At 41.4% G+C, this 115,809-nt stretch overlaps 5 protein-coding genes across 11 annotated transcripts; 4 read left to right on the forward strand and 1 right to left on the reverse strand.

Annotated features, from left to right (window-relative positions):
- Positions 1 to 6,066: 6,066 nt before the first annotated feature.
- Positions 6,067 to 10,328, forward strand: LOC137890768 (uncharacterized protein C7orf57 homolog). 3 transcript variants are annotated; one of them, XM_068734994.1, is made up of 8 exons: positions 6,067 to 6,094; positions 6,561 to 6,671; positions 6,913 to 6,953; positions 7,134 to 7,298; positions 7,392 to 7,482; positions 7,753 to 7,861; positions 8,167 to 8,258; positions 9,469 to 9,574. In XM_068734994.1, exons 2-8 carry the CDS (start codon positions 6,661 to 6,663, stop codon positions 9,572 to 9,574), a joined length of 615 nt encoding a protein of 204 aa, XP_068591095.1. In that variant the 5' UTR covers positions 6,067 to 6,094; positions 6,561 to 6,660. The 3 variants fall into 3 exon arrangements, with proteins under 3 accessions (XP_068591095.1, XP_068591086.1, XP_068591078.1); XM_068734985.1 differs by lacking the exon at positions 6,067 to 6,094 and adding an exon at positions 9,799 to 10,328 and having other exon boundaries at positions 6,599 to 6,671; positions 9,469 to 9,566; XM_068734977.1 differs by lacking the exon at positions 6,067 to 6,094 and having other exon boundaries at positions 6,599 to 6,671.
- A 451-nt stretch (positions 10,329 to 10,779) lies between these two features.
- Positions 10,780 to 13,355, forward strand: upp2 (uridine phosphorylase 2). Its single transcript, XM_068703737.1, has 7 exons — positions 10,780 to 10,937; positions 11,060 to 11,174; positions 11,280 to 11,438; positions 11,578 to 11,692; positions 11,836 to 12,045; positions 12,151 to 12,297; positions 12,516 to 13,355. Exons 1-7 carry the CDS (start codon positions 10,885 to 10,887, stop codon positions 12,656 to 12,658), a joined length of 942 nt encoding a protein of 313 aa, XP_068559838.1. The 5' UTR covers positions 10,780 to 10,884; the 3' UTR covers positions 12,659 to 13,355.
- A 15-nt stretch (positions 13,356 to 13,370) lies between these two features.
- Positions 13,371 to 37,123, reverse strand: LOC137867233 (coiled-coil domain-containing protein 148-like). Its single transcript, XM_068703725.1, has 14 exons — positions 37,042 to 37,123; positions 36,598 to 36,719; positions 33,691 to 33,794; positions 32,413 to 32,504; positions 32,153 to 32,304; positions 30,418 to 30,513; positions 30,063 to 30,244; positions 29,146 to 29,284; positions 26,134 to 26,340; positions 16,766 to 16,906; positions 15,504 to 15,622; positions 14,522 to 14,639; positions 14,256 to 14,390; positions 13,371 to 13,652 (listed from the first exon to the last, which is right to left on the reverse strand). The coding sequence occupies exons 1-14, from the start codon at positions 37,094 to 37,096 to the stop codon at positions 13,509 to 13,511; spliced, it is 1,806 nt and encodes a 601-aa protein (XP_068559826.1). The 5' UTR covers positions 37,097 to 37,123; the 3' UTR covers positions 13,371 to 13,508.
- A 1,212-nt stretch (positions 37,124 to 38,335) lies between these two features.
- LOC137867248 (plakophilin-4-like) lies at positions 38,336 to 110,383 on the forward strand. 5 transcript variants are annotated; one of them, XM_068703749.1, is made up of 23 exons: positions 38,336 to 38,508; positions 53,366 to 53,499; positions 69,413 to 69,528; positions 74,835 to 74,869; positions 79,495 to 79,626; positions 80,036 to 80,229; positions 80,770 to 81,349; positions 82,798 to 82,824; positions 88,090 to 88,260; positions 91,069 to 91,279; positions 92,277 to 92,409; positions 93,823 to 94,036; positions 100,549 to 100,732; positions 101,608 to 101,725; positions 102,419 to 102,610; positions 103,009 to 103,182; positions 103,384 to 103,534; positions 104,675 to 104,867; positions 105,330 to 105,414; positions 105,739 to 105,856; positions 105,962 to 106,102; positions 106,898 to 106,962; positions 109,404 to 110,383. In XM_068703749.1, the coding sequence occupies exons 2-23, from the start codon at positions 53,371 to 53,373 to the stop codon at positions 109,647 to 109,649; spliced, it is 3,609 nt and encodes a 1,202-aa protein (XP_068559850.1). In that variant the 5' UTR covers positions 38,336 to 38,508; positions 53,366 to 53,370; the 3' UTR covers positions 109,650 to 110,383. The 5 variants fall into 5 exon arrangements, with proteins under 5 accessions (XP_068559850.1, XP_068559859.1, XP_068559868.1 ...); XM_068703758.1 differs by having other exon boundaries at positions 79,495 to 79,620; XM_068703767.1 differs by lacking the exon at positions 82,798 to 82,824.
- Positions 110,384 to 112,323: 1,940 nt separating this feature from the next.
- dap1b (death associated protein 1b) lies at positions 112,324 to 114,597 on the forward strand. The gene is made up of 4 exons (XM_068703796.1): positions 112,324 to 112,472; positions 113,567 to 113,663; positions 113,853 to 113,916; positions 114,034 to 114,597. The coding sequence occupies exons 1-4, from the start codon at positions 112,403 to 112,405 to the stop codon at positions 114,148 to 114,150; spliced, it is 348 nt and encodes a 115-aa protein (XP_068559897.1). The 5' UTR covers positions 112,324 to 112,402; the 3' UTR covers positions 114,151 to 114,597.
- Positions 114,598 to 115,809: the final 1,212 nt, after the last annotated feature.

Genomic DNA, 115,809 nt, shown 5'->3' on the forward strand with positions numbered 1-115,809 from the left:
ACGACCGGTCTCGCAAAGTTCACCGCCCCGGGGCGACACCACTCTCAAAAGACACCTTGATTTGTATCACCATGCACCCTTTTAAACACATTTTCCCTTCTTGTGAAACAGGAAAAACGAGCCAAACGGACCAAAAGAGCCGGTGTGCACAGCTAGACGAAGCTCAGGGAATATTAGTCTTGATTGATTTCTGCACCGTGACCGGCAGAGAAGGAGCTCCGGGAGTCAGCGGGGCTATCGTGATCTCCCCGGCCGTGTGACCCACAAAACATCCACCCAAACCAATGATCACCCGCGCTGATAATCACTGAGCAAACAGCCTGCAACAAAAACAATGAACGTGCAGCGCTACGCAGCGTAGCCATTACATCCTGCTGCCAATGGAGCCTTTATGGCCGGGAGCTTCCTGGCCTTACCGGAGAGGAGAGACTTCTAAGGAAGAAGACCGGTAGTAACCATGGGAAGTGAACACGTGGAGGGCCATCCTGCAACTTCAGCACTCAGCAATTTTCTGTGGATTGAATTGTGATGATTTGATAATATGGTGTCAATAAATTGTGATATTGCTTGACCAAACCAATCAGATTCATTCTTTCGGAGAAATCTGATATCCTTGGGTCATTTAATAAGCTAAATCCCCCAAAATAATTAGTTTCAGCTTTGAAAATGTGAATTTCTGCTTCTTCTTTTTTTTTTTTTTTAAACTAATCTATTAAGTGAGAAAATAATCGTCTGATAACTGGTAATGGAAATGATTGTTAGTTGCCGGCTTAGATTTGGCAACAGTGCATTTGCCAAATATATTATATGTGTCACATATATGGCGAACAGATATCACAAGAAATATAAAAGATATAAGATGTCGTGGTATTGATTTCCGCAATACTGCCCAGCCCTACTCGCTTGACAAAACCAATGAATAACTAAAAACCTAACAAATTGCCCATTCGCTCATCATGGGGACTGAACAGGACCGATTCAAGCAAGCGCCGTCAATGTGTTGCTGAAGTGCTTCCATTATAAACAGAGCTACTTCAGTTGTTGACCCCCGTGACCCAAGAGATGAAACAGATTATTTTTCCAAGTCGTAGACAAAGTGGCCCACGCAGAATAAGAGTCCATTCCTCGGACTGAGGGAATGTGATCAGAGAGAGAGAGAGAGAGAAACAAAGCCATAACTTTTAACAGCTGAGCGATAAGACAAGAGCACTGAGGCAAATGAAGGGCTCATAAAATGTGTATTGCAGACTGTCTCCAGTGCAGTCTGGGGTTAGTGTGGAGAGAGAGAGGAGAGGAGCCATGTGTGCATCGGTGAAGACAGTAGTGTCTCGTATCCCTTTTTATCCGTCTCCACTGGTCCTCGTCCACCTTTGAACGCAGAATGAGAGAAATCAATAAGTCTGTGCGGAGCCACCAGAAGAAAAGAGCGAGATTCCCAAAACAAGCAAACGGTAACAAGACTCAAAATCTGGCAAATACACAGGCGGTCCTTTATCTTTCTACCCCCCCCCCCCCCCTTCCCTCTCTAACTTCCCGTGTCATGCTGAGACTGCATTGCCCGCAAGTCCCAGACAAGCTCCTCTCATCGTGATATGTTTGGGCTACATAAAGCTGACGATTATTAAAAAGGCTCAAGGATTTTTTTTTTGTGTGACTAAAAATAACACTGCAGACAGAGGGGCCCCTTTCTAAAAAGCCGGACACGAGCACAGAGCAGAGGCAAATTCAACCCACATGCTGTGTTTCTCTGCAGCCTGCTGCCTCATCTGATGCCAGGTTTGTTGCTTGTCAAACTTTCTAGTAAACTCACACACACACACACACACACACACACACCACACACACAGGATATATGGCCCAAAACTGCAGCAAGATATCTAAAAAGGTTGCTGCAATGAGCTATAGACTTCAAGCCAAATTCACCTTTCTATCCTCCAGCCGCCGCCTCCGACCCGCATTCACACACACACACACACACACCACACACACACACACACACACACACACACACACACACACACACACACACACACACACACCACACACACACACACACATTCATACATTGTCTCCCACACACACACATTCATATATTGTCTCCCACACACACACACACACACACACACACACACGTAGGCAGACATAGAGTATCCCCTCCCTCTCTTCCTCCCTGACTCCAGAGCCACCTACATGGAGGAGCTATGAGACTCTTGCTCAGACTTGAAGCCGTCTATCTTGGTCTCATAACGGCAGTTCTCTTGTTAATGACAGACTGTGTAACCTGATCTCACACACACACACACACACACACCACACACACACACACACACACCACACACACACACACACACACACACACACCACTCTCTCTGTGTTTTTTTTTGGAGCTAGCGCTTCCCTCTCCCTCCACTTGCATATTGTACCAAACCCAAACTGCAAGCTGCTTCTGACAGCCAAATTACTGTGCACAGAAAAATGATCGCTATCAGAGGCCTAAACCCCAACGACCCCCCCCCCCCCCCCCCCCCCCCCCCCCCCATACTCGCATCATGCTTTCTGAAATGCTCAGATGTCTACGGGCAAATTACAGTGAACTGATGTAGAGGCCAAGATATCTGCAGCCCAGGAATGAGGCATGTGTAGGAGAACGTTCACATTGATGTCTAAATCATCATTTCTAATAGTGATTGATACAGAGTAGTGCTGCAACCAATGATTACTTCCCTTGTAGTACTCGGAGTAGTATTTTTGGATAATCCTTTAGTGTATAAAATATATAAAATATTACTATTGGCAGTAATATCGTGTAACAACATAAATACCATTAAGCATCATGGTAAATCAGACACACTTGAGGCTTCTTTAAACACATGCAAGGAAAATAATTATTCAACATTCCAAGACACTCCAAACCAGTCCCATTGTTGGGAATGCATTGTTAGTCTCAGGGAGACAGATAACCTCCAACTGGCGGAGGAATAAGTTACCACAGATAGGCAGTTTGGAACAATGACACTGGGGCCCAAGGCCAAACAATAACATTGTTGTAGACCGAGAGACGCTGAGGAGGAGTGGACCAATCACAATGGCAGGGTGAGCGACCACAATCAGGCCGGTGTGCCCGTTACCCTCGGCCAGACCCCCCCCCCCCCCCCCCCCCCGGAGTCGAACCACTTCTATCAGACCACTATCAGCCAGACTCACAGCCGGCACCCACATGGAGGCCCCGACTTCAGTGACGGGTCAGCTGTGGGGGGTTACACACTCCAGATCCTCAAGCAAACCACGCAAACCCCACCGCCTTCCAACCAGAACACATAATCTCCTCTGGGGTTCCTCTAATCCGGTCCGAGGAGAATTCACCAACAACAGTAAATGTAGTACATGTTGCTTTGAGTGGCTAATAAATATTGATTAAACAAGGTGCCATGCATGTACATTAAAGTGTGTTCAACTGAATGGTTTAGGTGTGTCGGCATAAGTGCATAACACACTTAACAGGAGCTGTGGCCGGGCTGTTCCATCCCCACAACACAAAAACAAATGCACATTCAAGTGTTCCCCAGACATTTGGGCCACTAGTGAAGAGAGACCTGATTAGTATGTGGGAATGTGATTTCTTAGAGAGCCAGAGAGTTGATTCGGAAGGAAGAACACTTCAGTGTGAGACGTTCCCTTTCACACGTCTTTTACTCTGCACAATTATCCCCTGAATGTTTTGCAGCTAGCTTTAACACCTCTGGTAATGAAGTTTGCACCCTCTCATCAGCAGGTCTACTGGCTTTACATTTAATTGCCACCTTGCAATCTTGTCACACACCATTTCCTGTTTGATCTGATTGTTCCCCAGCAAGGGGAAAGCATGTCAAACAAATACTGGTGTAGGAACTATTTTGGAGATATATGCCAGCTAGTTATAAATGAAACCACAGAGCATCGTAAGCAATTGTGTGTGTGTGTGTGTGGGTGTGTGTGTGTGTGTGTGTGTGTGTGTCTCCCACCTCCCCCAGAACTGCCGATTGTGATGTTAAAGTGCTCAGCATGGGATGATGAGACACACGATCAAGCAGTGAACGACCCTCCCAAAAGACTGTTTGCATGACAAAAAGACAGAAAACAACAACCTCTTAACAAAGTCACGACCAGTTGCAAAGTTGCTAGCTTGCATGTGACGTAGATATTACAGGTCGCAATGCTAGACCCGAGACGTTTATTGTCACACTTTTAGCTCATCCCCATTGACCAAAAAACATCTCTTTTACGCGTAAAAAAAGAGGCTTTGCTGCGTTGAAGAAAGGCTGCTACCCCTCTGCTAAATCACAGCCGATACATTGTAACGTTATAACATGCAGACATCTGTTCACACAACACAAGGAGCTTAAATATATTGCTATATGTGGCTGCAATTACAGAACAGGCCAAGATTTTTACGAGAAAAAGCTTAGAGGGATCAGCAAACTTCTCCACGTCTGTGGAAATGTCTATTAGGCTTTATGCATAATTGTATTTTAACAGGCCTCCGTGATGATCAAACTTACCTTGGTGGGTCTCTTTTTTTTCTTCAAAGTGCTCGGTAAACTGGCGCAGGTCGAACTCACTCTGCCATCTCCCGAGGATTCACCGACAATACCCGGATTTGTTTTCCCAAAGTCTGAAGAGCAGCAGAGCCTACATGACGCCAGCGTTAACGTCCGTCGTTTTTGCTCGGTGCAAAAAAAAAAAAAAAAAAAAAAAAAAAAAGTGACAAATTCACGCGATATTCAGAAGAGAGGAGACATAAAGACACTTTGTTTTTAAAACGGTATGCCCCCACCGCTTCAAACACACCCGGCACTGTCTGGGGCTTCACGACTCGCACTCGAACCCACAAAGGCAAAACGCCAGGGTTGAAGGAAGTTACCTTTACAACAACTCTCTGTAATTAAGCGGCGTGAAACGACACGATAAATACGGGCTTTTCCGGTCACACGTTTCAAAATAAAACAAAATAGCTCGTCGTCTTTGTTTAAATGTTGTGTTATTTCCAAGGGTCGAAGAATAATTCATACAACATATAAAAGTAGAATAAGGAAAAGCTAGACAGTGACAAAATGCAAGAACTCATTTAGTAATGCATTGTACTAAGGTAGGATTTGTGGTGGGCCTCTTTTTACGTATTTCCATTTTATGTTGTACGTCTGTTCCATTACATCTCAGGGGGAAATGTTGGACTAGTTACGTTTACAAATTAAAAAAAAAAAAAAAAAAAGTTTACATACAAAAACATATCATGACCTCATGAAATATGTTTTAAATTAAGCTATCGATATATATGCCTTGACCCACTACAACTGAGAAACTCTACTTTCACATGAATACATCGGTACTTATATTATAATATACCATGATATGTATATACATAATATAGTATTCAACTCACAGAGGCTATTCTTCAGTTTTTACTGCTTTTACTGTTAGTACTTTATTTACATGCATTTGTCTTGTGATACTACATACATACTTTTACTTAATTTCCTTTTTCAATGAAGGACTTTCTCAATTAATAGAGCGTTTTTACATTGTGGTCTTGCTACTTTTACTGACAAATAGGATCTGAATAAATATCAAAAGCAAAACAGACTAGCATTTATGCAGAATGGCCCCATCCTCCCTCTAAGCCTGTAATTGTTTTATAGTCACTGATGCCTTCAATTGTGAGCAGCATTTTATTGTTGTAGCTGGAGCTATTATTTTTAATTTACTATTAGGAATGGCTGATGAACCCATGCAGCCCACCTCTCACACTCATTGAGCATTCCTTTATCTTAAAATATTCCCAAGGACCAAGGTTCATGTGCTTACAAACAAGCTGTTAGCTTGTTACAGGTTTTATTCCATCTTCTGAACACCCAGACATTTTCCGATTATTGTGCTTTTATGCTGAAGCAAAGGCATACATTTCCTGTGCCAGACTTGTTCTTTCGAGCTAGCCTGACCTGCGCGGAAATTAAAGGACCGTTGCTATTTCGTTTCCTCTGCGCATGTTCCCGACTCAGCATTCAGGGGAGTGAAGGGTTCAAGCTTTTCAGCATATTTCAGGCAATAAGAATGATCGGTATGTTTTTAAAACAAATGTGGCCAGTAAGTAGATCACAATGCATGAAATCCCTGCGAATTTAGTTTCCTAACATATCATATGTCATGGGTATTTATCTCTACATTATAAAATGTAGAGATAATATCATTATTTTATCACTTACATGCTTTATAATTTAAAGAAAGTCTGAGGTGTTACTTTTGTTTATTGACAATATAAATCTTAGGTTGGAATAATGTCCTATATTAAGATGTAATAGTAGAGCCAAATCATTAAGCTTTAGGTACTTACGGTATTTGTACTTAAGGTCAGTGCTTTATACTTCATCTACTGCTCCACTACATCTACTTCTTACTCCAGTAGGCTACACTACCTACCTGCCTACCTACCTAACTAACTAACTAACCAACTACCTAACTAACTTACAAACTAACTACCTACCTAACAGTGACGTCTACATTTCTTCTTCTACTCCTCACATCAGAGCCGCAGTTGAGCTCGAGGCTGTACATACAAACCGTTTCCACGGTAACGCAGTCAGAAGTTCCAAACAGAGTCTCCGTTCATCTCGCTCAGCAACTAAAATGTATTCAGAGTGAGTTTTACTGAACTTTAACCATCGTAATCACCGTCATTGCTGTGTTTTAAAACCCTTTTCCCTGCAGACTTATTAGCGCCGTCATTTACAATCTGTATTTAATTTAAAGACTGGATAAATTAGTCAGCTAGTTAGCTGAACCTATGCTAACGTTAATGACGATGCCGTAAGGTAACTGTTACAAACTGTCGTCCAAGAGGTTGACAGTGTTCTGGGTTTTTGTCTCTATTTCTAATAGAAATGTCTCAGTTGTCACGTGTACCGATCTTCCATCGACTGGCAAGTACAATTGTTTATGCTGACTTAGTTTAGTTACCTCACGTTGTATGCTACAGAGATCATTAATAATGAGCTACATTTCACTGTGTGTGTGTGTGTGTGTGTGTGTGTGTGTGTGTGTGTGTGTGCGTGCGTGCGTGTGTGTGTGTGCGTGTGTGTGTGTGTGTTTTAACATTACAGCTGTGAAACCAGGGTATCAGGGAATAAATTGCCAGATCTCCCAGATTCCAGGACTGTCCCAAACCATCAGCACTGTTCCCGATGAGAGGGCCCGAGGGCGGAGGGCCGGAGTCTTAGAGAGTGACTCTGACTATGTCAAGCTTTCCAAACAAGGCGGCCATAAGGGTAGAGCCATCCCGCACTCTTCTCTAGACACATCCCTCTAGCTGGTTGATGCATATTACCTAGATATTTATTTTTGCCCTTTTCTCCAAACAGGACTTTTATGGCACGAGGAAATAATGACTTCTAAACCCGAGCCATACAAACCTCCAGGCTGGTTCTGCAATGAACCAGGACACACACTGAGGTAACATGTGTAGTTAGTTTATGAATTAAAAATACTTTCACCTCCATTACTAACAATACTACCTGCTGCTCATAGCTGCCAAAAAAACAATATAAACAGTAACAATCAACCACAATAATAACTGATTTCTGCTGTTAATCTTCATCATATATTCCAGCTATCATTAAGTGAAGGATACATGTCATATCTCTATACTGTGTGTGTGTGTGTGTGTGTGTGTGTGTGTGTGTGTGTGTGTGTGTGTGTGTGTGTTTACTGTCTAATTAACAGTGAGGAGAAGAAAACCCCTGGAGCTTTTCAACCAGCAGAGCCTCCTTTTGGGACTGACAACATGTCAGCCTGGGAGAGGGATGATAGCAGCAGCAATGGCAAAGAGAAGGTAACAAAGAAATGTCATTTACAAAGTAATTCAGCCACATACGCCTCCACAGTAAACAATTGATTCTGTGTTGTTTTATTCTGCCATGATCATATGGAAAAGACTCAATTGAGGGCTTGTCAGTATTGCTCTAGTGTTACACACTGTTGCTTAATAGAGCAGAGCTTCTCTGTGGTTCAGGTCATTGTTTCTCAATGGTTTATAGTCAAAATGAGACGATAACATACTGCCTGATTCAAGGCAGAAATGGGGAAAGTATCCAGCAGGATGTCCTTGCTATGTTGACTTTGCTTTGTGTTCTGCAGAACAACAACGTCCACTACATCCCAACTGCGAGAGAAACGGAGAAACCGCAGTCATCCAATCAATATTATGAGAAAAACAAATTCAAGAGGATGTAAGTTCACGTGGTCACAAGATGGTGCTGTCGTTCCGTATTATATTCAGTACAGGCGGCTGGTGTCTCCCAATGCCAAAACAACAGAATTACGCGGAGTAGAATATATTTATTATAGACCAGTGATGTTATTATGTCAGACCATATCAGTCATTTTAAGTAGAAGTGATAGCAAACAACACTTAAAGGATGGGTTAGTTAAAGTATGAACAGGAGGAAAGATTACAGCAAACAATAAATATAGGGCACCTGTTTTATGACTGACTTGAAAAACCGTGAACCTATGACGACTGTAAGCAATTTCATATTTGTTAGCTTTTCCATCTCATTGTAATAGCATATTCTTTGTATTTCGGAGCATATTGTCAGTAAAGTGTAGAGCGTATGTCTGCTGTGGTGATTAGGCAGATGTGCTCATGGGTTAGGGAGCACACTCAGGTCAAACGAACAACCTCCAAACATATCGGGATGTCCACATCAGCTGTTTGCTTTGGCTCACTGCTCGTCTGTACCGCGTGTTCCTTGTACCTTTATGAAAACACCGATGACTTGTCAAAAACCCAAAGTAACCTCACGTCAGAGCTACCTAGACAAAACACAGCCAACACTGTGGTTATAGTGCAGGTAAGCTTTTTCATACACTACGTCAGCAAGTCCACAAAGGGTCCACTGCATCCTACAGTCATTATTTTTATCATTGCAGTGAAGTAATAAACTGAACAGTACTTGGTACAAAGTATTGACTTTGAGAGTCAAAAGAACAGAGAGTCCAGACATGTCCTGGAACTAGCGTGACTGGTTGAATATACAGTATATGATAACTTCACACCTTTTTATCTTTATTTTAAGGATTAAATTACTTGTTTAGATGGATCGTTTTGAGGATTGGTGGTTTTGTATAAAATAGAGAGGAAAATCACAATTATAATCACAATAAAAAAAGATTTAAAACTTTAATGGAAGAGATGTTTTGCAATGAGTAGCCAGAGTTTATCTTAGTGTGTATTTACAGTGTGTAAAGGGTAGGGTCCATATTGAATGTTTGCACTGTGCCAGCTGTCCCTCCTTTCAATCTAATAGACATTTTGTGGGGATGACAAACATTTACAATACATTGGCAACTAAAAAAAAAGCACTGTTTGGTTTCATTTTGATGAAAAAGTTATCCAAAAACTGCATTTCCATGACTTTATGTCTTTGGTGTTCTCAGAATATTTGACAAGAATACATCTCCTGTCGACATGTCTAAGCTGTTGAGCTTTGGTTACGCTGAAGACAACAAACCAACAGCCAACATTGATTTGTCAAGTAAGTAGCACAGTGTTTCTGACAGCTTCGCCCTTAATCATCTCCTCTTGTTTTTTCATCATTCTATCAAAATTCACCTCACGATAATAACAGGAAATGAAGCCAAGGGTGTAAACTTTAAGATTTCAGTCATGAAGAGTGTATGATGCTTCTTGACAGTATACTGTGGAGAGTATTAGTGAATTATGATTAGGTGAATGACTTGTGCTTGTGCACATTTCCATGTCAACAGATTAGAAGACTGCGAGTGCCGGGGAAAAGGATGCAGAAACTCCAATGCTTCCAACAGGAATAGTTGCCATCCCTCCTCCATTTATTCACTTCTTAACCCTTTCATACTGAGCGACATCAAATGTTTTACTTAGTTCCAAGTGATCTGTCCTGTCAGATGTATTAGCTACGTGTGAAAGTGCTTCACTGAATTAAAGCTATAGGACCTTTTATTTATTGTGCGTGTTAGTGGTGCCTCACTGACTGACTTCCTTCAGTAAAGAAGGCACCAGGAAGTCTTTTGTTTTTTGCTGTATCTGTAACTCTGTAAAGGGAAGTTTTAAGGAACAAACGTTTGATTATTCAAATACATTTAAAAGTGATTTAAGATGTTTCACAATCTGTTTTTTGCTTTTGGCTTATATACATATATAAATTGTATTTTCTCTCACGGGCGGACATTTGAACGTTATGAATTTGCCACATAATACTGCAACATTACAGCAAATAATATTCCATTTTCTTGAATCAAAAGTGTAACATTACTATTAAAACAACCCATACAATACAGAATTTGATGTATTCACTGATGGAACAGCAGTTCAGTTGGCTGTACATGAAATTAGCTCTGTGTGTGTGTGTGTGTGTGTGTGTGTGTGTGTGTGTGTGTGTGTGTGTGTGTGTGTGTGTAGGTGGGTGAGTGCGTGTGTGTCTTCGTTTCACCACAACAAAGTAATACATGTCAATGTCAGAGGTTATCTCAGTGTTCTTTGGGAAAGCTGAAAGTCATAATATTTATGTTATGTAACGGCTTCAGACGGTTTTCTTTTCTGAAGGTAACGCTTTCGGAACTGAGCCAATCAATTTCCACGTGATCGATCTCGCTCCGTTTGTTTGAGTCTGGTGGATGTTTTTGTGAGAGCAAGGACTGGTGCAACTCCTCTCTTGGGAACCAATCAGTGGCAGGGTCAGAGGTCAACGCTATATCAGCTCTGTAGTCAGACACAACTCTTATTCAAAAACAGCCGCAACGAGCATTTGGAGGTTTTTGCAGAAGAAGAACTTTTGAAGATATTTTAACCTGGATTTCAAAGCGTCTCCTGGAGTCATGGCACCAATTTTACTTAACTGTATGGGGAATGACCACAATGAGTATATCAAGTGAGTATTTGGGAACATCAGATTGGAATTGACTATTGCTTCGTGTTGCTCTTCAAAAGCCATTGTAATATTTTTGGTACTGATTGACCCTTTGTTAATGTGCCGTACTATATTTCCCGTAGACAACTAGTCCAAGTAAAGAATCCCTACTTGGACACCATGGAGGAGGATATCCTCTACCACCTCAGCTTGAGCACCAAGACTCACAATCTTCCAGAAATGTTTGGAGATATTAAGGTTTGTGAAATGAAAAAATAATAAAACTAAATCATAATTTGGGGCTTACGATTTTAAAAAGCAAGAAAACAGAATTCACTCGTCCTCTTTCTCTATTTCGCATAGTTTGTGTGTGTTGGAGGCAGCGCGAATCGAATGAAGGCTTTTGCCCAGTTCATCCACCAGGAACTGGAACTGCCTGGAAACCCAGAGGAAGTCAGAGATATCTGCGAGGCAACTGATCGCTACTGCATGTATAAAGTGGGACCAGTGCTCTCTATAAGTGTAAGTATTACAGAACTGTGGCATATACTGTCCTAGTAGGCTTTACTTCAACTGGCAAGTGCTTCAAAAATTGCATTACTGGTTTAATAGATTCACTGTTTTTAAAGTAATTTCTGTCCTGATCTTGTTTCTATCACAGCATGGAATGGGTGTCCCTTCCATCTCTATAATGCTGCATGAGCTCATCAAACTGCTGCACCACGCTCAGTGCCGTGATGTGGTCCTGTTTCGCCTTGGAACATCTGGTGGTGTTGGTAAGCACATTGCATTTTGTTTTGAAAGTGTTGGAAAACTTTTTTCAAAGGGTGCATTCCCTGAATTTCTCCTCCATCCTGGCTATCAGGCAGTGACTTTAAAAGACATTTTATTTAAAATTTCTGCCCGGTGCCGTCTCTAGGTCTGGCTCCTGGGACAGTGGTGGTCACGGATAAAGCAGTGGACTACTCCTTCCTCCCCCAGTTTGAGCAGGTGGTTCTGGGTAAAGTTATCACCAGGAGCACTGAGCTGGACGAGGGCGTGGCCAATGAGCTTCTGCAGTGCTCCTCTGAGCTTCAAACCTTTCCCACAGTGATTGGAAACACCTTGTGCACCCATGACTTTTATGAAGGTAAACACCTCATGCTCAGGTTGTTTGTGATCATATTCACAGAGAACTTCAACAGATCGAAACCATTGGTCTGATAGTGACAGATCTTGTGCTGTGTCTCTCTAGGTCAAGGCCGACTTGACGGAGCTCTTTGCTCCTTCTCTCATGAAGACAAAGTGGAGTATCTGAGGAAAGCTTACGAGGCTGGAGTGAGGAATATTGAAATGGAGTCCTCCGTATTTGCAGCCATGTGCCGTGTCTGTGGACTCAAAGGTAGTGTTTGAGTTATGAAATGTATTCTGTACATTCTGTACAATGGCACATATTATTTATGGCTTTGAAGATAACATCTTGCCTCGGCAACACCTCTATATTGGTCATAAACTGTACATAATACAGAGCCTCAGCTGATTTATGATTTGACCCAATGAAGTGAGGACCAAAGAAGTTAGCATGAACTATATGACCAATAATCTCCCTTTTCTCTCCAGGGGCTGTGGTCTGTGTTGCATTGCTGAACCGCTTTGAGGGAGACCAGATCACCGCCTCTCATGATGTTCTGGTGGAGTATCAGCAGAGACCTCAAGTCCTGGTGTCCCACTTTATCAAGAAACGCCTGGGGCGTGTTGTATAACATCCCTACATCTGCCATCCCAACCCCAGCATCCCAAATAGAGTGTACATAGCTGATATGTTTATATGTATATATACCGTATTTAACATGTTAATATGTGTATTAGACACTTATTTATGATTTTTATGATTTAATTGATGAAGCTCAAATATTAAGTATGTTGCATATGTATATGAAAGTATATATCGTATCATCAATATTTAATACTCTGGTATTTATGTAAGGTAACATTAATTTTGTAAAGAATGTGTTCTGTATGTTGATTTTAATATGTGACTTGCACTTGAAACTCAACAAAAATTGTTGGGTGTGTTAGCAAGTTGGGAAATGATTCACCTCCATTGGAGGTTTGCAGTCTGTTAGAAGCCTCTACTTATAAAGATATTTCCTCTTATTTGCTTGTTAGATGGGAAGCCCTTATTATTTCGTAGTCATTTTTCTTATGATACAGAAAGTGGACCGGAGACATACATTACATTTAGTTGTTTGTGCCACACAAGCTTGTTTATGCAAATGCAAAATTCCTGAAAATGTGGTGCTTCCTGAAATGGTCAATACATATTGATAAATGTGCAGAGAGGTCATCATCATCTGTTAGAGGTACATGTTTATTGTCACTCAGTGCTACTGTATGATACTGTATTTCCCATGAGGTGCTGTAGAGGATAAAACTTTCAATAAAAGTCAATAATAGTAATTGCTCTGTGTCACTTGGTCACAATAAACTGTGTGATCTGTCCAACTGTGAATATGATTCTTATACGTGCAGCTTATCAAATGTATACATTTACATTTGATAACACCAGAACAAGGGTTGGACTTAATAGTGTGACCCCAAACAAGCCCCTGGTCAGAATTTGAGTATGGATTTGGTATCTCGTCTAGGTGGTTTAGGGGGCTTCATAACAGACAGGAGGTCTTTGGCATACTGGTTGTGGTGCAGACCAGCCTCCCGTAGAGCCTGCTCAACCCGCACTCTTGGATCAGACACGATCTGGAAAACAGAAGTAAAAAAGGAAATCTACAATAAACAATACGTATCCAGCTGTTTCACACTAAATCACACCACTATGATACCATTGTTTGTTGTAATGGTTTACTATGCATTTAATACTTACAACACGATTAATCACTAATCCTTCACAGTTTGGTATTAGAGGAGAAGATTTGCATGAGTGACAATCATTAGTCACTGCTTGTGTTACACAATAAGCAAACTCGAACCATGATGACAACACACACACACACACACACACACACACACACACACACACACACACAGGGAGAGATTTTACAGTAAACTGATTCACCGGGTGGCCTTGAGATCAAGGCTGTGTATACAAGTTTTTGACATGAGGTAAAACATTGATTGACCAGCCAACCAGCTTACATAATTGTCCTGCACTGCATGGGTCACTGGTCAGTTTCACCTAAGATGAAACTAAACATTCTGTAAATGGTGGAATATTCAAGGAAACTGGGGAAAGATTCATACTGTGTAGGAGCTAGGGGCAAAGGACCATGTAGCTGTAGAGCTTTTGTAATAATTCAAACAAAAGCTAAAGGTTTTAGGAGGGTAGATGTTATCATGCATTACCTGTGTGTCTGTGTACGTGTTGATGCTATAGAGAGGCCTTTGGAGCTGAAACTCCTCTACATTCAAGAGTCGACCCCTCCAAGCCTCTGTACCTGCCATCATCCTCTCTGGGTCTGCCTCTGCCACCACCCTAACCTTAGATAAAGAGGGGGGAAAAAACATTTAACATAGAGATCATTTTATTTTTATTTACTGCCATAGGGTGGCAGTGATGTCTCAACTCAAATAATTAAATTAAAAAGGATCAAGCGTATATAAAGACCCACCTGGTTTCTGAGAACTTCCAGATGATTCTGTTTCTCTTCTTCGTCTTTCAGCAACTCAAGCTCCCGCGCCTCTCTCTCCTCCCTTCGCCGCTGCAACATATCGGCCCGAAACAGGACCCTAGGGGAGCACAGAGGGTGTGGACATCAGACCCGAACAGCCCCTCTCCTCCTCTGCCACTGCCATGACCAACACTACCTATCGCTCCTGACACAGCAGGCCTCCGGGGCGGTGGAGGGTTTTATGGAGCTGCCAGAGTGCAGCTCCTCTCCCATCGTCTTTTTTTAATCTACTTCTCAGCCCCACCATGATTGCTGTTCTCATTCCTGCCAAGTTCATTCTCACAGCCAAAGTCAGCATCATTATCTGACTTTAATGCCAGACTTTGTGAGTGTCTGCAAAGGAATGCTAAGCAAATCGCACGAAACAGGGTGTTTTAAACTATAACGCAGTTTTTCACTGCTCCCTCTGGGCAAAAGTTTCAAGTGTAACGACGGCAGGCGCCGCAGTGGGCTGCTGTAAAGCCCCCAGAAGCAACTTGGAGTAGGAACTGCAATTCTTGTGGTCAGAGGATGACCCGCTCTACCCATTGAGCCAAAGCCACCCGTCTGTGACATTCAGTGCAATCCAGGAGTTATATTAGGCTCGTTCGAGATGAACTGCGCCTCGCCTAGGTTATGTTGAACGAGCGTATGACACAAGGTGCTGTTTATCAGTCTCCCTTAGTCTCTCTTTCAGTTAAAGGGATAGTCCAGCAATTTTTACATTGCACTTCCATAAACTCTACTCAACCTCCAAAAAAACACCTGATCCTATACTTAGCTGTTACATAAAGAAGAGTAAAGTTAGCTTTATATTGGAAGTGTATATGAAGTAGTATATTTGAGATTGCATTAATAATGTTTTCTTAGGGTTCTGGATTATATTTTAGCAACTCTTTTAGCATCTCTTTGAAAACTCAAGGTCCCGTGGTGGAACACTCACCTTTCTTTATCTCGCCTTGCCTGTTCTTCCATGACGCTCCTCAGATTAGCGAGTCTCTCTTGATCCCTTGCCTCCAGCATCTCCCTCCTCTTCTGCTGCTGTAAATAAAACTGCCTGACCTGGGGGAAAAACAACATATTACAAAGAAAAACAAGAAAAAGTTAACAACAGCCGCCAGAATAGAAGCCACATTTCCAATAATTTGACTCCCACAGAACTCTTAAGATCGTCATGTCCTATTGATTGTGACAGAGCAGGAATCAGATAAGTTTAAATAGAAAGAATGAGATGATATTTCAAGGCCCGGCAGACTATTGTGCTAAATGATATGGAATCCAATGCAGCCTAAATGCTCTCATTAATCAGAGTCTCAGGTTGCCCATGTTCTCCAAGCAGACCCCTGAGGAGCGAAATAATTAAACAGCCACACACACAGATTGTGGAGTAGTTGTACCTGTGAGGACAACAACTAAATTAAATGACCAGATAATTGTAACAATGTATGCTTTTAATTTGATCTCCATGGGTGCCCGTAAATAAAAAACCTTTAATGCAGCAACAACTGGGAGGCAACTTAAAGCTGGTCTAATTTTATCAAATGGCACGCATTAATTGAAAACCTTATGATATAGTATGGTAATATGTTTTGTATCTATATAGAGCTCCAAATGTTTTTTTTATTTATCTTATCTTATTTTTAAGTTATTTAAAAGTGTCTACAAGTTTGGGACAGCTACATAGCATTTCCAGTGGTTCTGTAAAATAGACAACTTTCACTGCTGTTTTCGGTTCACATTCAGCCATAATATTTTTCTGTGAGAGGTTATCCATACACTCACCAACAAGTTTTAGCATGAGCTGACCCACGTAAAATTTGGTGCTTTTGAGCACTTTTTTTCATTAAAATCATTGCTATTTATGTGCCCAGGGCTATCCAGCTGAGTCAATATAATACTATATAATACTCTTTAGATGGATAAACATCTAAACCTAACTCATCCATAACTGTCCATTCAAATATACAGCAGATCATTCCTGCTATAGTATCTACAAAGAATATTTACTGTGCAATACCTATGAAGATTGCTTATTCACCGTTTTTTTTAATTGTACGTGGTTTGATCATAATACATGTTTTTACAAATATTGTGAAATCACAAAAAAGACAGTAAAATGTGATGTATACACTCAAATGCACACATTTTGATATGAAGCAAATGCTGCAGGAAAAACACTGATATATTCAGTGTGATGATGTTTACTTTCTCCTTGTGCTGTGATCTGACAGCAGCCTCCTTTTCCTGCTCCCTCTTTAGCCTCGCATCTTCGTCCTCCTGTTGTCTAGAAGCTATAGCTGCCTCTAGCTTTGCCACCTCCTCCTGCTGGGCCCGCCACTGCTGCAGCTACGACGACACATGCAAACACACACCAGGGAGAAACAAAAAGGCAGGTTATAGTCCGTTAACAGCCGTCTTGAAATAATCACTTACAGGGGAACCACCAGCTGAGCCCCACTGCCATGGTGCCAACGTGTGGCATGAACTTAGGAAGAGGTGTCAAAACTTCCTTTCACACTTTGTGTTAGATCACCTCAGGACACGTCAAAACACTGAATAATAAAGAAAACCGCTGCGTTTAAGCCCTATATCAAATAGAACATATTCTAACTATAGTGCTTATTCCGTCCTCATGCGGCAATTCAAGAAAGGTATCATAGTTCAAAAAAGTCAAACAAAACTGTCACCTATGTCCATCCAACTTTCAAACTTTAAAGATTCTTACCAGTAACTTTTAGTTTAAAGCTATTGGGCAACAATGTATATCTGAAATATCAGATTTTAATAACCAAAGGAATGCAACTTTATGACTATGGATTTTTGTCAGAATCCAATTGAGTTTGAAAGGCTTTTATAAAACTACGAGTGTGTGAAAACTTCCAGTAATCACCAAACATGGATGTCTTGACAGAAAATTAACAAATATTTCTCTTCTAAAATTGTGTTCACGTGCTTCAATGCTTGCAGAGAAAGCAATCTTCACTCAGCCAGCGACACATCTGGAAGCAGACGGTCTAAACTTATCACACATTCACACATTCAGTCCAACATTTGCTGGGGGATGAGTGACAGGTTTGTTATGCAGCAGCCTCTCTGCGGCGTGCTGAGCATTAGAGTGTTGCATTCCGATCGGGCAGACGGATTCACAGATCTATCAGTGGAGAGCTTAGGAATCCCCGAAGGAATGAACTGCAAATTAACATGGTCTCACACACATTAGCACAAGTGGTATCATCAAGTCAACTTGATGTCCGCCTGAGAAAAAGCAGCAGCTGTGTGTTTGAGAGGGGACTTTAAACAATCCAGCCTCTAATCTACCTTCATCTGACAGTGTTGAAGCTGGAGCTGCAACAAGTTTCTTCTTTAGAAATCAAAATGTTCCCTCATGCAGACATTTAGGGCTATAATTTCCTGGAACTGGGTTCAATATGCAATCCAGTAGTGACTGAGTAACACATACCATAACTGTAAACAGAAGTCTTGCACCGTCCACTGCTTTTGTCCTTTGTACTGTGTGTTGATATGGAATGTTCACCTTTTGGTGTTAGCATAGACTCCAATATTGCCTTGTGTAAATTAATCTTGTGAATGCGAAAGGTCACAGTAATGACTCCAATAACTACTATTGTTGCCCCAAGCAAAACACCACTCCTATACAAAACCTAAATAGCACATTTCAAGAAAATTGAAAAAATGCCTACTATAGTTGTTTAGTGCACATTGTGGGTATCTTAACTTGCAACACCATGTTTGGGTGTATAAAACAAGCCATAACATATTGAGACATATGTTAACATTATGATCCACGAGTGTCGACCTTATGTATAGCAAATACTGCACAGCTCTGTGATGTTTTCGATATCATGCATAAAAAGGGTTTAAACTATCCATAATTTGAGGCGTCTTGTTGGCCTGCAGTGACAGCCCTGATTCGAGTCCACCTGGAGGCCTTCGTTGCATGTCATTCCTCGTCTTTCTCTCCTTCTCTCTCTCTGAAAATGGAATTAAAGAACCTTTGCTTTTAGAAAAAAAAACAACCAAGAAACCAGAAAAACTAGCGCACATAATTAAACCATCCATCAAACTCCAGCCTGGCCCCGATAAGAGATACCTGTTTGATGTTTGGAACATTGAGAGATGAGGTGTCTAAACAACCTGGTGGGTGTGGAAAGCATATTTTTTGAGACATACAGACTAAAAAACAGAGATTTGTCACATTTGTCTCATAAAGCAAGAATCTAAAGTTCAATTGCACTGGTCACTCATTGTCACAGAACAATCTGAAATGTATCTTTATAGAATAGACCCACAGACACAGAACAAACCACATTGGTTGAATGCCTTTTATCTGTCTTTCTTGTTTAGGCAGAGATGAAAAGGCATTTTAGGCAGCACAAAGAGAATAATATGGTCATTATGTACAGTCTACAGTAATTTGTCACTGGAATCTCATTTTCTGTGAATTCAAAGGGAAATGGGACACCATCCTTTTTCATGGCAGCACAAAAACGACTCCAGAGATGTCAGAATAAGAAAAGAATGATAGCCTTTTTATCTGCACACGGCAGCCTGCTCAAAGCCTTTCTTAATATAACTGTACAGTTATCATGATGTCTGCTGTCAGGGGGGAGTTACAGCAGTCTTTATTGTAACTCACCATTGCAGGTCATTTAATGACAAACTTTAAATAGATAACAGATGAGTGAAACAGATTGGGTATAAACTCATGCTAATCTTGCACCAATATCATTGCTGTGAATTATAGCAATGAATTATAGCAGACAATGTGTGGTGTATATACAGTATATATATATATATATATATATATATATATATATATATATGAACAGCACCACCCCTTCATATGTGGCACCACTCTACCGAATCTTTAAAGGGACGAGAACTAATGTCCATTAAGAGACGAGAAAAATGAGACTATGCAATTATCTTTGTATTTCCACAGCTGGCACAATAAGAATGTTCCTGAGGTCTGTAACAGGTACATGATTTTGCAGAGGAAAGATTATACACATTTGAGCAATTAACTCCTCCAAGTTGTCAGCTTAAACACTATGTGGCCCACGCATTGTGTCAATCACTGAGACTCTACCTTGTCCCTTTCACAACCAGAGAACAAAGAGTTGTACTTGTTAGTCACCAACGCTCAGTGACCAGTGATCTGCTAACAGTATATAACGGATCGATTACTGCAGGAAGGGCTCACAGATCATCCGGGTTCACCGACGTTCAAAAGTTTGATTCGTTACAGTCAGATGTGAGAGGACTATACTCTGTATTTTCGAACCGTCTTTTATGCTTTTAGGTTGTAAAAAGGCCTCTTTACAAATAGACGTTATATTGTACTGTATGAAAAAAGTAATGTTTTGTACATGGGGAACAAAACACTGGTTCAACCAGACTGATAATTGAAACGGCAGTAAGAGACAAAATACCTCTGAGCGACAGTTGAATACAAATAGAAGAAAAGTCACTAGTATTGTGTTCCAGTGAACAGTAATGCATATAACAAGCTGAAATTAACAGGCGTACTAAACATATTATGGACTGACAGTTCACCCTACTCTGGGTAGAATGCAGAGGGCCCAAAGAAAAACAGGTTTCCAAAATATTATAGAGCCCAATTGCACCACTGTGGTTCAATAATGATCAAGTGTCACTTACGCTTTTCTGGACTGAAAGACAAATTCAACACCGAAGGGTATTCAAGGGGGGAAAACACTGTCGTGCAACACTGTAGGACATCAACTAAACAGAAGCATTTAATGATTCATCTTTTGGGGGCAAAATTATCTCAAATGTAAATAAAATACGTGGTATCTAAATCATACTGTTTATCATGCTCAAACAGCAATTATTGAAGGAAAGAAGAAAAACATCGATAAGACAGGTGATTCCCAACTTTTGAATGGCAGTATATCTTAATCTGTAACAGTGCTGTTTATAATGTAAAGTACTTTGGAGAGCAGGAAATGAAAAAATTTGATTTTGCACAAAAAAAAAAGAAAACCTCTTTCAATTGTTGTTGTGTTGCTTTTCCTGCTGGGCTGCTCATCCTTTTCCCTCCTGAGCATGTTGCAACAACCTGTCATCCCTCAAGCTTTATTTACTAATGTGAAAAACACAATCGCTCATCAAAGATGCCTGTTGGTAAGATGTAAGTAGGAGGCAAAAAGAAAGCAAGGACAGAATAAGGCTTGAATGAACAGTAACACCAAGAACAATGCCAGCTAATTACAGCAGCCAGAACACTGCAGAACCAACAGCTGCTAATTCGAGAAAAAGAGTCTGTCTTTCAGTGATAAATATGAAAATGTCAATGCATGCAGTGTTGCTAGTTATCTTATTTATGTATTTTATGGTACTTTCCACAACACACACCTTCAACAAGTACAGTATATCACATCTGGAGCTGGTGAACAACTGCTTTTTGATCAGTAATGTGGTCTGTGTCCGTGACACATGAATCTAGCCAGCCATCTTTGCATGGCCAATCTTTGATTCTCAGGAAGAAGCTGTTGTCTGTGTGACAGCCTTGCCCTTTCAAAAATAGAAGGCTACAAGCTCACTCAGAAATCAATTACCCTGGATTTCCTCCCACTACATGTTCCTCAGTAGAGAGCTGGCAGCACACGCCTTGCTCCCAATCACGAGGTCAGAAGAACCAGACCAGCACTGACCAAAAATCGTCCAATATACACTCTCATCTGAACCCGTGGAGGCACAGAGAAGATGAGATGTGGAGAGAGTTTATTTGCATAATCACAGCTAGAAAATATAACAAGGAAACAATTTACTACATCAGCCAACAAGTACCATCACAGCAGTCCCTTTTCTCCTTAATCTGTTTCAAATATCCTGTTTCTTAAAGCAGTTAGACAACAGCCCCTTGCCCACTCCCTACCCGCATACTCCTGGTATCATGCTTAAAACATACCCATCTCTGCCTTCATTTTAGTCTCTACTTCACACTCGTAAAGTTTCCTGACTATGTCTTGCATGATTGCGACGCTATCGCAGTGACAAAATCTGTCCTCAGACAGACAGAAATTAAAACATCTGCCGGTACTCAAAACCGCTTGGTCCTGCTACAAAATGTGGTCCTGTTTGCTATGATGATACACACACAGACTCACACGGGGAAAATAAAACCAGCGTTGCTGTTGCAGCTGGTAAATACATCATTACTTTATATTAAGCTGTTTTTACTGTTTGCCCATTACTTTCAGCGGACTATTTCGACTGCTTTCCATTTTCATCCAACAATGTTATCTGATGATTTCAAATGCATATCCGTTACTTTTCAGTTTTATTGAAGTAAATAAATTGGCCGTCCAACACTTTTAGCAATGTCAACTATACTCATTACTTACGAATAGCTAATTATTTCAAAAGTTTATCCAGCTGTGACTCAGAAGATTGGCTGTTTGAACCTCGGCTCCTCCAGTCCATGTCGATGTGTACTTGGGCAAGAACCCAAATTGCTCCCGAAGAATGTGCCTATGGTGTTTGACTGGGTGGGCATGGTTAGTTTGTCCTGATTGGCAGGTGAGACCTGGTCGGAAGACTATAGGTGCAATACAAGTACAAGTCCATCTACCATTACTTTAAACTTGTTCAGCTCTGCTTATAGTCCCATTTTAGCATGAAGAAATAAGGCATTTAAAAAACACATTGGACCGTAGAATTTGAATCTGTGCATGTAATTAATAAAATATTGAATCAATTTAAAAAAAAGTGCAGTCTGAAAACAGTCGTAATATTAGACATTGAATTACATTTGTTTCTGTTTTATTTTTCTTATAGCCCTTTTCTCTATTTTGTTTTTTATCTTGACATTTTGCACATGAAAAGTGTTCGATAAGCATGTTTGAACACATTTTCACAAATAAATGTTTATCTGTATATGCATGGTGATCTGTTGGCCCAAGTTAAGTTTACTGTGGCACCAAGATGGCATAGTATTGAGTGAATTAGACATAGAAGAATGATGGCAACAAAGTGACAATCAATATTATTGAATAGATTTAAAGATAGAATAGCAGTGGGAATGTGTTGAATTAAGTAAAAATGTGCTAAAATCTCAGTTGATATAATTTATTTAGTGAAACTAACTCAATTTTACACAAATAATTAATAAATATGAATACATTTTACCCAAATATTCATTAAATGTAAATTCATTTCACCCAAATATTCGCTAAATGTAAATCAATTTCACCCAAATATACAGTAAATGTAAATCAATTTCACCCAAATATTCAGTAAATGTAAATGAATTTTGATGGTATTCTTAGTAAACATAAATCAGTTTTCCTTGTGAAATTGATTTGGATTCAGTAAATATTGAAGGTCTATATAACTCATTATTTGGCATGTTGTTACTAAATCCAACACATCTTAACTGTTGCTTTTATTATCATTTACATAATTTTTTTGTTTGGATTTAATTAATTTATTCAATACTTTTTACTCAAAGTTGTAGTACTTAAAATATAATCAATTAGTGTATGCTAACTAGTGTTCACAAGCTGCAACAGGTGGTGTTAATGTGTTGCAACTGACTCAGGTGACCAATTGTAATCCTAGTTGGCTGTTTATTTCCACAGATATGTGGATACATTTTTCAATCAAATCAAACTTTCTATTTCTTTTAGTTGAGGATTAATTGCTCTTAAATGATGGCGCATGATGGTGACCATGAGTCCTCCATGAAAAATACATGTTGATACATTAAGAAGGGGCCTGCCAGCTGCATTGCACCAGTCTTCTACAAAATCATAGCACACTATACAGCACACACAGTAACATAGGGATCAAATTTAGATTGTAGAAAGGCAGTTGATCTCAAGAGGGGTAATGACTCATTTCGATGTCGGTAGAGTTGCTTAGGTCAGAGGGAGCAGCTGCAGAAAACAAAGTGTTAAAGAAGCAGCTGCTACAGGAGGAGAGAATATCTTGTCTCACCGCTGTGCCGGGATGATAAAGGCAGTGGAAAAAAATAGATTGGATGCAAACAGGCGTCCATCTGAGCCTCCACACAAACTCAAATATGTGAACATGCACTGCATAAACAAAAAACATGGAGGTGGAAAAAAATCATGGGAATGAAAATGTCTGGGTGATTTTATTTTTCTTATTGCCTCACAGAGCCATGAAAACAAAACTCAGAAATGTGTTTGCAATAGTCAGAGGGGTGTAGTAAATCAGATTTACCCAAACTGAAAGTCAAAGGCCCCTGTTGTTTTCAAAAATACAGAAAAAAGGAGCTTGCATGTACATGTCGCATGTCTTAAATAACATACTACATCCTTTTAAAAACCTGTGATGTCTTTTCTCCCCAACACAACTTTATTATGCCACGGTTGTTGCAGCTGTATTTAAGGTAGCTCATTCCGACAGAACTGAATGTGAAGTGCCCATGAATTTGCTTTGCTACACTTACACCAGTAGAAAATGGCAGAGCACAGTGAAGGATAAAGTGAACACAGTCCATTTAAATGTAATAATCAGCTACATAATAAAAGCAAGTTAGGAGAAAAAACACCTCTCCAACCTAATGCATTATGCTAGTCAAAGTGAAAGAATATGCAAGCTGCTGCTTGATAGAAACTGTAGGAGTATATGAATTCCAGAAGTTAAAGCCTGTCGCAAAAAAAAAAGTAGATTTGCCCTTTAAATATTTTTCCTGGATACTTAAGGTAACAGGGAAATAAAACATTAAGATTAGGGGTCGCTGGCCAAGTTCTTCTCTCCTCCTAGTGACACCATTTGAACATTCAAGAGAAAAACTCCAAAGCAGAGAAATGTGCCCTTCACTCTCTGGTATACTGCTTTGCATGTTAAATGGACTTGTACTTGAACGCAACATGTCATTCACCCCTATTCATACACTGATGGTAAGGGCTACAATGCAAGGTACCACCTGCTCATCAGGACTAACTAACCATTACAGCCTACGGGTGAAATTTGGGGTTAAGTGTCTTGCCCAAGGACTAGCGGCCCGGTGATCAAACCTCCAATCTTCTGATTGAAGGACGACCCGCTGTATCACTGGGCCACAGTCGCCCCCAAGTTAAGTCGAGTAATGCCAGTGATTGCATATACTTCAGCATCTTTCTCCTTGAAGATGAGGCAGGAAATATAAATGACACAAAACATCAATTGGCAACCTCTTTTTTGAAATGGTCCTTCCAGCCCAACCTTTGTTTTAAGTTTAGCGAGAGAGATTTTGGTGTCAGGCATCAGGGGCGCTGCAATTAATCAGAGTGCTGTTGGCTTTATCTTAAGTGTTTGTCGCACAAGTTGCACAGTTACACGCAGCGTGTGAAATGAAGAGACAGTTTTTATGCCACAATTTTGCAGCCTAACTATAAAATTAAATGATAACCCCAAAATAAAAGACAAGGGGGAAATCTAAATGGGGAAAAGATGTAAATGTGACAGATGTGAAAAATCAACTATTGCGCAAGGCAAGTGGTACAGGGAGGGGGGTGCCCCCCTATGACTAATAGAGAGAGATTGTCATGTTGTGTTCCTATTGTCCCAACACATCAAATATCCCTACAGTAGGCTTGTTGGATAGTTAGTTCACAACATAACTGGTTTTACCTCCCATGAATGTCCTTGATGTAAATATGTATTTTGTTTTTAAACTATAACTTTGGCTGCCATGTCCACAAGAGACGTTTGGGGACATTTGAGGTTACAAAACACTGAAAAAAGAGAGATTAGTAAATAAAGCAAAGGGGGTGAGCGCAAGCAAACTCCACAGATTGGAAGGAAGCAAACCTAGGACCTTGTTCCTGCAAACAATGCAAAAAAAACTAAACCAGCGTTCTGCCTCCCGTTTGGTGATACGTTGTGTTATTTGACAAAACTAGGCTCAGTGGTGACGGCCCACACAAACCCTCCCAGTACATCATACTCTTCTTATCTAATCAGCCATAGGACATCAGCACTATTTTTTTTCTTCAAACTGGCAGGCAAAGCAAATTCAATTTGCACAGCACTGCATCAACAACACATGGATTTGTTCACATGAGTAACTTGTTTGTTGTGTGAATGTGAACTAGCACCCCTCAGAGACAGCAACATCATGTTTGCAAGACCATCCTTATTAGCTTGTTTGCATTCACAGCCCATCCCAAGTGGCAGCTAAAGCGAGAGATGCTGTCAGGCAGCCTGGAGTAATATGCAGCCTCGTCAGCAGATATACTGTACACAAGAAGGCAGTCAGACATTATTGCCTGTCTGGTCCCTCACAACTACCACATCCACACACGGAAAAGGATGTTAAATATATATGGGTCCACTCCACCAGTCAATGAGAGTGAGTGTGCCTTAAAAAATAAGAAGTATCACAGAGAGCTCATATTGGATTAGCTGCAGAAGAAAACTATCAAAGTTATACATCCACTTCCTGCGCATATTACATATGGGATGGAGGCACAGAATTTTAGCATAAATGCTAACATAAAAAGTGCTGTCTCATGAAGTCAGAAATGTTCCTGAAGTCTGACAGCCCCTAGTGTGGAGGTATACAAGACGCTAACCTTCTCTCTGAGATGCGAGCAGATGTCCTGCTGGTGCTGGTGGCCTCTGTGGAGCTCCAGCTCCTCCTGGTGGGCATGTCTCGCCTCCTGCAGGGTGAACAGGGCTCTGGCCAACAGCTCTTCCTGGTCTCGCTGACATTGCTGGGTCACCACTCTCAGCTGTGCCTGGGTGAAGCGCAGCCAGTCCCACACACGTTCATGTTCCATCTGGAAGAACAACATGGCACGGAGAAGCCAGTGTTTGCACATAGGATGAGGTCAAGTGTGTTATTTATTCTTATAAGCATTGAACAATAAAACAACAACACCTAAAACAACAAAAAATGGATATGAGGAACACGGTGTGCAAGAAGGACTGGCGCCCAAAGGGCAACGCTGCTGTATTATTCATAGTGATGGTCACAATTGATGACACACAAACAGAAATCAACACACACCACTACATGATATACTGTCTATAATAATGGCAGCAGGACCACAGGGAAAACTCTGTGTCAGATCTGGCTCTGCTGGTGTATAAAATGGTCCCTCTCTCCTGGCTGTGAAATGTCCTGGAGGAAAACACTTCCTTTCTGTGTGAGGGCTGCCTGTAGCAATTCATCATTGTGTCAGCAGTCACAGTGGCTGCATCACTTGGCTGCTTCATTGGAACAGAGGGAATGATATTCATCTACGGGCTAATAGCGGCTAACTGACGGTGGGAAGGCATTAGACGGCTGACTGGTTTTATTGAAAATGAGTGAGCTGACAGAACTGCCAACGGAACAGAAGTGGCAGAAGCAGTCAAGCAAATCCTGTTTATTAATGCACAACTTTAGAACTTGAGGAAGATCCACCCTTTGTTCTTCACTTTCTCTTGCCTTCCTTGTGATGTTGCGAGTGGGCAAGAACACAGTATGATTTCATGCCTGTAATATGTGTTCGCACGTACGCTGGCATGCACCTTAGCCAACACATTAGATATAGCATGTACGTGGAACCATCCACCGCACTGTGTCTGCAGTGCACACTTAAAGTGGCACGACATCTAGTTCAGCTGCTGCATCCACATTCCCTCTGCGGAGTGCTGTCTCCTCGAGGACTGAGCCACACAAAGGAGGAAATAAGAGTGGCTGCCCAGACATAGTCAGAAAAGGTAAGAGGTATAAATTATTTCCACTTTTGCCATGGAACATTATGAGAACATCACTATGAAATGGCCTACTTGATATTAGAGAACATCAAGGAGTATGTCATAATAGACCAAAAAAAAGACCCCCATCCAGCAGAGGGAGATGTCCACTTTGGGTGGAGTACTGCCATCTGATAGAAAAACTGAGAAACTAGTTCAACTTAAAGTCAGCACAAAGAACACAGAAAATGTCCACATACTTCTACATACTGTATAAAGAGTCTCTTTGCTGATATAGTGATATACACTGGGATTGCAGCTATAAGTTTCATGTAAGAAAAACTGCAATAACAAAGTAAGAAAGTAAAATAAGAAAGTTGGAGAAAAGTAAGTAAATGTCACTAATTCTCTAAACCCTATGCTTCTACTCTATATTCCTTTGGATATACAACAAAAGGTTTTCTCTCAAACTGTTCTTCTTTATCCTACCCCTCACCCCCACAAAAAAATGTTTTTAAAAGAATACAGGGGCAGATTTATCACCAAGGCTTTTACATTTTTACACAGCACAAAGGCTTTAACTGTGATTTTATGTCACACCTGCTATCTAGCTAAAAACAGAGCTGCTGTATCTTGCATTAGAATTTAAAGTAGACAGACAGAAGCAACAGTAAATAATGTTATCATTCTGAAATGATTGAACGCGGATGGAAATAAATGGCAGGTGAGGAAAATATTAAGGATCAAGCAGGAGAAGCCTTCAACGCTCTGAGGTTGAAAAACCAAAATAAGAACGGCTTAAAGCTCAGACATTGACTTCATAGAAACAATTTTGCCATTACAGAGCTAACTATAGAATTGCCAATCGACCCATATGTCTGCAAGAGCAATGGGAATAATTTTTCCCTCAACGAATATGAAGGATATATCTGCCCAAAGCAGACTACTGTTACTGCAGACATGATTCTTTTTTCATTTTATTTAAAAAATAAAAATGTGCAGGTGCAGTCAGAGCTCACTTAAACTAGAGGACCATCCTTTGAGCATACGGGATACCAATGTCATAGTTAAAAAACATTGATATCAGCTTGGCTGAATGATCTCAGCTCTCAATGCAGCACCCAGCTGGAACTAATGTGAGGACAGGTCTCTGGGTGTGGGTAAGGGGGGGGAGGTTGTCATGACGATGCAAGGTGGTGGCATTAACTAGTGGTCCACAGTGGGTGACACGGCACATCCTGTCGTATTTTGAGTGGCTCATAGTCCAGGCTTATCTCTCTGCTCGGATCCGGCAACTGAGCCACATTGATCAGGGAGTCTGGGAGCCACACTGCAGGGATGCTTCAGACTGGGGAGGGAGTTACATTTTTAGATGGGTGTGAGTGGAGGTGCATCAATATACAGTATGTGAATGTGTGTTCCCATCTATCAAAGAGGGGCATATATCTGTGTGTTTTTATGTGCACTAATGTTATGGAAAAATCCAAAAGGGCAGTAGTTCCCAAGATTTATCCAACAGGATGAATACACATAATCAGTGGTCAGCAGATGAGACTTTGGTTGTTCAGCAGCTTCAAGGTGTTAATGAAACTGTGTTAGTGTGAACAGGACTCCCCTGAAAAAAAAGAGCATTTCCCTCAGCGACACTACCCCAGATAAATGATTTTCATTATCAAATAATGTTCCAATACATAGGAGAGCCTCGAACAAGCTTTTGCTTGAAATATACCTTAAACAATAATTGATTATCAAAATTGTTGCTGATAAATTAAAAAAATGTCTAAAGTATATCAACAACTATCAGTGTTTTACTATACGTGTGTTTGTGTGTGTGTGTGTGTGTGTGTGTGTGTGTGTGTGTGTGTGTGTGTGTGCTCAGGGCGATTTGCCAAAGTACTAACCAGCTCTTGTCTAGTTTTCTCAGGGAAGAGTCTTTTCAGCATGTCCATGTAGAGCGCCCTGTGGTTGGGTATGTCATGAGTGTACTGTGACAAAGTGAACTGGAAGCGTTGGTGGTCATCTGCACACCAGCCACAGAACCTGAAACATATTCCAACCCAGACAACATATGACCATAGAGAAAAATAAATAATACAATGACACTATAGGCTGTGTTCCAAATTCCATACTTTTTCTTTTTACTTTTAGTACGTACTACTTTGGCATGCAGTATGCATACAATTCGGACATACTACTTTGTTAAAACACTGCGCCTTGAACTTTGACCCGCTTACTCATATATGCGAGTATACTGTATGTGATATCTGTCAATGAGTTGTCATCTGTCTGTCCTCTCTCGACAGCTCAGTCGATGTGATGCATCTTCTACTGCGTGATTGTGGCCTTGCATATTGCAAAAACGATGCAGTAGGACATCCTGGTGTTTCTGGCATACTACATTTGACATATTGTGTATTGGGACATACAAAATAGTATGGTAGTATGGGTATTGGAAGGCATCCGTTCACCATCCTTTGTTTCACTTCACTTAACTTCCAAAGGATACATATTGATGAATTGCATACGCCTTATTGAAGCTAACAGAGCAACCAAATGGAAATATAAATTAAGACACATTGATATAATCACCTTCCTGGTGAGAAAGACTTGTTGTGTTCATCCCAACAAGTCGTTTTATTCTTTCATCTTGATCTGCCCAGCTACACTAGAACTCTGCCTATACATGTATATCGATATTGGATGGCTGAAAAGTATTAATAGCAGCAAAAATCACTAAAAATGTCTTGTTCAATCAATATGTAAGCACTTAGAATTATCAAAAGAAGCAACGCTGAACTTCAGTTGTCCTCAGGCCTACCTGTCAGTTGTTTGCAGTTGTTCTTGGAGATTCTGCAGCCTGCTCTGGTACCTTTCTGACAGGGAGTGGAAGGCCTGGATCAGGGAGTCCTTCAGCTCTGGGTAAGGGCAGTCTGAATTCAAAACCTCCTCTGGAATGTTTCCTATGTTCACCAGATTATCTGAAGTACTTGTAAGATATTTCTGCGGAGTACAATATGACCAACTTTGAGATATAAATTATAATGGGATGTTTAGACTTTTGCTTTTGTGACACACAGTGGCAAGTTCTTCTTAAGCTCAAGTGTGAGCTGTTATACAGAACGGAAATTGGTCAGAAGGAGGATATCTACATATAACAGCAGGGAAAAACTTACCTCTAAGCCAAGGCCAATGATCTCTCCCTCCAGGGCCAGGTACTCTGCTTGAAGTTTTGCAGTTATGTCATCTTGCTGGTCCTTCACAAAGTTTATCTGGTGATCAAAGAATAAAAAAAACATAAAAAATCTATCCTAAATACAAGCTTAGATACAAACAAACATGGCTGTAGCACAGTTTGAAGGGGAATAAAACTGGCAAGTATGAACTGTCACTTTAGTATCACATGGACTTAATTGTTCCACATCTTGTACTGACCAGGAAATAATTTTATATTAATAATGCTTTGAGAAAACTCTTCTACTGCAGACTCGAGAGATCACAGCTATCAACTGTAACACTATTTCCCTCTTATGCTATGCCTGTTCAAATCAACAGGACTGATTGAACTGAGGTCCAGCCTGGTCTTGCAGATGTCTAGATACAGAAACGTTTATCATGAGAATGATGTAGTAACAGCAAGTAATCAGTAACTGCTTATTTTCCAAGATGCTAGATATCACAAGGAGGAAAACAGCTAGTTAGAAATTGAGATGGTGCTTATCAAATGATTAGGCCTGTTTCTCGGTTTCATAAAGGGAACATAGACATTACAATTACAATGGAAGTAGCTATTTCTGTTTATTTAAGTATAGTAACAATAAGCAAAAGATTTCAGAATTCCACAACAACTGATATGGATGGATGGATGGATGGATGGATGGACGGACGGACAAGTGATCTTAGCTTTGTCTATTTAGTTGATAACTTGCACAAGATTAATGATCAAGGAGGAATACTGTTTGACAATTATGATTGATAGAAATAAACTACAAATAAATCACAATTTTAGCTTTACTCATTTCTTTTAAACATTATCATGTATGGTGTCAAAATAATTTGAAATCTTTAACAGCCAGTCCGATGGCATGGGGTAAATTTCACTCTTATTGTACCTTTTGAATTCCCTTTTATAAAGTAGCGCTTAACATAGTGCCCATTTTCTTCAGACTCTGGTTTTCATTTAACACTCGGGGATGGGAGTGTAATTCTATCGCACCTGAAAAGGATCTCGCTTTGATTTGTTGTGAGTCAGTAACCTGGTGAAATAACAAATTGACTTGAAAACACATGAAAATAAAAGATCAAGGCATCGTATGGGGTATGTGTATGTGTGTGTGTGTGTGTGTGTGTGTGTGTGTGTGTGTGTGTGTGTGTGTGTGTGTGTGTGTGAGCCGCACAGAGGCGACAAAACGGCTGGCATACTGTTCATTTCAAGTTTGGTCTGTCTTTAAAGACCCCTGCTTACTCCTTAATCTCACCATTCATCTCTAGAGCTTGCAAAAAGCTTCTGAGAGTCAAAGGCAGGCTGGGTGACTTATAGGGACTGTGGATAACTAACAAACAAGACATCATTGTGTGGACACGCAGGAGAGCTTACATTTCTGTTAGACGTACTGGACACACTGTTTGGTTTGGTACCTGCAGAGAGTGAGCACAGCTAAGATGCATCGTTGATCGCTATGAGTATACTGACGGGATAGAATACTCCTAAATGATTCGCTACCAGCAACGGACAAAGTATTCTCAAAGGCTGAACCACGTTATTTTTCAAACCAGGTGCAGCACAAGACTATTTTTCTGAGATAGATTTAGAAATTTAGCATTTCTGCTAGTTTTTTTTTACACTAAAGCTCTTTTGTCAGAGTCAGTGTGGACATCCAGACACGTCTTTATTTCGTATAACACAGATACCTGTTGTATTACTTGTTCCCAGTTTGATCGTTGGGCAGTGAGCTGCTGATGTTGAAGTTCACTCAGTCTGAAGCGCAGGTCATCCTTGAGCTGATGAACAGGCTCCACCGTGGCTATCTTGAATGCCTTCTGCTCTCTCTCTAGAAGCTGCCCTAAACCCGAACACAGACATGCAGGGACACATATTAGTATACTTATAAACAGAAGAGACTGATGAAGATACAGTTGCTAATACAATCAACAAAATTAGTGTTGTTTACCATAATCTTGAAGAGAGAAGATGGCAGTATCTGTTCTACCATTTGGCCGGATCTGTTCTAGAAAATCATGGATGTCATTCTCAGCCTTCTCTCTGTTCCATGAGAGAAAGAGAAAGCTGCGTTAAATATAACCGTATTAGTTAATTTAGCCAACAGTTTTCATAATACAACATATAACCTGCAAAGACAGCAAGATAATGTCACTTGTTTCAAATGTTTGCTGGGGAGAAAATACAAACAAAAAAAAAATCATAATTCTGGGCACATATATAGCTAAATAAATGATTGATGTGTACACTAGTAAAGGTGGGGATACTTTTAAATACTGCTAGGAAGCTAAATCCACAATTATCCATCCTGACTAAAACTATGAAATAAATGTAGTGAAGTAAAAGTATGAAGTAGCATTGAATTGAATCGCTAAAATAAAGTATGAGTCCCTCAAAATTGTTCTTAAGTTCAGTATTAAAATACATTTATTTTCCACCACTGCTGCTATGATTATAGTTTTTGGAGATATGGGGGAGGAATGGGGACCAGATCTATCCTTCAACTTGACTATCACAAACAAGAATCTCTCCAAAAAATGTGATTATGATGTGGGCAGCATCACACTAACAAGCCGACTTGTCATGGGGTCGACATGATTGTGAATAAAAGGGAGCAACCATATAGATATACCTGCCTGTTTTACCATTTGACAAGGTGGCTTTTGAATCCCATGGTATTCTTACTGGATATATGTGTTGAGAGTTGCAAGCTGTGACACATCGTTATGATTGGGCTCATTACTGAGGCTCATGCTTGTGTACATCATTAACCTTGGGTGGCTCAGACACAGTCATTACGTAGCCAAACAAGCTGCACCCCAGAGCTAGCACTGCCCTTCTCACTTCACAAGGCATGACACCGCTGGGGCCCCAGCCCCACACTTCTGCCTCAGCACGCAGAGGGAGAGTTTTTTCCTCCATTCGGTATACTCCTCTGCCCACACATAGCTCAAACCATCCACTTCTCTCTGTTTCTCACCCTTTAATTCAATGTCATCACTGCAAGAAAATCAGCTTAAATGTTCTTCTTCTCCTCTTCTTGTTTTCTCACTGATACATTTTTCTCTTTGGGCTTACTTTTATCCCCACCCCCCTCTTTACACCCTATTTTTTTTCATGCAGAGTCCTGTCTGGGCTCAATGGAGCTTAAGTGGAGCGGCTGCATGGTGTAATAGCAGATCCAGAAAACTGCAGCAGATAATGACAGGGAGTAATAGGGGGCTCTTACTCAGCCTTTTGCTGCCTGGGGCACTCTCTGCTCCACACCTGTCTGTGCTGCCGTAATATGGAGCTCTCCTTGGTTGCCTTGGCTGCACAACGAGTCTTCTGAACCTATAAGACAAGGTTTAATGCACAGCAGGAATAAACCCTAGAACTGGAATGAGCACTGAGTGAAAAAAATTGCCGGAGTGTTGCTTTTAAATGCACTTTAGCCATGACATTTATTTCCTCCTACAAATAATTGACTTCATCTGGACAAACCTGAGTCTGGAGTACTTTAATGCATCAATTATGTGGAGCATTTTATAACACAGGACAAGCATAAGAACTATAAATGGAATGAATCATAATGTTGCAAGGACAGTAAAACATGGAAAGGGTAATTTTTGTATCCTATAGTGAAGGATAAATTCCCTTCCTCTCTGCCCATAAGGGATATTTTTTATACAGGAATTTGCCTCAGCCTTTGTTAGCATTTTGTGTCTTATGAGAGCCTCATAAATGTAGGTAATTCAACCGAGACAGTATCACTGTTAAAGCATGAAAGCAAAATAAACAGCGGCAAATTAAAATAATCAAGTAGAAACATGCGTGACAGGCATGAGGCATGTCGTTAGGAGACGAGGGGGAGGCAGAGGTCTTAATCTACTCTCATTTGTTTTCCTTTTTCATCATGAAAGAACAAGGCCCTCCTTCAGAAATGTCTCCATGAAGCAAATTATTGTCCTCCATCAGAGTTTTTATACACAGTCCACTGGCTCAGATAATTGTACAAAGGAATATCTCAACTAACTAATATGTGGGTACAATCAATTTCATATTAATAGGAAATCAAAAGGAGTAAGGGTGTTGATTTATGTTGTGACTGTCTATCTGCATTTAAAGTTGCTACTGCTTTTGTTGCGTTAACCCTCAGAGAGACGTCCATTTTACAGTTAAGGGAATCTGTTCAATCTGAAACTAGTGCTACTCAGAAAGAAAAAGGCCAAATTGAGGTCAACCCATACCTCCTCCAGGCCTTGTATCGTAGCTGATGATAATTTGCATTGGCTGTCTAATAAGCTCAGCTGGAGTACAAAAACTGTGCCTGAAGCTAAAAACATCAGCGGATTTCTAGTCTCGCTTAGTAAAATAAAACTAATCTATTAACATCCAACCTTATCTATTTTATATTGTCTATTAAACCACACGTCCACCCTTTTAATGGGTATTACTTTTTATTTGTATAAAACTGATTTAGAGAAAACCTATGTCTCTAGTTATCGTATTCTTTGCCGATCCTCAGTGTAATGCACAGTGGGGATTTTTCATGCACACGACACCATTTTATATCTCTTTTTTATGTAATCTCTTAATGCAGCCCTTGCAGATTTAAGGTCAGATGATGGTGCCTTTCAGATATCTCTTATCAGTCTATCACAACCTTGACATAGATGAATAAAAAGTGTAGTCTTTTCAACATTTGAGAGTAAAAAATACATTTTTATAGAAGAAAATGATGGGGCTCCACTGCTAATCAGAGGACCATAATGCAATAAAAAAAAAAAAATCTTACCTGGACTTGACTATAGAGTCATTGTGTACATGCATGGCTCTCTCTCTATTGTATAACAGTGAATTCTGTTTTTTTCATTCTCACTTTCTCCCTTTTTCCCTGCTTGTCATAAAAGCATGGGTGTTACTAAACACATTGATGATTGCACCATTCTATTGTTCACTCATCTACTGCTCCCTGTATAATAGTCTGTCAGTAGTTTACTCTTGTGTGATCACACGGGTATATTGTTGTCAGACTGTTGATTTTCACATCTATAGAAATCGGCACATTGCATTGTGGGATTGTCTCAGAAAGTAGTGCCTCTGCCATGGACACATTTTTTGTTCTCTTACTCAGCATTTGCACATGCAAATAAAATGGCGAAGGGTAAATATAGTGAACTATGTAGCCAATAAGGAGTGATTTCGCTCACCGCTCAGGAGCCTGAAACTGCAGCAGCTAAATGGAATTCATCCGTAATTAATTTGAATATTTATATCTGTGCTTTTCCTTGTGATGTGTTGAAGTGTATTTTTTTATTTTTTTACAATACTGAGTGCTGAGAAAAAACAATCTTGTCGATAGGCAAAATTTGAAAGGTTTTTAGTAATGTTGCTGGTCCCTTCCTAAAGAACAAAAAATGATCCTGCTTGAGGTGACTCGTGGTCATTTATTCACCAATGGGAGGTGCTCAGAAAGCCTTTCAGCAGGGCAACCGAATGTGAACATAGCAGGTCTTATCTAGCTTATGCAGAGCGAGCGCTGGGTTGGAAGGAGCCACCGGCAACCATAACGATACTAAAAGACTTCTGCCACAGTTTACCAATTAAAGCACCGCAGGTCTAACAGCCATATCTCCATTGCCCCTAGCATTAACTTCTTGCTCTACTCTGAGTGAGACGACGATGAACTTCAAACAATTTTATAGAAACCCTGTGCAACCAAATGAATATTCATGAATCTGGCAATGCTATTGTGTATGGCAGTGATATTGTTGCTCTGTTTCATGTTGTTAGACAAACTCCAAAGCTTATGCAATGCCTGTTTTCATATGGAATGAAATCCCTTTACAGTATGTGGTGTGTAAAAGAGAGGACAGAAAGGTAGACAAACAGAAGGAAATTGCACTGTTTACCACTATTGGATACATGCTGTTTTATCACCTCACATTAAAATCAGGTTTTTGTCAGTTCAAGCTCTTCCTGTGGTGGCTAATGAGAAGTGTTTGCTCTCTGAAAAAAAAACATTTTCTATCTCTGTGTCGTTCTTCTTCATTTGCTGTTGAATCACCTTGTTATGAAATGTAATAAGAATGGATTTTATAATAACATTGCTGTTTTAGGCACAGGCACAATATTGATAACAACCAACATTTACCTTTATTCCAATTAGATCAGACTCCAGGCGTTTGGCATCAACAATAGCTTGAAGTCTTTTGTATTCAGCCGGTTTGTATTTTGAGCTGCCAAGACCATATTTCATCCGCAGTGTCAGTTTTTCTGCATGGATGGAAGCAAATGATATGGCTGTATTAGGATAATTTGAATTGTTGAAAACCCCATCACTCTCAATGTCTGAAGTAAAGTCTTTATGCTGACTTCAGCAAAGAAAGGAATAGAAGTAAAGACAGTGTTTTTTGAGTAGTTCAGCTGTGACTCAACGAGGCAGGTGAATAAACACAGGCAACGCTGCCTCTAACAAAAGCATCAAAGGCTTGACACCAGTTCAACTTGGGGACTAAAGGTCAAATCTGTTCAACAGATCAATGGGCAACCGTGTCACAAGTCAGTAATGTTTCAGACCTAGTTGCTGCTGACTTACCCACGTCTTCTGCTCTGTAGTTTGTAACGAACGCACACAGATCCCTTCCACTCATCACTGTAGAGCCCTATTTGGATGCATTAGTGCCTGCAAAATAAAGACATAAAACGTAAAAACAGAACATTTCACCTGGCTTTAGTGGGGTCATTCAAATGATTAACAGGACACTACAAACCCAAAGCAATAAAGCCCATCAAAAAAACAACAACTTTGCCATCAAGATCTGCATGACATAATCAGTGGACTCTAACAAGTTTTAGTGTTTGGGAGGGGACGGGGGGCGAACCCGGTGTGATCAGATATTCTTCTGGAACATCTATACGTCTTTGTTTTGAATTAAGCTTTGAAAATGTCTGCCCTCACAGGCAATGTGTGAGTTGTGTACAATGTGTAGAGGGTTAGTGAGAAGTATGCAGGAGAGGATTTAATCCACAACTAAAATGAAAACTGACGTTGCGTTCTGGATCAATTGAAGACAATTGCTAGTTCTTGTTCTTGTTCATGTCAGTAGCAGACATAAAGGCCTCTTTTTTTAAATGAAGACCTATATTATTATTTTGTAGATATTATCACAAAATGACATGCTACGGTAAGGATTCAGAATACAAACGCAGCCTAACATTTGATTTACTTCAGAATGAGTGTCCATACTTGAGAGGGACATGTAGCACTAGAAAGAAATACCTTTCCAAATGTGAATATATTATATTATATTATATTATATTATATTATATTAGCTGGTTCTCTGTGAGAGCAAAGTGAAAGCCCTACCTTTGAATATTTCACTGTTGTGTGGACAAATCAAGCAAGTCACGTTAAAACAACAGAAATGCTACTCAACTAAGAAGAAAATAATCCATAATAATAATGATAATAGCAGATAGCTGCAGCCCTGTTATAGTTCAACAATAATACTGGAGCACATAAACATATGCAGCCAAATACAAAAAGGCAGGTGAGCTGGAGAGAATCGAAATATGACGATTGTGAACAGAAGCCTCCTAATATAAATAAACACACCCGCACGAGCACTATCACGTCTTTGCTATGCAAGTGAAATAAACATTTAACCCACTGAACCCTAGCTTACCTTGCGCTTCTGCTCTCTGTACAGTTGACAAAAATTTGTAACCAAGGAAACTATCATCTCTTCTTGCCATTGGGTAACTCGGCAATGCAAACACCGTATGGGAAACGCCCCCTTTGCTGCCATCGCAACCAATCAGGAGTGCGCATGGCTTTCCCCACATTCTCACTGACGTCATGCACGCTCGCATTGCACTGGGACCGCTGGTGGAAGCAGAGGAACAGAGGAAAAAAGGGGTAGTCTTCTTCTCCCTGAGTATGGAGGCGCGATTCACTCCTCCACATGCATGGGACTAAACGAGGGGACTTTACCGATGAAGTTACATCTTCTAATGTAGATCCGAGCCGCAGCTCAGCCAGCGGAACAACAGTCATCCTAAGGTAATTAATTGCTTTTTTTTTCGCCCGCTCCTTCACTAACTGCAGAATAATTGGGGGAAAACGTAGGAGGGGGAACAAATAAAAGCATCCGTGCGCAAGGCAGGAGGGTATGGACAAACGTTACATACTTGCACTCAAAGTCTTGAATTCACTGTGCAAAGAACGTGATTTGTTTGTTTTGCGTGGCAGAAGGCAAAACTTATTTAGGCTTCGTCACAGCGGGAGAGAATCTAATACTACGCTAATCTTGATCTTGTGACCGAGTCATCGCCAACAACGCGCACCTTTTCTAAAGGACCCTCATGCGCTGCCCTCGATGCCCAATCCCGTCGGGATGAAAACTTGGCTGGTTTGCGTGCAAGAACAGTTTCGGTGTTAGTTTTTTTTACTCCGGCACCATAAAGCCTCACTTTTCCCTCTGATTGTTGCCCTTGAAAGCGTGCAGGTGAGCTTAGAGTGTGGGAATCTCTGGAATGCGAGGTCGGCGAAAGGGGCGGAGATCCCGACTCTGTGCTCCCTACAGGATAAGCTTACCTTTACCCTCCGCGCGCTCACTCGCCACATTCAAACTACGCCATATTTAATGACCCTAATCTGCATTTTAAGCAGGGGCGTTTCTGCTAACGTGTACCGTGACTGCGGTGCCATTGCTTAGCGGTGTGCAAGAATAACCTACCTCTTAGGACAACATGGACTCACCTTTATTGCCCCGGAAGGTAGTAATAATAATAATAAAAAATATAAAATGTCACATTACCTTACCTAATACAGCATTGTTTTAGCACGTTTAATTAGGTAGATATTCTAACTCACTCATGTTTTACACATGTGCATTGCCGTGTCCCACTTTTGTTTAAAAAGTAAGTCTTGTTTGAAATGCACAATATTATACCTGTCTCACACACAACCTAAAGCCATTTGCTCGTTCTGCAACATATATTTCTTAATAACTCAGTACTTAAACTGTCACTACAATCTGAGTTTGAGAAATGTTATTTCAGGGGGAATAGAACATTTGCCATTTAATTTTAATCGCTCTGTTTAAGTCTGGCTAAAATAGAAGAAGACACAAGACTCAAGGAGTAGTCATTAATTGTGTTATGATGGCTATTTACCAAAGGTCAAGTCCCATACCCCTCTTGCCACATAAAAAGATGCTGAGAGGAGTGCTTCAAGCCTCCTCTGTTGCCAGGCAAGTGTTGAAAGGTTATCAGCCTGCATCACCGATGTTGCCATAGTGCAAGTTTTATTCCAGCCAACAGTGGAAGTGCATGTGGCAAATGAGGTCATATGTGAATTCTCTCCCACCCAGTCTCACACACACACACACGTGCACGCACACACACACACACACACACACACACACACACACACACACACACACACACACACACACCAATAAGGAATTGCTAGTTTGCTCCCCTCGTGATTCACATTACCGTAAAAGACACACACTGCTGCACAGCTGACAGCCGTTGAGAGTGGGTTACTGTGGAATTGAAAGAACAGCGGGACGTTGGTTCGAAGAGTCAGACTGTTTTTGCTTCTTTCTTTTTTTTTGCAGTTTGGCTCAAGGAGAGAGGTTTTAAGCAAGTCGGGCATTCAACCAACCCACTGTCAGTTTCATTTGTCACGCTCCACGTTCTTTATCATTCTTGCCGTACAAGATGGTGATCCGTGTCTGTGAAACTTTCTGTATTGATTATGCAGGTAGGCTACTTATAGATGTAAGAAAAAGTTGCATGAAGAGCAACCTTCTACTCCAGTAGACACAAACAGTTGCAAATGGGCTTTTGTGTGTTGGTGTGATTATTTGACCCAGGCTTCACGGTGAGTTCTTTTTAATGTGAACTGACAACAGTTGAATAGTTTACGCCCTTTGGCGGGCCTCTCCTCCTTGTACTTTTTTCACCCCTTATTATTCTGGCTTGAAATCGAGGCTTAACCCTCACCCTTATTTTACATTTCTGATTTGCTACAATCCAAAAGTACCCCCCCCCCCCCCCCACCCCACCCTTTTAAGAAAGTGAAGAAAGAAAGAATTTCCAGTCTGCGCCTCACAGCCTGTTTGCCTGAAAACTAAATGGTTAGTTATGTTGTGTCTTTGCATGGCTGTATTTAAAGTAAAGTGCTGAAGTATCAACCTCTTCTCTCGGCTAGTCAAGAGAAGGTCAGCATCCCTTGTGCTCTTAAAAGTAGAGCTCTCACGGCGGCAGTCAGCCTTTTCTTTACCAACCATTAAATAAACAATTTCATATTTTTATTATATCGGTGCATTCATAACATGAACGCAGAATTTATAGCCTTACTGATGCAATGCTCAGAATGTTATGATTGAATGTTCGTGTTTATGTTGCACTAAATTTGTTTACTGTATACAAAACTGCAAGAGAGATATACAACACATTTGTGATTTATTAGTTGTTTTTTTTTGTGAAGGGCTACCGAGGTGTGGCTCCAGTGTGAGACGATAATAATATTTACGAGAAGCAAGTTTTCAACAAATCCGACCCCACATACCGCAGCTTCCTCCCTTCCCACATTCGCATGGTGTAGTCTAAAGAGAGTTTCTCTCCCTTGAGAACAACCACATGACGTAGCAGAGTAGGGAGTTTCCATTGTGAACCCTGTAAAATCTCTCTTTCTTTTATCAATGTGGAGACTTAAACCAGCGAGCAGATCTTTTATTATTATTGTAAACTAGTATTTCAATATCTGAAGTATATTGTGACGATTCAACATTATATGCAGGAGGATTCCAAGTTTAATTGTTAATTATGAATTAGTAGCACGGCACATATGGTGTTCTTGCCTATCATATGTAAAAATCAAACAAATTAAAGAAGCACACTTCACATATTCAGCTTGCGATGGCTTGTGTGGATAAGCCATGACATGTGTGGCTGCTGGCTGCTTGTTGATCTAACTAGATATGTACATAGATTCCTGAAAGAGCCCTAGATTTCATGCTTTGGTTGGATCCCGGACAGCTAAAGATAATACAGAACACAAAGCATGTCAGCACTTTCGGAGATTAGGGGCACAATAGATTTTTTTGTACGGTAAAATAACCCTTCATAGGCCCGACATGCTGAGTCTGAAAGACTGCCCCTCGTCGGTGTCTGCTATGTGGACAGCAGCAGCGAAGGGACAGAGCTTTCCCACTGTTCTTAGCGCCACATGCGGCCTTTCTACTACAGTCTTCCTGCAAGCTCATTGCTCCAACAGTCCCATCTATCTAAAGGCTATGTGGCTGCAGAATTAGCTCAGCAGGGCATATAATACCTTGTTGAATATTTCAAAGTGCTACTCACATTATCGCCCCAGGCGAAAGCTCTCTCTGTACTGATGGCATGGAGGAGTCCATCCCAGTGCAGCGCATGACTTAATATACAGAAACCCTGAAAACACAGCCGTAACCTCTACAGTCATAAAAACATCTCAAAACCTAGGGTGACATTTGACGGTGAATTTTTTTATACAAATGCCATACTGTTGTAAATAACTCAACAGTCTTACGAGCCGGTTTAAAGTAGAGCACTTCTAGATGTTTCGATGGCAGCAACTAGCGATTATTGATTATTTTGAGTTTAATTGATTGTTAAGGCTATGACATGTCAGGCTTAACTCAAACTATTTGACCTATCGCTTAATTGTTCTGTTTCAGCGCGTACGTTACAAACATAAACTTAAGCTGTGTGCTTCTTGTTTTAGACTTTTAAAATCTGTGGGGTCAGGTGTCATTCCACAGTGGTATGTAAGTGCGCTCAGTGGCTGGATTTAGTCTGAAGGTAAAGGCATCTCCCCCAATGTCAGGTGACATTCTGACCACGAGGTTTACGCCTGAAAACCAGAACAATCTGGAGGACTTGTCCGCCTCACCTGCTTCCGTAAAACTTTCCCAAGAAGCAGATGATTCACCTCTTAAAGGAATACGTCACCGACAAAATGAGCATGTGTTCAGTTACTCACCCCGGCTAACCTTGAATTCGTATGGAAAATGTTTGTTGTTTGGCCTCCTCTGTGAACTAAGAATCAACAAACAGAGAAAAGTCTGGATGAATTGATGTAAAACAGGGCCGCGTTTAACAACTGGGAACGCTGTATCAAAACATCCAATTCTGAACTTTCACACAACCTGTGCAGTAGAACCCAGACCCATTTATCCAGTTGTTTGCTCACTAATTCCCCAAAACATGCATCTTCACTAAAACCTTAGCATTTATAACACTTCTGCATAAACTCATACTTGCGCAGGCGGGCTACTTGTCCGTGTGAGTCAGGAGGCGTGTTTTAACTAGTACTGTTTAAGTGAAGATACTTGTGTTTGGGGAGTATCATACGATTGGATGAATGAAATTTGGATTTTACAGCACCGGTTGTGCGACAGTTCCTAAATTGATGTGTAAATATAGTTTTGCTGTATTTAACGCGGCCCCCATTTACTCCAATTCAGCAAGACCTTTCTCCGTTTTTTGATTCTTCGTTCACCATGGAGGCCTGGGAGAGAACGATTCAAGAATTCAAGGTAACACGGGGGAGGACTTGATATACAATTATCATTTTGCAGGTGATGTATTCATATAAATGTCAAGGCTTTTAAAAGTCTGCGACAAAGTCAATTTAACTCCTGTCGACCCAATTTCCCCAACTCAGGAGTTAATGAACAAATACAGTTCAAGCACATGACATTTAAAATGGCATTTTATTGATCCTAAGATTTGCATTTGGTTGTGGAGTTGTGAGGCAGGTGTGGGCTGTGTGATATCAAAGTGTATACTTTATACTCTTTTCTTTCTCTAACAATAAAGGGACAACATCAAAGCTGAAAAACTTGTAGCCTTAAGGCAATGGTTCTGGAACAAGACACTGCTTTTTAAGTTTCCTTCACTCTCTAGAAAAAAAGCTTAGTTAGCAGATCTACTCAGAAAAACCCCCTAAATAATGTTTCACTAGAGAAACTATGACTTCAATGCTACCAGCTTATAAACCCATTTAACCTGTTAAAGGGCTCATTCTTGTCTCAGGATAATCTGTTTTTGTGGCACCCAAAGTGCACTCTTCTCTTCATGCACCACTAACCCCGATCAATGCCAAAGCCCACTCATTTTGTGACGGACATTCACTCCCACATCATATACATTTTCCTGCTGCTGCCAAATTAAACACAGAAAACAACCTTACTCACACGGCATAGAAGAGGTGCACATGTTTTGTGGCCTCCTGGATAAGAAATAGCATATTGTTATGTCATACATTGGATATAAGAAAAGATTTGCAGAAGTACATCATATGGGATATGATGAGCGTGACCGCACCCACACTAGACAACAAAAAAAACCTTAACTCTGCACAACTGCAAACACCTACACATCCTCTATGAATCATTACAGCTAAAGGGGATTTTATTTTACCAACATGAGGGGTGTGATTTATTTTTTCAATTAAATCCCCTTTGATAGATTATCCATATGGTGCCATCTAACAGAAACGCTACCTTCCCTTCAGTACGCAGTGACTTTGCAGTTGGAGGTATTCAGTCTATATTCCCAGCATTTTTAGTTAAACTCACCTGAACTAAGTCACCGTTTTAAAAGGCCAGCTGGTGCTGGTCGGCCGACCTGACATTTACTTAAATAACAGCATTCCTTCTGTCTTTCTGCATCATGGTTCAATGCATGTCGGTGTCCTGATGGTTACAGGAAATAGATTTTTGCACATTTTAATGTTTATTCCAGTTGTTACTTTGGTTCTTCAAGGTTCATTCTCAGTTGTGTTAAGTCTGATCTTGAAGGCATTCTTCTTTTCAATTCAAATGTAATGCAGATGGATTTATTGTTCAACATCCAGCAGTAAGTCTGGATTACCTTCTTCTTTAATACAGTAATTAACAGTCCTTTTGCAAAAAGAAAAAAACGTAACTCAAGCACTCTCTGTTAAATAGAGCTGACAATAGTCACTGAAATATTCAGGTCTTTATGTGTATGCTAATTCTGTCATCAGTTATAGTTGACTTAAGGAAACCAGGTGCAGGGTTCAGTTCACTCAGTCTGAGGTGTACAGAATTATAGGTGAGGTTTTCCTTCCTCGGGACTCTTAGAGATCATTATCCAACCTGCAGGCCAGAACTAATGGAGGTTAAAATAAGTTGTAAATAACAAGTTGGAGTGCTGGTTATTTCAATTATGTTGTTAGCTTTGGGGCCTTCCTCATTTGAGCGGTCAAATGAGCAAAATTGTTAAACTCTTGCCAACATCAAGACAAAAAGTGCGGTCAGGAAACGTGAGATATCCTCTGATATGCTTTTAGAAAGAAATGTAGACTACAGGCAAGAATGTTTGCAAAAGAACAGCAAAAACAAATGTTACATGTTTTCTACTTTTGAGATGAAGTAATTGATTGATTGCAGACGCCTTTACCAGTAGTGTTTACCAATAAATGTAACCCCATCTGTTACCAAGCACCACATTTACAGTACGCAGTGCTGATGGAAACAGCATGATATTCCAGTGAAAGGAAAATATGTTTATCAGCCAGTCGTGGGACTTTATTGGGCCAACAAGGCCTTGAAACTCCATGACTTATTGGATAACTGGCTTGTTTCATTCTGGAGGACTTTGCTTCATATTGATCAATATATTTATGTTTGGTCAGCTCTTAAATTTGAATGGGCAGCAGCACGATATTCATGACCCCTGCCTGTCCACTCAGAAGCACAGAGCATTGAGCAGGCAGCGCTAATGTAAATCAGCTGTCAGGAAGTACATGATCAGGCCTCTACTTATCCATCTTCGTCATGAAGTTGGTTTCAAAATACTTCAGAAAGTTCATAAGTCAGAGTCACTTCGAAGCAGAATTTATCATGATTTCCACTGAACATAAGAATATTCTGAGATAAAAAGACTAAATGACCTAGATTCTCATGTTTGGTTCCCAAAGTTCATCTCAGATTGTCAATCTGTCGTCACTTTTTATACATAGTTGTTCTTGTGCGAGTAGAACTGCTGTAATAATTGCTGCGTTGGCTTTTTACTTCTACTGCTGGTGTTTGGTTTTGTTTTAAATGACAGGCAGCATACTGACAGTGGTGTTGAAGAGCTTCTGAGGTTGGTATCATAAAGCAATTTAAATTGGACAGGCCTTGCCAGAATCACTAATATTAGCATACTCTGTCGCTAAGGAATCCTCAAGTTTCAGCTTTGTGGCTGTATTTCACCACGCTTTTAACACTGGAATATGTCCAGCAACCTTTCGAATCATAGCCGTATTATTAATGATCTAATAAAAACCTGCTGTTTGCAACAGGATCAGTTTTTTTTTGGGGGGGGGGGGGGGGGGAATATATAGTTGAGGATCCTGCCAATATGAGAGCCCAACTAGACATGAACAAAACTGAAATGGATACTTGGTCGTATTAATAATACTTATTTCTTGCACAGTCACTCTCGCACATGAAGTGTTCATTAATATGTCGTCAGACAGAGCGAGGTGTATGTATGACAGTTTATGTAAAAGCCATTGTTATTTAATCTCCCAATTGATCACAACACACCCATAGAATTGCCCCTTTTATGAAGAAGCAGTCAGCGAAGCAAAATTTATACAATTCATAGCTTCGTTATTGATCATTTCTTGCTGTAATCAGTCTTAATAGAAGGTGCTGAGCGAGATCCGTTATTCACCTCAGAGACACCGTATATAGTTAGAGCGAGGACACTGCCAATAGCAGGACATTTGTTATGCTAATTTTCAATTTATCGCGTTCAAATAGTATTTCAGTCATATATGAAGTCGAAATGCGATCCTTCGATGACCATCTGATTTGCTCAGCAGTGGGGAAATGTTTGACAGAGCAAATGGAGTGTGTAGGGTTGATTAAACTGCAGCATTGATTAAACACATTTGTTTTTATTGAGCTGTTAAATGAGGTTAACTAATAAACGTCCCAATCCATGACCAAATTCTTTAATTCAACTTTGTCAGTTATCTTAGTGCATGAAATCTTCTGTTTACATGTGTCTTGTGGCACATCCGCCGCACAAGGAATGACTTTATTGCATTGCCTACATCTAGAGATGTACAGAGCACTGTGCTGTAATTCCTTCTTAGGAAGCGTTGCTGCTGTAGTTGTTGTGTTGGCATTGTAATTGCATGCAGAGAGGCATTGGGGTGTTGAATGTATTCGTCTAACAATGTGTGACAGGATGAAGCACGCCCATCTAGCACAAACTGATTCTATTTAGGGGATTTGCATGCAATCAGAATAATTTATGTCCTCTTTTGGCACGTATTACTGGCGGTGACATGTTGGAAACAGCTGATGGGACAGTTGAGCCTCTCTGCTCCCCATTAGTTGAGGTATTGTCATGAGGAAATGATTTAGAAAGGTGGATGATCACTGTAGGAAGTTGGTCGCGGAAAGTTAGTCTTGTGTTTTTACTGCTGCATAGTTCAAACATGGTTTATTCCCATGTCCTCGTATATTGCAAGATAAAGTGCAGCTCAGGGAGTGTGTGTAGGGCATCTGGGCATGTGGTATTAGTCTGTTTGTGTGTTGAATTGATTGTATAATGACTGCGTTTCCTGCTGTTCCTCAGAGGAAAGTCCTGCCCTGTGGATACACATGTTCAGATAGGACTCCGGTTATTGCAACATTTGTCGGGGTGAGGTACAAGGTGTGAGGTAGGCATGGGTGCAGCTTGTGAATGATTTCTTTTGCATGTCCGCTTTGTAGAGGAGGTTTGAGGAGATGCTGTCATACTATTGTCTCCTCTCCGTATAGCCTCATACTTGTCATCACGTTTAGTCCTAGATCAACGGAACAACAGGTATGTGTCTATTTGTGGCTGCATCATTCTCTTTAGCCTATTCAGGGTAATGATTGATAGGGTGATTGTATGTACATGTAAGACTGTTTCTGCTCTGGAAAGGAGAGCATTCCTTTTGCTGCTGGGTGTGTCAATATGAGCAAAGCATTTTCAGCTGTTGAGAGGAGCAGAAAGTGAAACATCTTGGGATCTAATAATAACCTTTTTTGTGTATTGCTGCTGGCAAGTCCATCATGCGCTTACAGAAAATTCGTCATCCTCCTCAAAAGAATTTTCCACATGTGGCACCTACTAAGAAGTCACAGTATGCGGATACTTAGTGTACCGTCTGAGGTTAAGGTTAATCAGTGACATGCAGTGTGTGCAGGACCATTGGTATATTTGTGTTGCCCACATTCTCAAATCAGCTCAGAGCAATTACTTTGTCAGGGCTTCGGTCAGCACTTCCTAACAACGTGTCTAGCCTAATAGTAGTGTGTGCAGTTAAGGGGATTTCAGAAATTGTTTCAGAATTCATTGACTTGCTGTAAAAACATAATGCTGCTGTCATAAATGCTTTGTGTCGAAAGTGTTCTTCTACCTCCGTTTTCATTCTGGGGATTTATTGAGGTGGAAATATTTTTTTATTGTTCATCTTGGTTAATTCTGATAAACTACATTGGACCACAAATGTTCGTTTTATTCAAGGAAGTCAATACAGTTTGTAAAAGAAGCAATTAAGCATTGGGGGTCTTTGGGGATGTAGTTGTAGCTGCTGAGAGATTATTAATGGGACTGTATTTCTCCCCACAAAGCTTTTACATGCTACATAATGCTGCTAGGTCACTCTAGTTAAGTGCCAATGGGCAACAATGTTCCACAGGGGCCTGAGAGCATGTGGGTTTTCATAAAAAAATATCCACCAGATGATTTCACTGATCAGCTCCTCCTGCACAAGTTGCTGTGTTATAATCAGTGAATATCTAATTTGGTGTATGGATGAAAACCTGCTCAATGTCAGCTTACAGGTGCTTGATACGCAGCGAAATATGTATTGGCTCACTACACAATGTAGCACTTCATGGATTGCCATGTTTGGTTCTGTATGTGGAAATAAAAACGAGTTTTAAGAAGAAGGTAATTAACTGTTATCACCCCTTTGTTTCCAAAAAGAGCTGCAGCATATGAGAAATGGAGCCTGCTGCATATTCCGTCAGCAGCTCTCAGCTCTGTTTGAGCTGTAGATTTCCCGGACCTTTTTGAGCTCAGCAAGTCGGAGCAATCAGCATTTGAACTGCTGCTTCTCCTAGACTCCCTGCAATTGAAATTTAGGGTAATTTATAATTATTTCTCAGCTCATCTCCATTTGTCTGTGTTGAATGTCTGTGACCTGGTGTCACTCAGCCTCCTGAAAACACATCTTCCTCCCCCTGAATGACAAGACAATAGAGCTTTTGACTTGGGCTACATCCACACCAATACGTTTCCATTTAAAACCGGGGGTTTTAAAACAAAAAACAATCTACGTCCACACGGGCATTTCAGCATCGTCTTCGAAATTATTTCTGTCCATTTTCGGTGCTCTAAAACTCCGGTCTAGTGCGGACGCTCAGTGTAAACGCAGCAAAAAATATGCGTTTTAAAATGGAAACGTAGTACACTGCACATGCTCAGTTTACGGCTGTTTAACTCTCCTAAAAGTAAAATGAGAAAATAAAGGAATACATCAGTCAGTGCATTTACATGCACTTAAGTCACTGGTCAGAGTTCTGCGGTAACCTGGATTCTTAATTGTCATGTAGGGATTAAGAGAAAACAGCTTTCAACACAGCTAAAGTTTTGCTGGAGAAACCTGATTTCTCAGTGTTGAACCAGTGTTGCTGTCAACGTGACAGCAGCATGAAAGGAAAGATTACTCATAGTGGTGCATCCTCAAGTCCAAAATAATCAAATCGAAAGTCACACTAAAACAGAAACTGAAATGAATAAGTTAGTTATAACCGTTTAAGTGGACAGATATTTGCAAAATTCAGACGCATAAACACAGTCCGCGAAGACAACAATTGCTCCATGCTATATCGCTGATACACTTGGATATGCAGTTGTATTCTCTTGGAGAAGTGTGCTTATTGACCAGCTGCACGTGAAGACAGGACTTACAATAATTGTGCTATTATGGTGCCAGTATATGTGTTCTCTGGTTTCCTGCTTTAACCTGATTTCTCCCAGTAACCTGGTTTCCCATGTGCATGTAAACGTGACCCGTGTGACAGCTCATGTTATATTTGCTGCTGCAGTGCTCTTGGAGAAGGTGACACAAGGCACAGGTGGCTTTCAGAGGGATCAGAGAAATGATGAATTCATGGATATGGATGAAATTGATGCAAGAAGGCAGTATTTGAATCTGGGCCAGTTGATCCGTCTTAAGCAACATTCCCTTCAGAAACACTCTTTTAAAAGCACACTGTTGCACTCTAGCTTCCATTTCCTTTTCCTTACTTGAACCATAAACTACAGTCTTAGTCTTCGAGACAGAGATTCACAGAAACAGGGATTGTGTAAGAAGCTCCGAGGAGTGGCCGGAGTCTGAGGTCAGTCGATCAGGTCACGTGATCCGAGTCAGGGTGGGGTCAGGCTAAGACGTTTCTTGGCAGACTTGGAGACATTGAGGATTAAGATACGTTAAATGGGAGATTCAGCTGACTAGAAATTGCACGCTGAATAGTTGGACAACTCTGTCACTGAAAGAGATATTGTTTAAAATAATTTGGTTTATTTTGTCATTACCTATAGTCAAAGATGGTATACAGAGTGTTTATTTTCCACTTAGTCAAGGGAAATAACCACGAGGCTAATAATTAGACGCTAGTTAGCCTCATTGTTTAGACCAGAATGAGGTCATCTTTACTCTGTGGGAACTACGCAGTACGGCCCTCAGGAATTAACCTAATGATAGCCTTGAAAGCTGCTCAGTTTGGGCTTTCCACCTGCTTTTCAGTCATGGTGGCAGAGTGTGTGTTTGGGCTGCGGCAGCGGCCTGTGGTGGAAAAAGTTGAAACAGAACCAAGTTTTGGAGAAATGCGGCGCCGAGCTGCGGTGACCAATCACGTAAGCAGCGACTCGATGAAAGAGTAACCTACAGTGAACATCTCTGCCTCTCGCTGCCTTGGGGAAGGGGGCAAAAAAACCTTTAGTACAAGAAACTAAAGAAATACGAACAGGGTGTAAAACAAAACACGAGCATTTACCTCAGTTGCTCAGGTGTTTGTGTAACAGCTGACTTCATGGATGCCCGTTGGAGCAATTCTGTAGGAAGTGTTTACTTCAAAGTGTTTTTCATCAGTCTAGCTGCTGTGAATTGAATGAAGCTGCCTTCAAGTGTGGTTGTAACTGTCAAGATCATATAAACGCTCTGACTGAAAACAATAATTGTGATAAATAAAGTCTAGTTGTGCTAGATTTGGGGGGTTGAAGGTGTGTGTGTGTGTGTGTGTGTGTCTGAGTGACACTCACACTGCCACACAACCCTGCGGCGGTCCACGGAATGTACCTGATTTGTTGTGAATGCAGCTTAAGGGCTTGACAAACCAAATTTTAGCGAGGCCAGCAAGGTTATTTTTCCTCTCAGCGTTTGGAGGGAAACACAAAGAGTAATGTTGAAGAACCAGTCAGCCGTGTGCCAATAGGACTGTGGTAGGTTGGCAGCAGCTCGGTTGTCTTCACTCCCATCTCAGAGCTGCCGAGAACTCCAAGCTAAGCAGAGTGAAATCATTCTGGACCCGATACAATGGTGAATTTCAGAGGTAGGCTCGGATACACAATGAAGGAAATTTATATTTTCCTAATGGTGCCTTCAGTAGGGGTTTCTTTCCTTTTTTGTATATTTTTTTTTTTTCTGTGATTCTATTTCCTACAGTCTGCTTAGTGTGTACTCTCCTACAGTCAATTTTAGACTGCTGAGAATATTCATTTGGGCAGATTATATTCACAGATTTTGGTGAAGCCTTGATGAAAATCTTTTTTTTTTTTTTGAACAAGCTAGTGAGTCAGTTTTTTGATGGAGGGCATGTTTTATCAAATATTGAAGGGTTACAGAGAGACCAAGCTTGATAAGGCCCATTTTATACTTAATCTATGGTGATTTACATGACAATCACCATAACTAGCTCCATAGCTGCACTCCTCTTTTTTGTTTTTCTGTGAGAACATACCGAGAGAGAAAGAAGAAAGGATTTTGTCCTCCCCGACCGGGCTGGCAACTTCTGTCAGCTTAAAATGTGCACTCAGTCGGTCCTGGCTGTGTTGTTCTCTTGTGTTTGTGCAAAAGTCAGGGAGGAGGAGTTCTGTCAAATTCAAACAGCTTTTCCCGTTTCCTGTCGCTGCGTTTTCTGGGAATCCAGCGCCCTGTCCTTGATTCAAAGGCTGCAGTGGAAGTGAGGGGGGGGGAGTCAGGGCGGTATGTTGCAACACTATGAATGAGCAGGAAAGGAATTTGAGAGACTGACAGGGGAATACATGGAATATCCTGTGTGGACTAACATACTTTGGAGTAGTAAAACCTTATCTGTCACACCGTGGCTGGCACATGATACTGGCTCAGCTCAAACACCTTGAAATGCTCGCTGCCCTGGTGACAGACTCCCAGAATACCTCAGGGTCACATTTCGCCCAAATGTCTGGGGGACCTCCCACGTTCTTCAGCTCCCAAAAACCTTTATGTTCTCACTGTAAACAACTAAACCAGTTCACACAAACTGGCTGTCAGCCTGAGCTAAATGATTCCTTACTTATGTGTGAGTGGGGGTGGGTGTGGGTGTGTGTGTGTGTGTGCGCGCGCGCATATGCAGATTTAAGTCGGCGGGTGCTTTTACATGACAACAAATAACCCTTTAACTCTTTAAAAGGATGTCTGTTGGCACAACTTTGACTCATTCTGTAAAGCTACTGTATAACAAGTCTTCCAGTCACCCTGAGGCACCCATTATGAACCAGGGTGCTCTAATACACACTTTCAGTGCAGTTGCTTGTGGCATGGCTCTTTAGGAAATTACCATATTGTTATTTAATGGGAATTTTCGCAGATACTTTTCCTCTCCATATTCACATGTGAAGACGGCGTTTCTGTATCACCATTCTGTGTGGTTTAGTAAAGTACAGCATGTAGATGAAGATGTACGTGGAGTGGGGTGTGGGTGGAGTCTGTCTTTATGTTTGTATCTTGGAGATGACAGTGGCAGTGGATCTCTAAGGCAGTAAAAGTCATAGTAAAATCCCTGTTTCCCTAAAGTCACATACCTCTTGTGTTATTAGACTCCTTGCTTTTGTCTACTGCCGCAGCCCTGAGCTATGAGGCAGCCATCGCAGCCTTTTCGCTGCCCTGTCTGGCTCAACAGGCTCCTTCTAGTAAATATGAATCCACCTTGAGCAGCATTCCCTTGACACTCTCTCTGTCAACAGATATAATGAGACCATAACTATTCGCTCTACTTTCTTATTTCAATCCCGGACAAGAGGCCAGAGACAGCGAAGGAGAGAGGAACACCTTATCTCTTCCGTCGGGCTGCTGACTTTTTTTTTTCTTCTTCTACCTCTCCACTGCATCTTATACGCAAACATATATTGCATTCACCTCTGCGCACACTCGCTTGGTATTTCAGGGCAGCTTCTGCATTGCTAAGATTTAAATGAGAGTGTTACATACACTGATCATCATTTAAAGTTGTGTGTAGTATGGCATTGATTTGCGCTGTCACAGACGTGAAACATGGACAGCCTTTTTGTCTTTGGTCCATATGGCGTGTGTGGGTGTGTGTTTGTGTATTGCTGGTCGTGGTGTGTGACCATTGATAGTCACTTCTCAGCGTTACTCTCCTCTGTGTATCGAGGAGTGGTTGACTCAAGTCTGTATTGGAGCGTGTTTGCACACACATGCACACAGTCGGGTATGTGTGAACAAGATTGTGCTGTTGTTGTTTTTTCAGATCAGATCATGTTTTGTGTGTGTGTGTATGTATGTGTGTGTGTGTGTGTGTGTGTGTTTGTCCTCACAGGAGGAATGCCAGCTCCTGAGCAGAGCCCAGTGACGGAGGAGGGGCTTCTGCTGACCATCTGCAACAGTTCAACTGGCCGCAACATGGAGGGTGACAACACCGCCAACAACATCCTGGCCTCCGTCAAAGAACAGGTAGTGTGTTTCTTCCGTTCAGAAGAGCCCACTGATTCATGTCGCATCTCTCATAGCACCGCACTGTACCGTGACATTTATTGAACGCAAAGTTGTCTGATGACTCACACAATGTGTTCAGAAGAAATCCGCTGGGCGAAGTATATGGACTTACTTTTTTCTCCTGCGCAGTTGTGCCACACACCCTGTTGTAACTGTAATCATACAACTTTTAATAGAAAGTTGTCATTTCTCTGCGTGCGGGATGATTTATGATTAGAGCAGAACTGTGGTTGGAGCAGACGTTTGTTTACTTTGTTGTCTTGAAGTGGAATAAGTTTGACTGGGAGCTTTTGGTTGTTCAGTGCCTGCAGTCGTGGCCTGGCTTGCGTTAATGGACAACCAGGAAGATCGTCTCGAGCAGGGTTTGTGAGCCTGTGGTGGGACATGCCCTCTGACTCACTCCCTCTCTATGATTCATCCACACTACTTTCTGTTAAACACACACACACACATGCACACACTGCTCTGCTCTGGCTTCGCTCCAGCCCTCCATATTCCTGAGGATTCAGCACAGGGCAAACTGGGCTAAAGAGATTTTGTCTATTATTAATTATGTTAATTCCCCTCTGGGACGTCTCGCATACCTCTTTACCCCCCCCAGAATGACACTTAAGTTGAGCTACAGTTTGATAATACATACCAGAGAAGGCAATTATTTCATTTCAAATAGCCCACGGACGTCCCATTTAGGCTTGCAGCAGGAAAGCGGGTATTGTTTACATGAGTAGGGAAGGAAGGAAGGAAAGAGGGAGCACCTGTCGATGTCACTTCCTTCCCTAGAGTATTCCTCAGTGGCTCGTCCGGTTAGTGCAGATATCCGTGCAGGCAAGCAGGAAGAGCGAGTAGCCTGCCTGAGCTGTTGTTTGTAGAGGGACTGGCTGGAAACATGCAGTCGAGACTGTAAAAAGATCGTTCTCCTCAGTATTTAGCAGAGTTGGAGAGGCAAATCAGAGGGTGAGTGAGAGTGGAAAGATGGAGGTCAGAGACTAGGATCGTGTGAGTGTGTTCCCCCCCCCCCTCTGTGCTTTCGCGTGAGGTTCTCCTGTGATTGTTGAGAGGCAGACCTTCGAGGGATCCTGCTGTCGATGTAAACATGCAAGTCTGCTGCGCCGTAGCTGTGGTCGCGGTTAGGGCTGGGGCTTAGCATGACTGGGTGCTTGGTAAGTGTCGACTCTATCGCTCTACTATGTTTTCTTTCCCCCTTTTCTGCCTTTTTATTGTCTGATTTACCTTCCTCCTCTTGTCTTCTTCACTCCTTCTCTTACTCCTTTTTTTCTTCGTCTCTCTTTCCAAACTTCTTTTTCTGTCGCTGCTGTAGTTGTAGTTGTGCATAGATGCCCAAACAAGGACGGTTTCACCAACATATTATGAATGCATTCTCCTTTTGTGTTCATATCCGTGGACTTAAGTCCTCCCTCTGCACTACTACTACTAACACGCCCCAGTCTTTTTGACATTAATTTGAGAGTTGGTCCTGTCGTGTTGCAGTTGCTGGTTATTCGAGTCCTGTCTTTGCTCTGCGCCTCTTTTAAAAGCACTGATCCACCATCAGGATGACACATCCATAATGGTTTAAATGTCAATGTTTTTTCTTGCTGCACTGCACAACTTGCCTTGAAGAACCACATGTGCTAGATTTAATCACAAAACCTCAAACTGTATTGTAATTTAAAATTAACTGTACAAATTTCCCTTCTTCAGTATTTATTATCTTTATTCAAATTTAATTTAACCAAAGGGGGTTGTTTCAAGGATTATCTGAGACCTAGTTTTTTATCTGTTTCATCTTTAGTGTAATTGAAGCAGTGGGAGGCGGCGGCACTCATCCAGACTGTCTTTTGTGTGGATTCAGCAACCGCAACGTCCTTGTGTGTCTTGTCAGATGTAGTTTCCTTTTTTGTTTTTTATTATTACAAAAAAACACAGATGTCTTATTATTATTATTGGAATATTTAAGAATATTTTGTTGTATATTCCTGTTTTCTCATTAAATTAAAGAACTCTGGCAGTGCAATCATCAGCTCTTAACGTCTTTTCCTTCACATTGTGTAAGCATCATCTGAGCCAGAAAGGGACCCCGTTTATTATGAATTGCAGCAGGAAATCTGGTTTAACATCACTTATTTTTAAAGTGTTTTCTTTGACTCATCTGTAAAAAGTGGTGCAGTTTTGTGAACCTGTGTTGTCAAAGAAATTACTCTGAATGAATTTTAATTATGATTTTAATTTCATCCTTCCAGTGTGATATATTGCCAAAGAACCCTGAAGCTGTTCTGGAGGCTCGTGGTAGCAAAGCACCTTACTGAGACACATCAGTTTAATTTGTCACCGATCTGTGCATTTGTAAAGAGCTGACAGTGACAGACTCATTTCGTTAGGCATAAATTAGCGACTCAGTTGACATCTCAACTAACATTTTGCTGTGTTAGAATGCTGCTGGAAATATCTAAACTACAAGTCGAGTGTGTATGAATGATACAAGCAATGAGGTTAAGCCGTAAAATTAAGATCTCCAAGATTTCCAAGGTGTGATTTATGGAGAGCATGAGAAGCTTGTCAATGACTGATGACGATGTTGACTGTCTTTAATTAGAATAGACTACCCCATATCGAATCAGTCTCACGATGACAGGGGGATGCATGAGGACAGGATTTTCCGTGTTTTGTACATTTCAATTTAATCAGTTTCAGCTCCTCTCCTTCAGTTATTGCAGACTTTTGGGAAATAAATGCAGTGCTGGCTAATAAAGCAAATGGGGGAGCCTAATAGTGTTTTTTACATGGCTGAATCTTGTATTACAGTAAAATATTTAACCTCCACTGGTGGTAACTAGACACATTGTGTTATTACAAGTTGTTAGTGTACCGTTTAATATTTTAATAATAAATAACAATTCTTTGAATCTATATCTATGTATTTATTTGTAACATTTTGTTTTACAAAAGCAATGTTAAAGTCAAGCCTGATGTTCCCTTACACACAAAAAGACTGATCTCAGTCACGTCCACACAGTGACGCAAACAGCTTATTAATTAAACACTGGTATCAGATCGGCCGATTAACAAAGCCCAGGTATCAGTATCGAGATTGAGAAAGTCGGATCAGTGCATCCCTACTAATGTGTGCCATTATCTCCATATTTAAACGACTATCACGTCGAACAACACATCATGTGAACTAGTTTATTTCGAGCATAACCTGGCCCTTAATGTCGGAATCGGCTGAAGAACTGTTCAAGCTGGATACGACTGCATCTTATAGTAATATTTCTCTTTCAGTTGTTTAGCTCCTGCTTGTTTCCAGTGGGCCTTACGAGGAATGCAGGTACGAGTTCAGTTTGGCGTTCACTGAGTTTTGATGGCCGCATTCAATCAAGTGGCTGTTAACCACTTGGCCATCAGCAGTTTATAACTGCTCGATGAATAAAATGGTTGACCGCGTTTTGTCTGAGCTAACACTGTGTGTCTGTTTACATGCTTATGAAAATACCACGTCACAGCCTGATTAGGAGTGCTCTCTGCAGTGATTTAGTATTCGGTGTGAAGAACACACCTTTACAATGTCAAATTCTTTTACATTTGACATTGTCTTTCCTGTCTGGTTGAAGTACTTTGCAACAACAGAACACCGAACAATTTGCAGTTGAAAGGAACAAAGGTCATAGATAGATGTTGACGGGTATGAAATGTAGTAAAAAGTTGAATGTGTGGAAGGGCTTTAGAATGTTTCTTACAGACCGATCTGCAAGATAAATTGCTTGAAATACGTTTTTGTATGTTTCTACCCAAACAATATGCAGGTTTCAAGTGAGTCTTTTTTCCAACCTCATTCGGTAACTCCCTCTGGGAAGCGCCTTCAGGTGGGACCGATCATGGAAGCTCCAATGTCAGCAAATTTATCAAGGCTGAGATGTACTGAAACAAAAACAACCAGGTTGAGAAGCCATGTGATTTTAATTTTTTTTTAGAATCGCTTCCTTCAAATGTACAACGCATGTAAGTCTCTTTTGCTTGCAAACTCACTAAGAATAGGAAAGTTTGACTTCCCTTATGGGCAAGAGTTATCTACTACAAAGGAAACACATTATTATTGCTAGAGAAGAATTATTTGTTGAAGCACATCTGGCATTTTCATTCAGGTGTTCTTATGCTCAAATTGAAATGCACATAAAGTAGCATATAGATGGAACCTTTTAGAGGCTGTAGATGTTGGAGTATCCTGGCATTCAGTGCCAATTTTTAAACGAGCATACAGAAGCCTTCAGGTTGGCACCCACTGATCAGGCATCAGTGAGTGTGAGGTTAGGCCTTTAAAGAGCATGTCAGTGATCACTCTGCCCTCATCTTCACTACCTACCGAGTCTCCTAGGAGAGGAGTAGCTGCGTCAAATTTGATTTCATCCTCACCAAGCACTCCTTAATGTACACACACATCTTCAGTGGCTTCTCAGTATTCCTATTTTAATTATGTTTGTGTTACAGCATCAATAGGCTGGGGAATTTAAAAGAGTGGGAGGGATGGTAGGTGATGACAAGAGAGTAAACCTCGCTATGTGTAGTTGGCATATTAAGGGTTATTAATGTAAGCCTCGAAATGTCAAGGCTTTTTGCAGCAATGCTGCACCATTGCAGCCCATAAAGGACTCAACTTATAAGGCAGTGTCTCCCAGCAACTTTCTGTGCTAATGTCAGAGATGGACAGTTTGTACCTTGATAATAACAGATGGTTAATGTCTATTATGTCCAGCACTGACGGGTGTCAGCCGGAGTGATGACAGAGGTTTAGTTTTTGTTTATCGACATTCATCAGCCTCACACTTGCCACATTTTTTAGTAAGTATATGCACTTAAAGTTTCTGTTAAAGAGGCTCTTATTTGCCAAATACCTTTTTAAAAAGTGTTTACAGCAGGCGTAGGCATTATGCACTGGGTTAACTGATAGCACACTTGCAATAAGTGTGCACAAAGCCATTCGCGGTTTGTGCCCTATTGTTCATTGTAGTTGGATTGATTTTATTCCCAACCTGCGTTCCGCTAAGACCCGCCCTACTCTGTTTCTGATTGGCTAGTATTCATTGTCTGTTTTGCAAAATGTGTTACGTTTATTGCTGATGAACAAGATTGGTGGAAGGTTGGTAGGTTGGTGATTTCATCTCCGATGTGGAGATCGGATGCTCTTATATATAATTAATATGTCCTGATTACGGAGTCAAATGTTTTTTTGCTTTTTGAAATTGTTGCTATACACGTTGCCTATATAGATGTAATAAAATCACAGATCCATTGGGAATTTAAGTTCTGATTTCATGTCATAATTAAACTTAATCGTAACCTTAATGTTGATTTTGCACACTGAGCAACAAGAACATTTTAAAATGGCCCTTTGTTAACAGCTATAAGAGTTTCAGACAGAGGCAGAGGAAGGAGTTTATTTAGCGGTTTATCCTTTTTGTGTTGTAGAGAGATTTATCCTCAAACACAAGTCTGGTGTCAAATTAGTCTTTGCAATCCTAAGCGCTGATAAGCAGATCATTTTCTAAAACCAAGATTGCGGTTTCTTACCCGTGTAAGCGCTGTGTTTCAGTGTGTTCCTCTTCCTCCCCCATTATGGGGCTTCGCCCTCAGAGTAATGCTGTTATTAGCTGTGCCTGTACATGCCTATATGCACCACACTACTGGCAAAAAGGGGCCTCTTAGGCGTGCCGCACTATGGTGTTTCAACACAGCGCCTTCCAGAAAACACCACAGTGGAATTTTCCCACTTTGTTGGAGTCCATTCCACATGAAAAATCTGTCTGCCTCCAGCTTCTCCTCGGCAAACTGGAGCTACACTCCGTGACCCCGTTTTCCTCCGAATCAGGCACAGGCACACACATGTGGACTCTTCACAAAGCCTATGAGCTGACCTTGCTTTGAGAGCTACAACTCCAGCACCCTCTTCAAGGCGTGATGAGCTGGCTGAAATATTACCCTCTTGTGATACCAGTGCAAGTCTCCATAACGTTTTTAATGAAGCCACGGTCATCTTTGTCTAAGTGACCCAGCTTAAGGACTTAACAGTCGGGTCGGGGCAAAGCTTCAAGGCAGTGCTTTTGCCATTTATGCAATTCCATGCCATAAGCGCAGCAGAAAGGTTGAATTCTCTCTGCAGGCGATAGTGTCTCTTCCACCTCCATAGCAGAAATAAGGACTCTAATTACAATCGACTAGTGATTTTCTCCACTCCTCGGGGTCTTATCTGCCTTCCTCTCCCTAGCGCTGCCTCTTTGACACAGGCAAGGAGAAATCTAAAGGCATAAGCATTCTGGCCTCGATTATAGTCATAAAAATGGAAGCATGGCTCCGAGCAATTACCCCATGGGGGAGCAGAACAAGTATGAGAGAGAGAATAAGAGTGAGACCGATCGAGACGGGAGGGATACAGGTGAAGGAGAGTGCTCGGATATACCGAGGAAAGACGAAAGGCTCAGATACAGAGGGAGGGCGCAGAGGGTGGTGAGTGAATGGAAAAGGACAAAAGAGAGCGTGAGCGTGATGGAGAGAGGCAGAGTCAGAGAGGCTGTCACCTGTGAATGGTGCTCTAAAGCGCTGTGGCAGGAGGCTGTCAATGCAGAGGAAAACAGAAAAGAAAGGAAGAGAGGAAGAGGAGATAAATGTGACATGGTGTCAAAGGAGCGCGTCTGTGTGTGCGCCTGCCCCGGCACAGTGCTGTCGGTTTGAACCCAGCCCAGGGAGATCTCTCCCCCCAGCTAGCCTGTTAATACTCATCACCGTCACTGTCATCACCATCATCATTATCACTATAATCATTGCCACAGTCAACAGCGCACACGGAGGACCTGGGTCACCGGGGAGAAGGAGTTGTGCTCAGGAAGTTGGAAGCACTGTAAAATGCTGCCGGGGCTGCCCTTGGAACGGCATGCGTTCCACTGAGGAAGTTTTAGGAACTTCACTGGGTGAATCACCAATGAGGTTTATGGCACTGTTTCGTCCTCTGCCCAAACATCTCTCGGATGAGTTTCTCTAAATGACTGATCTTGAGGTAATCGGCCGAGTCACTGCAGTCTTTGTTCACTACAGAAACCACCGGATTGACAGTCTCTAGATTGCTTACTCTTTTCATTTTGGCCCAGAGCGATGTTCTTTTGTGTCTTGTGACACAACGCTGTTGATCTCTCAGTGGAATTGTTCGTTCACGGGTCTGCGTGAATTGCACTGGCTGTGTGATTGCACTGCCGCAGCATTTTGGGGTTTTTGTTCCAGCGGAGGAGATACAGATTGCCTTTTTTTTGTGAGTTACTCTTATTTACTGTCTGCCACTATGCCATGGCATTATTATCAACAGCATCACATATGAGCTTTTGTTGAGGTTCAACAGCTCTGTAGCTGCACAAAACAACAGTTTACTTTTGTAATTTGCAGCTGTAAGTCCTGTTTTTGAATTCAGTCTTTCACACTTGTGCTAACAGCACCAATGACAAGATGATGCTGTTAGATTAGAAAACATTGTTTTCACACACAATAATCAGGTGCCACATGCTCTTGAAGCCCGGTTTATTATAGAGGTCAAGGTTTTTTAAAGGAGAAATTGTGTCCAGAGAAAAAAAATATATGCCACATATTGCTTATTGGTTCCACTAGTAATGCTGCATAAATTGTCTTTTAAGGTGTAATTTTGTCTGGCTTTGAATGCTAATGAGGCAGTAATGCAAAGGCGTTTACTATGAAGATTTAAGTGTGAGGGGGGAAGAACACCAACCAGCCTTTGCATTGAGCCCTATTTCCAACATGTTCCTTTTTCGCCTAAACCACCTGTACCAGTCACACCTCGCTCACAGGGGCCACAAATACATCGTTCAAAGATTTACTTTAGTTCAATCAACAAATTTTAAGATTGTTGTTGGATCTGTTGGGAACTGACATGATGTTTCTTTTGCGCTCGCCCTCGCACAGTCTCTCCTCTCTGTCTTTGTTATTGACGGTCTTTCTTTCGTTGTCAATCTCTGGCAAGTGCTGTCTGCTGTACTTGCTAATGCTCATGACAGCTTCTTTTATTGAGCATTCACCACACAAATGACAGTTTCTATAATGGCATTTAATTATCAAGCCAAATTGTAATTTCCTTTTCATGCTCAAATATATGCAAAACAATGTTCTCAGGGGTCTTTCTCCTCCGTGTCAGCACTATGTTTTATCTCAAATGCCGCCAACGTGAAATTATTTTTGGAGTGATGAGGTCTGGTGAACAGTGTTTTAGTCTGTGCTTTATTTTTAATAGAGTGCAACAACTAACATTTTGACATATCTTCCACTGACTAATCTGAGGATTCCAGATCACGTCTCCATTGTCATGTTTCTTTGACTGAGATAATCCTTAAGATTTGTTTTGGTCGTACCACTTGACACCACTTTATTTTTTTATACATGTGATTTTGTTTTTGTTTTTTTAAAGATAAAGTTAAAATGAACAAAGAATTTTCAGCCATGGATCAATGGATTACACTGTATTTTGGTAAACACAGCTAAAGTGTACTGGTACAACCATGGAGGTCAACATGGAGTGACTCATTATTGAACGTGGGAAGTCAATTTTCTAACAGTATTCATCCTGCTTCTACCTTAAATTGCATGCAGTATGCCAATTTTCTCTTGATAGAAGAACTTAAAAATGTATTTTAGCTGCTGCTCTGCAACTTTCCTGCTACAAATGCTTGTAATGCCACATTATAAATCCTGGCAGAAATGATGTTCTATTGTAAACTTGCTTTTCCATTATCTGAGAGTGAATGATGATTTGCATTTCTGTTTTTGTGGCCTCTTGTCACATTATCAGTTTATACAGTACAAACGCTCTGGTGTAGCTGTGGGTGCTAAAGCAATTTTCTCCCTTGGATTCACCTATAGCTGCCGTACACTCTCTTATCTCAGCAAGCCACTTTACAGTATTTTTAAATGCCTTTCTATCCAATGTGGTTATTATAATTCTGCTATGGTGGCATGACGCTGCAGCCAGTTTCCTCAAACCTTAGTATTGTAACAAGGTGACTTTGTGGCAGTTTTTGTAAGTAATTGCACTGCGTGGTTCCTTCAGGTCTGGTCACACAGCCTGTTCTGAGGCCTGTTCTTTTTTTTGCTCACACCTCAGGCCTGCTTTTCTGTCCCTGCTGCTGCAGAAAATCCTTTAACCTCTGCTGTCATTCTCCCACTGCGCGACATCCTCACTGCCACACTGCAGTGAGGATGAAGAGCTGTCAAGCCTCATTGCCACTTAATGAACAAACATATTTCTGGTAGATTCTCATCTTTAGTTAAAAGGGAAAAAAGCCATCTGCACCAGTTATGCAAAATGGATCTGAACATCGCAAATGAACATGCAGCCCTATCTTTCCAGGCCCAATACACAGCACCACCGAAACACACTTTACAACAGATTCACACACGGGCGGCGCTCAGGCTAACGAGAACTATTAAGGATAAGATCTCAAGTCTTAATTAATAGAGGGAGTTGGGTTCTCACTACCAAGGATTAGGCAGCAATTGCTCTGATGTATTGCTCACAATTATTATTCTGTCACATAAAGGAAGGTGCCGAGTTACCAAGCATAATTTCACACATCACTAGCACAGCATTATATTAACCTAATGTATCATATGTGGCATGTATGATGTTGTAGGTTTCTTGTTTTACATACAGGAGGTGAAATGATGCAGCTGTTTGGTAACTAGGTTGTATGCATGGTGAACCTCACATGACATGGACATGCATTCCTGTCCAGACATGACCGTAAGAGAGATGGCATCACAAATCTAGGTGTATGTTTTGTGAATAATTTGGATAAATGTAAAATATAACTTTGCAACCACACTAGCTACAAATACATATCGTGTTACATCTGTTTTGATGCAAGAACTTTTTATTCTGCAAGGTTGTAGCAGAATTAAATTCCTATATCATAATATTTCATCTTGACTTATTAGAGAAACATCTTTCATAATCAATCTTTATATTCATGCACCCAAACCTGCCCAACAAAGCATTAGATATGCATTAAAATGTATGGAATAATATATTCAAGTTCCCCAGAATTGAAAGGTGTAAGCAGAAAAACACGGTATAAAGCAGGGTATGGTACATGCTGACGCATGTTACATTTTCTGTGGTTGTCCAATTGAATGGATTTATGAGGAAGTGACGCAACAATTCAAGAATGTGCTGGTTTACCAATTATTGTGTGAAAGATGTTTAAAAAAATTGCATCACTGACAATCTGTTCTATCTTGTTTAAAGAGCTTGGCTTGATTGGCAAGTTTGTGTAAGAGTCAGAAGCCTCTCTTCTGGATGGCTTCTGCTACCACAAAAAGATCTAAGGAACGTCCTTAATGATTATATGGTTGTATTCTTGATTGCTAGTTTATGCCAAGGCACTGTCTTTCTGTGGTAAATTCAAGTATACCGTCAACAAGGCGATATAATACGATTTATTATGTCGCCGCCCTGGAGACAGCATTCTTTTTTCAGGTTGTAGTGTGTGTGTATATATATATATATATATATATATATATATATATATATATATATATATATATATACAGTGTGTGTGCGTGTATATGTATATATATATATATATATATATATATATATATACACACACACACACTGTATATACAGACTGTCAATATTTCAGTTATTGATTGAAAATCAATACATGATGGTGTACTAGGGCTGTTTGTCTATGTTATGTCGATATAGCTGTATGACATTTGGGGTTTATGTGTGCTCCCTCGCTTATCTATGCTGCACGAGCGTTCATGTGCTGAACCAGCAGCGGGCAGAAGCCACTTCAGGCATTTCAGATGGGTCTTGTACTGTCAGCATCCATAAAGATGACAAGGGAGCCTGTATATTGGTAGCGGGGTCTGCTGCCATGTGTCATCTGTTTCTTTAGGGCCCATCTGAGCACACAAGGGGACAGGATCTGATTCAGCTCTGGGACTAAAGGCAGACCAGGCCCAACAGGCTCATTGTAATATCAAATAAAAGCGTTGGAAGCCTTGTTGGTACAGAAGGGCCGGCCACCCATTGTTTCTGTTCTCCCTCTTCACGCCTGGTACCGACCAAGGCGCGCCCCCACTCGTTAAATAAGCATAGGCCTTGCTTAACGACCATTACTACTGTGCTCAGTCTGACTCTGTGGATTGTTACGGTGAATAGATGTGTCCTATTCAGTGTTGGGGCCAAGCGTGGAATGAATTACACAGAGTAGAGAGTACTCCTTCTCCATGGCTAATATGAGCCCCACTTAGGAGTGTGATCCTTGTCCCCATTTCATCAGACCAGGGTCCACTTTGGCACACAGCCTTGTGCTATCACACGCTAATTATGGATATTAGCTAAATCTATTATAGATGTATCCTTGTTCATAATAGTCTTAATGAGTCGTTGGCAATAAGGAAAGTCTATTGAAATGTGTGTGAGAGTTTTAGAACATTTCTTTTTTGCTAAGGAAAGCCTGTGAATGTGATAGTAAAGAGGCATGACGGCAATCCTCCATGCCATCTGAGAGGCCAGTAAGCTGTTTCATGGTTGGCTGTAGGATCAGAAAGAGTAGATCACCTAAACCTTTTTGCCATTCTCCAGCTTCTGAAGAGCTCCATGCTGGAAGCTTTGGACTTCCTCCATGCCTCTCCAGAGTAAGAAAACAGCAGGGTTGGGCCGGGCATACAGGCAAGATGCCCGACCGCTACAGCCTTGGAGCAGCTTTGAATATCGCTAGTGACAGAGACTTATGCTGCCTTACGGCTGCAACAGATGCCTTTTTCGGCTGAGCTTGATCAATATCACAGAACATCTAATCAGCCGGATTGAAGGCCAGCCACTCTTTGTGTAAAGTATCAAGAAAGACAGAGCTGTTTATTTCTCTTGTGCCTCGCATGTGCAACTGTGTAATGAGAAGTGCCGCATAAGATGAAGTTGCCGGACTTGACGAGGCGACGCGCTGCCAAACAAAACAATTGGATTATGAGCTTAAAAGAGAGAAGGCACAGCAATGGTGGGCCAAGAATAGTGACATTTGCAGGAGCAGGAAATCTCCGTCTTCATTTACATAGTGTTTACTATCTTTTCTTTTTCCATAAGCGTCTTCTACATATTCATACATGACTCGCATACAGTAACTATGAGCTTTACACTTGAAGGATTCATAGTTGTATGTATGGGTGTTTGTGTGAGGATGAGTGAAAATCCATATTTATGTTCATTTGTATTTATACTGTATTTGTCCCATTTACACTCTTCTACAATGGCCCAGTGCTCCCAGGCTGACATATCTAGTGGGAGTGAACTGTATTCAAATATTTGGATGTTAAAATGTTCTCTCTGTCCTTCCTGTTTGTGTGTGTCCATATGGATTATACCCCTCTCTTGTCACTTCCACCATATGTTCTCTCTCTTGCACATTGGTGGCAGAATCACACACTGGAGTAATTCCAGATTTGTATCAAGATGACTGTGTTTGAATCATCTCTCTCTCTCTCTCTTTGGCTCAGCCTCTTGTCACTACTATTCAGTGTCATCTCTCTCTCTTATACCTTGAAGGTGAAGCATTAAGTCCTATCCCTTGTTTCCACCGTAAAGTCATGTTTTTACCACAGCACCGTGAATGCACACAAGATACAGGCGTCTTTGTGTGTGTGTGCAGAAATGGTGTCTCAATAAATCAATCTTTTGACCGTTTCTGGTGGGAAACAATCCTCCGACTAGCACTGCCCCATTGTGCATCACTTAGTAGGACTCAGCAAGAACAGTCCACATTGTTTGTGAAATTCAGGCTTTGTGTGTATTTCTATGAGGAGTGTGTGCCGGACCAAGAGTTCAAGAACTCAAGATTTCTTGCTAAAAAAAAAAACTGTCCAATTTCTTAAAATGAATGCTGTGTCAAAAGCAGATTGCTGAATTGAATAAGTCCCTCTTCCCTTGACATTCTGCTCATACTTATAGAAATACATTTCTGTATTTTGATCACCGAGCCACATCTGTCTCAAAAAAAGTAAGACTGGGAACAAGAATGATTATTTGGAATGAAAAGTTGAAATTGTCAATTTTAATGGGACTAAATCACTCAGAAGGGGTTATGTGTCACAAAGAGGATTTATGGCTCATTTCTTCTTCTAAGTAAATCAGTGTTTTGGCCACTCTATCTTTGTCCTCCTCCTGGAACTGTGATCTGCTCTCTGTTAGCTTGTGGGTGTGTTTTATGTATCAGGAATAAGCAGGCGTTGGGATGATCCCTGCTGTTTCCTCAGGAGTCTGGCCTGTGCTCGGCGATTAAATGATTGGGATAATGATCTCAAAGGGAAAATGTAATTTGCTCAATCATTTTTTTTGACAAACAGAGGAACTACACTGCTTTCTTGAGTGTTTCTCCAATAGTGACAGAAGAAGAATTGAGTTATATGTATAGTATATATTTTGGCCACATTGGCCAGCACCAGTACTAATGGTTTTCCCTGGTATAGTTACTTACAAATTTGTTCTTTGTAACAGCAAAGGCATACTTAACATTTCCTGCGGCTGCTTCACATTACAAAGCTTTTCCACCAGGAACCCCTGCCAAGCTTTTATTGAGAAGCGGCTCCAGAAAATGCATTTTATTTGTCATGAAGATAGGCGGTGCTTTGTTAGCTGCACTATTGCTCAGTAAAAATTGGTTTTCCAACAAGATGTGGACATATTCTGCACTGCTGTGTCAGTGAGTTGAGTTTGAATATTGCAAAAGGCGAACGTGACCGGAGGATAAAGCCACTGACATGTGAGCTGCAGGCTTTTACTGTGCAAACCAACACACCTCCACCACGTCGTGAAGGTAAACAATAACTTGTTCTGTACCAGGCTGTCCTTTTTAGTATATGTAATAATACTATGGATGTTCATTTCCCCATCCAGCATCTTGGTCACAAAAATGTTCTTTGGTATGAATGAAGGTCTATCTTATCTTATCTTATTTGCCGAGCAGCACAAGATGTAATCAGGCTTGCTCAGAGCACTGCGCGGGTATCTCAGCGAGATGAAAAAAATGTCATTAAGGAAATAGGGCTTAGCAGCTTTCCCTCCCGCATGCTCCCTCGCACTGCAGTTAGGCTTCACATATCTGCAACTGAGGTAGAGGAGAGGAGAGCAGTGGAGGGTAAAAAGGCAGCAGCATGGGGGGAGGGGGGAGTAGAGCATGTCTTCAATGTAAAGGGAAATTTCAGTGCACCCTCAGGGAACATTGAACAGTCAGTAGGTGTGGAAAGTAGGCTGGTCTTGGTGTCGTAGAGTGGCCAAACTTCCTCAGAGGTCACAAAAGAAGCTGAGAGTCGATTTGTGTGTGTGTGTGGGTGTGTGTGTGAATGCAGCTGACTGTGAATGTAATTGACCATGGTAATGGACATTACATGGGACGACTAAAGATAGCAGGACGAGGATCCTGCCATCTAGAGTTTTGGTGAGTGAGGCCTTTTTGCAAGAAAAACATGAATGTTGGTGCTAGATTGAATTTTCTCTTTATACTGCCATGGTAGTGGTATGGGTGAATAAAAAAAGGTATTTCTACAGCCCCTTTCACACTGGTCAAATAACAGCTAACATCTGGCTTTTGTATTCAGTGGGAAAGGTTACAGTTGGCATTTTACTAATTCACAATAATATAATATATAATATATATACATAATTACTCTGCAGTAGTCACAATTATTAATCGCTATGTGATACGCATTGTAAATAGAATCAACAGGGATTTTAACAATTACTATAATTCATTAATGTACAAAACCTATATAATTACTATGCTCTCCTCAAAGCCACCGGACTTTATTCAGACAACAGAAATAAATAAAACTCATCAAATCCATCTTTTAGTCTTTCCATTGTTTCAATAATCACAAACTCTGGTTTGAGAATTTGATATAGTGACTGAATAAACAACAGAAATAAAAAATAGAGGTACGGCGTAACATTTTCACTGCTTCCGGTGCATCTATGATGTTGAACGTGACACTCAAGAAAAAAAAGCTTACCCATCTATTGCCAGTGGGAAATTAGTATATTGCGTATTTTCCCGTATTTTCCCGTATTCGGCATACGGTCTAATTTTAGTGAAAAAGGGGTAGACGGTACTGTATGTAAATTAGTGTCCCTCTCTCTCTGTGTGTGTGTGTGTGTGTGTGTGTGTGTGTGTGTGTGTGTGTATATGGGTGTACAATCATTTTTTCCGTGTACTAAAGCCCCCGTGTGTATGTTATGAGTGTCATGATGCAGTGCTTGGAGCTAGAGAGCTGTGCAAGTAATGGCCTCGCTCAGGCTGGATAATTAGTCAAATGCTGATTTCTACTCGACTCCCATAGGAACAGTGCCACCAAGGCTAAATATCACCCACTGAAGTGGTGCTTATCTCTCTGTGTGGGCTGGGGAAATAGCAGTACCTTATAGCCTGTGTGTGTGTGTGTGTGTGTGTGTGTGTGTGTGTGTGTGTGTGTGTGTGTGTGTGTGTGTGTGTGTGTGTGTGTGTGTGTGTTTGAATGTACACGGTCCCTATTTTTTAACCTACTTTGGAGCTAACATTTATATTTGGATTTAGCTTGTTTGAGGTGCCTTAATCTTCTATTGTGTCATCATTAACCTACATGCCATGATGGAGCACAACACTGTAGGAGCTAGCTGTCAAACTGTCAACATGTCTCCCTCGTATTGACTTCACATTTGTCATTTTCGAAGTACGTAAAGCTCTCTCTGATGAGAATGTCCCTTGTCTTTTGTGTGCGTGCATGTGTGTGTGTGTGTGTGTGTGTGTGTGTGTGTGTGTGTGTGTGTGTGTGTGTGTATGTTTATGCACAGGAGCTCCAGTTTGAGCGGCTAACCAGGGAGCTGGAAGTGGAAAGGCAGATTGTGGCCAATCAGCTGGAAAGATGCAGACTTGGGGCCGAGTCGCCAGGCGCTGGTAGCAGCAGCAGGTAATGAGAAGATGCACGCACGCACACCCACACACACACACACACATACGGAGCAACAATCCAACACATGGCGTTTTCATCCTTCACAGCAGTGACCATATTCCATAGTGTAACCTTATGGCATAGTGATGGAGCATCCCAGTTTGCTCAAATATGATTGGACTGTAAATCTGAAAATGTCCCCCTCCTGTCCTGTTATTTAGAAACGGACAGAATTGCTCCAGTGTTATCTTGGCTCATCAGAAACACGGTTGTAGCAGTTAACAATTTAAATCTGCTGGATTTTGTCCTGGCTGATTTACTCAAATCACTTTTATGTTGAGCTGAAATGAAAATGTTAACGGCCGTCTCTGTGGGCCAAACATTAAGCTTATGTTTATCAGTGACAGAATGTGTTGGTGAATGTGCATGATAGTGGAGTGTTGTTTGCTCAGTGAAGCGCTGCTGTCGGCGTGGAAGGAGTGGGGAGCTTCTGAGTTTGCTCTGGGAACTCATTCCATTTTCATCAGCTAAGAGACTACTAGGCTTCTTCTTCATCACACCTCAGTGACCACACGTTCTGTCCTGTGTGCTGTGGCTCAGACGTGTCAGGTTCATTTGTACAGCTCAATACCACATACAATATCCCAGTGGGCTTCATAGAACTCCTTTGATGAACGGTTGACACCAGTATTGTATTGTCACATGGCTTGAATGTTTAACTCAATTTCATTGGACAAAGATACAGAAGATGTGGAGATATACTGATATTCGGGAATGCGATAGCATTGGCCAGTAACAAAATTAACTATACTGCTAATAAAATACTGCAGAATAACACATCACGGTTGAATATTTACATACACATAATCTGTAATAATATGTATGTCTGCATTTTTTCATAAAAGTCATAGCAACATGGTTTTATAACTTTCATTCATGCATCACTGTTTTCGGTTGTACTTAATTAAACAGTTAATATGTGGACTGTCTTTTTGGTCTAGTTAAAATGTAATTCCTTAAAGTGGCAAGGGAAATTACAATTGAGGTTAACAGACTGTGACATTTAAGAGATTGCTTAATGGTCAGATTTTTCAGGCACTATTAATATTATGGTCTTTTTTTGTTGCTCTTGCCTATTTGATTCCATTAAGGCCACAGGTTTTGATAGCACAGCACAGTGCTCTATTGTGTGGATATTTTACTAATGCAACCTATACGCTGGTCATATGTTTCATTAGAAAGTATGCATGATTACATATAACGATATAATGGTCAGACTTTGAATTAAACATAGTCTCTCAAACCATATTTTGATATGGTCATAAACACATGTGCTGAATACATGTTTGTACGTCCCTGACCACTGAGGGTTTCCATGTGCAACTGGGACATCGATGTAAGCATTGTGAATTGTTAGGACTGTAAAGTTGTTGTTACTGTACCATGGCGATAACAATGTGTTTTCCCCCTAATATCCCATCACACTGGATGGTTACTGATATGGAGTATTGTTTCATGTGAGAGGAATAGCACTGTAAAAGGCATTGATTGCTTTGGTGACATACTGGAGGCTTAATGATTACCCAAACTGCAGTAAGTACACAGTTTATCCCATCAGCTCAGTTTGGCAGCTTCTTCTTTCTCCCTTGTTTCCTGCTTCATTTATAATGTATCCACTGTTTTTAAAAGTGCCTTACTGTCCAAAGTCTATATGTAGAACACTGAATACTAATGTCTTTAACTAATGCTAACAGAAGTTGTAGATGAACCCCAAGGTATCATCCCAGACAGGTGTTATTTGCATATTTTTCACAAATGGTCACCTGATGCCAGGTTTGAGCCGCATTCGTTCTCAAATGGACCATGATGCAATTGTGATATATCTGGATACAAGACACTTGGTCTGAACAGGGGCTGTAATGGCTCTCTGTGGTCTCTTCTGGCTTTTTAATAAAAAGCCCTATGCTCTTACACGATGCGTTCATGTACTCCAGCCTGCATACCTACAAAAGCACCCACCTATCACCAGCAGATTGCAGTACTCAGGACTAAGAGTGTCAATTTCCCCTTTCTTCATTTTTAGAGAGGTGCAGGTATGGAGCAGCTTCAAGTGCTGCCAAAAAGGTCTGCACAACAGCTCTCTGAAAATATACACATCTAGGCGATTTACTTTCATTTCCTCTTTGGGGAGTTCTGTGTTTTAGACCCCAAGTTTAGTGTGTACAACCACGCCAGTGATCATATTTGGAGATATAAGCGACACATTTGCTTTCCGGTGGTTGTCCTGTAGTCGCTCACTCGCTCATGACATTTAACAAACTGAGTGGAAGCTCAAGATACATTTTAGAATAAAAGCTAGAGGACTAGGCAATCTTTCACATACATTCATTAAGATACAAATGTCCCCCTGGGGATGAATAAAGTATATATCTATCTATCTATCTATCTATCTATCTATCTATCTATCTATCTATCTATCTATCTATCTATCTATCTATCTTTACACAATATATAATGACTGCTTCTATTATAAAAGGGTTCTTTTTGTGTGCCAGTCACAATGAAAGCCCAATTTGATTTGTGAAACATTTACCTCATTGTCATTGGTCCGTCAGTGGCAGGTTAACATTTAGCCTGCCAAAAAAAATAAGATAACAATAATTTCTGCATTAGTTGGTGGACTAAACAAGCCAAATATCAGTAAATATAGAACATGGATTGTGAGAAGGCAATTTTCTGCCAAAACATTAGCCATAATAACTAATTTAGTGGATAATTCTAACAATAAGTATCATTGGCTTGTTGTGACTACTAGGTTTTATGATCATTAGCTTTGTTTCACGTTTTGAATGTGCATTTTGAAGTATTGCATTAGCAAAGCTGAATGGAAATGTCAAAATTAGATAAAACTTCCTCAATTGTGCAATTTTTTTTTAATGTTATGTTTGCTTGTGGGTACATACTTCAGCAAAAATGTTGTGTTTTTGCATTTTGCTGTTGCTAATTTCATACCTGGTTTAGTTCCTGGAACTGTTCAGTCAAGGCGCTGGTTATCAGTTAAGTGATTTGAGGCTGCAGCTGTTTTGCAACATTTGGTTTGACAGTGCCGACAGCGGCTTGACTTAAGCAGACTGTTTTCAATTTACTGTGCCGTTGTTTTCAAGGGATTCCGATTTACTTTTCTTCATGTTTTTTTGTTGTAGCAGAAAAATCATTACTGCTCCTTTTTTTAGTAAAATTTTGGATGCAACCCCAAAAAGTAATAAGTGGTTAAGTACTTTCCTTTCACCTGTCTTCACTGTTGCTTTCGGTGTTTGGCCACACGACCTCTCAGAAACATTGGTACGGGTTGAATCATGTTTAAATAATCAGGTGTCTTCAGTGGTAGTCTATCGTTTGTTATCCAGGTTTTTTTATAATATATTAATAATAAGTTTCCCGTGATGTTTCAGAAATCTGGTTACTGACAAAAGATATAATCACATTTTAAATGCATACACTTTTCCCTCTGGGGGGCGTGTATCCATCCACCACCTCCTAGGGACTCTGAAGAGAAAACACCATTTTCACACCTTTTTAATTTAAAGACAGACACAGAAGGACAATTAAAATGGTTGTCACTGGACATTTGTGTGTGAATGGAGATTAGCTTTTAACCATTGAGTTCACACTGCTTGGCTCAATAGCTCAGCGGGACGTCTGCAGAGGTGATGGTGCACTTAAGGGTTGTAATGGGAGTCATTACATTTCACGACACCTCCAGAGTTGACCGCTCCCTTCAATTCTACAAGCATACAGGGTGTGGTCATCAAACTTCACCTCTAGCAAAACTCCTAAAAGATGCAACCTCCACCCGGGCCAAAGGGGTTGATGGGAAATAAAGTGTCCTGTCAGGTTTAGGCCCGTAGTTTATCAGCAGTTTATCTGCGTTTTTACAATCTCTTTACGCTGCCTTCATCCAGCCAGCTGGTCGGCATGCAGCACGCGTGGTGCATCATCATTATGGTCACCATTCTTCCACTTCATCTGCCATGGTTCAGTGGAGCACGGCTCACCCAACTTCCTCTTTTTTAATTGCCTACGTGCTCATTAAAATTCGGAGAGCCGTGCTTCTTAAAGCTCACCGAGTGTCACCTTTGATGGGAAAAATAGCAGCAATCGCAACATCAGGTAATGACCAGAAAGAATATAGTCTGATTATGCACAATCCTTGGGCCTAGCATTGCGATGGTATCAGCGGATGAAATACAATGCTCAACTTTTAATCAAAAATATTCTTTGTAGGTTTCTAGTGGGACTCTGTTAGCCCCTTGCGTCAACTATACATTCAGTTTTCTCTATTCCTCTCATAGCCTGCTTTACTATTTTGGTGGAAGAGGAAACTTCCAGTACTAGTGGGTTCACCAGTAAAACTCCAGCTAACCGTTGGACTTTGCACTTTCCTACTGTCGGGTGTGGATGCCTCAGGCCAAAGGTCTAGGGGATTTTTTCGTCACAAAAAAATCTCACATTTCCCAATAGATTGAATAGAGTTCGGCCATAGTCTACTGGGAGCTTGGTCTGATGCTTTCCTGCTCTTATCTTGCAATTAAGAATGATCCCTCATCTACTGACCGAGGCCGATTCATCATCGATCACCCACACACTGTCCCTCGATCCTATCTGTTTTTGCTGCTTGGTATCCTCAGTGTTGTGGCTGAGCACTCACAGACTGTGATCGCTCTCTGGCTCGACCATTATTCTGCCATGATATTCTCTGGAGAGTATCTCTCTGAATTTCTCTCTGTGTTGGGACATACACCGGCTTACATGTCAGGATACTGTGGGCTTGTGTGAATATACTGTATGATCACTTCTGATTTTTTTTCTGATTTCACTTGTCCTTGGGCAGTTTCAGCTCCCATCAGGATGTATCCAATCCCCTGGCTTTTGTATTTTTTTGGCTTTGTTTATTAAAGCTACAAGTGGAAAAACAGCTTCCAGTCCCACAGTTTTAGAATATCTCTTATTGCTGATGGGTCCTCCAAACACGAGCTGTCATCAAAGGCCCCTTTAGGTCTTGATAAACGCAGATGACAGGAATAGACTTTACATCTGAGTTGTAAACATTAAATCTGCTCTTAGGCTGTATACTCTGAATCTCCGAGCTGTTTATCTCAATCAGATATTACCATCTCTGACCCTGTTGTGAAAGGCTCAAGGAAAAAATGCATGAGGCTAAAAAGTGTCTCTTCCAGATGATTTCACACATGTCCTTCACCGTGGTGCCTCTGGTTTTGTAGTGCATGTATTCACTGTTCCATCTCCTGTTTTCTCCCATACAGCTCGTCTGAGAAGTCCCTGCCTTGGAGAACTGCAGGTATGTCAACTCAAACACTAACGATTGGATAGCTATCCCTCTTCCGAACAAAATCTGTTTTTGCTGTCCATTTTAACCAAGTTTACATGCATTCAGATCATATTAAGTGTCCTCTGCACTCACTCATTGGTAACCTGATAGTTACGCATGGTGCAATATTTGTCAAACAATTAACATGGAGCAACAAATCAGTGCTCAGTGTATGTATAAGCAATAGAAGTACTTAATATTCCATATCTCATATGTGTATACAACCACTCAATCTGATCTGAATTTTGTATTTTTAGCTTTTGTTGTTTTTTACAATTCTCATATTTATTATACCTTTACTTTTTGATTATTTATTGTTCTTGTTTTGTGTTTTGTTTTGATTTCTACTGATGTCTCTTATTGTATTATCCATTTTGCTGATGTAATCTTGCAAATTTCCCCGCTGTGGGACTTTTTTTTATCTTATCTTATGCTTGCTGCTGTGGATATCATTCAATACTAAAATACATAGACTTATTTAGGTGTCCTCTCTAAAGGTTTGAAGCAACCTTCATTAACCCTTTCCTGTTTGACCCTGACTACACCAGTCAGGCATCAATAACCACCGTTAGACATGAATACCCATCGGCTTGGCTTGATTCTTGGTTTACTTTATGAGGTCCACACTAAATGATAGTGGATTAGACCGTTCTGTTCAGTATCACACTGATTTAGCTATAGGTAAATAGTGACATATGTGCTATAAGTGAGGCTTAACTGTTTCGCTAAGTGCTTTTGAATTATTTAATATTGGCAGAAAGTGTGTGTATCTTTTTGTACGGGGTCTGTTAAGTGTTTGTGTGTGTAATGCAGTTTAGGCATGTTTTACATTTCCTTAATAATCAAAGCTAACATGAGACATTACAACCAAGCTCTTTAATGGACAGCCTAAGGCATTTTCTTGTTTTAATATTTATCTAAGCTATGTCTGCCCACTCGCACACAACACCATCAGTGCTGTGGAGCGGAAGGATCCCTGTCAGACCCCCTCGGTCTCTTTAGTGTTTGTTTAAGGATCTTCACCAGAGACCTGATAATGAATTGAATATACTAATGTATTTCATGGCTTATTTATTGCATAGTGGAACTTAGCAAATTTCTGCAATGGCCATTAATCTTTTATTGTCAATCCTGTCTGCAAAGCCTAAAGGGTTATACTTGTACAGTTGCACTGGGAATATTAATTCTACACCGTTTTCTCATTTGCTGCCCATTCCCCATTTCCTCGCTGAATGCTTTTCATTAGGGTTAGAACAGCGCCGGGGACAGTAATCACAATCACTGTTTTTGCTTCGCATTGATTTCTCATTGTAGTGTAGATGATGAATGATAGTCAGATGTGGCAGTGTACTTTTTCCAATCTAAATTAATTAAAGTGTAAATGTGTGGCACATAGCGTAATGGGCCACATCTGTCTGTGAGGCTTATTGGCAACGTGAGCCGCTGTGTGTCGCCGCTGTCTGAGACTTTTGCATGGAAGTGTTGGAAACAGCCTTTTAGCCGCAGGAAATGTCAATGCAGTCACACCTCATGTCCACTGAGAGTGGAAAACACCCCAGAATGAAAGCTTTCTATCCATTTCTGTCTCCCGTCTATTTATTCTCTCAATATGCTGACAGTTTAACATGTCATCATCACACTTGCCAGCCTTGAGACCTTAAAAAATGGGAAGGATCTCGAAACCAAAATGGGGGGGTATGCCCCCTAGAAAAATCTGACCGTTACATACTTAGTTTCCTGCATTCTTGTGATTTTTAAATAATGAAAATACCAAAATAATAAGTACACTCAACAATTTTGGTGTTAAATAGCCTACTTTTACTTTGACTGCCCAGCTCTCCACTGGTTTTCCTCAAACCACAGCTCAATTTCTCACAGACGACAATTATTTCCACTCACTTTTTCTTGTTCCCAGCCCATTGGATGCCCAGCAGGCTCATAATTATAAGCCTGTGGTCCTTTTACATGCTTATGAATATGTATTTTTAACCTCAACAGGCTCAAAGTTAGCACTAGAATTCAGATTTTTTATTAGTTAACCTGTGACACGTCTGGTTTCTTTGTTTTAAAGTTAAAATGAAAAGTGCCTAACAAAAGCAAATCCAGATTTCACTGTAGTTTATACATAGATATATTTTTTGAAAACCCACATCATTTCCCAACACATTCATTTTCAAAGAGAAATACCTAAGCAGTGAGGGAACTGTAAATTCAATTCTTATGAGCTACGGACGTGCTTAGTGTCTGCATGGGTGCCGCTTGTCTGTAAACCGTATTGTGTAGTTTTATCTAATAAATAATTAATTGACAAGAAAATGTTTTTGGGTGGCCATGGAGTGCTTTGACACCTGAGGTTACTAAAGTGAGCGTAAGTAGTAGAGATACATATTCAACTGCAAAAATACTTTTAAAATCTGTGCCCTGTGGAAGAACTTACAACTCTGTTCTTCAGTTCCGTAGAGAAAAAGCGAATACTCTATCCATGTTATGACTGAAAACAGCAACATTAACAACATTGAAATTGTAACATATGAGAGACCTTGTTGTGAATGCCAAACAACTACTGCCATGCATGGATAATAGAAGCCAGTGATGTTTAATCTTCAATGTGTGAAAAAAGGGCTTCTCTCTCCCTCTCTTCCTTCTCTGTTCTGGCTTTTTGGCATTTCATTTATCAAACAGGGTCAAGGCTCAGTATAAAAACCCTGTGGTCTGAAACGACACACTGTGTGCCAGACACAGAGTCACTGCTGGGATCGGAGGAGACAAAAGACTAGTTCAGTCCTGTTATTACTTACCTTTAAAGGACATATAAATGCTTCTTGGTCTTATAAAACCTAGAACCTCATTGTTTTTCTGTAAATACTTTAACAAGTCTCTTGTATCACCCACATGAAATTTGAATTGCATTCTCTCTGTATGTCAGGGCCCGTCGCCAAACGACTTGATTAACACTTGATGCATCCTCTACAATGTGTGAAAATGTATTATTGAGTAAAGTTGTAATGACCTGTTGAGGAGAGGTGCTGAGGGCGCTGCAGCAACAACAACCCGCCCCCAGGTGGGTGAGGTATATTATGCATATCATTATAATTTTTTTCCTGTCTCATTACACCCCACCTCTCCCGGTTGCTGTCACCTGTGATATATTTGTTTTAATTATTTCAAGCAGCGCAAGATTTCCAGATGGTTTCCACTAAAATTTTGTATAGTGTGTTGTAGTAATTCATCTGTAGGCCAATTAACATGAGGTGGCAGGAAGGTTTGGATCAGATTCAGACTCTAGCATGAAGAAAATATAATTGAAGTCCAGCTTTTAACCAGCAGTTGCATTAAAGAAATGAGTGACGACTCTGTGCTGTCAGTGTTGTTATACTGACGAGTAAAGTAGCCTACATTTCTTAACTGTGCTGTTTTAATACAGTCATATTGTTTATGCTGACGAAACATATGGTTCTGTCAAGGTGTGATTTACATGGTTGCATGGTTGGTATGACCGTGAGGGCGTTTTACACAAGTTTAATTACATCCAACTGTAATACTGTGGTTTTAGTAGCTAAATTACAAATTCATTGCATGCATAAATTCACACATCGTATCGAAAGAATATTGTGAATCTTGCACAAGGGTCATGATGCTCCATAATTGTAACTAGAGATGTGTATCTTGTTAAGAATAAAAACAGAGGAAAACAAAGAGAGAGAGAGACGGTGCAAAAGTGACAGTGAGTGGGCGAGCAAGAAAGCAAGACTAAATAGAAACAGAAACTTTAATTTATACGGTTGTTATTTTAAGCAGGGTTATGTATTCAATTAGAAATAGCAGCACTGTTGAAAGGGACTCAATTGGAAAGGTGTTTTGCAAATAGTGAGGATGTTTGAGTCAGACTGGACCTGCTGAAGTCACCGAGGAAAGGCTGGGCCGACCGTCACACAACAAGCTGTGCCAAATGTGTATTCTGGCAATCTGACTCGTGACCTGTAAATGGGCAAACCTCCTTAGATCTTCAGAGGTGGGAGTGCAAAATGCCAGGTTGTCAAACACCACACTTCGCTTAAGTGTCAACAGATTTATTCAACAGGTCAGTTTGGGCAGCAAGGCGGCTCCTTCGTGGGATTCAACTCTCATTCTGGAACCCGCTAATCAGGCAGGATTTAAAAAAAAAAAAACCTGGCTGCCAGTGTTCGCCGCTCTGTTCCCCTCCACTTGCTGGCTTTTGTTGCAGTGATTGCAGAGTAACTCATTGACACTGGTCACGCTTAACTAGATTGGGATTACGGGGGAACATTGTGCATAGGGACATAAGAGAGCTGATTCCAGTTCCTGTTTTCCACACTGGTTGTTGTCCTGAAGAGAGGAAGATGTAGGGGAATGTTAGATTAGCGAAACTATTCAGATTTAATGACTCAACTGTACACAAGCGTGAAACTAATGTTGCGGAAATCATTGTTCGTTGTTGTTTTCTCTCAACTCCATCAATTGTTCACTGCTTTAATGACTATTATAATCTTTCCATGCAAAGCCCGAACTCCTATTGTTTCAGACTCGAAGCCTTGCCTCTTTGTCTGACTCCCTGCTCTGCTGTGTCTTCCCAGATGCCTCCGCCGCAGGGGACACCAAGTCTCGGGTGACTGACAGCTCCCAGTCGCCCAGCTACCGCATCAGGACCGAGTCAGAGCAGGTGTCTCTGTACTCCCCGGAGCAGGCCTCCCCCCATGAAAGTGAGGGTCTGTTCTTGCCTTCTCTCTATCGTGTGCAGTTTTCTTTTCTCTCACTCCCACCTTCGTTTTCTTACCGCATTCTATCGTTACTTCTCCTTTGATGATACAGAAAGCCTGTCTCCCCCTGCAGCGTTGTCCTTTCCATACATTATACTTTGACTGTCATCTATAGCAACTGATCCCTCATCACAGCTTATGAAAGGCTGAATGTACCATGTCCAACTGAATTACAGTGGTGGCAGAACAGCTCTTCCCCGCTGTGCCATTTGTCATTAGCAATGCTGTCTAGGTAAAGGTCGTGTCTATTATGAAACCACGTATGATGTGTCTCCTGTTCCGCTAACCCGTCCTTCTAGTCTCTCTCACTATTTCTGCATTTAATTTGTGGCCTTCTTTTTCTGTCACGCTCTTTCAGGGTCCGCGGGGAATTCGCGTAGCTCAACTCAGATGAACTCGTACTCGGACAGTGGCTACCAGGATGCCGGCAGTGGCTACGTCAGCAGCCAGAACCTGGGCAAGGCTGAGCTGAGGATGCAGCACTCCTTCCCTGGCGCCGGCACTGGTACCCTGGGGAGGAATACCAGGGCCGAGGGCCAGGCTTCAGCCCAGGTACTGCCAGCAATCAACGGACAACATATTGCTGTTTTCAAGCACAAAATGTATTTTTAACGTATTACCTTCTGAGTAACACCAGCATATATTCAGTTTTTTAATTAAACAGTCACTGCTCACAATGTCCAAGGCCTCATAAAGTTTAATTACATAATTTACTATTGGCTTTTATAACACAACAAAAGAGAAACACCAAAATTGCTGTTTTTTTTCAGTGACTGTAGCGTAGAAATGCTTAAAGGCACAGAAGGCACACAGTGCACTGAGCACTGTGACATAATCATGCTTCATACAGCGCTGTACACACAGACCACTGAGAAACCAAATGGCGCTGTCACACACGACGGAGAGGGGGGGGGGGGGGGGGGGGGGGGGGGGTATGGCCCAGAGTAAAGTCAGCCCCTTGTGATGAATTGGTTTATGTAATGCTGTGTTTTTTTAGCATGTCATAGTGACAGCAGTACAACATGCTTGTTAATGATTTTATAGCTCCTGAATGAAACTAATGCATGAAGCCCTATTGTTTTCTCTCTGCAGGGTCCGGCAGTAACAACAGCCGTGCCTGGTCGTGCTATGCGGAGGGTAAGCTCAGTGCCTTCTCGCTCTCACTCGCCAGCCTACGCCAGCAGCATGTCCCCGTCCCGCGGCTCCCTGCGTACCTCTGTTGGCAGTGCCTACGGCTCCCCCATTGTAACTGAACCCAAACACCTCTCCAGCATCTTCTCCACCACCTTGCCCTCTGCCCAGCGCACCAGTAACAACGTCGGCGGCAGCAGCTCGCCTTACTCCACGCAGAAAAACTCCCCCGCTGCACTGCGACGCATGGGCTCCACAAACTCACGGTCGGGAGGCGCCAGCCGTACAACCTCGCCTTATCAGGCCTCGGCGGGGTCATCATCAGGCCGCGTGGGCTCGCCTCTGACCATGGTGGAGGGCATCAACCCTCCACTGACTAAGCAGCCCACTCACTCGTCGTCTCCAGTCAGAGCTAGTATGACCGCCGTGCCCCAGCACTTCAGCTCCACTCTGCCCCGCTCCATGCTCCACAACACCGACCCCTATGGACCCCAGAGTTATGACATTTACGAGAGGATGACGCGACCTGACAGCCTCACAGGTGCTCAAATGCACAGACACACACACACACACACACACATACACACTCACAGACATATACAGTGTTTCAGCTCAGCAGCCTGCTCAAACTCATATCAGTAGATAATAACTATTATTTAATTCAAGCCATTAATGTAAGACAGTCAAAGTATTTATTAACTTAAAATAAGAAAACATTGATGTAATGAAAATTAACAAACAGGTTTTAAAATGGCTATTTTGAGTTTCATAGCATGTTCAACTTGCCATCTTTGTAGGCTGCCACATAATTGCTTTCCATAAATTCTTCTGAACTCCTCGAGTAGAGGATTTGTAGTGCGGCCTGTAAATATTTGGTCAGTGGTACATTTCTTGTTGGCTTGTCGTTGGCTCTGTGCTCAGCATAAGGAATCTGAAAATAAACAGCGACTGTGAGGTCAGCTATTGTCCTGGTGTGAAGCCAAAACATAGTTCCTGCAAGAAGACAAATATTAGCCCTAAGAGAATAATAGACTGCTAATCATAGTTAGTTTTGCTGTTTACAAAAGAACAGGAAACCAAATAGTAGTCCTAATGTAGAAGCCCACAAAGCTAACATGCGGCTAAGGACAATTTTGAATTAATATTCTAAAGCTTTGGAAAACACTTTAACCTTAAACCTTCCAGTCAAAGCAAGATCTTTCACCACTGGGAGCCAAGAACAAGATTTCCAGCTGCAGTTAAGTTGCCCTTTAAATTGAGCAAATTGATCAAGATTATTGCTGGATGTTAAGTAAACAAGGTAGTTTTAATTTGCAGGTTAAATAAGTGATAGGCAATTTAATTTTATACCTATGTGGTGAAATAATAGAGACGGTAGAGTAAGACTTTTGCACAACACATTATGGAGTTCTGTGGGAATCCATTACTTTGATGAGTGCATTATCGCGGCTATATCGAATGCACTCACCGAGGACAATATGAGGTGGCTGTTTAACTGTGTGTGTTTGTGTACTTTAATCAGAACAGTTGAGGAGATCAGGAAGATAATGATTGGAAAACCTGCCTGCCGAAACTGGCTTGTGTGTGTCATTGTTTTAGGACACACGCTGACTCATGTTTTCTAGTTAAACACGTATCCTGTTAAAATCTGGAGCCAAGCACTTATTGCCCACAGCCAAAGGAAGAGGCCAGCCTGTACTGATTCATTCTCAGCTCCCACTTCTTCAGGTATCTCCTGGAGATATGAATGTAGCTTTGACAAAATAATGAAAACCATAGTTATTACATAGCAAAATCACACATTAATTCACATTAAAAAAAAAAAAAATCAAAGTATAGTCATTCATAACAGGTGAAAGCAGGATTCCACCAAAAGGCAAAGAGCATTTTTGTTTTCCTCCAAAAGGTAAAAGGATCACTTTATATGATGCTTCCAAGGTTAATAGACTGTTTTGTGCTTGTCTTCATGCTGCGTGGGGATATCCTCAGATGCCCTGGTTGATGATGACATTCAAGGTGATGATTTTTGGTTGTTGTGTTTCCTGTCATCCTCACTGTACCGTGTTTGCATGTAGTTGCTGCATGTGCAGATTTGTGTTTTAGTTGTTCTCGGTTAAATAATCATCTCCAACCATTTGCCATTTTTACCATGTTTATTGTGTTATCGGCTATAATATGACATGCTACATCGTGGACTAGCTATGTAATCTACTCAGAATATATTGAAAAATATTGTCACTAGGTTTTTTTTTCATTTTGATCTATTGATAATCAACACAATATACATCAAGGTACGTGCAGTTCTGACCATACATAAACAAACAACGCTGTTAAACATTACAAAATATAAACAAGTTAATATGTATATTGGCTATAACAGCGAACTCTTCACTCTACTTGGTGGGGCGGTCCGTTTTTCCAGACAGTCAAAGACGGTTGTTGTGTTTCCCAGCCTTCATTGACACACACCGCCTTTAACAGATAACAATCTGTTCATAAATCAAACCATCTTTAAATCACAGAGCGTGTGACCTCTTGTTGGCAGAATTCCTCCTCTTATGCGTTACCCTTCTGTCAAACGTTAATTTTCACGTGCAGGTTCTCATAAGCAGGCATTTACGTCACACTGCTCTGAGTGATGATGTTTCAAGCAGACACAAACAGGGTTTTCAGTCTCTGTCCTCTGAGTAGAGAGAGACGCCAGCCTTGTTCTCGTCTCTTTCTCTCTTTGGTAGAGCATCCCTCCCATGTCCTCCTCCTCTCCCTCCTGTCTTTCTCACCCCGCCGTCTGTCCCTTCACTGCCTCCCTTCCTCTCACATACACCACAGTGGAGCCTAACCTCTAACACAGTAATTTGTCACAAGTGTTTGATGAGCCGTAGTGGAAAGAAATGGGATGTTCACGTGATCAGGCTCAATTGCAAGCATTTGGCAAACGCCTTCCGACAGCCTAACCTTGATATTGTTGCTGTTGGTGGTTTTCTGTCAGTATGTATCAGAAGATGCTTTGTCTCCTTTCCTCTTCTCTCTTTTGCTGTGTCACGCATTGTGCAGTTTCCTTTTATTTTCCTTTCAGCAGACTTCTATCCCTTTACTTGTATTTGTTGTTTCTTATCTTGTGCTCCTCTCTTTTTCCCTTACCTCTTTTTTTTTTTTTTTTCTCCCACCACCCACCTGGCTCCCCTTCCTCCACTGTCATTGGCAGGAAGTCATATCTTCCCTCTGCTGCTGAAAAATGGAAAATGAAGACAAATTGTTCTTAATAATGTGCCCATTAGGTTTGATGTCCATTTCAGAGCAGAGTGAGACAAACTGAGCGAGGGGAAATGTTCTCAGCCAAGCCACCATGGTAGTTTTAACAGTTGTACACTTTTTTTTTTTACACCTATTCTCATTTTTAGTATTACGACTTTTTACTAATGCTCATTTCAGTTCTCCTGTTAATGTGGAGAGGGGTTTTTGAAAATGATTCTTGTTGAGGAGTGCAGTCAGCTGCATCCATTTAAGTGTTTGTTTCTCCAGAGCAAGCACGTGCCAAGCCTGCCACCGCCCTTCATCTAGCCTCTGCCAAGTGCAATCTGTTAAAGCCACGGTGAAAGGGCTGAGGGGGAGAATTAAATGACTATAACGCACCAGGAATGTGGGCCATTCATCCTCAATAGACAGCAGTATGTTATTTCTCCCTGACAATTTGCAGATGCTTTTTTAGAAGTCACTGCAGCCCTACTACCAGGGGAGCAGAATAAAGAAGGCAGACGGATTAGTCTCCTCTAAGGTTGTTTGAATGTGGCTACTTTCAGGAGTCAGGCTGCTGAGTGGGAGAGATATGCATGAAGGCTCCTGTGCCTGGGAGATTCTGTCCCTGTCACTCGGTCACAGCCGGGCTTTACATGGGATGAGAAGTCTCTGGTGGTCCTAGACGGCCTCATTAACCCTCTTTTCATTTTCATCCTTTCTTGTCCTCCCCCCTCGCATATTCTCCCCCGCTTTCTTCTCCGTTGCTACCGCCCTTTTTCTTAAGTCTTCCCACTACCTCCTCTCTCTTCATAGCCTCACCCCCCCTTTAAACCTTTGTACAACTGAACTGATTTCCTGCCAAGCTGCTGCTAGTGGCTATTGTGTGCTCTGCCACAGAGTGAAAGGCTTCCTGCGCTATTGAGGGTGCCACTACAGCACTATTCAGTTGTACTCCCTAACCCTTCACAACAACATGCCTGCCATTTCAGAGTATTTGTTTACATGTATCGTGGTTAAGTTTAGCCACTAGTGCCTCAAATTTAGATATTAAATAGAATTCATTGATAAGCCTGACATTGTGAACCTGCACTATATTTTCTAGCCAAAATGTTTCATTTAGCAAAAAGCCACAAGAGAGCACACTAAAAGCTAAGAGACATTCACCCTGGAGTGCCTAAAACCCTCTAAGCTGCTCTGAAAGCATTGCATTAAGTGGATCATTTATTTTATTTAATGCTGTTTAAAAATAATTTCTTTTGAATAATAATGAAAAAAATAATGAAGCAATTTTTAAACAATGGAGAAATAACCCTGGTAGCAGAGAAGAGGAGGCGGGATGCTATAGGTAGGGGCCAAACTGTTGCATATAAAGATTTATAAAAGATTTGTTAATATAGTAACAGACAATTCAACTCAAAAGCATTTTGATGTAAAAATGTTACATAGCCTCCACAGCTTTTTACGTCAAGGGTGTCTGACAGCTGAACAGACAGTCAGTGATGAAATAAAAATAAGAGAAAAGCTTAATTTGAAGTTAAACACAGTCTTTGACAGTTAAGTTAGTATTTTGTCAAAGTGGCTCAGAATCGAATAGCTTGCACTTGACCTGCGCAAAATATCCAAGCTATTATAGAGCATTTAGACACGTCGTTTAATGGAATGCTACCAAACCTGACCAGGACACCCACTGTTCAGACTTCAGCTTTAATATTTGTAGAAGATATGGGTCAACTTAAGCCAGCACATAATGTGTCGTGCAACCGTCTTTTTAATAAAAACCAACCATTAATCTAGATAATTCATTCTCCTATGCATTAGTCATGCGGCTAGAGGTTGGCTGGGTCTTTTGATGCCCCCCCCGCAGAGCTCTGCTTCTCAACTGCTTGGTCCTTCAGAGGTCAGAGTCAGTCTGGCCCGCTATCTACATCTAAAAATCTTCACCCGCCTCGCCCCCAGAGACCCCCACTGCTCCCAAAGGAGGCAAACGTTCTTATTTATTAATTTCCTCTGTCTCAAACTGTGACAAGGATCCCTCATTTTGCTGGTTCTGCATGGCGGAGCTGGTGTTTAGCACAAGCCTGCGACTGAGCTCATGCAGTTGGAGAGGACCCAAGTGACGTTTGGAGGCTCGTGAAATGTGCAATGAGCAGTTAGTTGCCAGCTGCATGCCGTTCCGCTGGGCTTCACAGTGTAGTGAGCTTCACTGATGTGAGGTTTAACACAAACACAGAGACATAGGCATGCACATCACAATGAAGTATAAAGAAAAGTAAACCAAAGAGCTCTTTACATTCACCTTGTCTTCTCTTCATTGTACCAGTGTTTCTTTTACTTTTCTTCATCTTTAAATGAGAGCATAGTGCATAACACAGTCATGACATCTTCAAAACTTTATAGTGAAAGCATGACCGTTATTTTACCTCTTATCACAATAACACATTCACCCCAGGTTTAATTTAAGTAGGGGAATGATTAGCCGAATCATGGCGGAATTACGGCCATTTTCAAGAATTAGACCTTTTATTATTTGGATTTTGCAGCTTTACAGCCCATCATCCATCTCCTACACAGCAATTTTTGAGTTAATGTGGTCCTTTTTCATGTCTCAAAAGGCCGGACCATTAGATTTAATTTAGTAATATGTTATAATCATAACATACTTTTGACTTATTGCTGTTTAGTTTTTAATGTTAATTTCTCCCTGCAGACCCAGGGTGCAGGAGACCAACAGGCGCTTTCTGACTGTAGCACACAGGAGGATTTTAATGCTCTAGAATTACCACACCCTCTTTAAGAAAGAGGAGATATGTTCATATGATATGTGTTCATGTTGTGAGTTTAAGGTATTTTGAGGTTGGTTTGGTAAGGGGTCTCATGGCGGTGGGTCTTGTTTATGTGGACGGATTCAGAGCTACAGATATTGTTGTTGCCTCATTCTTTTATTGTTTCACATGTGGAATGATTCTGAATCAGACGAGACTCGCTGCTTCACGTTGTCCCTGCAGCTAGTTGTTATATTGACTTTTGTGTCTTTTTTTTTTTTATTTGTGTAAGTTCTGATTTGATCACTCACTTGTCAGACCTGTGTGTTTCCTTTTCTCACCTTTGTCAGATTGCTGATTACAGAAGCTGTTTGCCATACCACAATTTTCCTAACATCTTCTCAATTTTGATATCAAGTTTATAACTAAACTGTTATTTAGTTTTGTTCATCTCTCCTCAAAGTTCTTTGTAGTACAAATACAAACTACTTACTAGTTATTTCCTCTCCGGCTGGTGCAGAACATACGTGGATGATGGCAGTTGACTGTGGTCTTTGTGTAGTGTTCAAGTGCAACACAAGGCATAAGGCAATCAGTCTTTGTCAGTGCTAGTTCTTGAAGAAGTGTTTTATTTGGGGCAACAAAATCAATCAATCAATCAAAAAAAATCTACTATTCTTCTATTCTAGACTTAGCCCTGGACATAAATTGTTCCAGCAGGTGTGTCAACTGTATGTAATGTGGAACAATGATACACAGAAACAAGGAGAGCTAATCGATCGTTTTAACTTTTTCATTGACTTAAAGAATCATGTTTAACTTTTGGAATGTTTTAGCCAATGCTCATGTATACATTTTTTTTTACATTAAATTAGTTTACATTAACTTTTCATCCTGTGTAGAAATTAACTTACAAACCTGAAACTTGCTTGAGAGAGGTCACAGTGAGCATCATGGCTGCTGTCCGTGTCGTGTTGTTGTTTGCATGGTAATGCAGAGCAGACTTTGCATATCGGTGAACCGCATTACCATGCAACAATGACATTAGCTTTGACAACAATTAAAGGAGACATGTGCTCTACTGTGATTGATTGCCAAAATCAAGCAAGTATCTAAAACTGATTTTCATACCACAACGGGGAGGGGAGGGCACTTTGACAGGACACATGGGAGTTGAATGACAGAGGGCCCAAACCTTTGACACTTTACTTAGCTGTGTGTGTATCACTCCACCATTCTGCATCTAACGACTCATCCGCTGACCACTCTCCTTCATCTCCAGGAATCCGGAGCTCATACGCCAGTCAACACAGCCAGCTGGGCCCGGACTTAAGGTCAGCCATGTCCCCAGACCGCCACATCGCTCCGATCTACGAGGATCGAACGTTCCAGGGCCCGTTGTACCGCAGCCCCAGCCACACCCAGCAGGGCACCCTCTACAGGAGCGCCTCAGGTTGGTCCCACTTTCTTTAGTGTGTAGAAACCAGGAGGCGAGGATAAGTAAGGATGAAGAACAAACACCCACAAGGGACACGACACCCTTATAAGACAATATCCAAAAAGATACGCTCATCGATGTGTATTTACTTAATTGCCTCCCTTCTATTGGCTGTCACCTTGTAATGATGTAACACTGCAGATAAGACAATACTCCTGCTATTGTTCTGGTAATTTGGTTTGAATTATCAGGGTTTTTTCTCACCAAATGAAAGCTGTCGATGATGTGAAGGAAAAGTGACATGATTGTGATTGAGACATTTTATGTGTTTCCTTTTTGTGTCAGTAGAGTCAAGTGTGGAAAAGTTCTCCAAACTGGACTGAAGTTGAAAATGGTACAATTGTCAGTATCTGTATATTAGGAGTTTTTAACCCTAAATGTGCAATGTCTTGGTCACTCTATAGGTACACTTTGTCAGGCTATATTCATGTAGTTGTGACTGCTGGATATTTATCAGAACAACCCTAAAAGTCCCAGTGAAACGGAAGTTAGAGCGTCTTTAGCTTCTGTACTGTTGTGTACTCTGAAACACAATAGTAGTGTGTACAGTTACAAGAGGAATTCAAATCAAATCCTTCACATTTGATTGGTCTGCTGAAAATTGGGCCGGCTTATAGAGCAATACGGAGCTGCAGAGGACTGTGCTGTTGAGTAATACTTTTTTCTTTATAGGCTATTTGTGTAGTCATTTTCTTCAACTTTGCAAAGTCTGTCTGATTTAGATTTTGTGTGATTGAGTTTGACATCAATACAGAAGGTAACCGGTCTGTCTTTAGCTACCGGCAGGTGCTGTGTTTCTATTACTGTTGCACATAGCTAGCTAAACATGATAAAGAAAACTAAAGTATTGAAGAGGATCAAAGTGAACTTATCATATCAGACTATCAAAATATTTCCCACCAGAAACTCCTTTTGGTTTTCTTACTTATTTATTTATTTATTCTTATTTAAGCACAATTCTTCTCCCATACCATTTTCATTTCAAGCGGACCCATCTTCGCATTCAGAGCACCTTCTTGCTCTTATCAAGTACAGACGTTCCTTTTTTCTTCAAATCTCTCCCGTCTTTTCCTCTTAATCCGCGGCCCCTTGACTCTGCAGTCTTGCCTTCCTTCGGGAACACCATTTCTCTGTCCATCTGCCCTTTAGCTCTACCGCTACCCATGTTATGTCTTTCTTCCTTGCTTTTTTTCCTCTTGCTTTTCTATTTTTCTTTCACTTTGTCGCCTTCTCCTTCCTTGCCTCCCGTCTGCTCCTCCCTCCACTGTCAGTAGAAAGGGTGAGACATGAGTTAATAGGCAGGTACTGATATGTCATCCTGCCACAAAGGAGTCCATTACCCGTGTGTCACACTGAGAATGAAAAGAAGGATGGCGGGGCTGGGGGACAGCTTGGTTACCCACAGCCAGCTTTCTTCCAGCTCTCCTGATGTTGGCATTCTCGTCTCATCATCCCTCCTGCCTCAGATACACATGCTTAGTTTGCACTGACACACACACACCATTCAGCTTCCTCCTTGGCACACAGGAGATCTGCTTAGACCGATAAGTTCACTAATAAATGCTATTGATGCTGCGAAGAGGCCCCCAGGCGGGCCGCTATAATGTGTTTATGCCGGCTGTATCGAGGAAAGGCGAGTGGGGCGGAGCTGGAGAGGGGTGTTCAATATGGAGTCTTTGTAAGAGCTACCTCATTAGAAAAATCCAATTTGATCCCAGAGTTTTCTTTGTTATGTTGTGAAATGAAATTTCAATGGGTCTTCCCCCCCCCCCAATCGGCTTTCCATGCATTCTTTGATTTTTTTCTGGAAGCTTACACTTTTTATTTTTTGTAAAGAAGAAATATTGATCCTTGGCAGAAAAGATGAGAAATGGAACCCAAATAGTTTGACTAAAATTGCACTGCTACACTATTTTGTTCATAATCTGTCCTCCAGTGTCTTTGGCTCTATTTTGGGAGATAACCATATTGCAGGAAAGTGCTGCTGCCCAACATAGAAGTGCACTGATGTGAGAAATTGTGTTTTTGGAGCGGCCCCACCAGTCGAAACGTCTCGGTTGCTGGTAGGAGGGAGCAGGAGCACGCACATGCCCAGACCAGCGCAGCAGTCATGCTGCCACAAATCACGTGGCTCTGGTGAGGAGGAGGGCTGAATACAACCAGCTTGTTTATGCAGTTCTGTGTTTTTGACCCATTGTGTTAAAAAAGTAGGTCATAATATGACTTGGAGCGAATGAAAAGAGGAAGACGACTGTTGTCGTCAGGACTGAATATTGGACCTTTTTTGGAAGGACGACTTATCTGCATGCTTGTGATGCTTCTGCTCTACTGGTGTATCTCTGACTGTTTTGGAGCCGGTCATGGTTCACTCTGCTGCGTTTGGCAAAGTTAGCCGAAGAACAAAGTGGCGCAAAGGAGCGAGAAGACGTTGAGGAAAGGATTTTTGAGTCCCAGCAGGATCCCTTTGGTTGAACACAATCTTGTAAAAGCAAAACAACATGCAAACAGCCCCTTGAAGAAGAAGACTTCTGCTTTGTGGAGCCATGGGAGCTGTGTTTTATCCTCATCATTAATTGGTTCCAGATTTTAGAAGTTGCTGAGTCTGACGGAACGGCCGCATGTTTTTATTTTCAGCTCCGTTTGAAGTGGTATGCTACCGGTGAGCACAGCTCAGAGTTTAGCTGAAAAGATTTGTCGGCTCGCATCTGTGTTTTTCCTTTTTAAACTTTCTGTCTAAAGCTTTTGGTTTTTTTTGGCCCTCAGGTGTGGGGAGTCTCCAGCGAACACCCAGCCAGCGCAGTGCTATGATCTACCAAAGAAACAACTATGCTCTTAACACAGCAGCCACCTATGCTGATCCCTATCGCTCAGCACAGTACCGGCCCACTGATCCCAACTACACTCGCCAGACTGCCGTCATGGATGACGGTGCTAACCGCTCACCCTCTATAGACAGCATTCAGAAGGATCCCAGGTAAGTACTGCTCACATTGTCGTGCCATGCTGTATTTCTTAACCATAATATGTAGTCAGTGGTTAGTCACCAGCGCAGTGTCGCAGGAAACAGTCAACCGAAGGGACTACGAATGCTTACAAGGCATCGCTGTTCTGCTGGGTCAACACCGGTGTCCTCTTTCTATTCAAACAGGGAGCCCCATGGGTAGTCACATACAGCTCTAGCTTTTTAAGCTGGCTCTGCTGTGCTTGGCCTCTTAACAATAGACTCTCACATATATACGCTGAAGTGCTGCGTCTGCTCTTGTCGTTCAGACGTGTAAGCGCAGAGAGTGGGTTGACTTCTGCAGTAAACCCCCCTGACCTTGCACATCGTGAGCTTTGTTTACACCCGTGTATGTTGCTGTAGTGTAGCTACTTGAAGAGAGTGCTTCAGGGGGGGGCCACCATGGCCCAGGTCTGTTCAGGAAGTCAAATTTCCCCCTAGAATATCTAACAGGATCTCTGTCCAGGGTGTTTTGTCGGCTTTGTGCTGTGATTTATTCAAAACTAAAACAGTTTGTACAGCCTGGGTTCTTGCTGCACGTAATTCACTCTCAGTGAGGTAGAGCATACCTCCCACAACTCAAACACAAGTAATCTCATTGTATCATCTAGTTTCAGATGCATGTACTGTATGTAAAAGACAGATGTACATTTTTGATAAGTAACATGCCAGAAGATAATCTTTTTATTGATTTTATAAAAAATTGTTTTCAAAGTATATTTCAAGAGCAGTCTAGAGGCGATGCATTCCTCACTTCTTTCTTTAGTGCGCTGCAGAAAAGCAGCAGGTGTGACCAAAGTGGATTGTTGTATAGAACCGGATGTGAATGTAATTTCCTTGTCTTATTAGTTTGCCCTGAGGTGCTGAAGTATTAATTTTGATCGAAACTGTGGCTGTGTTTTTAAGGAGTAACTTAATTTCTTGCCCGTCGTCACGCTGATGCCTTTGCACCCCACACCTGTAACTCTAGGGAGTTTGCTTGGCGTGACCCAGAGCTGACTGAGGTGATTCACATGCTGCAGCACCACTTCCCCTCAGTGCAGGCCAACGCAGCCGCCTACCTGCAGCACCTGTGCTTTGGAGATAACCGGGTTAAGTCTGAGGTAGGTATCGTACCACCAGTGCCATACTGTGTCTTGTTATAAGGACTTTTTTTACATCTGAACTCAACCACCGTAACTTCTGATAAATAGTTCACATAATAGCCACTTTTGTGTGATTTCAACAGTGCCAATTGTGTCATGTTTAAAGGGAAGCTGCAGTTTATTACAACTTATTTATGCAACATCGCTGAAACTTGGTCCAACAGGGCATCAAGCAAAGGTATCCAGACGATCAGACAAGTCATAAACAAAACCCTGAAGAAGGTAGATTTTTATTTGGAAGGGAAAACAAAGGCAAAAAATGTACAATCCAAAGTGTCCGTTGTAAACGTCCACCACAGTCCCCACGCTCTGCTTTAAGCGCCATCCTCCATACCTGCTCTAGTTGTGTACAGTTTTCTAGTGCAGTGAGAGATTGAGTGACATTATGGCTCACCTTCAGTTTTAATGTGGTAGCTAATCTGCCAAATACTTTGACTAATCTTGTTCTTGCTGGTAGTTTCATGGGGGCGTATTTTTACGCTCTTGTCCCAGTCCAAGACCTCAACCACTATATAAGTGAGACAACGTCATCATGTTTATTAGAACGGATGGCCAGAGCTACAACAGATAAAAACCCAAGTTGTCAGAACATAACTGTTGGAGGAATTAAGATAATTTTGTATAGACACTCATGGCCACGAGAGGATGAAGCCTACTGACTTTGGTGACCTTTAATTATGTTTCAAGTGAAATGTCTTAACTTGTCAAACCCTAGATGGATTGCACAGACATGCATGTCCCCCTCAGGAAGAATTGTAATATCTTAAGAGATCCCTTAAATGTTACTAACACTGACCCAGCAGACCCTTCATAGAGACTAAATCTACGGCAGAATCACACACGTAGACACATTCACACTGCTCGCTCAGGCCATAAACCAAAAACAACCGTACTGCAACAGTTAGCTTAAAATAGACACATAGGAATCCATCGCTACGCACGTTTTTTCACTCAAAACATTTAAGGTGAAGTTTCTCTTTTCTCAACGTAAAGCTGAAAGAGAAATAAGACTTCAGAGATGAAGAATTTTTTATCCAAGCATGCCAAATGTCAACATCTCACAAAATGATTCATACTATGAAAAGCAGGAAAGACAGAGCAAACCTTTCCTAGTACGTTTCATTCTTCTCTCAAGATGAAAACGTTAATTTAGTCTTTTAAACCACCATGTCCTTTGGTAAAGGCTTTTTTTTTTGTAGACATAGATTAGCAATTCAAATAATTTGTATCTCAGTATGATTAAATCCCTGTGTGTAGATTCTCTTGTCACATGAATAAATGCATGATTTTGCTCTCAAAAGTATTTTAAATGAAAAAGCTCTTTGTGGTCGGAATCTTTTCCCCACCTGGTCTCACTTACATCGTCCACAGGTTTGTCGACTGGGAGGAATTAAACACCTGGTGGACCTACTAGACCACAAGGTCCTTGAGGTCCAGAAGAACTCTTGTGGAGCTCTGAGGAACCTCGTTTATGGGAAAGCTATGGATGAGAACAAGATCGCTGTGAGGAACGCAGGAGGTATCCCAGCTCTGCTCCGCCTGCTGAGGAAGACTGTGGATGCAGAAGTGAGGGAGCTTGTCACAGGTAAGTCAGCATGAGTGGAGGATGTATCTGCATTTCAAAACACCGAGGTGAATTCTGAGCTTGATGGTTTCCCTTTTAGGATGTGAGCATGTAGTGTTTACATACTGTTTATTTACCCCTCCGCTCCACTGTTACATGCTTCCACATGACTATGATCTGCTATAAAGCTCTCCTCCTTCTGCCCTGACAAGAAAGCAAAAGTACACTTCCTTTCATCTAATGATTAGTTTCATTATCAAAGAATTTTTCAGCTATACAATTTTTTAAAATAGTGAAAAAATTGGCTGCTTTAATTTCCCCCATGTTCAAAGTCAAAAATCTTTATGTTGCTTGTTATTTCAAACCCAAATATATTAAATTTACACTCATTTACAACAGAGAAAGGGGACAAATAGTCACATTTAGGAGGCTAGAACCAGAGAATGTCTGACGTTTTTTCTTGGCGAATCACTGAAAGCAGTAATCATTTATAGTTTTATTAGACCAAAATGAAATGACAATGTAAAAATGTATGGAGGTTGTGTTGATGAACCTACAGATGATTGTCACCTGAATCTTCAACTCCCCTCGGCTTTTACCGAGGTTTATATGTAGCAAGTTTCAGCTCATTGTTTAGCTCTCCAGCATTAAACGCTGTTGTTTTGGGTCACTCCTGTAGAGAATCTGATCTTTAGGAGCTTTAGCAGCGCAGGGTTACAGGACAGGAACATTGTGCAGGAGATCCTGAATTATTTACCTGACAAACTTGCATGTGTTTTAGCACTGTGTGGTCCGGTTGCTCATGACTCAGTGTTGCTCATCTTTACCTGGTGCTGCGTGTCATGGTTAACCATTCAATGTTGCTCATAGAGATTAGGTTTGAATTAAGAAACTACTTAACAGTTAATCAGACTACTTACTGTGGTCCATCCTAAGATTGTGGTTGTTGTACAAACTGAGTTGTAGAGGCTTTTCCTTAAGTTGCTGTCACTGCTGTCACTACTGCTTATAATTTATGCAAAGAAATGAAACCACATTTTCACAGGCTGGAGAGAGATTTAGCTCCGTCTCTGTCTGAAAACAACTGTCTGTGACAATCTGCTTGTCAGTCTCCTCTCTGCATTGCACTGTGTGCAGCTCAGTCGTATTTGTGCGTTGTGTAATCTTTGCAAACAGGGTATAAATCTGTGTTGTCTAGGATCAGGGTGGAGCACTACAGAAATGAGCAAGCCAAGACGTTTGGCTCCCAGGTGGCTGAGTCAGCTGCTTGAGCTCGACTCCAGCCCCCGCACTAATATGGTCTCGGGTGTCAGTCCAGTGGGCCCCCGTGGGAAAACAATACAGTCGGAGAACGGACACAACACATGTAGCGTTTCTTTTTTACCTCGTCTGGGAGGAGATTGTCTTCAGTAACACAAACCAAAGGATCACCATTTTAAAAGAGCAGAATTTGTCTTCTAATTTGTTGCTCATATAATTAAGTACACAGGAGTCAATGGTTTGATATCCAGTGAAACTTCTTTCGCTCTCTTCATTCACATTTCAAAAGGTTACCCCACCAGAGTAAGCAGCTTTAATGTCAGGTCTGTTTAAGTTTTTTTCCCCGACTAGCCTGAGAGCCTGCTGCAGCTAATTGTGGTTCAGGCCTCGGGATGGGGAGCAATTAGAAAAGGTCAGAAGTGCTGCATCACCTCTGGTTAATTACGGCTGATGAGAACAATCCACATAAAGAGCTTTCAGCTGGATGACAAGGGCATCCCACAGCAAAGTGGAGCAGCTAGAAATCACTCACTCACCAGCAGCTCATCTCTACTTATAATGCACTGTTTGCATAATGTTGTATATGAATGACTTATAACACCTTTAGAAAGCAGCGTCGGTGTCGGAGCTGGTGAGAAAGCCAGCCAGGTGTCAGAACTTAGCTTGAGAAGCGTTTGGGGGGGGCGGGGACGCTCCCATTTGTGTCAGTGGCTCCTTCTCGACTCCGCTGGGAGGTCCAGGTGTCACCTGTGCTTCATTAAAAGTAGCTGCAAGAACAGGCCAACCGCCTGCTCCGGGTCAGAGGTCATGTTGTGGGAGGGGACACTCAAAGTGGACCTTACCTGCTTCGTCTCCCAGCAGCTGTTGTGGTTATTGCTCTGTCCTGTAACAGCCCCTCAGATCAAAAGGCCAAACCGAACAGCACCGTCATTAGCTCAGATACTGGGGGCGCCTGAAACCAGCATGCACACACAAAAAGCTTTGTTTTGTTACCCTTTGTTAGATATTACATGGCTCCATTATTTTGGCTTTACTTTGGAAACCACATTCTTAATCATAATATTTCATTTCAGCGTTTGAGAATCTGTGAGTTGTTCATGGTACCACTGAGTGTATTTAAAGATATGTCTTTGTTCTTACAGAGAAAAGATTTTGTCAAATAAATAAGAGCCACTTATTTAGGAGATCATCAATATGGCTGGTATGCACTCACCGCCTCATCTAAACTCCTCATCTGTTGCTAGAATAGACAAATCTCTGAAAATAGTTTGGTTAGGTGCTGAACTTAAGAAACTCATCTCCTCTTACATATAAAATAGTACTGAAGCGGAGCTTATTGACTGTCTTCCTCCTGTACTTTCATCACCTGTAACTTCACTGCGGTCACACTGTCGCTTGTATTATCTTTGTTTCTGTAACTGCGTAATTTACATTTTGAGTCAGTTGCACCTGAACAAAATCTGTTGGCATATTCTGTAAGACTCTAACTCTAACCAAACCTTTGGCCCTACACAGAAAATAGTGAAAGATGAAACAAAACACAGAATAAAGGTAACATATTTTTAAAAAATGTTTCTCCAGTCCTGCTCTTCTTGAGAACAGATATTATTTGATCCAATCAGCATGTCAAAAACATGCTTTATTGGAATCTGGTGAATTTGAAATCCGTAGCACTTTAACAGTTGAACTGTTTTTATTTTTTTCAGTTTCATCAAACTCAGCACTACTCTGAAAAGTTAAACTTCTTCCATTTTTCTCAAAGGTGAATAGTTGCCGAGTGTTGGCATTGATTACTGCGTTTGTTTTGTTTGAGAACAAAGAATGAGGAGGTTAAGACCTTTTGATCAAATGAGAAAGTGAATTTGATCCAAAAATAAATCCAGCTGTAGCCGTAAGCAGCATTGCACCGACTTCCGCTACATGAGGGAGAAAATGAGAAACGCCCACCAACCTCAAAAGTACACAGCAAGCCGCATGTCTGAGGTTTAGTCGATGCAGCATCGACAAGTTTCCAGTCCACCTCCCAAAAATGTAAAGGTTAATACATTTGTCCGTTTTTTTTGCATGATCAGCAGCTTTTCAAAGACTGAACTAAATGCTGACCCAGTTACTGCACCTGAGAAAGTCGATGACATGCTGACCCGGGGTTTAAGAGACAAAGATCAGAAGAGCAGTCAGAAATGTTGGGAATCAAACCACAAAAGATCAATTTGATGTCTGTGTGTCTAGTAGAGATAGCTGCAGGCTGTGTTTAGCCTTGCGATGCCCTAACTCTACAGTGGGGATAAACGCGCAGCTTTTTTCTTTTACAGTGTAAGTTAACGAGCTTTGAATATGAATGATATTGAACGGATACAAGTTTGTAAGCTTAGTGTTGTGATAGTTGTGACAATTTGACTGTTGGGTAGATGGTGTGAACTTTTGGCCCGGACACAGAGAGCCAACCTTAATGAACCAGCACTGCAGGCTTAGGAAATACTTTGCCACTCCATGTTGTCTGCGATAAACCTCTCTCACCTCTTTAATGGCAAAAATGACATCAAATGTATCAGGCCACTGTCATACACCAATATTTTGCACCTTTGTGAGAGGACATACCACATCATCTGTAATTCAGCCGATTATTGTCATGCCACTATGATTCTCTTTTTTATGCTTGTAATATGAACGAGAGTATGTCTAATACAAAGGTGCACCTGGCACTGCAGAGGCAGCGGTGAAAAACAAGAAACAGTTTCCATAAAGGGGTGGTACTATTGATTTTCTACATGCAACTCTGGTGATTGGCTACAGATAACAGTGCTGCAAACTCAACGGGCAACGATCAGCAACAAGACACGCAATGATGGTCCAATGGTGCTTCTGAGGGCCACCTGACCACTGGCTCCGTGTGCCAGGGCCGTTAAGTCGCCAGTATAATTGCTTATCGGATGGTGAAATGGCTTTGGAAACCAGGAGAGAGGCCTTCCGGGAGAGAAATGTGTGCCGCCCCCCCCCCCCAATCTCTCTCTATGACAGCCAGCTTTTCACCCAGGCTTCGAGTGTGGCCGTTTGGGACAGCTAATTCCACTTTTGCCTTCCAACGTGGTCGGACAACACATTAATACAAACTACTTATTTTCTTGCATAACCCTTAGACTACAGTCAAACAAATACAATCCTTTCCAGCCATTTAATTCCCAATTAGTGATCTTTTGACTTTCTTCCTCTGTGCGTCGCATCAAAGCCTCAGAATCCGCCTCAGCTGAGCTACCTCAAGTCGAGAGACATGTCTGCCCGGTTTTCAGTTCAGTTAGCTCTTGGATCAATGCTTCAACAGCTGTTAGAAATATTCTAACCAGGGTTTTTTAAATTTATTTTTTATACTTTTTCCCCCATCTCTGTATTGAGCCTCTCCCTCTTCTTGCTCTCTGGAGTTTAGCTCTGGATAGAATTATTGGCCCCGGTGTCACAAGAGTGTTTACATTGGGTTGCCGTTTCAAAGCCAGAGCCAAGGCACCTGAGAACATGAGCAGAGAACACAGTTTGGTTCTCACACACACACACACACACACACACACACACACACACACACACACACACACACACACACACACACACACACACACACAGATTTGCTCTATCTGACTGTCAGAAATGACTTATTACTGCTAGTGTTGCACCACTGACAGCGTTGTCAGTCACACCCCAGTGAATTGGCCTGTTGATTTCTCTAGCATGCCTCAGCCTCCACAGGACCAGTCTGAAATCCTGCAGAGAATATTTCATTTCTAGAAATTGACATTAGATCGGGTGTGGAAGAACTGGAGTGGGGTTTGTGGAGTTGAAAGCACCCGCGAAGTTGGTCAGCAGGCGTGGAATTTATGTGTTATCGCTGCATTAGTGGTCCTATTTCAGGGCATTCCTTGTGCATTGGAGTATCCCGTGAGAAAGGCAAACACAGAACTGAATGTGCTTGCGCAAGGAGCAGAGCTCTATCGCCACAGTGGGATTTGATTGAAATGTATCCCACTGCCTGAGCAGAGCAGAGACGTTAGCCCCATCTGATGCTAGGGTTTCAGCATGCAACCCCTCACACACTGCTAGCAAGCTCTGATAAGAAGCACATGCTGCATGGTTTCTTTTTCGAGAGCCAAGTATCACTTAGTTCTCAGCTTTTTATTGACATTTTGTCAAAATAAAAATGGAATAATGAAAGCTCACGCCCAGATTTTAATGCTTCTTTAAAGTGCTTTGATGTTGTAGTAAGTGGAATGGCTGTTGATTAAATGACTGGCAGAAACACTGCTTGGCACACTCATATCTGTCTATACAGCTTCTTGCCAGCAGTGTGTCTGAATTGGGCTCCTGGGCTATATTATAGACTATTATCGTCTCTGTTGGTTCAATTAGAGGGAGAGGGGGAGCAGCGTGCTAAGAGGAAATAAAAAGCGAGCATAAGAGAGAAGGAGTCAGGAAAGCTAATCTTTTTTTTTTTTTCACCTCTACCATTGAGGCGTACTTGTATACGAGGTTCAGATCTACACATACAGAGTTCAGTCTAATAGCTTGCACAGGTCTGTAGATCATGTACTTTGTTCTGCACTTACAAACCAAGGTCAAGTTGAAGTGCACAAACAGTAGCAGAATTGGACACAAAGTGACCACTAACACACATGCACTCTGTAGTTTTGTTGCAGCAGCATTTTGGAGTATTAGCCGTGTACTTAGCCGCAGCATCCGCCTCCTCCAAGGTTGCTGGTGCCCTGCACAAGTCAGCCTGGACCGTAGTATAAGCCTAGCAGCAAGAGGCATCTAATTAGAAGAACATGCTACATGCCGGCTAATCCTTGACAGATGCAGCATCAAAGGCTGTGCGTAATTATCAGTGGTTACCAAAAGTCTATTTGACTTGAATACATTTCTAAATATTTATATTTCATTTGAAATAACTGAGTCTTTGCCATATGGATCTCTGCTTCGCCCTCTTTCTTTTAAGCAAATAATCTCAGCCCCGAGGATTTTCTGCCCAGATGATATTTGATGTGAATGTCTGATGCCTTGATGCTCGAGCTGTTCAGTGCCGAACAGTCAGTCTCTGTTTGTTTCGTGGACACATCCACACACACATCCACACACACACACACACACACACACACACACACCGAGCTATTAAAAGCCCAAATTGTGGCTATCTCTGTTGGGTTACCCTAACTGCACATGACAGCTGACATAACAGGAGGTTAGCGTGCCCGCTTCTCAATGCCTGCGTTTGCGTGTGGTTTTTTCCACAGGGGTGCTATGGAACCTGTCGTCATGTGACCCCATCAAGATGACAATCATTCGGGACGCCTTAATGACTCTTACCAACACTGTGATCATCCCTCACTCTGGATGGAGCAGCTCCACCTTCGATGACGACCACAAGCTGAAGTTCCACTCCTCCCTGGTGCTGAGGAACACCACAGGCTGTCTGAGGTAAACCACCTGATGAGCACACTGGGCACTAGCGCCCCTATGTGGACAACTGACGCTATTACATCTAGTGGGGAATGAGCTCATAATGTGGCTCTTCTCTATTAAAAGCTCTGTTTATGTTGTCTTTTGAAGAAAATATGATACGGAAGTGACCCCATAAACACAAAAAAACACAAGTCAATTTTGGAGACCAATGAAGAGGAACATGTACATAATAATGTCAGAACGGTGTGTATTTTATCCAAAAAACTGATTTTAATGAACAACATCAAAAGAAAAAATACCTAAACTCTTGTAATGTTGTTTTAGTCAAATAGCTATGACCCGTCATGTCTCTATTTCAAAGTCATCATCATTATAGACTATTTCAGGGAATTATGTAATATTACCAGCTTCTCTCCCAGGGCGACTTCCTTTGAAGACAGTGTGCTGCATGTAGAGCTTAGCCTTTAATTGGTTAAAGCTAGTTGTGTTTGTGTGTGTGTGTGTGTGTGTGTGTGTGTGTGTGTGTGTGTGTGTGTGTGTGTGCGCGTGCGTGCGTGCGTGCGTGCGCGCATACATGCATAGATGTGGTTGTGTGTGTGAGAGAGAGCACACTTAGTTAGTTCCTTATTTACTCAGCAAAGTGCTATAATGACTTCAGTCAGACCACACAGAAGCTTCATACATTATGGATGGCGTACACATTCAAGTGGGACACACACACACACACACACACACACAGCTGTCATTTTGTGTATTTGCATATGCTCATTTGTTTGTTGAGTGAAGCCCCAAATCAAAGACCAAATTTTTTGTGTGTGTGTGTGTGTGTGTGTGTGTGTGTGTGTGTGTGTGTGTGTGTGTGTGTGTGTGTGTGATGTGCTTTTCAAAAGGAACCTGAGTTCAGCTGGTGAGGAGGCCAGAAAACAAATGCGTGTTTGTGAAGGCCTGGTTGACTCACTGCTCTACGTCATCAAAGCATGTGTAAACACCTCTGACTTCGACAGTAAAGTATGCACTAAAACACTTCCCACACACACACACACACACACACACACACAGGAGGAAAACATGCTGCCACATGATAAGAGGCTCTGGGGGAAAATCCCACTTAACCCCGTTAGAATAATTTTATTGCTTGTGACGAAATGACCTCCACATTATACAGCAGCAACTATTTCATGTACTGTATCACCCAAAGCACAACTCATACATGCACAACATTCAGAATCCAACAGCCTCGCTCACTGACCTGCTATAGAGTATGCAAACATTTTTCTATGGCAGCTGTAGAAATTAGATCAGATCTATCAGACGTGCATCTGTGGACTATAAAAGACATAAAAAGTCAAGTGGCTCATCTGTAAAGTCGAGATCACATCCCCTGGGAATTGAACCCCTTAATTTTGTCAAACCTGTATGCTCATTGACATTCTGTGAGGCAAATCCTGCACAGAACTCAAACAGCGTGGAATAAAATCCATTAGCTCTGGTCCAGATAATCTTTCTTGCTGGAGACCCTTGGATTCCATAACAAATTGATTTGTGACGCCACAGATAGCAGGCCTGTGTACCACACACTGGCAGCATATAGTGTAGCGTGCTGCACAGAGTTTATTGTATTGTAGCTTTTGTCATGGTGATTTGAACAGTCTCAACTGTAACCGCTCACCCAAACCCCCGTCTCCTTCTGCCCGCCAACAGATTGTGGAGAACTGTATTTGCACTCTAAGGAACCTGTCATATCGTCTGGAGCTGGAGCTGCCGCCATCCCGGCAGATAGGGGGGCAGGAGCTAGACGGCTTACTGGGCAGCGAGTTGCCCAGTAAAGAGGTGGACTCCAGCTGCTGGGGCAGGAAGAAAAAGAAGAAAAAAAAGAGCTTACAGGAAGACTCAGTGAGTGCGGTGCTCAGTGCAATAATCAAATCAGCAAAAAGTGTGAAGCGTTCACATTTATTCAACATATTTTTTGGGGGGGGGGGATTGACAACATTTTTGCAAGAAGTTTGGACCACTTATGGAAAACCTTGCAGTTGCATCCTGTTTGTTCTTCATTGTGTAAAGTAACATCTAACATTATAATGCAATTATTTCAAAGATAAAATTCCCCATGAACGGTCCCACCCATACCTCTCAAATGGAGCACTACTACTGTCATCTAAATGTTTCTGTTTTAGTTTTGATTAAGTTTTGTACTTTTGATGTATTGTTTTTCATGTGTTTTTGTTCAAAGGGAAAAGTCTGCATCAGAACCTGTATTTAAACCTGACTAAATACTGTGCTTGTTTGTTCAGTGGGACGGTGTCGGACCCATCCCCGGCTTCTCCAAGTCTCCCAAGGGGGCAGAGATGTTATGGCACCCTTCGGTGGTTAAACCTTACTTGACCCTGCTGGCTGAGAGCTCAAATCCCGCCACTCTGGAGGGCGCCGCTGGGTCCCTTCAGAACCTGTCAGCTGGCAACTGGAAGGTACAGTAATGTTTGTGTATCTATGTACACACAAACAAATACACGCTATTTATCCATCTATTCCCAAACAATCTAAATCAGCTGTGTCAGTCACAGCTGACGTCAGCTTTACACTTGGAAACGCACGTTAAAACAAGACCATCCATTCCCCTGTGAGGCATTCAGACCCTTTTGGAGGTTTAATGCCCTTTGTGTGCTCAGTTTGCAGCGTACATTCGTGCAGCAGTGCGTAAGGAGAAGGGACTGCCCATCCTAGTGGAGCTGCTGCGGATGGATAACGACCGGGTGGTGAGTTCGGTTGCCACTGCTCTGAGAAACATGGCGCTGGATGTCAGGAACAAGGAGCTCATAGGTCAGTCACACTGTTTCATTTCAGACTGTAATTGATTCTGATGAGTTGCATAAGATGAACATGAAGAATCTTAATGCTGTTCTCCTTACCATGGCTTTGTTCAAGTTAACAATGTAGCTCATGTTGCACTGATAAGCCATGTTGTAAACGAGTTCAGCATGGCTATATGCATAGAACGTGAATATAATATGTTGATTTGCATTACAAATACTTTATTTAATTGCTCAGTACAGAAGAATATAGGATTTATGGGGAGATATATACAACAGGATCCTTTGGAAACTGGTAAAACAATTAAACTGATACTGAATTGGAATGGGTACTCTACACATTACATCCCAAACAGTTACATTCTTTGTATATTATAGCTACTGACAAGATAAACATAGTTAAACAATGTGCTTGAATGAATACATTTAAAAAAAAAAAAAAATTATTCAGAAACGTAACCAGTGCATTTTGAGAACATTTTAACTACTGGTTATCATTTTTCATTTCATCTCACTCCAGTCCTTTTTGTTCCATTAAACAGTCTCATTTAGTGAAAAACAAGTTTTTACGTGCTCGCTGTGTGGAATTAATGAGGAGTTACAGTTCCAGCAATGCAGGGATGACGCCTGGCAGATGGGGGAGGAGTTGCAGTGTAGTGTTTAAGGTGCTTTTGGTTTTGTGTGTGTGTGTGTGTGTGTGTGTGAGTGTGTGTGTGTGTGTGTGTGTGTGTGTGAGTGAGAGAGAGAGAGAGAGAGAGAGAGAGAGAGAGAGAGAGAGAGAGTTAATGCTGCATGTATTCAGGTCCTTCAGCTAGGCTGCTCTGCTGAAGGAGAGATAGGGGAAACAATTCTTTTTTTTTTAACACCAGGATGCTCACACTCTGACGTCCTTGTGATGATAACGCAATGTCATTTAGGAAAACTGCCTACCTCCCCGCAGTCCCGAGCAGATATTAATATATTGTTCATATAGCAAGCACAAGATATCGTTTAGGTCCCTGTGGCAGGCATTCACTTTTACATTAGGTAACATGGAAAGATAAATGCAATGAAGTCTGTGTGTCTTCTCTGCATAAGCTTCTGCCCGCTGCTGTACACTGCGTCATAATGAACTAGCTGCACGTCTCACTTCCTCCCTCCTCCCTCTCAGGGAAGTATGCGATGAGGGACCTGGTCAATCGTCTCCCCGGGGGAAACACCACCCTGCTGTCGGACGAGACGGTGGCGGCCATCTGTTGCACCCTGCACGAGGTCACCAGCAAAAACATGGAGAACGCCAAGGCCTTGGCCGACACGGGCGGCATCGAGAAGCTGGTCAACATCACCAAGGGCAGGGGAGACAGGTGGGCTCCAGCAGCATGTATTTGTCCCAACGTGTTTGGTGAGGGTGTCGAGTGCACACTGATGTAAACCGCACTCGCTAACATATGCACATGCTCAAATGCACTGCTAGGATACACAAAGAGCCATATGTGGCTGGTGGCAAGGCTGTACAGACCATCCTGGACATTGGACAGTTTTACACAAACACTTACACATTTAAATGCTCAGAGAAGGAGAGACCGTAGCCACAGGGAAGGTGGTTTCGTGTGCATTGAGGTTTTACGTCCCTGTGGAATAATGTACCAGCAGCTATTTCTAAACCCACTATATATTCAGTGATGTTCCAGGTTACAAGCCACTGAGGACACTCACCTCCTTCAATCACGCTGTCCTGTGATATCTACAATGTGATTTGAAATGAGGTTGAAGTGATTCGGGAATACTCAAAAAAGTACACGTTTATGTTTTTGTGTGTTTTCTAGGTACTCTATGAAGGTGGTTAAAGCATCTGCTCAGGTGCTGAACACACTGTGGCAGTACCGGGATCTGCGTACCATCTATAAGAAAGTAAGAACATTGGGGCTGATGCCAAGGGCCCATGATGGTACTGTTTAAACTTTAAACAGTACCATACTTGTCTGTTCACAATCAATTGATTACCTTATGCAAGGAGAGTTTAACTGTTAGAAATAAACCGTTAAACATTTGTCACATGTTGTAATTTTCAGTATGTGGGCTTACTGTGGGCCACGCAGCAAAGGAATGTTTTTAAATATTCCCTCTGTGACCAAAGACAGGGCTTATTTAAAGATACCACACAAGAGTTTTCCAAAATCCAGCACTGCTCTAGTTATTCAAACCACCACTTTTCCTCTCTCTTCTTCCCAACAGGATGGATGGAACCAAAACCATTTCCTCACTCCAGTGTCAACACTTGAACGGGACAGGTTCAAGTCCCAGCCCACCCTCCCCACCAGCACCATTCAGATGTCCCCAGTCAACCACCCTGGTAGGCTCCAGTTTCCTACAGACCCTGCCAGATGAAAATAAACTCCGCCAGTGAAACAGGAAAACCTCTGGAATTTATTGTTGAAATGTGTTTTTCTCTTCACAGCTGCCAGTGCCACGTCGTCTCCTGCCATGCTGGGCATTAAAGAGCATAGAGACACAATCAGAGATTATCAGAGAGCTCAGTCAACTATGCAATTTTATAATCACCATGGGGACAACAATATCCATAAAAAACAGTATACAGGTACTCAAACAGTTCACACATCTGAAAGCTATTGAAAGTCCGTACAGTTAGCATATTAGTGGTCTTTAAAACTGTACTAAAACTGTATCCACTTTCTGCACCAGACTGTAATCACAGGGTGCCCTCTGGTCCTCTCGGTGCAAGGCTTTATCTATTTTATCCCTCATAACGCTCAGAGCAGATTCCATGGCCAGTCTCGTCTCCCTGCCAAGACGGTCTCTTTTATCATCTCCCCTAAAGCCTGCCAGCGCTGAGACAGTCAGTCATTTCACTTCAGAGCACTTCAGAGCTGGTGTGCACAGCAGTAAAGTGAACTGGTCAGCCAGTGGAGGACCCTTCACAACGGCGCCATTGTTAGCTGGCCCAAGTCGTAGCATGCAGACAGGGGCAGTGAGTGGGTACCCAGACATACTACAGCCAGACGAGAGCTCTTGCCAGCCTACGCCGGTTGGCGGGAGCAAGGGGAGGGAAGAGTAAACAAAGTGAGCCGCAGCCGCAACAGTCCACGCATTACATAACGAAATAGAAATTGAGTTTCCGGAATCCACCGGTCGGGTTAAGTGCCAACAAAAATACCCATCCCGTGGGCTATGCAAACAACAGAACAGCAGGGGCCAGCTCTATTATTTGGTGTTATTGCTGTCCGCAGCACAGCACAGCGCTTCTTGATCCTGCTCTATCTAAATACAGACATTTTTTATCCTATGGGGATGTGCATACTTTTTCACTGAAGTAATGAAGTGTATTTGCTTCAAGTCCTACTAAATCTTCTTTATATGTATTTATTTTTTCCAGGGTCTGGAAAGCCTTCTCCATATTACTACTCATCCCCCACAAGAGAAGAGCCCAGAAGAACACAGGTGAATACAATCAGTCTGCATAAATGTTTGGCTCTATTTCACAGGCCCTGCATTTATATCTGCTTGTGTTTTCTTTGCTATGATTCAACCCTGCCATGGCACCTCATGAGATTGTTTCCACAATGCAAATTAACTCTGTATTTACCTATTAAGTTTAGTTTTATGTGCAGAATATTTTATTAGCAACAACAAGCAGCGCCCCCTGCAATGATATAACATAATAGCATCTTGGTAATCGCATACAATAACACACATTTGAGGCATGTAGGACAGGGCACTACAAGGTGCACAGAGGCACATGTGTACACAGTTCTCTATTATTCCTTATTATATGTTGTCACTTTACTTTAGGTGTTAGTTGAAATTTTGCATATTGCATGAGTCAGCAGCTAATCAGTGTTGCATCCACGATATTGACATTATTGGAGATTTAAATGTATCAAAAACAACATAAATATAACCAAGGAAAGCTTTGCACTAGGACTTATTTTCATTATTGTTTTATCTGTGGATTATTTCTCAATTAACCAATTGGTTATGAAATGAAAATAGACACAATTTCCCAAAGCCTAGGGTGATATCTTCAAAAGGTTGTTTCGTCTGAACAACAGTCATTCAAACATTCAATTGCCAATTTACAAGGCAGAAAAGCAGCTCAAAGAGAATGTTTAACATTTTTGCCTGATAAATGACTCAACACAATTAAATGAATTATACTTTTTTGTTGATTGATTTTTTTTATTTTTTTATCAATGTTTGCTTCTAGTAAGTGTTTGATAATAATAGTACAAGGCCGTTGTTTGAGATCCTTCCACCACTCTGTATAAACCTGGCGAGGATGACCGGCTCTTCCACCCCACTTGACTAATACAAAGAGACTGACGCGTATTACACTGCGGATAAATGGCGATGCCGGGAATGACCCAGCACATCAGCTATTGTCTGAGCGAGAGTGATTGTGACTGCTGGGATTGGGATGGTCTGGGTGCGTCTCAGGCACCTGTCACTGCGGGACACATCCATGTGTGCCCATTCAGATAACAGGCACAGTGAGAAGGAGGCAGGAGGGAGGAGATGTCGGAGACAAAAGAGAGAGTTCTCTTGTGTCCTTCATCTCATCACGTTTAGGCCAGTTAATGTTCGAGGACAGTCGTCACCTCATTTATTTCAGATAAATTCCTTCTATCTTCTGGATTCATAGCATTTACCTTGACGCAGTTTTCTGTTGCGTTAGTGTCTGGAGACGTGTCGGCTCTGAGGTGTTTGATTAGTTTACTGGCTTAAATAAACAACTCCAGCCAGACAAGAGTGCATTTAGCTGAAACTGCCGAGATGTCAGCATCTGTTTCATTTTATTACCAACAAGTTGGACGAATCTAACAAAATTATTTGTGTTCTTGACAGTGGTGGAAGAAGTACTCAGATCCTTAAATTGTTGGAATACTTTCAGGATATGTACTTATTTGCTTTCTGGCTTAAACCCGAAAACTACATTTTAATTTATTTACACCTCTTGTATAGATTGAACAAATATATTGTGCTGTTAGGCATATTTTGTTTCCATTGGACAGAGCAATGCTTGCTGTTTCCATTCTTTATGCTAAGCTAAGCTAACCTGCTGGCTGCAGTATTATATTTAACAGATAGACACGAGTAGATTAGTGGTATCAATCTTCATGTCTAAGTTAATTGTATTTAGTTTATATGCTTAAGGGTGATAATGCATCATAAAATTGCCATCTGCAAAGTAGCCACTAACTTTACCAGCACGTTAAATGTAGCGGAGTAAAACGTACATTTCCCTCTGAAATGTAGTGATTATGTAGCATGAAATGAAAATACCTCAAAACTGTCATTTCAATCCTTAAAATCTCTGTCCTGGTTGATTTGGCATCACCTGTGCTGGAGGTGTTTAGCCGCTCGCCTGTAACTCCTCATCTTACTGCTCCGCTGCCAAAAAGTTAAAAGTCTGAAATGACCATGTCTTGTCTTGCGGACTTGTTTCGAGTGAATAAACACAATCAACTCGAATCTTAGTGATGAATGCACCGTGTTTCCTTGGACTGCTTCACAATAAAAGCCTCCTGATATTTTTGCCAGTTTGAATGCTTTTAATATGAGGCAGTGGGAAATGTTCGGTTCGCATTAAGTCCATATCGGCTCTGATGCGGTGTGAGGAGGGTGAACAGTAAACAGTTAGAAACAGATACACTAGATTACATACAAGGATAATTTCCTGTGAATATCTTGTGAAGTCCATTTGACTCTTGTGAACTCCGCCATTAACATTAAAAAAATAAAGAGAATCAAAAAGGATTTGATTTCACGATTTGACTCATGAAATTGATTTCATGAGGATTATAACTTTTAAGTACGGCACTTGAGTAAATGTGATTGCCACTGCTGGCTCTTCATCATCTTATCTTCTCTTGTCCTTGCAGCCTGTGTATTACACAGAGGAGCCGGGCAGGAGGAACTACGATACGTACAGAATGTACCTGCAGCATCCCCACGGCTACGACGACCCGTACTTGGAGGAGGTCATCACCTACCCGCCCACGGGGGACTACAGCTCCCAGCCTCACGGACTGAAATCCACCACCAACTATGTGGACTTTTACGCTAGCACACGGAGGCCTTCATACAGGGCAGAGCAGTACCCCGGCTCTCCTGACTCCTGGGTATAGGTCTGAGGGCCAGAGGAGCACACAAGAACCGACAAAACTTTTTTCATGAACTTGGCTTCATAAGTGTTTGTTTTTAAAGTGAATGCGTGTGTGTGGAGGGGGAGTTCAACTGAGCGATGGCAGATGGAAAGATGGAATGTGTGCCAAAGAAGGAAATCAAGGAATGTTCTTTTTAAATTATTTTTTATTTAGTCGAGGAAGATGGAATCATGCTGGGGGCCTGTTGAGAGACAATCCCCTGCACTGCAGCGAGGAGACGTGCGTCCTGTCTAGATGTTAGTTTTATTTTCTTTATGAAACTCTTAGCTGTGATAGCATGGTGAAAGGTGTGAGTCATGTGAGCGAGGGTCCGCGGTAAGAGTTGAGATGGGGAATGTGTATGTGCTGAAGCCAAACTGGATCATGAACTCGTATCTGTTAAAAAAAACACACACACACACAAAAAAACAAAAATAGTACACTAATGATGTTAGATTGTACAGAGGGATAAAATTGTATCTGTACTTAATGTTGAAGCTGTGTAATGCCATGAAGTCTTGTACATTTCTTTCATTTTATTGTAAATACAGAAAAAAAACATGTTACCTGGTTTACACTCATCAGCACTGGTTAAAAAAGAAACATGTGCCATGTTAAATCTATAGATATATAAACATATGAAGAAATATGTGGACAAAGATGGCATCATAACACAACCATGCTAAAATAATAAAAGGTCAGTTTTGTTTTTTAAACCTGTGGTGTACTTGCATCTTTTCACAGGTACAGTGCAAACATATCTTTCACACTCGTTTCTGTTTCTATTCACAAACAGAACTGAGTGTGGGAGAAACCCAAAAGAGAAATCAAACTTTTCTCTCTCTTGGACAGTTTGTTCTCTGCAGTTTCCTGTCAAGGAAAAAAAACATTGCATTCACACAAACATATGTGGAAGGAGGCCAGCTTTCGATCAGCAGCTCTGTGTTTCATAAAACTTTCTAATGGCTCCACAAATCTGTAAACGTCCAGATTTTTAACTGTTTGTGTGAAAGCTTTCAGTTCAAGACACACCCTTGCAAAGGGTGTGGTATGGACCATGGACCTATCAGTGCGTTCGAGAATTACATTACCTCTCTATAAAGTAGTGATCAGGGTTGTTTTCCAGTTTTGTAAAGAATAATAATCACCATATTGAAGTAAACAAATTGACGTAACCATAAGTATTGACTATAGCCATGACCCCCCCCCCCCCCCTGTGTAGCTACGCTAAAGCAGAAAAGTAGCAGGAGTCTGAATAGAAGTACTAGTAGTATAGTAGTAGGAGCAACATAATGCAAGTTTAAGATGATAAGAAAATAAAACCACAAAAAGGAAGAATTCCCCCAGGTGGTCTGTGATTGTCCTCGACCATGGCAGGATTAATATGCAAAACCAAATTCTTCTGGTTACCTCACTGTGCAATATATGCAGTTTTTCTATTCTACCTGGTCCGAGGTTTGCTGTGTGATAACTGGTTTAAACACAAAAGCACCAAAGTGACATGATGAAAGGTCTTAAAAACTGGCCTCAGGGTTTTTGGACAAAAGAGGCTATAAGATCAGATAACATCCTTAAAACCCTTATCGTGTCAGTTGATATTTTACTGCATATTTCCAAACAAGTGTGTTAGTCATTTGACAAACAGCGGGCTTCCTGTTCTCTGCACTTTGCGCAAGAACATATTGTACAGACTCAATCATGCGCTCATAAGACACAGAATATAAGAGCATATGTGTTTGTTTAGACAGAGCAGTGAGTCTGACACACATGACCCTGCTGGAACCTGCAGCAAAGCAAAAGGACAAAGTCATAAAGGACAACTTGGAGAAACAAAGGATTTTTGTTATTTGTATGTGTCGAAGCAGATGGCAAATCACATGGGATTTAATCACACACATGGTTGCACACCCAGAGGTGTGTTCATTTGTGTGTTGATTGGCATCCTCCTGACTCCTGTTAGACCTGATCAGGTGTCTTTAAGTTGAGTGACACTTCTAATGAAGGAGAGGTCTTTTAAAGAAGACAAAACGCATTAAGCCAACCTCACCCTGAGGATGAGTCTATTATTCAGCCAAAGTAACTGAATACAGTGAATATTTACAGCTGTAATCATACAGTGTAGTATACTGATATCAATGTTTACTTCAAGTAGAAAGAACTGAATGTGTATTTTAAGATACCTGAGAGCAACTTGCAGCAAAGCGTGGCAGGGCATATGCATTTTTTACACAAAAGCACAAAGATCATTTTCAGACCCTAATAGAGAGTTTGTTTTGGTAGTTTTATTAGTTGCACTGAGTTTGTTTTTTATATATGCCTTAATGAACTACGTTGGTGTTCGAACGTGCATTTATTTCAGGTCCCGTGTTTCTGTCAGGCAGCCTCAGAGCACTTTTGTATTGTGGCGCTTCTTAATTTGGATTTGCCAAGATTTTCAAAATAAGACAGTCCTTCAAATAAAAATAAAATAAAATAAGACATACTATCTATTTTTCTGAGAAATTAACTGGAAGTGATCACAATGAGACATTGTATCGTTGTTGTTGTTGTTGTTTCGTTTTATAAGTCAGAGCTCCACATCAGTGAAACATTCTAGGTGTCTCTCTAAGCTGCGTGCTTCCTGTTAGCCAAACAGGACGTCATCTCTGTTTGAGCATAAAAACAACCGAGTGGGCGTTGAGAAGAGTTGTTAGTGTGGTGCTTTCTTTGCTTTGACTCCGGAAAGTTTTTCAAAAATGGTGCAGCAACTCTCCAAATCTGGAGCGAAGGAGACTCCTCTGCTGAAAGCTGGTCATCCTCCTGCAGGTAAACTGTTGTTCGCACGCACTTCGTGTTGCAGCGTGGAGTTTTATTTTGAAGACAATAAAGCCAAAACGTTGTTGTTTTTCACAGCTCGCTGCTCGACCCAGATAGAGCGAGACGTGCAGATTTAAGACGTTAAATCAAGTAGTTAATCTGTGTTTTGTAATCCTATTATGATGCACAGGTTGCTACAGTGTAATCGTGTCGTGTGATTCGCTGATTTCTGTTATGCTAATTGCATCCATCGGGCTACTTTTGTGTTCTCCCTCACGCTCTTTCTTTTCAAGCAGGCCTCCGCTGAAAGTAACACAATGTTCTCATCGGCTGAATCCTCATACAGGCACGAAGAAACGCATGCAAAACCCCCGTCGTGCAAACCGACTGTTGTTAGAAGCAATTTCACGATCGGAAAAAAAAATCGTTATTTTTATTTTTTTATTGTTTTGTAGGCAGCCTCCCCTTTTTAGCATGTAAACGAACCGCCGATGCCCTACTTGTTTGCATTTTAAGTGAGCATTGCACGATTCATGGAGAGCTGCTTAAACGTCTAACTCACGTCGAAAAGACATTGCATTAGTAGTTTTGTAAAAATTAGCTTCTTGTGTGGCCCCATCATCATCATCATCATCACAGCCTGGCTTTAGTGAGGGCGTGACTTCTAAGTCGTTAAATCAAAGAGGGATTTTTTCTTTTCTTTTAATTTCAATGATTAAGTCTAAAAAGGTTAATAAAACGGGGAACCAATCTGAAAATCTTTTTTTGTACTGTTTTTTATTTTCGTGTGCCCCTTCAGATTGATGCTGACCCACAGGTTGGAAATAATGTGCCACTTGCTCAACTTGGACTCCAGTTATCTTCGAATAATACTTTGGCCACTTGTATACAAATTTGAATAGCAATATAACTCCACAAAAGTAATATTTCTAGCCTGAAACTAGTTTTGTAGAGGATCTAGTTTTATCAAAGTCTACAGAAAGGAGGGATCCCCTGCATGCAATAATCTTTAAAATCTGACAAACACAGGGGCTACAGAGCTGATTTATCTATATTTTTGTAGATAACCCGAATTTAAACCATTTTCTTCTCTGGGTCAATAGTGATGGCTGGAGGTAAACGGGTAGCCAAGAAAAGCATGGAAGAGAGTGGTGGCCATGGGACTCCAGAGAAGGAGACCAAGAGGTCTGATAAACCAAGGTTGGCTGGCAGTGTTCATCTTTTAAAATATAATAAATGGGTTTGAAATGTTAACTAAAAGGCCATAAAAATGGATATTGTCTCGCACCATAAAATGTTAGAAAGTTCAGCAGTATTTTGGTCTAGTAGATTACTGAAATTTTGTTTTTAAGTTAGTAAAACTTCTCGATACATGTGATCTTGCTGCAGGTCCCTTGCCACCTCCAACAGGATGCAACAAGTTAATATTCTTCTGGCAGGAACTCTCGACAAGGTAAAGAAAAAAACAAACATTGCTTTTTTTTTTCTTTTTCTTTTTTTTTCTTTTTTTTTATAAATGTCACTGTGCCTGTCATGCCACAGTGTGTAATAAACTCGTGCCTGTTTGCAGCTGAGCCATGACTTTCCAGAGACGCCAGTGAGCGTGAGGCACAGCAAGCTGCGCCCCGCAGTGGAGAAGCCCCACTCCCCCCGGACCTTTTCCATCCAGCAGCCCAGGAAGTTTTGAACAACATGTGTTTAAGACTGTCCCAGAGGGAATCGCGTCAAGTCAACGGTGAAAAACAAACCTGAAGTGTTAGACACGTGAGAGGACTGGCAGGTTGTCTGTAAAGTGTCTGCGTTTATGGAGAGAGAGCTTTCATCGAGCTCTCTGTTTACTTTCTAGGCTGTGCTTGTTTGTGAGAATACTATAAACAACCATTTTGAATTTGTCTTTTCTAGTGTAAGAGAAATGCTGTAGTTATATTTCCCAGCTGATGAAAACCAGATGGTGTTTGGGTATGTTAATGTGAGGGTTGGGGGTTGTTAAGTGAGGTTTTTGAGAAAGCTTTTTTTTTTTCTATTTGTTTTTTCCACTGAAATCTTCACTATGTATTGCTTGGCTCTTATTAGATTTGATTAAAAAAAAGAATAAAAATAAATAAAGATGAATAAATTGCTTTGCTAGATTGCAGATCTTCTTTTTCCTCCTGTTTATTTTTGCAGTAAGCTACAATGACCACTAGGTGGAAGCAAAGTGCCATATATAACAAAGAAGTAAGGTTCTTTGTGAACTTCAAAAATCAAACCCTTTCAACCTTCATTGCTTTTTTAGGCATTTATTCACTTTTATACACACTCCTGTGCATTGCAAAAACTACAACAAGTGGCTCCAAAAACAAAATCCCAAATTGTCCTCCAAAGGAGTTATTTGAGTATCACTCTTGAATTAAGGTTTCCATTGTGTTTGGTGATTCACCGTTAAGTGGTGTGAATAGAAGAACTCTTTGGGAACTTCCCATAAAGGCTAGCTAGGTCTTGTCGGTCAACAAGAGCCACAGAGACTGCTCAGCTTTGCTTGAGGGCAAATTACTCCAACAAAATGTTGTATCTGCAAGAGAGGACAGCGGTTAAGTAAAACAAAGAAGATGCATGCTGATTTAGGGTCAGATTTATGGGTAAAGTTGTATCCTGCAGGCTGGAGTCAGGCATCTTCATATGCATGAAATCATATAGCCAGCCTGAAGTTTGTTTTGGGGAAATGCCACACATTGGGCCTGCAGAGAGCATTTTCTCCAGGGCAGATTCAATTTTACATAATTTTCTGCACCATTCTAAGTTTGATTAAAGCATCCTGATTTATAGCTATGTTTTTTTTTTGTGCCCATTTTCTTTAAACATCCCAAGAACTAAATCATTTGTTTAACCAGTATTGTGATTTATTTCAAAATGTATGCTCACTCAGACCCTATTTTCAGAAATAGGTTGTGCATATAATATGTGGGACTTTTTAATTGACAGGAAGTATAAACTACAGTACCTGGCCGTGGGTCATGAACACTGTCTTTTAGTAATGCTATACTTATGCACACCCACACTACAGAATGTGCCTTTGTGTCTTAAGTTATCAGTTTCAATAAAAGCCCTGCGAGCGTGGAAATACCGCAGCTACTCCAATCCTAATCCCCGAACAGGTTGAGTGTGAGCATGCAAGTGTGTTTGCCCCGTTCTTGTGTGTCATGCCGTCCATGTGTTCACTCGTGACCTTTTTGTTTGCATCAGAAAGCCCTCAAACAATATCCGCTCGTTTGTTCGCCAACAAAGTGCTCAACGATAGCCCTTGCAAACACAATGTGCCGACCTTAAATTCTCTCTGTGACGCTCATGCTGTTCACACATGCCTTTG

The sequence above is a fragment of the Cebidichthys violaceus genome, unplaced genomic scaffold (genome assembly GCF_023349555.1).
Source record: "Cebidichthys violaceus isolate CVI_PGR_0920_01 unplaced genomic scaffold, fCebVio1.0.p SCAF_11, whole genome shotgun sequence".
Lineage (NCBI taxonomy): Eukaryota > Metazoa > Chordata > Actinopteri > Perciformes > Stichaeidae > Cebidichthys > Cebidichthys violaceus.

Coding starts and splice junctions, on each gene's coding strand:
- LOC137890768 (XM_068734994.1), top strand. Junction 6,954..7,133: donor TACCGATCTTCCATCGACTG/GCAAGTACAATT, acceptor TTAACATTACAG/CTGTGAAACCAGGGTATCAG. Junction 7,483..7,752: donor GAACCAGGACACACACTGAG/GTAACATGTGTA, acceptor TCTAATTAACAG/TGAGGAGAAGAAAACCCCTG.
- upp2 (XM_068703737.1), top strand. CDS start 10,885: ATGGCACCAATTTTACTTAACTGTATGGGGAATGACCACAATGAGTAT. Junction 10,938..11,059: donor GACCACAATGAGTATATCAA/GTGAGTATTTGG, acceptor TATTTCCCGTAG/ACAACTAGTCCAAGTAAAGA. Junction 12,298..12,515: donor CCGTGTCTGTGGACTCAAAG/GTAGTGTTTGAG, acceptor TTTTCTCTCCAG/GGGCTGTGGTCTGTGTTGCA.
- LOC137867233 (XM_068703725.1), bottom strand. CDS start 37,096: ATGAGTGGAAGGGATCTGTGTGCGTTCGTTACAAACTACAGAGCAGAA. Junction 32,305..32,412: donor CTTCTCTCTTCAAGATTATG/GTAAACAACACT, acceptor GTTCGGGTTTAG/GGCAGCTTCTAGAGAGAGAG. Junction 29,285..30,062: donor CAACTGCAAACAACTGACAG/GTAGGCCTGAGG, acceptor AATATGTTTCAG/GTTCTGTGGCTGGTGTGCAG.
- LOC137867248 (XM_068703749.1), top strand. CDS start 53,371: ATGCCAGCTCCTGAGCAGAGCCCAGTGACGGAGGAGGGGCTTCTGCTG. Junction 91,280..92,276: donor AGCATTCAGAAGGATCCCAG/GTAAGTACTGCT, acceptor CTGTAACTCTAG/GGAGTTTGCTTGGCGTGACC. Junction 102,611..103,008: donor AGAGCTTACAGGAAGACTCA/GTGAGTGCGGTG, acceptor TTGTTTGTTCAG/TGGGACGGTGTCGGACCCAT.
- dap1b (XM_068703796.1), top strand. CDS start 112,403: ATGGTGCAGCAACTCTCCAAATCTGGAGCGAAGGAGACTCCTCTGCTG. Junction 112,473..113,566: donor AGCTGGTCATCCTCCTGCAG/GTAAACTGTTGT, acceptor CTGGGTCAATAG/TGATGGCTGGAGGTAAACGG. Junction 113,917..114,033: donor TGGCAGGAACTCTCGACAAG/GTAAAGAAAAAA, acceptor GCCTGTTTGCAG/CTGAGCCATGACTTTCCAGA.